Raw genomic sequence first — 144,179 nt, forward strand, 5'->3', positions numbered from 1 at the left:
TTTTGTAGTTGTATTTCTAATTCTTTAATTTGTTGTTGGAATTTATTTTGTTGGGCATGTATTCTTTTATTTCTCATGGTGTTATAAGAGATTGTTGTTCCTCTTATAATTGCCTTCATTGTATCCCAAATATTTTGTTTCGTGGTTGCTTCATTATTATTTTCTTTTAGAAAATAATTTAATTCCTCTTTCAGCTTATTAATGTACTCTTCTTCATTTATTAACTGTATTTAATGTCCATCTTTTCTTTGTTTTTCTCCTATCTCTCCAAATTAATTGTATTGGGTTGTGATCGGCCCATTCATTTGGTAGGATTTTAATTTCTTTTATTTCATTAGCCAATTCCCCATCCATCCAGGCCATATCTATTCTGGTCCAAGTTTTGTGTGGATTGGAATAATATGTAAACTGTTTCTCTTCTGGGTTTAGTTTTCTCCATAAATCTATTAAGTTTAATTCTTTCATCATGTCCTTACAGGGCATAGAAAATTCTCTTTTCCCTTTCTTGTTAGGTTCACCTTGATTAAAGGATAGGTTCACCTTGATTAAAAAGTAGTTTTTGATCAATCCACCAGTCTGGCCTCACCATTGTTTGTCTAAAAAAGGCTTTGTGTCTCTAAAAAAAGAGACACTTTCATCAGTGGTGGAATTCAACAAATTTTACTACCGGTTCTATGGGTGTGGCTTGGTGGATGTGGCAAGGGAAGGTTACTGCAAAATCCCATTCTCTCCCCAGCCCACTAACCTGCTTTCCAGCTCTGTTCTCCTGTGCAGGGCAACAAAAGAAGACCCAGCCGATCAGCTAGGACTCGGGAGGCAACAAATAGATGAGGGTGGGGCCAGTCAGAGAGGGTATTTTCTGGTTCTCCGAACTACTCAAAATTTCTGCTACTGGTTCTCCAGAACTGGTCAGAACCTGCTGAATACCACCTCTGACTTTCATAGAGAACATTGTTTTATATTTCATCCAAACAGGTGATTTTCAAATACATTTTGCTAGCCTGTTCCAGGGCAGATATAACTTTCTTTTTAAACAGATGAGATAGTTGAAATTCTTATATTTACAAAATTATTTCAATATACTTTACTCCTTGTCATAGACTGACCTCAAGGAAGATTAACACCATTGGACTTAGTTCCTATGAGCACTTGCCCTGCTTTGGATCTGCTGGAAGAGACACTCACAAATTTGGCTCCCTAAGAGATCTGTAGCAGGATATATATTTTACTCTCAAAATATCGCAGAATAATCCATTAGCATGTAGAGATAATCAGTTGGGACTGCTAATTCCCTTGGCTGTTAAAAGCATTGAACCACTGCTTATAAAACAGTTGGCAGGACAATACTCACAATTCACTGGGAACACCAGTGTGTGCTCTTGTGATATGGAAAAAGGCTTATGTAAAGCTGTCTGATCCCTTTATGTATCAGTGTTTGTGGTACCACAATCAAGTACTTTGAACTATGTCCTCAAATAGTTCATTTTATTGTTGGTCATTGACGATGGGGCCACAATTCAAGGCATTTTTATAATAAAGTGACAAAATGTTATTTATATAAAAAGGAATGGATTATTCTTATTTGGCATTTCTACTATGTAACACCGAGAAGTAAATTCAAGGGGATGTTTGCATCTGTCTTTTCAAAGGAGAGTATTGTACTGTAGTTAAATTCTACCTAAGTGCAGCAATAAAGCCATTGACTGCTAGGGCTGCCCACTGATCTTGAAGGATGTACTTTGCTTTAACAAAAGCTCAAAAGAGGGATTTGATAAAAGCTGTTTTTGCACAGCAGTGTTGACCCCTTCATAACTAAGAGCAGAGAACATAGAATAATAGCATTGGAAGAGAGCTTGGAAATAGTCTAGTCCATGCCCCTACTCAAGTGGGAGACCCTATGCCATTCTGGATAAATGGCTGACCAGTCTCTTCTTGAAAAGCTCCATTAATGGAGCGACACAACTTCTGGAGGTAAACCGTCCACTGATTAATTGTTCTCATTGTCAGGAAATTTCTCCTTAATTTTAGGTTGGATCTTTCTTTCTTCCTCCTTCCTTCTTCAACCTCTTACTTCTTGTCCTGGCTTCAGGCACTTTGGCACTAGGTCAATACATACCCCCCTTTCTCTATGATAGCCCCTCAAATACTGGAAGATTGCTAGTTACCCTTAGTTCATCTCTTTATTAGACTAGACACACCTAGTTCCTTCAATTGTTCATTATCTGGCTGAGACTTCAGAACCCTCCTCATCTTTGTTGCTCTTCTCTGCACTCTTTCTAGCATCTCAACGTATTTTCTGTATTGTGTTGACCAAAACTGGATGCAGTATTCCAAGTGTGGTCTCACCTGTGCAGTATAAAGTGGTGCTATCACTTTTGATTTTGAAACTCTCTCTCTATTATTGCAACCTAGGACTGTGTATATACATATGCATACACACAAATAAAATGAAATAGGTAACCTGTTACCCTTCAATGTTATTAATCTCAATCCTGCCTGTTAGCCAACATAACCATACACAATGGATTGTGGTATCTGTAGTCTTAAAAAACATACAAACACAGGCAGAAGCAAAAAGGAGACATATCTAAGCAGTAGCTTATCAAATGAGCTGCAAAGGTAATATTTTGTTTGGGAGAGATCTCAAGAATATTTGGTATTTTTCTAGAGAAGAAGGAATGGAACATTATGTTTTGCATAACAAAATTGAGAATTTATCATGATCTGTTCTGCAGTCTCACAGGATAATAACAATTGCCTGAAGAACACATGAATCCATCACTGAGTCTCCACAAAAAGTCCCCAAGGCAAAGGAAAAGATGTAAGAAATATGAATCGGTTACTGCCTAGTTAAACTACTTCCACAGGTCTAGCATATAAATAGTACAGAATAAAGCTCTTCCATTTTATTTGTCCAAATTGAAAAGAAAATGAGGGATTATTCCAGAATGCCTTGATGCTTTAATACTGTATCCAGGCTGCCACAATTCTCTTACCACTTGTAACAGCCTATTCTTGCAGTTTGTAGGTTACTGCATATCACCCATACATTGTGCATAGGTTGTGGTAGGTTTATCTGCCCACAAATTTTATAGTGACTTTCGCTAAACTGGCACCTCCCTACTGTATTAAGACTGAAAACTTCCATGCAGCTTGGTCAGTTTCTAGGAGTTGCAGTCTCAACGTAACTGGATTGAGGTAGATGTAGGCTGCTTTGTAGCATAATCTATATCTTCTCTTGTGGAAAAATATGTCTCGTGCTATAAAATCATCATGCAAAGGAATATCTCATACTAGCAATGGGTTCTGTGGCTCAAGAGTCATAACAAATGGAAACATTGCTGCTGTACTTGGTCTCAACAGTCTTCTATCAAAAACTAGAGAGCATAATCTACACTGCTCAAAAAAAATAAAGGGAACACTTAAACGACACAATGGAACTCCAAGTCAATCACACTTCTGTGAAATCAAACTGTCCACTTAGGTAGCAACACTGATTGACAATCAACTTCACATGCTGTTGTGCAAATGGAATAGACAATAGGTGGAAAGCAGAGGCAGTTATCAAGACATCCCCAATAAAGGAGTGATTCTGCAGGTGGTGACCAGACACCACTTCTCAGTTCCTATGCTTTCTGTCTGATGGTTTGGTCACTTTTGAATGCTGGCGGTGCTTTCACTCTAGTGGTAGCATGAGACAGAGTCTACAACCCACACAAGTGGCTCAGGTAGTGCAGCTCAGCCAGGATGGCACATCAATGCGAGCTGTGGCAAGAAGGTTTGCTGTGTCTGTCAGCGTAGTGTCCAGAGCATGGAGCTGCTACCAGGAGACGGGCCAGTACAGCAGGAGACGTGGAGGAGGCCGTAGGAGGGCAACAACTCAGGATCAGGACCACTACCTCCACCTTTGTGCAAGGAGGGACAGGAGGAGCATTGCCAGAGCCCTGCAAAAGGATCTCCAGCGGGCCACAAATGTGCATGTGGCTGCTCAAACGGTCAGAAACAGACTCCATGAGGGCAGTATAAGAGCCCGACGTCCACAGGTGGGGGTTGTGCTTACAGCCCAACACCGTGCAGGACATTTGGCATTTGCCAGAGAACACCAAGATTGGCAAATTCGCCACTGGTGCCCTGTGCTCTTCACAGATGAAAGCAGGTTCACACTGAGCATGTGACAGACGTAACAGGGTCTGGAGACACCGTGGAGAACGTTCTGCTGCCTGCAACATCCTCCAGCATGACTGGTTTGGCAGTGGGTCAGTAATGGTGTGGGGTGGTATTTCTTTAGGGGAGCGCACAGCCCTCCATGTGCTCACCAGAGGTAGCCTGACGGCCATTAGGTGAGATCCATTAGGTGAGATGAGATCCTCAGACCTTTTGTGAGACCATATGCTAGTGCGGTTGGCCCTGGGTTCCTCCTAATGCACGACAATGCTAGACCTCAGTGGCTGGAGTGTGTCAGCAGTTCCTGCAAGATGAAGGCATTGATGCTATGGACTGGCCCGCCCGTTCCTCAGACCTGAATCCAATTGAGCACATCTGGGACATCATGTCTCGCTCCATCCACCAACACCACGTTGCACCACAGACTGTCCAGGAGTTGGGGGATGCTTTAGTCCAGGTGTGGGAGGAGATCCCTCAGGAGACCATCCGCCACCTCATCAGGAGCATGCCCAGGCATTGTAGGGAGGTCATACAGGCACGTGGAGGCCACACACACTACTGAGCCTCATTTTGACTTGTTTTAAGGACATTACATCAAAGTTGGATCAGCCTGTAGTGTTGTTTTCCACTTTAATTTTGAGTGTAACTCCAAATCCAGACTTCCATGGGTTGCTAAATTTGATTTCCATTGATAATTTTTGTGTGATTTTGTTGTCAGCACATTCCACTATGTAATGAACAAAGTATTTAATAAGAATATTTCATTCATTCAGATCTAGGATGTCTTATTTTTGTGTTCCCTTTATTTTTTTTGAGCAGTGTATAATGCATAGATTTGGGTTTCACCTCAGGAAGACTGTAATACTATCCAATCTGTGATGGAAAAAATCCACTCCTACAGAGAAACCCAGTGCAGTGATTAAATTACCTCAATACTACTTTCAACCATTTGAATGCACTAGGACATCATTATACTGTAAGAGTTAATCAGACAATGCTCAACTTAGGTTAAAACCATTGGGAGACAATGGTTTTCATATTGATAGAAAAGATAGCAAATTCTATGACCCTCAGCTAAGGAATGGGGAAGCCAATATCCCAAAACAGAGCATATATAACCCAGCAGAAATAGGATAGACATGCATCATCATCCCATGGCCCAGGAGAAATATGAACACTTCCCACTAACCAGAGACAAACTAGCAATTATGTTGGTATTACAACATAGGATGCCAAAATAATTGGGATATTTGTCGGCATGTAAGCCTCTATCCCCACAAACTATATATTACAGTAGTGTTTTTACTCTATCAATTAGTAACAGAGATGGTATTCAGCAGGTTCTGATCAGTTCTGGAGAACCAGTAGTGGAAATTTTGAGTAGTTCGGAGAACTGGCAAATACCTCCTCTGACTGGAGATTGTACAGTACCCTTCCCCTGCCATGCCCACCAAGCCACGCCCACAGAACCGGTAGTCAAAAAATTTGAATCCCATTACTGATCAGTAACCCACTCCCTAGGGCATCAGATTAGGAGTGGGGCAATTCCACCAGAGCAAAAGCCACCTCTAACAATTATGTGCTCCTGATACAATAATTATGTGGTCAAACAAAAGAAAGCCCAGATATGCCTCAGTCCGAAGAAGCATTGCCATGCCCACTGGAGACTTCAAATATTTTTACACTTCTTCAGCTTGATGACCTCCTCAAGAACTGTTTGATCCCAATTCCCAATCAAGTGGCTACTGGCCAAGGTGGACAACAATGATGAGAATAGTTGTCTAGCATATCTGGAAATCACCAATGTTGCCTTACTGTTCTTTTGAATTGTTTCCTGTCTTCTACCTAGGTTTGAAAGGCCACTGTAAAGTCATGCATTAAGCAGAGGAAGCTGCTTGGAATATGATTTACTTGTGGAAGGGAGGAATGATTTAATTTTAGAGAACAATAAAGTTGCACACATGAAGAACCTTACCAATAGCAGGAAATGCTATGCATGCAAGAACATATTAAGTAGTACTGGCTGAAGGAGGAAGTACAAAAAATACAGCCAAAGAATTGGTGAGATTTTCTCGTGCCCCACTTGACATCCTCTTCTTTATGCATGCTTCACTTCCTTAGTTGTGTTTATCAGATGAAGCTGGTGGTTTCTGGGTACATTCATGGTGAGCTTGCAGCTCAGAGGTCTGTTTTACAGAGTAAAATGTGCAGTACACACTTCCTTTGTGGCTTCTTTCCTCCCTGCTTTCTTTCCTATGTTGGTCTCTCCTCTTCATGACCCACAGAAATAACATTTCATAGAAAATAAAGTTTCATCGTCAACTTTTGGATTTTTGTTTTCTGAGTTTAAAGAGCAAGACTTCTGAGTATTGTTTTTTTTTTCCAGCTGAACTTACTAAAGAGGAGTAGATGTATCTAAGCCTTTCCTATTCTGTGGCATGTTTTATTCTGGGAATTTAAACAATCACTCATGATTTGATTACTAATTATGCACATCAATTTGTTCATAGATACAGCTTCCCAATGAACATAAATCAAGTTCTCCATATGTTCAATCATTGAACACCTGTAAAAGTAGTCAAACCCATGTTATTATTCATTTATGTCATAAATTTAATACTTAAAAATGATTGTAGACAACTGCTCTTCCAACATCATATGCAAAGAGTTAGAATATTAGGGGAAACATATTTGGACTGCAAAACTCTAGTAGCGTTAGTTGGCACCTAAGGAATATTCCTATATAATACCTTTGAATTTGGTGGTCCTTTGAATTTTTGCAGATCAGACATGGTAGATTTACTGAAGATAAAAAAAAAATCTTTGAAACTGATAAAAGTTCAAAATGATCATTAAAATGGTTCAAGTAGCAGAGGTAGGGAATGGGTATCCCTTCTTTTTTGGGAGCAATTTTAAAGTATCCTCTAATCATAACTGGTAAAAGCTAACATCACAATTAACTTGGGAAACGAATAAAATAATAAAGAATATCCATTATCAGAGTTAAAAATAGCCATTATCACAGCTAAAAAGCTAAAAATTCCTACAGCTTGTAGCTCCCCAAAAATGTTAAAACTTAGTCCTGGTCTAACAAAATATTGCCTGTCATTTAGTAATAAAAAAGATCAAGATGGCATATTTACAGCTGCAACTTGTTTTTGATCATTGAAAAAAAGTATTAAATGTATATATCCCTAATGAGATCATTTTTTTGTTTTTGTTTTAAAAGACATCCATATTTACTTTTTCTACTCAGCGTAAATAATTTGTATTTTACAGAATCTGTATTTGTGGAACGTGGGAATAAGTTTTCAATACTCTTACATTCAGAATAACGTGTGTGTGTGTGTGTGTGTGTGTGTGTGTGTGTGTGTACAGCTGCTCTTCTGCAGTAGCGGTTAGGTGGAAGGAGAGAATGGCAATTGAACATACCAGAGAAGGCTTGGAACTGACCCACAATTCCTTGGTGAGAAAAATGGCTTCACTGTTGTGAAGAGGGAGTTTTGCTGTTTTCTACAGGCCCACATTTTATGCAATATCTTTGGAAATATCAGCTAGATTGACACAAAATATAAAGTCCTTGTGATGGGGTGGAGAAGAGAAGCTAGCTAGCTAATTTTTGTTAACCCAGTATTATGTAGCAACAATTCCTAGTAACTAACTGAAAACAAACAATACCTCTTCCCATTTTACTTCTAGAAATACTTAAGAGTCAAGTTTCCCTCACAAGTTAAGTTTTATTTGTAATGATGGTCTACTACATGTATAATATTCTTAATCTTAACCAAAAGCTTTAACTTGAAGACACCATTTGGGGACAGCATTTAGGGTTAGGCCAAGAGGGCAGCATTTAGGTTCCACACTTCATCTATGGATCAAGCAGAGTTAATTTATACTTCAGAGTCTACTCAAAAGGGGAAACTATGGGGCCTTCTGTGCAAAGCAGTGAAGCTCCGCTTCATAATATCTTCCTGACTTGGGGCCTTGAGATGATACTCAGTAAGAAAGAACAAGATGGCTTTCCTCCAGCCAAGGAAATTTGCAGAAATGTCTTTTTGTGTGTGTACATGCAGAAAAATTGACAAGGGCCAAACTGGTGGATAATTGGCGATGCCCTACTATTTAAAACCAGCTCTCAAGGATGGCAAGGCGATGCCCTAACCCCACTTCCGAATGTTTTCATCTGCTTGCTCTAGATTAAAACTATTCCTGAAATGCCTTGCTTGCTATATATTTGGATTTATATTTACGATGCTAATGTGCAGCTTTGGTTGCATTCGTACTCTCCTGGGAAACTAGCTAAGGAAACGGTGCAAATATTGCTCCGGCAGGAGCCCACAATCATTCTGCCATCACACGTTTCTCACATGTCACAAGAGTTGTATAGCATAATTGCTCGGCATGAGATGCAGGAAGGCAACAGAGGTATATTGTGTTGGGATGAGATTCAAAGGCCTATTATCCTGGGACATGTCTACAGAAATGGCTTTACTTATCAACACAGGGTGGGCACACTGTCACTACCTCCATTGTAGAGAATAGTCAAAAGGATTTTTTAAAAAAAATAATAATCAGATCCTCCTGGCTTTGGTGAAAGAGAGGAAAGTGAATGTGCTGTCACTATACCAATGGATCTTCTCTCCCCATCTTTGCCATAAAATGAAGCTACTATTGCTCTTCTCAGTGAGATGATTCCACCTTCATCCAAATGTGTGAGATTGATTTATTTAAAAGGCTGTAGGAAAGCCAAAGCTTTAAATAACGTAAATAAATAGGACACCTCTTAAGAATTTGGAAAGCATTTTCAAACTTTATTTACAACTGTCACAGTGACAAAAGTAGTTTGAAAAAAATGCTAGCTTTTTCCCTGAGGCTCAAAAAAGAATTTTACAGAAATCTAGAATGTAATAATATAACAGGAAAAGTTCCACTGGAGTGCTTTGTTCCTCAGACACATTCAGAAGTGACAGAAATACAAGCAACAATTCTATCTTTTAAAAAAGCAGAAAAATGATATGCAAATATTCAAAGACAAACAACAACCACACTCTGTCCTTAAGCATTAAGGATTTTTGTTTTTCTGAGTCTGGGTGGTTAACATTTGACAACTTCAAACTGGGACAAAAATGGAGAAACAAAAAGTGACCTTTGAAGGAAAAAAATTGGGCAATTCAGGTTGGGTGCAAGTGTGAAAGCTCATTGTACTGAACAGCAAGACAAGAACAGATTCAAGGATACAAAAATAACACCTGGATCCATCCATTTTAAAGCAACCTTGACAAGGCAAGGTGCAAGACAAATTTCAGTGATGCCAAAATATCCACCAAGACAGGTAGTATATGTGTTTTACAAGTTCTTGGCTGAAAATCATACACACAAGAACACCCAACTACATCCCTACAATCTCACATCCACATGTAACAATGATTCACAGCTGTTAAGTTATTGCCATTATGTGGAAAACACATGCGAGACGAGACTGAAAAAAGTAACCCTGCTGATTTCAACAAGCAACTCTAATCCATTACCAGCAATTTTACTACTCATGAGGTATCAAAAATAAGTGTACGTGTGTGTATGCGTGTGTCTTTTATATATAGCACATATATAGAGTTCCAACGAAGTAGGAAAGGAATGGAAAAGATCATGGGAAACTAAGGATTATTTTTGACTATCTTGTTAAGGCTATAATGCTTATACATTACAAAGTTTTAGCTTCTGCAAAATTAATATGGAATCATTGGCTTTTAATATCTGAAAGTCGTACTTGAAATTTCAACTTTGTGGAACTTCCTGCCAAGAAGTCAGACACTGTTTTTCTTTTGAACTTGAGGCTGCCAATTTAGCTTATCCAATTATTTGTTTGCCTTCTCGGAAGAGAGATATATGGGACATGAGGAATGAGATTATAATGGGGAATTTAGAACCTGTGAACAAGGTAAGTCAATTAAAAAAAATCCTTGGTTCAAAAAAGTTATCTTTTCTACAATACTGAGATGCTGTAATACCTTTTGTTTTTGAAGATAAGCCCTGCTTTCGCCATCCTGCTTTTAAATTCTCTTAAAGTCTTCCTAGTTAACAGCCTTGGTTGGTCTTATACTATAATCATGAGCCCTTCATCCAGCATTTAACGCATGACTAAATCATAAATCAGTCCTGATGAAAAAGCCGTATTCCACAGCAACCAATGCATTGCTAACAGAGAAAGTTAAACAGCAGCTTCGGTAGCAGGAAAAAAAATATACTTTTTTCCATGTCAAATTCTCCTTTCTGAAAAAGCATTTCTTCCAATTCCACCTCCCAAACAAAACAAAATGTGACCTTTTACAGCCTAAACAAGATAACTGCAGAACAAGTAGTAAAGGCCATTTCTACAGTCAACAGCACAATGGCCATACAAAGCTATTCACTGCGATGTTAAAATGCATGCTTAAAGAGGTGTCAAGAAAGGAAAAGACAAAAAAATATAGTTTATGTGCAACAGGTGAGCAAGCCAATGCCAGACCCTGCAGCCTGACAAAGATGGTGTGACTTTAAGAGGACACTAGGCTGCAGAAGGCCAACCTAGTTATTGACCCATGGCTCCTCTATATTGTTCTGCAGAAAGACTGCCTAACGTGTCATAGGAGCATTTCAGTGGCTTGTCTTCCAGCCTCTAAACACATGCACACATAAAACCAGAAAAAACACTATGAGAAGGCAAGGTTTTGAGAGATGAACACTATTCTCATGCATTTTTAGCCAGAGGCAGTCCCTTACAGAACTTAGCTGCATTTACACTTGCAGTTATTTCTTCTGATACCACACACTTCAGAAGAAGCATGCTTCCTGCTGGCCTATTCCTCCACCAAAGCGCCCTCTAATTTCCTGGCTGCCCCAGGCAACCACCACAGAATTCAACAATGATCGTGAGAAGGGCAATCATTTTTGGCTTGCTTTGCCTGCCCAAACTTTCTTAGTTTTAGCTGGAGATTGTCACATCAAGCGCTTCAGTTCTCAATAGAGAATATGAAAAAAAACTAAGATCTTGCAGGTGCAAAATTGAATGTCTTTTGTAGAAAAGACCCTTCAGAAAGCTGTTCTCTCTCCCTCAAGATGACTTAACATCCTGAGTAGAACAGAAGATCTTCGGTGCTTTTACTGCTCCTTGCTCTCTTTCTTTGCTTCATCACAGTTCTGTTCCTCTTCTTCCTGAACCAAGAACTCCTCAGGTGGCCATCTTAATTCTCCACTCTCTACATCTCCTTCTGTTGGCTCCACCACAATGGAAGGGAGGCGGTGCTTCAGCTTACAATAACGATCAAAATCCGAAGGGTCAGGGAAAATCTGAAATAAGAGATTAATCATCATCAATGTCTCCAATCCAATGTATTTTCAGTAGATTTTCATTTATTTACAGCTATCCAAGTAGCCCCCTCTAAACTTCAAAGTTGAAAAATGTTTTAAACTTAGGCCCATTCATATCCAAAATCTATATTATTATAATTAAACTGATATGATCCCTTATTGTAAGATTTAGAGCATAATAAGCAGCTGAGATTCTCAGACATTTTTTTGTTGCTTTCCATAAGCGATCATTTTAAAGCCCTCCAGATGTTATTGATCTACAACTTCAAGCAGCAGGCATGAATACTGGTAAGGAATGCTAGCGGCAATGTCTAGGGAGCCAGAGGTTCTCATTAGTTTGTCTCTTTCCTTGCATTTACTAGTTGGCTGGCAGGTAAAAGGAGATCATTTTATCCATTTTGGCACTAACGTCAGTCAAAAGATCACCACATCCCAAGGGAATGCAGTCTTCACAGCCTGGTCTGAAGTCAATGCATCTTTGACTGAAAACCTTTCATGCAATGGTTACAGTTTGGACAAGATCTATCTCTAGTCTATGGGCAGGTTACAAGCTGTCAATGACATTCTTCACATTCAGGCTTTTTAAGTGACATACTCTGTTATAGCAAGGGTGTCAAACTCGCCGGCCGGATGCGTCACGTGCTGGCCATCCCCACACCCCCCGTTTAGTGAAAGGGGGGAAAGTTATGATACATCATGTGACGACAACTTTTTGTCGCGAGTTTAACACCCCTGCTGTACAGGCTGGCCTTGAACAACATTTGGAAACTGCAATGCCATGATGCAAGAACACATCATGACAAGCATGTCATGATGTGTTCATGTAATATCCCCATTCCATGAACTGCATTTGCTTACAGGGAGGGTTCTAGATGCAATCTAAGGTTCTGATTACTTATGAATCCCTACATGATAGCATAGGTTATTTATGGGGAGTGCTTGCCTTTGCTCATTTGACTAGACCCAATAGGATGGGTAGGTTCCCTTCTACGGAGCAATGCCACCTATAGTAGCAGGATATAGGCGATATGCCTTCTCAATCATAGCACCTGCCCCCATGGAAAAAAAAAACATTCCTCTCAAAGTCTAGACAATCCTGATCCTGTCAGACTTCCCCAAGGTGCCAAAGGTTTTGTTTTTCCTCAAGTCTGGTGGGTTATTAGTCTGCTATTTGATAGGCAAAATAGAAGGGACTTTTTTTTGGACCTCATGAACTTTACACTTGATTGTTAATAGATTTTTTTTTAAAAAAAATGTTTATTCTCACCTGTTGCATTTGTGAAATATTGACCATACAAATGGTTAAATAAGGAAGGCTCTTTGTGCATTTTGTACACAAAGGACATTCAGAAAACTGATCTTCAAGTTATTCTAATGTCTATAAATAAATAAATATCAAATGTGATTATAGCGTACAAAGGATCCAAAATGCAACAGATGTCCTGCCCATCAACTTCCTGAAACATCATTATATATAGTTCAGATCTGGAGCTAGGGCTGGGTCAGCCATAATTTATGAATTATGGCAATGCTTGACTAACTGAATATCATTATCATCAATCAACCCACTATATTATGATTCAAATTCTCCTCTTGGAAGGGTTGTTCATCTCTATTCCTGATAGTCCACTGGGTTCTTGCCAACATCAGATCATACACAAATATAGTTTCAGCCATTAAGTAACCTGCCATTTTACTCTGGCCTGGCTAGTACTGCCAGATGTTACTGTTGGCAAACCAGCATTTTGACAATTCCATTTCCCCACTGTCTGAGCTCTTTGAAGATACTCAGCAGATATCATTTCCTTAGTCAGCTTTTGCCACCCTGGTGTCCCCAGATGTTTTAGACACAAGACAGCACATGTATTTGATCTAGAGATACTGAGAGCTGAATTTCAACAAATCTGAATATTATTTAAATATTCAACTACTATGCTAGGTATTTCTCAAAACAGTCTTCAGATCACACTAATATCTAGTAAAACTAATATGAAAATAACTGCAATATTAATGTCTGATCTATTCCATTCTAGGTATTTTATAAACTAAGTTGGAGTTTCCATCTCACCATTAAAACACATCAGATGACCAAATGGGCCCTGTATGGATTCTACAGGTTGTATATAAAGCATCAAGTTTGTATCTCCATTCAAGAGGGGGGAAATGTTGGCATTTATTAAAAGTTGCTTTCCTCAGCAGAGCATTTCTAAATTGTTCAGCACTACAATTCCCATTATCCTCAACCAACAGAATCAGGTGCCTTTGAGGGAAGAGATGAGCTGCAGCCATGCCCGAAGTTCATAATTTGGATAAGCCAATATGCATCCTCAGTAGGGGAACAACATACCTCCTTTATCTACAATGAACAGCAGCACAGGACAAAATAGCATCAAACCTTCTTTGTTATGGTAAGCACATTAGGTCAAAGTGGAATAGCCTTTTTGAAAATATGCTGACCTATCCCATTTTAAAGTAAGGAATAAATAATTTCTTTAAATAAACAGCCCCCAAATATATATGTTTGTGTGTGTGATTTAAATAGCTTGAAGAATCTTATCTGTAACAGCTGCAGAGATAGAAGGGGTCAGGATTTTTCCACTAAGTCATGCTTTTTTTAAATAATCAAGGAAGCATAAAAATGAGATGTTGCAATTGCACTCAAGGATTATGGATGGCCCAATGGAAAATAAATGAAGTCACATTTCCCAGCACATGACAGAGAAACAAGGATAAGCTGTCAATAGAAGCAAAGAAACAAGAGCCTTTGCATAATGACATTTTAATCCATGAAGATATTCAGCTGAATACTGCTTGCACTCCTCTCTTTATAAGAGGAGGAGATAGATTTAAAAACTGTTTCTGTGGTTTTCAGAGCTGAGCATTGGAGTCAACATTGTCTTCCTCTCTGAACGCTAACTGTACAGGTAGTCCTCAAATTATGACCGCTAGTTAAGCCCAAAATTTATGCTAAGTAAAACCTTTGTTAAGTGAATTTGCCCCATTTTACGACTTTTCTTGCCACCGTTAAGTGAATTGTTGCATTTGTTAAGTTAGTAACATGGTTGGCACGTGATTCCCCACTTGCTTGTCAGAAGGTTGCAAAAGCTGATCACACGACCCCAGGACCCTGCAACCGTCATAAATGCGAACCAGTTGCTAAGCATCTGAATTTTGGTCATGTGACCACGGGGATGCTGCAACGGTCGTATGTGTGAGAAGTGGTCGTAAGTCACTTTTTTCCATGCCATTGTAACTTTGAACAGTCACTAAATAAAACTGTTGTAAGTCTAGGATTACCTGTACTTGAACCTAGCCTCTCCTGTGGCTATGGTAGCAGTAACAATGTTTTTTTATAAAACTAAACATTTAACAAACTCTTTCTTGGGGCACAGAGACATAGGAAGCAGACTGGTGCATTATGAATGTGCTCTGTGGCTGCCGTAAGGAGGAAGAACCAAATGTCAGATAAACCACTTAACTGTCCAAATACAGTAACAAGTAACCATTATTTTTATTGTTGTTGTATTTGGAATATTCATAGATAAGAATTTTTATTTGCTAGGCGCCTCAAAGAGGAGAGAAAAATAAAACTCAAAACTTGCAGATAAACATCTTTTCCGGTGCCGAGTGACACCCTACCCCCTTCCTCTAGAATTGACTGAACTTAGCCCCAGAATGGAAAAAAAAAAAGCTTTACCGAGCCTTGCTAGAAAGGAAACCAATACTACTGAGAAGAGATCTAGAAGGGTATTTTAAGACTTGGCCTGCCAGCCAGCAAAGCGGCTGAGGAATGGGAGATCCACACTTAAAGGCCAAGGTTGGACACGATCTAGACTGTGTCCTAGTCCATACAGCCTACAAGACCTTTACTGAAACTAGCAGTAGTCGGCAGGGGCATATTTAGTCAGTGCTATCTGAATGCAGCCAGCCCAAACCTACTGATTGCACTGTCTGGTTACAACCCCAGGCATATGCAACATGATTCAGTGAACCTACCAGAGACACATTGAGGTTACTTTTTGCCACCCCATTAGAATGACAAAGGCAGAGGGGCCCCAAGTCACATAGCTGGTCCATTTTGGGTTTGATGAACACCAACGGTATTAATGGTTCAGAAGTTTTGGTGTGAAGAATCTCAGGAAGATTAGTCCTTAAAACAACACTTGCAAAGACAGCCCAAATCAAAACAAATGTGTTGTGCAGTCTAAGTCATGTATACCAGAATTGCTTCTCCTTCAACAGCCGATAGATAAGAGATAAAGAGATCTCACTGCAAGACATTGCCCTGACTTCATTTGCAAACAGAAACTTATTCTGGGGTACTATTTTTGCAGACTTCCAATTCACTGCTGCTTCACACAACAGCTTGGGGTTGCTTTCGCATCAGCTTTGAATGCCTGATGTCATAGGGATCAATGCATACACTTACCACTTCTTCATAGCAATTTCAATGTATACATCTAGGAAAAGAATATTTGCCTCTAAATGTTGTTTACTCAACCAATGAGAGGCTGCCTCAGTGTTCATCACTCCAGATTCTATTCTGAAGGTTTTTTTTATTATTGTTTTTAAAGGAATTTCAACATGTTATTTTGACAGCAGAGTAGGGATATTTTAGTCCTAAGTCAACTTCAGTTTCAAAGACTATGATTAGTGCTAGAGTCAATCATCATTAACAATCAGCTTGGGAAAAAAAGGATGTAGTCCTTTCCAGGTAGAAAGGAAAATAGGAGAACATAATGGATACGATCCCAAATTTAGGCTAAAAACTAGCATAGCCTTTGTTTCAATATTAAAAAAAACATGTAAAGAATAAAAATCACTGAACAGGATATTCACCCATCATCAGATATTTTTGCCATTTTGCTACTTTCAGCTGTATGTTGATATTAATAAAGTGTAGAGGGAGAAGAGTTCCCATACATTAACATTATTACACAGTCCCAAACTTCTTGTCCTTCTTCAAATGAAGAGAGCAAAAGTCTATGTATATTCTGGATGTATTTCCTGGCTTCCATTTGCTGTTTATTTAGCAAAAGAGGCCTTCTCTGACCTGGCACTTTCCTGACTGTTGGACTGAAGTCTCCAACCAGCATTGGCAATTCTAGCTGAGGGATGGCTGGAAGCAGTAATCCGGGATGCCTGCAGTTTGCCAGGCTAGGGAAAGCTCTGCTAAAGGACTGCTAATTTTAACAGTTAACATTAGTCACCTTCAATAATAGAAAAGAAATAATGTCTGCTGAAAAACTCTTTCATAGAAGAAAAGAAATAACGTGTGTTAGAAAAGAAAGCTGGGCTAGTTTCTATGCGCAGTGCATTGGGTTGGGAGTTGCTTGTGAATTTTAAATATGCAAAACCACTGCTGCTTGCCCGAAACGGTACCACTCAAGAGAAGCTAAAACTGGATGGGGGTTCAAATTTAACAAACAAAAATAACTAGAAAAAGGCCTAAAGGTTCTATTCTAAAGACAAACATCTTTATGCACTCCAGATGCTTTGGGCTACAATTCCTCATTCTGGATAAGGCTCATGAGAATCAAAATCCAAAATCAAACCAAGTTATAGTCCTCAACTTACGACCACAACTGAGCCGAAAATTTCTGTTGTTTAGTGAGGTATTTGTTGAATGGGTTTTGCCTGATTTTTGCAACCTTTCTTGCCACAGTTAAGCGAATCGCTGAATAAACTGGTTGTTCAATGAATTTGGCTTCCCTATTGACTTTCCTTGTCAGAAGGTTGCAAAAGGTGATCATGTAACCTTCAGTCATTGCAACAATCATAAATATGAACCAGCTTCCAAGCATCTGAATTTTGATCACATGATCCTGGAGAATGCTGCAAAGGTCACAACTGTGAAAAACAATCATAAGTCACTTTTTTCAGTGCCATTGTAATTTTGAACGGTAAACAAACTGTTGTAAGTCAAGGACTACCTGTACCCTGTTGTCTATTTGTCTCTTTCTCCTTGAAAGAGAGAAAAATAGAACAGGGTTGCTGACACATCCACTCTCCATATGTGATTAAGTGAATTTATAATTAGTTATCAGTAGTTAATAATTAATAACTATTAGTTAATAGTTATCAATAACCTTTTTCTTTGAAAAACAATGCAAAACTTCCAATCAAAGATGCTTGTAAAGAACCAAGCCAAGATCAAGCAATAGAAAGCTTGGAGAGAAACAGAGGACAGCTTCAAATCCACTTCACCTGGATTGCTTCTTTTCTATTTATCCCATTCCAGGTTATCTAAAATGTGATCCAATAGCTTCAAGTGGCATCTATTTGGTAGTTTCCAGAGCAGGCTTCTAAAAAAATAACAGTGTATGGCAGGGATCCCCAACCATTGGGCCACAGCCCACTACTGGGCCATGACCTATTTAGAACCAGGCCACATGAGAGGCGGGCCAGCGCACATGGGTGCATGCACAGCTCGACTTGCAGAAGTGACCAGATTCCCCTTCCTCCACCAGGCTGCCAAAGCTGTAAAGGTTGGGAACCATTTGGTAATTTCCAAAATATGCCTCCACCAAAATTGGGATTGGGGTTTCAGGGGTAAAATGGATAATTTTGCAGATTCTTAAAGCAGCCATTTCACCTTTTAAAACTTCTAAAAATTCCTGCCTGAATTGGTCCTGGCTCCACCCACTTTTAGGATACAGCCCCAGGCATGGCTTGCAAAGCCTGGCATTGTTTCTTCCTGGAGTTCTTATCCAAATCTTGAAGATAGATGCAATTCTGCAGCTTTGCTTATTCATAAATGCATTACTTAGCAGCTGATTTGAGAACTCAGAACAGGAGGGAAATAACTCTCTAGATCACATTTGAGTTGTGCACTTCCTGATTTGATTGGAGCGGGCAGCTGTTACTTTGGGGAATGCTGACATTTGAAAGTGCACAAGGCAATACATTTTTTGGTAGGAGTATTAGGATGAGCAGATTTTTTCTTCTGCCTATCCCAGAAACAAAATAATGACTTCAGGCTGGAGAATTATTTATGCAGAATTAGAAATCATCAGAACAATACTACAGTACAGTAACCTTCTAGAAGAGTGTAATTCTCTCTAGCTTCTAGTGGCTTCCTCTTTCAGATTCAGGAGGAGAAAAATGCTCTTCTAACCACTGAACCAGGTGTGTGTGTGTGTGTGTGTTGTGTGTGTGTGTGTACTCGTGCATGCAGATTAGTATCTACCCTCTGATGTATCTCTAGATGTTTTCCAAGAGATAACCAGGAACCTACAGGTCCTAATTTTATAGTAGCAGAAACTCTGAAGATCTAAACTGGACTGCAGATTTATGTTCAGATTCACCAAGAAATCGTAGAGCCACCCATTTGGCATTTTCAAGTCCTGTACTGTATGCCTAGAGTCATAATGGTTTCGCCAGTTTTATAAATTTATATTGTAAATTTAAAAAATAAATCTGGATGTTCAGCTTTCTTTTCAATGGTAAGCAAACTTTTCAATTTAATTTTAACTTTTTAAATGTAATTTGCCCCTATTATTTAATCGGGTAAGAGTTAAAATGCAGGCAATATTTCTATTTAGAACAGGTGTCCCCAGCCCCCATTTGAGGACTGGCACCAGTCTGCAACATGCGAACAACCCAGGCTGTACAAACAAGCAAAAACCCCATCGGCGGGATGCAGGCAGCATGTGAAACCACGCCCCCTCTGGTCCATGGAAAAACCTCCCTCCACGGAACTGGTCCCTGTTATGCAAAAGATTGGAGGGGCTGTGATTTAGAACACAGAAAGTACTATGCGTAGACAGTATTACTCTAAAGAATACTAGCATCCAATGATTTTGTCTTGCAAATATGTAGACAACCAATGAATCCATACTGTAGAATTTTAGATAACTATTTTAGCACCCTGCAATGATCTGAACTAATGGTTACAGGCTAGCACAAGTGAGGATGAGATCAAAGCCAAACTTCTAATCATTCTAAATGGTGATTTTTGCTAATACAACAAATGAGTTTCACAGGTTTATCTCCCTTAAATCATTGAATTCTAAGTTCTGGTTTGATGAGTTATCAGTTAATGGCCACAAACTTTTTCTAGAACATGTTCAAATCACATACATACTAGTATACTTATAAGACAAGAGACTCTGCCATCTAGCTTGACCTTAGAATTATTTTTGTTCTGTGAGATAGAGATTAAGAAAACATTCTTCAAAAACACTTTAAAATCTGAATTGTTGGCAGTTTGGGTGATTTATGAGCCAAAATATAGTCATAAAATCATCCCAAGTCTGAACATTGCCAAGTCTTTGCAGGCAGGAATAAGCAAAAAGCAATGTCCTTAAGGCTATTGATTTAACAGTGCTTCTGCTTCACTCAGTAGAAGTTGTACTGATAGTCTAAACACATTGAACTCAATCCAGCTGGCTAAAGTTATCTGAAACACAAAGTTTACTTATTCTAATACAGGTCAGTCTCAAAATAGTTAAGACCCTTGAGCCTTACACTGGAAATTCATGTGGCTTTTTTCAGTTCTGATGCAATATTTGCTAACTGTATTTTTCCATTGGGATTCATTCCAAAATCAAGCTAAAAAAACATTGTTAAAATTAGACTGAAGTAACAAAGATTCCTTGCACTACCATTCACCTAAAGGAAATTTTCTGAGATAATTGAATGTGAAAGGTAAATCAGAAGTGAACTACACACCTTCCATTCAAAAGACAGATCAGAGTTAAGAGCTGCTGAGGGGGAAAATCCTAATGGGGTTAGAAAATGTTTAAGCAAAACCTGCTATCACTTTACAAAAATCAAAATTCCACTTTATGCAGCACAACCTACATATACAGGTAGTCCACAAGTTACGACCACATTGAGCCCAAAATTTATGTTGCTAAGTGAAACCTTTGTTAAGTGAGTTTGCCCCATTTTGTGACTTTTCTTGCCACCATTTTAAATGAATTCTTGCATTTGTTAAGTTAATAACATGCCTGTTAAGTGAATCTGGATTTCATATTGATTTTGCTTGTCAGGAGGTCACAAAAGCTGATCACATGACCCTAGGACACTGCAACCATCATAAATATGAACCAGTTGCCAAGCAACTGAATTTTGATCATGTGACCATTGGGATGCTGCAGCAGTCCTAAGTGTGAAAAATGGTCATAAATCATTCCTTGTGTCGGTGTAACTTTGAAGATCACCAAATGAACTGTTGTAAATCAAGAAATATATTGAAAAAACTCAAGTAGTATTCAATTAGATCAAAGCCCTATATAGCTGTTAAAAACAACAACAATAACACATCATAGTGCTTTATAGCCCTCTCTAAGCAGTTTACAGAGTCATCATATTGCCCCCAATAATTTAGGTCCTCATTTTATCATCCTGGAAGGATGGAAAGGCTGAGTCAACTTTGGGACGCTGAGAATTGAACTCTTGGCCAGTGAAAAGTGAGTTAGCCTGCAATACTGCATTCTAACCACTGCTCTTAAACTAAAGTATACTACTAAAGTATAACAAGGAAGGCTTACTCAATGCCAAATTTATTCCCTGTTCTAAGAGGCAATATGAGAAAGAGCACAATTAAATGTTCTTTTTAAATATATCAATGGCCGGCTAGCAATGTAGTTGCTGTTCAGCGAGTGATACAATGCCTTCACCCTCTGGGTTGGTGCATCCTGGGCCAGGTGCAACCTTAGAGTCATCTTCAAGGGCCAATGGAGAGACTACAGTAATCCAACCTTGAAGGCCACCAAAATATGTATCACCAATGCTCAATTTTTCTTCTCCAGGATTAACACCAATTTATTATCCAAGGGTGATAAAATACCTTCTTGCCAATGATCTAGATCAAGGGTCTTCAAACTTGGCAAGTTTAAGATTTGTGGACTTCAACTCCCAGAATTCCTGAGCTAATTTGACCGAAGGAGGAATTCTGGGAATTGAAGTCCACAAGTCTTAAAGCTGTCAATTTTGAAGACTCTTGATCTAGATCCAATAGAACACACAAGAGATCCAACAGGACATCTAGTCCTTAATGGAAACTGCAATACCGCCACATACACCCAGATTAAACCTATCACCCATATTCTGAATGAACCTAGTCAGTATTGAGAGACATAGCCATAATGTTTAGTACCACTTATATCTTACAAGAAGCAGATCTTATCCTTCATGAATTTACCTGCTAGACTCATCAATAGAACTTTTTCTGTAAACTGTTTATAAATTTACTTGTAAGTCCATCCAAGATCTCTCCAACCCAAAACATTCCTTAGCTCAATTCTGTGCTTTCTAACTGCTCTTGCCAAGGAAGCATCACAAATAGCTTTGTAAATGTTAAAATATTAAGAACTAATTCATCAGCCTTTTAAAAAGATTACTATCTAATCCCAATTGAATCTATTAGCAACTTGCAGTTAGTTAGCTGCACTAAAGTTTTTTGCATGGCAGTGAACTTACCTGATAGGATAGGCCATCCTTGCGGGGGCTTAAACCAATCTCATCCATAGTTGGAGCACTCATCACTTCAGTCATGTCAGCTGATCTCAAATAATCAGGGCTAGAAACAAAGGCAAAGAGACAACTTCAGCAATTACTCTTTTATTCAGTTGCATTTAATAATAGACAAGCAAAGAAGATCTAGGACTCCATATTGATAAGGAATTCTAGTTACTGATTAAGAAACTTAACCATTTCAATGCATATATCCAGTTTTAATTCAGAGTCACCTTGAACTGTGAGATGCAGACAGCAAATGAATTTGATAAAAAATAGTTGTTTTGGAAAGAAAGTACTTCAACCGATTTTGGAACAGGTTGAAAAACATGTCCTATAGGTTCTGTAAAGGCTTCAGAGTTAAAAATTTAAACCACCTAAGTCACCAAAAGGTTTCAGATTGATTCATTCTATAGCTTCAGTTTCAATTTCAGCCTTACACTCATTGTTTCCAGTATAATTTATTTTGAAAGCAAAAGTACATTTTACATTTACAAGCAACTTCTGTTATTTTAGCATGTACCAATTCCACCTCAATTTCCCAGCACAACATTTTTTTAAAGTTTCATGCAACCACTTAAGTTTTAATAGAAATAAAAACAATGAATGTAGCATAAGGCTGCCATAAAGAAATAGCATTGCAAGGTCATTGGCTGTTCTACACAGAAAGGCATCTTTTAGAAAAGGGGTCTCCAACCTTGGCAACTTTAAGCCTGGTGGACTTCAACCCCCAGAATTCCCCAGCCAGCTGGGAGTTGAAGTCCGCCAGGCTTAAAGTTGCCAAGGTTGGAGATCCCTGTTTTAGAATACTTACTCCTGATAATCACATACAAGAATGTCAATATAAAGAATGTGCACCCATCAATCACCAGTGGCTAAACCATAATGGGTAGAAGGTTATATTGTACCAGTCAGTCATGAGACTGGCTTTTATTCCTTGCTTGCTCTTACAACACCTGCTGCTTTTCTAAATTAATACTTTAAGTGCAAATACTGAAGGTCCAGCATCAGCTTTGCTTAGCTTAAAAACAGTAAGCCAGATCATCCCAAGAAATCACTTGCACAAGTAACAATTGTATCATTACAGCATATTATAATACTATGGTGCATATCATATTTTTAAGTTAGCTCAAGAAAATTCTGCTGCTAAGAGCTTAGACTTTATATTTTGATCAGACAGACTAAAAAAAATAAGAAAACATTACTGGAGACACCCAGAGTTGTCTACATACATATTTTAAAGAAAGAACAATTCATGCCCCTGCTGCATTTTAATTATATATTCAAGGGAATATAGTAGAGTCAGTCTTCTTTTGCATATTCCAGGTTACCTAGAGTCCTAGACTGAAAACACAATTGATTTCTTTCTTCACCAATTTCTTTCCTTCCCACTCTTTGTCCCTTGGTCTTGCCTATCTTAGGCAAGAGAAACAAGATTTGCATATTAGGGAAGAAGATTTGCATATTGTCCTTAGAATACATGCACATCTTACTTCACCCACACCTTCCTAATGGGGTGCCACAACTCTCTTCACAGCAAATTCAAAGAAAAATATCCCTTGAGCATTAAACAGTTGGTGAAGAAGCAACAAGTGGGTCAGAATTATCTATGAGAATGATTTAGAGCTATCAGTAACAGTGGTAAACCTTCCAGCGTCTTTGTTTGCAAGAAAATGGGGAAATAACATTGTGATAGAGATTTGAGGTCAGCCAAACAGCTAGACTTTTAAAACAATCAGAATAGAAAACAGAAAAAAATGTTGCAGCTAAATGGAACATTGATTTCTCGAGGGTTCTTTTTAACAATGTATATAAAGGTTAGTTAATTAGCCAGGAAACCATCCAAGTTACAGTGTCTGGCAACAGAACTATATATAGAGCAACAAGAAAATTTATCAAATAAGATAAGATACATCAGTTGCAGATCTCAGCATTTCATCTCACAGGTTGAGAGAGGAAAGTTCACTTTGCTTACACTGTTTCTTCACTAGCTATTACAGAAGAGATGCATATTTTGTATCATACCTGCCACTTGTACTCAAGACTACTGGATTTTGCTAAAACTGCTAAGAATTTACTATCTGTCTGCTAAAAGGTATTTATTCTTCTGATGACATTTGTCAAGAGAAGCAGCAATATACAGAGACAGTAAGAATATATGCACAGCAGGGCTTAATATCTGAAGGGGGAGCCATTTCCCCCCTCTTGCTCTCTGCCAAAAGGCAAAAATACTTTAAGCATCCTTACTTACATCAAGCCAGCCTTTCTTGAAAACATTCCAGGAAGGCGGTTATACAACTTTGCCGCAGCTCACTCCTCTTCTAACAACAAAGAAATCGGGCTGCACTCAGTTCTAAAGTGCAAGCCTAACCCATTGGGTGCACCTGCCATGAAATGCACATTTGGAGCCCGAGTTTTTGTGCAAGTCCAAATTTTCAAACTCAGGGATAAATCCAACAGAAACAGGAGTTTCTGAACTTCTTTCCAGAACCCCTTGCTCTCCAGTACAGCTTACTGTACCGTGTTTCACCCACATTCGGGATGATGGATCGGGGCTTCTGAGTCAATTTAAACACTCAGAAGGCAAATGACAAAATCTTAAATTCATTTTTCTCTCCCACCTCCATCAAGGTTGCTATTTCTCAACCAGAAGAATAATTTGGTCTAGTGATCAAGACACTAGGCTAGAAATCAGGAGATTGGGAGTTGACCTGCAGCGTTATCCATGAAAGCCAGCTGGGTGACTTTGGGTCAGTCACTCTTTTTCACTCCAACTCGCCTCACAGGGTTGTTGTGGGGAACATAGTATGAGGAAGATGTGTTGAATAGATTTGCTGCCTTGAGTCATTTGTAAAAATAATAAAGGCAGAATACAAATAAAAAGCAGCAATTGTGGTGGGTTCCATTCCAGAATAAAGTCTGCAGCCTTTGTTGATCCGTCTTGAAAGCAGCTGTTTAGCAGCAAACTTCCTACTGTGGTTAAGTTTTCTTCAGCTTGAAATAGCGTCCCCCATCTGGTGGGGGGAGCAGAACCCCCCCCCATTAAGGAAACAAAAAATCTCTGGGGATCTTCATTGCTATCTGCAGAATTCTGCTAACAGGCCAGTTCTTTTGTTCGGACTCTAATAACCCTGATGCCCCCCCCTCTTCCGTCCACTCCCCATCGCTGATGGGATAGTGCCCTATAGATTAAAAACAAAACCTAGGGAGCTAAACAGTTGCAATTAGGAATACCGGAAAGGGGGGGAGAAACAGCTGTGGTGCCGGTTATTTTTTCACCGAAACCAAGCCAGTGGTAGCCGTTTTGTTTTCTCCATGGAGCTCCAGCTGGAAGAAATCAACACTTGCTGGCAAAAAAAAAAAAAAAAAAACCCCCCTGGGACATCATCGCAAGCAGGCAGCCTCGATCCAGACACCACCACCACCACCCCCACTTCGCGAGAGGAGAGCTGCCGCCTCGCCCCGCAACCGAGTCCTCCACCACAGCCTCCCCTCTCGCAGGAAGCGACGGATTGATTATTATTTTTTTAAAAGAACAAGCGCTTCGGAAGCAACCCCTCCTCTCTTCTTCCACCCCCCACCCCTCAAGCAATAGGACGTGCCGAGACTGCTAAGGAGGGTCCCCGGAACGCCACCCGCAGTTTCCGGGTAGACTTCGGCTCCCGAGAGAGCTCAGCGGGACCCCCGCTTGCGGGATAGGATCGGACCGCAGGCGCCGTCCCCGTTTTGCGCCGGATTGGAAGGACGCGCCCACGGCTTGTGTTCGTGGCGCCCCTCTTCTTCCCCCCCCCCCGTCCTTTCTTTGTTTCTCCTTCCCGCGCCTTCACCCTCCTCTCCAACATTCCTTGAAGTTCTCCGTCCCGGCGGGCTCTCGCCAAGGTGGCGTAAAACCCTCTTCCCCATTTCACACCTCTTTTAACACCCACCCAACCGAGCTCCGCGCACCTCGCCAGCCACACCGCAGAGCCTCGTCCAGGTTACTCACCAACGAATGGAGAAAAATACAGACATGTATGTAGTCCTAACAAAGAGGTCGACCCAACGTCCTTTTGTAGCTCAGCACAGGAGTAGTACAGGAGGAGGAGGGGGGGTGACGAACTAGAACTAAGCCAGCAAAAAGAGAGAGAGCGTTAAGTTTCCCCGTGAGAAACTCTGGCCAAGAGATCTCTAAGAAGATTAAAAACGCCCCGTTCGGTTATATATATATACACACACACACACACATATATATATTGGGGTTGAAGCTGCTCGGCGAAGCGCCTTTCTCCCACACGCCGAAGCTACAGGTTTACCTCCACCACTAAAACTGACCAGCACAAAGAGTTTGAGAGCTATTTTTATAGACGAAGGGGGCGTATCTAGGCTGACAAAAGCCCGCCCTCTCCCTCCGATGATGTCACAAAACTCATGAATGGTTTCATGCGTTCGGCCTGGAAAGCGAAGAGCCCCGCCGCGCAAGAAAAAGCGGCGGGACTGCGGGGCGTTCCGATTGGACGGCCCGCTCTGGCATCATTCTTCGGCACGAGCCCGGCTGGCCGCTGCTGCGCCTTGTTACCTAACGCTAATCTCAGTCGATCCAAGTTTGGCCATAAACCCTCCTCTGATTTCTCCGTCCTGTCTCTACCCCCCCCAACCCGTTTTTTTTTTTTTTTTAATGCGTGGCTACGGGCTTAAAGGGAAAAGTATTTAAGGCATCCCACTCCTGTGAGAAATAATTCTTTTGGGAAGGGTGAGGGGAGGGAGGGAGCCCTTGCTGACACCAGAGTCTCCTGCAGAAGCAGAACACGATCCTTGAGGAAAATCACCGGAAGGTGCATTCAGATACGGCGTTTCATTCATAATAATGGATTTTACAAGCGCTCGCCGTAACCTGCTTTCGTACACTCGGAAAAGGCGGACCTTTCGCCTCCGTCAGAAAAACCCGTTTATTCCTCCCACCAGCTGCGTTTAGCTTCCATTAAAAAAAAAAAAAACCTTACGCAAATACATGCGCGGATGCGCACAGACTGCAAGGATGGAAGCGATCGTTGATGCGCTCCCTTAAGGAAGGCGATGCTTTTTTTAAAATTTTATTTTATTTTGTTCTGGATCTGCGTGATATGGGTCAGGGCTGGTTCCTATTTTTAGTTTCCTAAACCGGGAGAGGAAAACATCTAAATAATCCCTGGGAAAGTGGGCGGAGTTTGCAGCGTTGCAGGGCCATCAATAGCTAAACCGGGTGATTTTGGTTTGGCTTCCGTCTCTCCAAAATAAGAATTATTTTTAGCGTTTGGGAGAAAGGAACAGGGTGTGTTTTGAATGTGTGCTTTGGTGCTGCCGAATTGTTTTCCCACGAGAGGGACAAAAGGAACAAAAGAGTTGCTTTTTATTTATTTCTCAAAGGTGAAGTGGGCAGCTCTGTATTGATATCACCATCGGGCAGCAGTTTTCAAGAGGTCTTTTTCTTCCCTTCAGAAAATGAATTTGTGGGACCTTCTGCATATACGTCTGCTAGTCTCATCTGCTTTATTTTTTTTATCCATTCATACATGCTTTATATCCATGGATGTGGGTATGCTTAATTTCACCAGATGAGGGAGTTCACAGATCCCGTTGAGGGCGCCACCCTCTTTGGCTGCCTGCCCTTCAGAAGTTCCTAGAATTCTCAGCAATGGGGTTTGGGGAATTTGGCGAGCTGAAGTACATGCATCTGGAAAGCTTACCTATGCTAGAGAAACTACATTGGATGTTTTTAAACAAGAATGTTAAAATGGTCACCTAACATCAAAAACGTCATTAAAAAAGCACAACAAAGAATGTTCTTTCTGCACCAACTCAGAAAGCTCAAACTGCCCAAGGAGCTGCTGATCCAGTTCTACAGAGGAATTATTGAGTCTGTCATCTGCACCTCCATAATTGTCCGGTTTGGTTCTGCAACCCAGCAGGACAGACACAGACTTCAGAGAGTAATTAGGACTTCAGAAAAAACAATTACTACCAACCTGCCTTCCATCGAGGACCTGTATACTGCACGAGTCAAAAAGAGGGCTGTGAAAATATTTACAGACCCCTCACATCCCAGACATAAACTGTTTCAACTCCTTCCTTCAAAATGACGCTATAGAGCACTGCACATCAGAACAACTAGACACAAGAACAGTTCCCCCCCCCCAAAGCCATCACTGCTAAATAAATAATTCCCTCAACGCTGTTCAACTATTTACAAAGTCTACACTACTATTACTACTAATCTTCTCATCACTCCTTATCGCCCATCCTCTCCCACTTGTGACTGTATAACTGTAACTTTTGTCACTTGTACCTGTTAGGGATAACATTGTTTACCCTAACTGGTTTGGGTAAAAATAATAAATATGGTATCATGGTTTGTTAGTTAAAGTGTGTGTAACTTTAACAGCAAGAATGTAATTAAGGGTGTGGTTGTAAAAGCAATATATAAGAAGCGAGGCAATAGCAGCTCTCTCTCTGGCTTACTGATCCCTAATTACTGAATGGATTGATGACTGCGTTCTTGCTGAAACGGGGAGAGAAGGAGGAGTGTTGATATTTTTCTCAACGGAGAGAAGATAAGATTGGACTGATTTATTGTAAGTGTACTGACATTGGCTATTCAACACAGACTTTGCAAATAGAGTATCCCTGACAAGACTTGACTGAAATTGATATATGACTAATGGACCGTTACATTTGACTATGCTATAATTCTTAAATGGAATAAACTATATTCTTGATAGCACAAGCGTATCTGTATTTTTACTGCGTGTTAACTAAAAAACTTATTTCACACATTTACCTGTCTTCCTATCTGACTTCGCTGCACATTCTGTTTAGTTTGTTTTTCTTAACACCCGTTGGGGAATCCAGGCTTAACAGTACCCTATGACTATTATTAAGTGTTGTACCTTATGATTCTTTACTCTTGACAAATGTATCTTTTCTTTTATGTACACTGAGAGTATTTACACCAAGAAAAATTCCTTCTGTGTCCAATCCCACTTGGCCAATAAAGAGTTCTATTCTATTCTAAACACAACGTGAGATTGAACTATAATGATGGTGTTGCACCAAAACTAACTTGCAGGTTTTACAGCTGTTCATTAACCAGAATCTGCATTTAAATGACTGAAGTTGAAGTACTCAAGAGATGGTCATTTCTCCTTATCATGGAGCTAAACTGGTCAGGTCTTGCTGCATCCTGGGTGGGAGACATGTCAATGATGTGTAGTAGAATGGGCAGTGAAGTATCCTGGAAAAGGGAAACACTTACGGAAACAACTGCATAGCATTTTCTCTTGGTCTCCACATCAGCCTTCCTTTAGCAAGAACAATCACCAGATTCATTTCATTTTTAGAATTTGCAACCAGAGTAGCTATTATAGAAAAAGTACACAATTCCCTCCAGTCTTGAAAGGCATGTTGGAATTGCCATGCAAAAAAAGAAAAGGGGGGGGGGAGTGTGGATGGGCAAAGGAAGAGAATAAGCTTGGGTTGATGCAGTCTGATATTAAATATTAAATGTAATGTAATTATTTCTACTCATGCATTCAATCAAATTACAATTTCAAATGTAATCAGGGTTGTTATTTTTTTTAGAAATCTTTGCTGCACTTGTGTAGTATTTGCCCCTCTTGACAGTATATAAATACAGGTAATCCTCAATTTACAACCTGGTTTAGTGACCATTCAAAGTTACGTCACTGAGGAAAAAAAGAACTTGTGACTGGTTTTCACAACATTCCTATGGTCATGTAGTCAAAATTCCTGCACTTGGCAACTGGCCTTTACTTTTTTATTTATTACATTTGTTTGCTCCCCATCTTGCTTAGAGGCATGTTTTTATGACAGTTGCAGTGTCCCATGATCAGGTGATCATCATTTGTAACCTTCACAGCTGGCTTCCAACAAGCAGAGTCAATGGGGGAATGCCAGATTCCCTTAACAATAGCATGATTCACTTATCAACTATGGCAAAAGGTCACAAAATGAGGCACAACTCACTTAACTGTTTTGCTTTAGCAATGGAAATTTGGAAACTGGATGATTTCCTCACTATAGCAAGAATACTATATCTTTTGTGACATGAGCTAATCAATATTGAATAAGAAGGATGGGGGAGGGGGTGTCAGTTAAATAGTATTATGAATGATGCCATGCAAGAGATGAACATCGTTGCAAATCTTGAATAAACCATTTTTTCTGTGCCTGGTAGATTCAGAATTAAATAGGATGTTGGGACAGTTAATTCAATAACATGGAGTGGTATGTCAATCCAAACTATCGAAGTGTCAAAGAACTGATTTACTGCAGATTTTCATCTATTAAAAAGGTGCTTTTCATTCAGCTTGTAGCGATGTATGAAAAGGTGCATTTGCATTCACAGAGTCCATAAAACACCAAAGCCAAAGACCAAAACACCAAACCCTGCTTGCCAGGGTTTATGACTTTGCACATACAATTTCGGTAATGCAATTTGCACGTCTATCTGGTATACTTTTGTTTCTCTGCTCACCTATACGACCATGAACATTTAGCCTCTTTCCTGAACAATTTGCTATCAAAAATCCAGGCACACGGAACCAAGACTATAAGCTGATCAGAGTTGCTTCTTTATTGTTGCTTGCTGATTTGCAAGAATCTTGCCAGACTTACTACGGATAGTCCTCAACTTACAACAGTTTGCTTAGTGACAATTTGAAGTTACAACAGCACTGGAAAAAGTGACTTATGGCCATTTTTCACACTTATGACCTTTGCAGCATCTCTATGGTCATGTGATTTACATTTGGATGCTTGGTATAACTGGTTCATAATTATGACAGTTGCAGTGTTCCGTCATCCACTTTTGCAACCTTCTGTCAAGTAAAGACAATGGGGAAACCACTTAATCATGTTACTAATTTAACAACTGCAGTGATTCACATAACTGTGGCAAGAAAAGTTGTAAAATGGGGCAAAACTCACTTAACATATTTCTCACTTAGCGACATAAATTTTAGGCTCAATTGTAGTTGTAAGTTGAGGACTACCTATAAATTCTCTTGGAAACAGCCAGATAAAGGAACCAGAAATTTGAGGGGGAGGCTGCCTCCATTGCTTCCTTTCCTGCAAGGATTCCAACCTTTGTAGTCTTTTGACTCATCTCTGACTTTAGCTGGAGATTCCACCACAAATTTATCTCCTCATTTTAAAAATGGATCTTTGAGACTGAGGTGGTTATTTCCCATACCTGGTTTGAAACAAAACAAGCAAGCAGCAAATGTTTATTGGCTATCATTTCTGGCCAACAGTTTACTCAATGATGCAGATTATTAATGTAAAAATATGCCTGAAAATCATAAATCCTACCTTTTGAATAATAAAAAGTGAGGAATTGTAGTAGACTTCTTTCCAGTTGTATAATCTATGCAGCATATCTCTGTTTTGTTTTTTTTTAAAAAGGACATCATGACCAAGTTGAATTCTTTCTTCCATATCATCTTTTTATGCAGAACTTCCATTTCTGGCTGAGCATCCTGTATGCAGATTGTTTGTTAGGCATGCTTGTGTGTAGAAAAGGAGGCAGATGGTCCAATAAATCTTTTCATACCTGGTTTTCCAACTCTAAATACTCCGTTAAACTAATGAAAAATCCTGGATCACCCACATCACTAAGCTGGAATATGGTTTAATATTATGGCTTCTTTATTGCCATTGATTCCTGCATCACACTAGATCAATCTCTGCAAGCAATAAAAAGATGGCTTGAGTCTACTTCTCAGATGCATTTTTTTCCAATTCAGTAACTGAAACTTCCTTGCTATGTGGAGTGGAAAACTCCCCACTATGACTTATGTTTAATTAAAAGTCATGAGTTGTCATTTTTGGCATATATGTATCTTCACAGAGGGTCTCCAGAATGGTGATTTATTTCCTCCTTCAACAGTCTCTGTGACAAACAGATGTAATCCAATCTATCATGAGCAGAGATCACTTTGTGCTTAATGAATAATGAGAAACAGGGATATTGGCAAGATACCACATTTACTTACATTTATTTTTAGAATTTGCTAATATTTCCTTAAGCCCAAATAATTTTATTTCAAAGTGAGGGAGAATATGCTTGTCTAGTTCAAAAGAGGTAAATAGGAGGTATGCACTTTATTTCCATTAAAAATACATTGAACTGTTCCCACCTACATATTTTGATTCTGACAATTATGTGAGCAGGATTTCATGTGCATAGCTATTGTCCCTCACTTCCTGTGTGTTCTGGAGGGACACGAATGTTTCAGTTTAATTATCCATGAAACAACTAAAATATATGTCAGAATGCATAAATTGGTGTCACTTAGGATTTGTGGGTACATATGAAAGATGAAATCCATTTGCTGGTGACAGCTGCATGTTACGCTCCAGTGAATGGTGATAATGGGGGGGGGGAGGAGATGAGCTTTTCAATCGTGCAAGATTATGAAGAAATGCAAAGGAAAAATTATTCTGTTAGATGACATGAATGGATGGGTGGGAAAAAGATGACAGTAAAGAAAAAGGTGATTAGGCCATTTGCAAACCCTTAAGTGAACAAGAAGAGTGCCCTTTGGTATTTTAGATAAAGTACATGTTTGTTTCAAGTGTATGGTTTAAGCATATACCCAGCAAACAAATGAATTTAAATCTAAAAATACGATGTTTCAGTTGTTCATATTGAAAAATATAGAGAATTAATGAAGAATGCAAGGGTAATGAGAAATTCTAAGACCATTATTGCTAACATCATACCATAGATTCTCTTCACTGATGATGTAAAGCTATTCAATACTACAGACAATACTGCTACCCTTCAAAAAGATCTTGACTATGTATCAGAATGGTCAAACAAATGGCAATTTTAAATCTCAACAAATAAATGCTCTGTCTTACATATTGGCAAAAAAAATAAGAAAATAAAATACAGGCTGAATAGTCAAGACCTTGTTGATGATCCAAACTCTGTCAAGGATCTTGGAGTGCTCATGTCTAATGATCTAAGTGCTAGAGCCCACTGTAACTACATAGCCAAAAAGGTGTTAAGAGTTGTTAACCTAATCTTACGTAGCTTTTTCTCTGGTAATATTACACTAATAACTAGAGCATACAAAACATTTGCTAGATCAATACTCGAATACAGCTCATCAGTCTGGAACCCACATTATGTATCTGATATTAATATTGTTGAGAAAGTCCAGAAATATTTCACAAGAGTTCTCCACTCCTCTACTCATTGCAGAATACCTTATGCCACCAGACTTGAAATTCTAGACCTAGACAACCTAGAACTATGCCGCCTTCAGTTCGATCTTAGTATATAAAATCATACATTGCAATGTCCTACCTGTCAATGAATACTTCAGCTTCAACCATAACAATACAAGAGCAAACAATAGATACAAACTCAAGGTTAATCGCACCAAACTTGATTGCAGAAAATACGACTTCAGCAACAAAGTGGTCAATGTCCGGAATACTCTACCTGACTGTGGTTTCTTCCCCAAACCCCAAAAACTTTAACCTTAGACTGTCTACTATTGACCTCACCCCTTTCCTAAGAGGTCTGTAGGGGGCGTGCATAAGCGCACCAACATGCCTACCGTTCCTGTCCTATTGTTTCTTTTATTTTTTTTATTTTTCTTATATGTATCCATGTATTCTTAACTGTTTTTACTTATACCTATTATCTTGTAAGCAATTGACAAACTAACTAACTAAACAAACAAATAAATAAATAAATAAATAAATAAATAAATAAATAAATAAATAAATAAATAAATAAATAAATAAATAAATAAATAAATTTTGGGGGAAGTGGATTTGGGAAAAAAAGGACTGAAAGAAACTGAAATAAGAGTCACGCAGAAAGAGGCAATTTGAGTCCTACATGAAAAGCAAGATAATGTAAGACAAGAGCAATGTTTGGTAGTAGAAAGTCACAGGTCTGTTAGCACCTTTTCTGATTAATAAATAAAAAATATATTTTATTTATAAATGTTAGTGGCAAAAGTTACTAACAGATTCCCGTTGAAGCCTCTGTCTCAACAGGTTGAATAAAATGAGGGTGCAAAGAATGTTGAATGCAGGTGGGTAGATACAAAAGACTGAATAGTATGAAAGAAATGGGTTGGGTCACATATAAGGAATGAGGATTAAATCAGAAAATATCTGAAGAAAGATTGAATGGATTGAGGGGAAAGGGAAAATTGAAAAAGTTATGGTTTGATAGAATCTCAGAGAGAGAAAGAGATGAGAAGTTTAAAGAACAAAAGGCCAAAAATGAAGAGGTATACGAAATATAATGCAAAGATTGTTTACAAGGTTAGAAAGTATGAAAGAGGAATGATGAATGATGTTGATTTAAGTTAGATGTAGTTCATTTCTTGTGTCATGCTTTAAATTTTGGGGCTTACAATTCCATACTTTCTTTCAGTGCTTGACATGATACTGTTTAACCTGAAAGGAAATAGTATTGTAGATGTGTTGGTAGGCAGGAATGCTTGCATTTAGCCTGACTGTCATTTAAAGTGCTAACAAACAATGTTTAAAACAAAATAATAGGAAAAGGGTGGATGAAAAGAGAAGATCTAGATCTGCTTTACATTTCACTTATTTTTAAGCTCATCCAGGCATGTTCCAATAAATGAACATAACTATTTGAATGGTTTCATTTTGGGGATGTATATTTAGCTCCCTCTCTGGGCTTTTTTAAAAATTATTATTTTTTGTTTTCTCTCTTTATAGCCAATGTTGTTTTAAGCCTTATAGATTGTAAAGAGTTTTGCTCATTGTTTGTTATAGATCTTGTTCCTTTTTCCTGTTTAAAATATGAATAAGTCAAGAGCAGATATGTGTATTGGCAAGATCAGAAAATGTCCTTCATTCAGTCAATATTTAGGATTGCATGCTATTGTAACCCAGCTGGGTAATTCTTCAGAGAAAGCAAGTGACTAGTAATTAAGAATATTATTTAATACAAGACATTGTATTAAATATTGTTGCTGCTTCATGCTGCTTCATGCAGCAACAACTTTTCTCAGTTATAGAACTGATACTACCATGATTTGCAGCGTGATTATGTTTTTTAACATACTATGAAGCTTAATGGGATTTAGAAAATGATTTCAATTTTTCTTGAAGACAGACTTCTCAATTTCATTATATTCAATTGCATCTGTTCGTGTTAGCATTATATGATTTTCTAGCAATGGAATGTTGTAAAGAAATAATGTGGAGGGTCTCAGGCGGACTGTGTCAGCCAACAGAATAAATCCCTGAAAACTGAACAGGGGTGGAGGTGGAGAAGTCAACAAAAAAGGTTAACAATAGGCTGGATCTGATTGGAGAATGCAGAGAAATGTGTTGCCTTCCAGTGAACACTTAAGATAAATCATCTGGGCAGCAGTTTGGAATAAAACAGACTATTCTAAGACACCACCCCTCCAGAACAGTGTATACACACACATATACACCAAAATACACATAAAACACACAAGGGGAGAGGAGAAACATATGCAGAGATTCAACACATTACTTTCTATCACAGAAGAAAGCACAGAAATTTCCTATCGCCATTGTTGGTAAAGAGGTCATAAGGAATTGCAGAAACTATGTTCTGCATTGTTTCCCCACCTTGTTATTTTTTCCAACACAACAGAATGTTGGAGATAAAACATATAAAGGGAGTCAGGCCTCTCACTCTGTGGGTCAACAGGATTACTCTCTGAGAACTGAAAGAATGAGATCAAACATTAGAATAAAAGAAGTCATCAGCAATAAATATGAAAATAGTCTGGATGGTTAATAGATAATACCGTATGTGTGCATGCAATTTTAATACATGTTCATTTCCATATGATTAAATTATGCAGAAATATAACTTCTATAGTATACAATTAACTCCCACCTTTGGAGAGCAGGCAGGCTTTTAAAGAAATTAAATAATGAATAGACCTCATACGTGTTGCATCCTTTTATTTTCCTAACAAAGAATAATTTCATCCATGAAAAGTCTTGAAGGACATCAGTGATCAGTGATGTTTATAGTAACAGAGATTTAAAAAGATTTCTTGAACAAATATTAAGAGCACGAGGCTTGTTTACTTTAAAGAAAGAAGGACTGGAGCCATTAGATTGATCAAATACAAAATAATCTGAGTCTCCTTGGAAGAAAAAAAATCAAACAAATAAAAAGTTCAGTTTAGCAAGGGCAAATGAGAGCAAAGTTTAAATACTTCAGCTAATTGAGGTTAGTTAAAAGTTCATATCTGTGGAAATTGCTCAGCCGATCAAAGAGTGCCTAATCCTGTAAGATAAAAAGAAGGACCTATAACAAAATGCAACTCTGTGGAAAGCTTCTTAGATAGGACATGAGACACTCCATTTCACCTCTGTTCTCCCCATTTTTCAAAAGGGCCACCACCAGGCTCTTTTCTGAAACTTGCATATTTATTCAACCTTTGTGGTTCTTTTATTTTCCTTCCCCTGTAAACGTGTATTTTTATTTTCCTTCCCCTGTAAACATGTATTTTGGGATTGTGTGTGCAACTCTGTCAAAATAGCCTACACAATAGAAATAAAGGAAACACTGGACTCTTGGGGAATGCTGAGAATGGAAACCAGAATGATGCATAGAATCCTCATAATTCAATAAAACTGTGTTTCCCACTGAGCAGATTATTTATTCTTGTCATGTTCAATTTTTGCTAAAGTTGGAAAAGCTTCTCAATGCAGGCAACATAAAGATTTTTGCTTTTTTTAAAAAAAAAAATCTCAACTGAATTCAGACAGAATCTATCTTTCTGAAAATAGATGTAAATAAATTAGTAGATCTGCGTTAGTGAATGAATTCACACATTGGGCTAAGCCATAGTTGGGATAAACTATTTTTTAATACATTTCAATTGATAAGTAGAAATTGAGTATTAATTACACAAAAATGACAATGAATAAATAACAATAATGAAAAATTATTCTTCCAATTATTATTATTTAAATATACTAGATTGGTGTAATGGGAAGAAGAGGAACTTGAGGAACAGGAGAAAGAGCTGCAACCAAAACAATGCTCTGATAAAAGAAATCTGAGTCCAGGACAACTATAACCTGAGAAAGTATTTTAGGAAAGACTCTCCCTAGCTTTCCTGAAAATAAAGAAATGGATGTGGAAGCAGATTCATACTTACAAAATTCTGTTATTGTAGCTTTATAATAAAAGTAATATTAGCATGAATGACTTTGGTTTCCTAATCTGGTCTACTCTGAAGGGCTACCAGTTACGCCTTAGTATCTGCAGCTTTCTGAATTTCTACATATATGTTTTTATTTATTTTCAATTACGCTCCTCCACTTGGGAGGAAAAGTTATCCTGGCATTAGACAAGGGAGCAGCAAGCTGTGGTCCCAAGCTACAGTAAGACTGCAGAATAGTCAAGAAGACTGTTGAGAGACACTACTTCTTGGCTGCCTTCTATCTGTTTTTTAAAAAGAAAAGAGAAAAGGAAAAACCAGAGACATGGTGTTAACCATGTGACAATAACATTGAATTTACATAACAGGGAAGAGGAGATTTATCTCACATACAAAACTGACTATAACACAATAACAGAGTTGGAAGGGGCCTTGTAGGTCATCTAGGCCACCCCCCTCCCCTCACTCAAGCAGGAGGCCCATCTACACCATTTCTGACAGATGGTAAAGCACTCATAATTTGCACCCGTTCCATGCTTTGCTATCTAAATAAATAAATAAGGAACATATCTGGCTACAAATGTTAATCAGATATCCATTTGAAAAAAAGGATGTAATAAGATTGAAAAACATGCAAAGGAGAACAGACAAAATAATTATGGGGACTGAGCACTAGAGAAAGCTAGAGCATCTTCAACTCTTTTGCTTAGAAAAAAGGTGTCAAGGAGGCATGATCAAGGTATATGAAAGCATTCATGGCATGTAGAAAGTAGCTAGGAAGTTTTTCTTTTTATCTCTAATCACTAGGACTAGGGATCCTCCAATTAATGCTGACTGGAAAGAGCCTTAAAACAGTGAGGGAAGAGCCCAAGATACAGTGATGGCCACTAATGGATGACCTTAGAAGGGAACTGAATACATTCATGGAGAACAAATCCATCAAGGGAATATTAGTCTTGAAGATTCAGTGTTTCCACTGGGTTGGGCAGGAGGCCCTCCAATAATAATGGCCTATCAGCAACGGAGAGAGAGGGATATTGTTACGAACTAAGCAAACTCATTTGACAATAACTATGCTAGCTTGTTTCAGCAGCAGGCTTGTAATCCTGCACTTCGGATTGGCCCGCGGATAAGCGAATCGTGATTGGCCGATTCTGGCTGATCTGATTGGCTGACAACGGGCCGTCTCTGATTGGACGCTTTTAGAGTGGTTAGTTCAATTTCATTGGTTGTTGTGACAGCAGCCAGCTCTATAAAAGAGCTGCTGCTGCACTAATTGTTGCTCTGTTCTGAAGTCACTATTAAAGAGTTGAACTGAGTCACTATCGATGCCTCGTCTCCGTTATTATGCCCACTCCTTCCAGACTTAACAGATATGTTTCCATTTTTGGCTTAAAGTGAAAACACTGTTGCCTACTATGGCTATTATATGTGAGAAGCCAAAATGGGCCTTGAACTAATTGAACTAATTCAGCTAAGGATTCTTCTTATATTCTTAAGAAGGGCAGAAAGAAAAGTATGTTTGCCTGTCCTACAGTAAGACCAACATTGTGGGTCCTATCAGCTAAAGAGATATATCTGGTGGGGCCCAGAAGAAGGGTCTTGTCTGTGATGACTCTCTCTCTCTGGACCATCAACGCCCCAGAGATTAGACTGGCCCCACTCTAAAACTCTTTTGGAAGACCCTGAAGATGTGGTTTTATCAGTGGGCCTGGGGAACCCAGAGCAGGATGGAGCCCATTAAATGGCTAGTATGTGTGCTGTATTAGCATACTCCAAACCCTCGCAACTGATTGGTCCAGACGGACAGCGACCTGATTGGTCAAATTCCGGCCGTGATTGGAGCGCTAAGAATCTACCGCGATTAGCTGTGCCAATCGCGGGAGATTCAAAGCGCTGCCATTGGCGCCGAGCCGCGAGCCAGCCCTATATGAAGGGCTGCCGCGGCTTGTATTCTCCAGACTATTCCTATTCTAAATAAAGAGCTGAATTCACTAGAATGGTCTCGTGTCTCCTTCGACCCGATCCACCTCAGACTTAACACTGGCGACGAGGGTGGGATTGTGAGACAAAGAGACCACACAGCACGTGGCGAGGCGGCACACAACAGCAAGCAGAATGGCCGGCATCAACTCGCCACCTGCACCCTTCAATCCCGCTACCGAGGACTGGGAATCCTATACCGATAGGTTCCAGATGTTCCTTGAGTGTAGCAATCTTAAAGATGCCAACGGTCACAAGAAACGGGCCGTATTCCTCGCACACTGCGGGCCGGCAGTGTTTAAGATGGCCAAAGCCGGAGGACGTCAAGACCATGGAGTGGGGCGACCTCGACTACGCCCCCGTCGTGCCTATCCTCATCCGGCGGCACGAATTCTACAGGCGGGACCAGCACGAGGGCGAGGGGCTCAGCGACTTCATAGCAGCACTATGAGATTTGGGCGGCCTGTGCGAGTTCGCCGACCTGGACGAGGCCCTGAGAGACCGCGTCGTCCTGGGACTCCGAGACCCCATTCTCCAGAGTCGCATCATGGCGAAGGGCGACATCTCCCTCGCCGATGCGCTCACAGAGGTAGCTGCGGCTGAAGCAGCCAAGAAATCAGCGGCTCGGATGCGGCAAGCGAGCATCACGCCACGAGCAGCGACCGGCGAGACGACACCGAACCCCGAAAAGCGACTCAAGATCGACCACCGGGACGCAACCACACACCACGGCGACATCGACTCCTTCTCAGGAACCGAGGACGAGGAGGAGGAAATCCACCGTTTGCAAGCCGCACGAGGGCGACGGGAACCCCAAGGTCGTAAGTCAAGGTTCCAGTGTGCCAGCTGCGGAGGCGATCACCCCCGTTCAGACTGCCGGTTCCTCGATGCCGTTTGCCGACAGTGCGAGAAACGGGGCACATCGCCAAGGTATGCAGAAATAAAAAACACTACAGCCCGCGGCGACTAGATGGCAGCCCTCGCAGGCAAGAGAACACCCCACCAGATACCGAGACCGCCAAACGGAGAGTCGCTGGAGCCAAGAGGGTCGGAACAGGTGGCTCAACGAGGCAAGGCAAAGGGAGGAAACACACCAGACCGTCATCGCCGGCCATTCCTCCACAAGAGACGCCAGAAAGGTATACGTGACGGTGGGGATTGAAGACCAGCCATGTGACATGGAGGTGGACTCTGGGTCCTCCCTCTCCATGGTCTCATGGCACACCCTCAAGCGCCTGGTTCCCTCCATCCGCCGCAAAGAATTAGAAGACCAAACACTAACCCTCAAAGACTACCAGGGAAACCGCATCCCTGTAGTTGGCAGAGGCCATTTTAAAGTCACCTTCAAGAACCACACCGAAGTGCTACCCTGACCATCGTCGACCGGGATCGGCCGAGCCTGTTGGGACTACAGTGGTTCGCACCCCTAGGCATTGAAGTAACCGAATCCACCGCACCGCAGAGTCGGGACTGGGAAGCGGCGCTCGTGGAGGACTTCCGGGAAGTTTTCGACGACAGCCTAGGCAAGTACCGGGGTCCCCTATTTCTTTTAACATAGACCCGAGTATCGCACCAATTAGCCTTAAGCCCAGACGAGTGCCATTTGCACTCAAGCCCAAGATCGATGAGCAGCTAGATAAGCTCATCGCGCAAACTGGAGCCAATCGATCATGCCAGGTGGGAGACCCCCATAGTCACCCCATCAAGCCAGATGAGTCCGTGAGAATTTGTGGGGACTATAAGGCCACCCTAAACCACGCGCTCCAGCAAAGCGCATACCCCGTCCCAGTAGTGCAGCACCTTCTGCACTCGCTGAGGGGAGGCCAGATCTTTGCCAAACTCGACCTGGCACAAGCCTACCAGCAACTGCCGGTTGACGCCGCAACCGCCGAAGCCCAAACCATCGTAACACACCGGGGCTTTCCATTGCAACCGGCTCCAGTTTGGAGTCAGCGTGGCACCCGGGGTCTTCCAAAGCCTCATGGAAAGACTCCTCCAGGGATTTAAAAAGATTTCTTGAACAAATATTAAGAGCACGAGGCTTGTTTACTTTAAAGAAAGAAGGACTGGAGCCATTAGATTGATCAAATACAAAATAATCTGAGTCTCCTTGGAAGAAAAAAATCAAACAAATAAAAAGTTCAGTTTAGCAAGGGCAAATGAGAGCAAAGTTTAAATACTTCAGCTAATTGAGGTTAGTTAAAAGTTCATATCTGTGGAAATTGCTCAGCCGATCAAAGAGTGCCTAATCCTGTAAGATAAAAAGAAGGACCTATAACAAAATGCAACTCTGTGGAAAGCTTCTTAGATAGGACATGAGACACTCCATTTCACCTCTGTTCTCCCCATTTTTCAAAAGGGCCACCACCAGGCTCTTTTCTGAAACTTGCATATTTATTCAACCTTTGTGGTTCTTTTATTTTCCTTCCCTGTAAACGTGTATTTTTATTTTCCTTCCCCTGTAAACATGTATTTTGGGATTGTGTGTGCAACTCTGTCAAAATAGCCTACACAATAGAAATAAAGGAAACACTGGACTCTTGGGGAATGCTGAGAATGGAAACCAGAATGATGCATAGAATCCTCATAATTCAATAAAACTGTGTTTCCCACTGAGCAGATTATTTATTCTTGTCATGTTCAATTTTTGCTAAAGTTGGAAAAGCTTCTCAATGCAGGCAACATAAAGATTTTTGCTTTTTTTAAAAAAAAAATCTCAACTGAATTCAGACAGAATCTATCTTTCTGAAAATAGATGTAAATAAATTAGTAGATCTGCGTTAGTGAATGAATTCACACATTGGGCTAAGCCATAGTTGGGATAAACTATTTTTTAATACATTGCAATTGATAAGTAGAAATTGAGTATTAATTACACAAAAATGACAATGAATAAATAACAATAATGAAAAATTATTCTTCCAATTATTATTATTTAAATATACTAGATTGGTGTAATGGGAAGAAGAAATAAACTTGAGGAACAGGAGAAAGAGCTGCAACCAAAACAATGCTCTGATAAAAGAAATCTGAGTCCAGGACAACTATAACCTGAGAAAGTATTTTAGGAAAGACTCTCCCTAGCTTTCCTGAAAATAAAGAAATGGATGTGGAAGCAGATTCATACTTACAAAATTCTGTTATTGTAGCTTTATAATAAAAGTAATATTAGCATGAATGACTTTGGTTTCCTAATCTGGTCTACTCTGAAGGGCTACCAGTTACGCCTTAGTATCTGCAGCTTTCTGAATTTCTACATATATGTTTTTATTTATTTTCAATTACGCTCCTCCACTTGGGAGGAAAAGTTATCCTGGCATTAGACAAGGGAGCAGCAAGCTGTGGTCCCAAGCTACAGTAAGACTGCAGAATAGTCAAGAAGACTGTTGAGAGACACTACTTCTTGGCTGCCTTCTATCTGTTTTTAAAAAGAAAAGAGAAAAGGAAAAACCAGAGACATGGTGTTAACCATGTGACAATAACATTGAATTTACATAACAGGGAAGAGGAGATTTATCTCACATACAAAACTGACTATAACACAATAACAGAGTTGGAAGGGGCCTTGTAGGTCATCTAGGCCACCCCTCCCCTCACTCAAGCAGGAGGCCCATCTACACCATTTCTGACAGATGGTAAAGCACTCATAATTTGCACCCGTTGCTCATGCTTTGCTATCTAAATAAATAAATAAGGAACATATCTGGCTACAAATGTTAATCAGATATCCATTTGAAAAAAAAGGATGTAATAAGATAGAAAAACATGCAAAGGAGAACAGACAAAATAATTATGGGGACTGAGCACTAGAGAAAGCTAGAGCATCTTCAACTCTTTTGCTTAGAAAAAAGGTGTCAAGGAGGCATGATCAAGGTATATGAAAGCATTCATGGCATGTATAAAGTGGCTAGGAAGTTTTTATTTTTATCTCTAATCACTAGGACTAGGGATCCTCCAATTAATGCTGACTGGAAAGAGCCTTAAAACAGTGAGGGAAGAGCCCAAGATACAGTGATGGCCACTAATGGATGACCTTAGAAGGGAACTGAATACATTCATGGAGAACAAATCCATCAAGGGAATATTAATCTTGAAGATTCAGTGTTTCCACTGGGTTGGGCAGGAGGCCCTCCAATAATAATGGCCTATCAGCAACAGAGAGAGAGGGATATTGTTACGAACTAAGCAAACTCATTTGACAATAACTATGCTAGCTTGTTTCAGCAGCAGGCTTGTAATCCTGCACTTCGGATTGGCCCATGGATAAGCGAATCGTGATTGGCCGATTCTGGCTGATCTGATTGGCTGACAACGGGCCGTCTCTGATTGGACGCTTTTAGAGTGGTTAGTTCAATTTCATTGGTTGTTGTGACAGCAGCCAGCTCTATAAAAGAGCTGCTGCTGCACTAATTGTTGCTCTGTTCTGAAGTCACTATTAAAGAGTTGAACTGAGTCACTATCGATGCCTCGTCTCCGTTATTATGCCCACTCCTTCCAGACTTAACAGATATGTTTCCATTTTTGGCTTAAAGTGAAAACACTGTTGCCTACTATGGCTATTATATGTGAGAAGCCAAAATGGGCCTTGAACTAATTGAACTAATTCAGCTAAGGATTCTTCTTATATTCTTAAGAAGGGCAGAAAGAAAAGTATGTTTGCCTGTCCTACAGTAAGACCAACATTGTGGGTCCTATCAGCTAAAGAGATATATCTGGTGGGGCCCAGAAGAAGGGTCTTGTCTGTGATGACTCTCTCTCTCTGGACCATCAATGCCCCAGAGATTAGACTGGCCCCACTCTAAAACTCTTTTGGAAGACCCTGAAGATGTGGTTTTATCAGTGGGCCTGGGGAACCCAGAGCAGGATGGAGCCCATTAAATGGCTAGTATGTGTGCTGTATTAGCATACTCCAAACCCTCGCAACTGATTGGTCCAGACGGACAGCGACCTAATTGGTCAAAATTCCGGCCTTGATTGGAGCGCTAAGAATCTACCGCGATTAGCTGTGCCAATCGCGGGAGATTCAAAGCGCTGCCATTGGCCGCCGAGCCGCGAGCCAGCCCTATATGAAGGGCTGCCACGGCTTGTATTCTCCAGACTATTCCTATTCTAAATAAAGAGCTGAATTCACTAGAATGGTCTCGTGTCTCCTTCAACCCGATCCACCTCAGACTTAACAGTATGAATGTGTGTTGTTGCTGGGGTGGGGGATCGAGGATTATTATTTTATTATTTTTCCTTTTGTTATTTTTATTTCTTTTACATGGTGTTTTTATATCCTTGTAAGCCAGCTTGAGTCACCATGTGCACTCGGGGCAATATAAAATTTCTAAATAAATAAATAAATAGGGAAGAATATACTACTGTTTCTCAAATTATTTTTCTCAAATTGTGATCACAGTACTGGGTTACCAGATAATGTCCACTTCCTTTTCTACAGGTGGGGCATATCGAGTCTTGTTTTCATCCCTTTCTATCACCTTCAAACATTAATTAACATAAGATTACCTCAAGTACTTGAATATCTCAAGTATGAGGTATTATTTATAAACAATGAACAGCTTTGCATGTTTTTTTCTTTTATTGTCTAATTCAACTTTCTTTTAGAGAGATCTAAACATGCAAATGTATTCTGTAATGTATTAGCATACATAATTAAATACTATTTTACTAAACATATATACAAAGAAATAAAATTAATGGCAAATTAAAGCTGATACAGTACATAGTGTACAAAAATGCTCCTTTATTTAGAAGCACTTGTATTCAGTGACTTTCTTTTGATCAGTCTGAGTCTTTCTTCTGGGATGGTATCTGATTGGGATCCTTTCTTCTTGATTTTCAAGTACTGCACTGAAAGAAAGTTGCTGAGAGATTAATCTGATTGACTAGACCCAGAGTGAGTACAGGGAGACGAAACACATTTCAAATCAAGGCCTGCTTTAAAAGTTAAGTCTGCAAGACAGGAAATGCATGCACTTCTTAGACTACAATTTTAGATATTTTATTTCAAAGTCAGGAACTTTTGGGTGTGTATGGATTTGCTTATTAGAAAAGAGTTGAAAGGCACTTGGATTCAAGGCAGATAATCTGTTTTTGGCTAAGTGTTACCAAGGATCAGTAACTGTTGGGTTGCAAAAGATGATTAAGCATTGTATTGTATAGAATTATACATTTGTTTTTGCAATTCAGTGTGTACTGGGCATTTGAAGAACTGATAATTTGTTTCCATAGCTACCATATGTGCTCCATTTGACATTTGCTAAGTTTTAGTAATATTAGGAAAGTTTTTCAGAAGATGCCACACCAGTTGTGCTCATTCTGAGCTATACAGATAAACTATTTGTATGAATGAGAAAATCCAAGCAGATCAGCCATGTATAAAAAGGCACTGGCAAAATACAGTAATGTCAAACAAATCTGTCACCAAATGAAATCAAACAGGGCAGCATTTTTATCCATTCAGGACACGTAACAAATTTTAAAAAGCTTTGTGTTCTTATACCAAATGCATGTTCAGTTTAGTTACAGTGCCACAAATAAGTACACTCTAATTTAATGGCAGTAGTACCATGCTTGGCATTATATGTGATATTTGAAAGGATGTATGTATATTGCAGAGATTCTGGGCTCAGTACAATCCTCTGCTCAAAGTGCCCCCTGAGATGCCTCTCAAGGTTGTAACATAGAAATCCAGCAGCCCAGAAACCTACTAATTTACCTCATGTAAAATGCAGGTTTGGCCTACATTTGTGCCTGAGCAAACTCAGACCCTGTATCTTACGCCTGCATTTTTCTAGCTTCTATTTCGGTTATGTCATCTTATCATCTTTTATACACAAACTTGCCAGCCTCCTTTCTTAATCATTCATCTACATGGCTCTCTTGACTGCTGCATTCCCCAGCCATTTCCCCCAAGTTACTTCAGCCTTATTTGGCACTCTCTAAATGTGTCAGCTATAGAGCTTGTTCTCACTCCAGCCAAAGCATCTGAAAAATTCCAGATTGTGAAACATGATCTGAATTTCTTTTCTGGAACCACTGATGCTTTGCATTGGCCTCCTGCGTTACCTTGATGTAGAAGAGCTGTTTTGGATTACTGGCATTTTAATGTTTGAGCTTCACTTTCTGAATGCTGTATTACTGCTATAGCTAGATGAAATCATTGACATGAGAATTTCTGTCATTAAGAACTCTTAACCTGGATTATTTAACTTCCTTAGTAGTGCTCCATCCTTTAGTGACACTCTGCTGTAAAGGCAACAATGCTCGGTGGCCATTTTGCCAGCTCCAATGGATGGAAAATACATGCTGGTTGCCTAGCAACCATAGCCAGTATAAGCCAGTATTGGAAAGGGAGTGCAACCTACCGTTATTCATAAGTATGCATCCAAACTGATTAAGCGATAGGCCATTTACAAAGGTGCTTATATGACCGCTGCAAAAACATACTCTATGTCTTTCTCACAAAATGACAATGAAAGGGCAAAAAGGCTAATGGAAAATGGAAATACTTGAAGTGAGGTTGTCCAATTCAATTCCTACAATCACCTGCCCACAGATATCTCAGGAAATTTCTTCATGAGATTGGAAGCAGACAGTAAAGCCAACATTATGGATATGAGTAGACCTCAAAACAGTTTTCAGTGGATTTTTTTAAAGCAATACATTCCAAATGGTTGGAACTAAAAGAAGTTCTAGACAGCACTGCATGTAGATTAGGAATTATGACAGCTAAAGTCCAACATATCTAAAGGGCATCTAGATTGAAATAAGGCTGATCCTGGTGGAGTGAAAATGATTTCAGTGTAGATAATTCATTGCCACTCTTCTAATTGTTTTGAATTTCCAGACACCAATACTATATTCCAATTCCTTGCAATGTAAAACCTTAGTGGAAAAGAGCAGTAAAATGCTACTACATGAAGCAATTATTATGCAATTGCTCTGTCTCAGAATTTTTAGAGTAGGTACCCTCGCTTCTTTTTTAACTCTTCCATCTTTTTTCTTATAAAAAACATTGCATTGGGAGGGGAAAGACACAAGGCTGCTTTTTATTGACAACACAAGAAAAACATACAAGGAATTCATTTTCCCTGAAAAAGAAAATCACACCTGTGTTTATTACCATACTCTTAGTTATTGAAGACAAAAAAAATCCTTTTAGTTTTCCTTCCAGGTAAATGCAGAATATTTTTTTATTTCTCCACTACTGTTGGAAATATGCCACATATCACACACACACACACACACCCCTCCCTATTTATCTATCTACCTACCTACCTATCTACCTACCTATCCATCCATCCCCATAAATAGCCCTTGTGGAATGCACCTATTTGAAGTTAATTTTCTCTGCTGTTTGCTTTTCATCATCACATTCCTTCTGCATATGATAACTTTGATGTGAAGCCTGTGACTTGCTGCAGACTTCTGCCTTACCAACTCCAGGGGATGGGAAAAGTCTCCAAATATTTCGCCTTTGCTGCTGTTGCTTGCTACATTTTGACTTGCTGTATCTGAGCATTAACTTGGCCATATAGTTCTCTTTCCATTAAACAAAGAGAAATCTTCCTCCCTTGGCAAGTTTCTCCAGACCAATGTCTATCATCTTACTTCACCTGGTCCCAAAGCTACCTTTATACCAAATATCACTGTGATTCCACATAGGGTATGTCCATCAATGTATTTCACTGAAAAAAAGGGGGGGGCACTGTCACTCTTTCCAATTATATTCTGAGTCTTCAGATCTTTTTCACAGAAACCTCCAGATAGCGCAGAGGTCTCCAAACTTTGCAACTTTAAGACTTGTGGACTTCAACTCCCAGAATTCCTCAGCCAGTCTTACAGTTGCCAAGTTTGGGGACCCCTGAGTTGGAGTGTGAATTTCATTGCTGCTCATGGAAAGGAAATGGCCAGCCGAGGTTTTATTCCCTTGCGCATCGCAGTCTGAGGAGCTAAGAGGGTCACAATCTTAACTGAGGATGGAGCTGGAGGTCAAGAAATGTAGCAAGAATGGTTGCTGCTTTTCCTGAGAAGCTTTTGACATGTAACATTTATATGAATATACAGTGATAGGTCCATTATACTTCTTAAAAGTCTGACTTGTAGTTCTTAAAAGCAAGGAGATGGAGGAGAGAAGACAAATGCCATGAAACAGAAGAGTACAGAAAGATCAATATTATTACTGATGGAAGCAGTACAACCCCTTCAAGATGTTTCACCAGGAAAAAATAAGGTCAGCAACTGAAGCTGTTCTAGAGGAAAGGCACAATGGCAGAGAATGTTTCTATCCGTTATGCAACTGTTACAGATAAGAAAAAGGTGGAAAGCCTTTAAATATCTGTTGGTGATTCCTCCCCCTGCCCCCTTACAATAACAGTGTTTACTGAACACATTAAACAGGCAGGGGATGTCAACAAATTCCTGCTCACATAGACTATCCATATGCATACTATGATGAATAGTCCACAGTTAACTAAGCTTTCTCTGAAGGCAAAGTAATCAAGGGCAGAGATATGATATCATATAAATGACTCCAGTATATCATTTGCAAAACTGTGCCACCCAAATAGTAAAAATAGTACAAAACATGCTGCTTCACTGGCAGAAAAGGGACCCTGCATTTTCCAATACCATTAACTTTCTGGAGGGGGGGGAAGGAGGGGTGGGGAGAGAGATTTTTTTAAAAAAGATAAGTTCTTTTTTAGTGGCTTAACTCTGCCTTACAAAAGCGTTTTGGAAGAGGTCTTGTGCTGTTTCACAAAATCAGTGAGCACACACTAAGAAGCAAGCCACTTAAGACCTGATTCATGCTTTGGAAAACACTGGCTGGACGTTGTGTGAGCAGCTGCTTGTAGAGGTCAGGCACTGTACCTGTTACAGCAAAAACCAAAATGGCAAGGGAGGCAGCACCCAGTGTTGAGTGGGGAGGGGGATGTATGCCATATCTAGACAGATGCCATTCTCAGCCTTTGCCCATGTCCCCATTGCTGCCACTGCCAATATGGCAGGAAACCATACAAAACTACCCAACATGACACCATCTCCTTCCCTCCCTCTTTTATCTTCTAAGGCATTTTATTTTCATGGATGGGTTTCCATTTCTTCATGTGACAATAATGAACTCAGATTTATATTTCTGTCAGATGTCCCCTTAGACAGTGCATTGTTGTCAAACGTTTAAGGGAAGGTGTGTGTTTTATGAAAAAAGTTAATAGATTTGTCAACTGGATAAAACAAGTCACATGAAGTGGAAAATCACAGGAAAATCAGGCAAATGATGTGTTCCCTGACTGCCATTTTCTGGGAGGGAGGGAGGGAGGTGTTTGGAGCCTAGATTAGCTGTTTAAGAAAGCCTTTGGATAGCCCCACAGGTTGTCATTTAATATTGTCATTGAATAATTAATATTCACACACATATTAGTTGTGTTAATATGTCTATGCATATAAACCAGCTGCACAAATTCACAAATGGAAAGGTTTGGTGGTTGCTGCTGAAGCTTTGCAATATTACAATTCTTTAAAAATCAGACCTGGACAGCTCTGCCAGAAAATATTTTTTTTCCTTCCCAGCAGTCACTTGACAGGATTTTTACATCTGAAATCACCTGCATAGATCTTCTGCCAGTGCTCTGAATTAAGTTAATATACAAATCAATTTTTTGATTTGTTTTTATTGCTGATCCCTAGGTGCCGCAAAGGGACCTTCAGAATCTGCACCGTTTATTTCACATGCATGATAGCCAACACTGCATATTTTGAATGAAGTCAGCCTAAGATGGATTTTTCCCCCAAGTACATGAGAATAGAAGGTCACATTCAAGATTACTCTGATAAGCATATAACTCCCTTATCTCTTGCAGTGTATTTATGGATGATGTGGGGAATTTAATTTGTGCTGAGTACTGAATTAAGGAATTGCTATCATTTCAGATTCAAATGGACCAATATGAGAAGAGGAAGATTAAGTTTACTGGGAAAGAAATATGATCTGGTTATTCTGTTGTAATCTTTAGAGACTTTCAACCAATTTTTATTCTTTTGAAAAATAAAAGATCAGTGGATTTCTGTTGCTTTCTCATCACTGGAAAATAGAATAGATCAGCTTGAGCAGGCTCCATTGTATATTTTTGGAGATATTCTAGATAAGGGTTAATTAGGGTGTGTTACCAATTAAATTTACACAACCGCTGAATCATAATCTGCTTAATTCTGTTTTAATCTATCATGCTGTGTGAAACAGCTCATGTGGTTTGTTTATCAGATGATTCATGCCAATTCAAAACAGTTGAGCTGATTCAGCAATCCATGACTAAATGAATTGTGAAGTGGGGTCAAAGAAACACACCTGCTTTTTCTGTTGGCCTGATATAACTATGATGATAACATTCAAGAAATTCTGTCATTGTCTTCAAACAAAATCCACAGAAGAACTATATTTTTCGTTCAACTGCTTAGCAGGGCTTAAGCAGACTCTTCTGACATTCTGAATACCAATAAATGACAAGGACTACCTTTATCGCTGATTGACAGGTCTGCAGTACTTACAGACAACCGAAAATCAATTACAATTTGCTTCCCGGTTGAAAGATGAGCACAAAGATGTCTCAGCTCACCCGTGCTCATCTGCTGGCCAGTAAAGACTGCCTCAGCCTGTCATTCAGTTTCACACTTTAACACAAATTGTTCCATTCCCTCACAGAAGGATTAGGATGGTAGAATTCTGTCATTCCTGTCATTTGGCAATAAGAAAACTTGGAAAGTGAAGCAAGCCAGACATATTCTCCCATGGAAGGGTATAATAATATGATCCAACTTCATTTCATGCACAAGCATTGATTGTTTGCAAAACTTTGCACATGTACAAAACCTGGTGATTATAGCAGATAGAAGCAGAACCAAGAATAAGTGTTCTTAGCATCATTATCAAGTGATTACCAGGATGCTGGATTAGCTTTGTGACTAGATCTGAACCTATGCCTTATAATACCTCGAGACCACAAAGGAGTGTACAGATTTTTCAGTTTTCAGACTGTTTTATAAGGCAAGATATAGACAAAAGGAGAAGGAAAAAGTGGCTGAAATAATGAAAAGAACATTCAAATTGCTTTTGAATTGACTTCAGGTTGCAACCAGGATGTGTGAGAGAGAGAGAGAGAGAGAGAGAGAGAGAGAGAGAGAGAGAGAGAGAGAGAGGGAGGGAGGAGGAGAGAGAGAGAGAGAGAGAGAGAGAGATTTCCCCCCCTTCTTAATCTGAAGTAAAACACATGAGTTCCTAAAAAGGTGGAAAAAAAAAAAAAAAGAGAGAGAAACAAAACAGTTTTTGTATAAAGGAAACAAATAATAATTTTAGTTGCTGTGTTACAATCCTCCCTGGTTCTCATAGTTGTTGGGCTACAATTTGCTTACTATGCTGCCAGTAAGACAAAAAGCTATGTTGACTGGAAAATCAAGTATGTTCCTTGACCGAAAAAGATACTTACTGCTAGGAATTAAGAATTGGAGGATGAATGTTCATGTAAACTCTCTTTCACTCCTTAACGTAAACTTATTGTCCAGCATAGATCATCATTGTCATTGTCAATGATGTGGTAATATGGCCTTAATTTAAAAAACGGGGGGAGGTTGCACGGTAGCATTTTGTGAATAAGCATTTCTCCTGTGATTCTTACTTTATGAGATGCCTAACATAAACCAGAGTTTGCAAATCAAAACTGTTGGTTGAGCTAAAGAAGAACCAAATAAATTGCAGTGGGGCTTAGCCCAATATATGAGCCCAACTTAGAATACTATAATGGAGAGTTAAATGACTTTGATATTATTAGTACCTCACAGTTCTGACTTTTTTTTTCTGTCTCCCCAACACATTTCTTTATAGACTAGTAGAACTCTATAAAGGGAGGATAAATGTGAGACATACCTTGAAAACTACACATAAAACAATGGTGATGACTCACTTGCATTAGGCTGTTAAAACAAGCACAATTATGATTTAATCCTTCTTTAGCCACTCCATTAATGTTTGAAATGTTGACAGGGGCATTGTCAAGCTGGTTCAGTCTAGCTTGTTCCAGAACTGATGGTTATTGTTTTTGCTCATTTTGAGCAGAGTATGACTCCCAATATTTCACTACCTGCAGATGACAATTGGCTACACCCTGACTCTCAGGCTCCCTGCAAAAGATGGAGGTATTTCTCAGGCTCTCAGGCTCCCTCTCAGGGACATGGCAAGCAGCAGGGGTAGAAGACGTAGAAGCTGTGCCCATCAAAAGCTCTTGGCAATGGCACCCAGAGGTACTGGGATTAAAAAAAGCACTGGCATTCTTCAAAAAGCCAGTCAGGAAGGATGACAGCCCACTCCCTACCCATGCTTCGTTCTAAATATTGTTAGGTGACACATAGCAATTATGTTCCTTGCCACTAAGATAATAAACAGATTGAATCTCACTGTTTCTAAGAATCCAACACCCACATCAGGGTATCAGCAAAGCTCTTTCTTTATCATTGTCTTTAACGGTTTGATCACAGAGAAAATATATCTAAACCAAATAAACATGCTTGCCATTATTCCTTGATCAAAAATTTTAATTTGTACACACAAATGAAGTCACAAATGAAGAGAATACATCAGACAGAGGAGAGAGAAGTTCATGAGCTTTTTCCCATCTCTCCTTTGTGGAATTTCCCCAATGTTTTCCATTCTTGTTAAATTCAAAAACGCTCAAACATGAATTACTGGTTAGAGCAAATTGAACTCTTCATCATAACTCTTCTCCTATACCACCAGACCATTTAATGGAAGACACACTCCCCCTCCTGGTGAAAGAATTAATTTGCAAAAGAGGAAAAAAAGGCATCAAATAAACAACTGTTCCATCATTTCAGGCCAACCAAAATATCCTAAGAAAAACGTGTTCCTTTTAGTTGATATAAATAAATATTATCTTACTGTTTGTTTTGAATCAGGTTATTTTAAAATCTATTTTAAAATCTATATCCTCGTTCCAAATTTTGCACATCTTTCTTATGACATCCTCTTTTCTCTTTGCTAATATCTATTCAATCTGTCTGTCCTGCTCTGATTTTAAAACATGGAGCTATTTGTCGCAAATGTGCTTTTTCAAAAGGCAACTGGTTTTTGGTTTTTTTCCTTGAAGACGTTTTGCTTTTCATCCAAGAAGCTTCTTCAGTCAGGCCACCATAACCTGGATGACTAAAGATCTCCATAAATATGGAGTTATTTGCTACACAATATATTGCAATTTTAGAAATTCCCAGTTATCACTTATTTGCTTCAATGGTCTACTCTAGCCTATTCCTCAACATTCTCTAGGCATGCAACACAGTAGACATAAACCCTATGAAAAGGACAGATAATATGTATCCCTTCTGAAATTAGTGAAGTCTCATTGTTATCAGCTTTAGTTAGCTCACAAGAGGTGAGGGATTATAAGGACTGTGGTTCTGCAACATCCAAAAATCTATACCTTACTTACCACTGCTAACCCCATCCAGAACCTATTTCTCTAGATATGAACTTCTGCACTGGCACTATAACTTTTCTATCTTGCAGAACTGCTGTGTACTTTTACTGCATAAATTTATCTTTATCCTCTCCAGCTTTGGATTATCTGTTGTGAGCATGATAAACTGTAACAAGTGCAGGTATTAAAAAGTCATCTACTGCTATCAATGATTAGCTTCACATAAAGATTTGAACAATATTGCCACTGTATTTAGTTAGTTCAGATTCTATTCAGCAGCTTTTTATTCCATATTTTTCTGGCCTCCTTTGGGTGGCAAGTAGTAACAAAATGGAGATTCTTGCCCTTCCTGAACTGAAAGTCTTGATATTAATGTTACCCACCAATGGATTTAATCTCAAAATAACAATAATAACTTTCACAAACTCTCTTCCAAAGATTAATTTGGGGATAGTACTGAACAGCAAATATAGTTTTTTCTCTATTGAATTGATCATCATGATGAGTCTTGGGAAATTGTTTTGGAATACCTGGTATTTTGATGCTGAGCACTGTGTTGCATTATTGGAAAAGTTGTGGGGAAAAAACAATCACAATACAGCTTTACAAAAGTCCCATCCTGAAAGAATCTGATTTCATCAACAATTTTTGCTCCAACTTTAGGAAATAATCTTTTATCTGAGACTCTTACTTTGATGAAAGTAGAAAATTGCTTCCTTAAAAAGCAATTCCACCACCACCCCCATATCTATAATTACTTAACGGTAAGATACTTTCAATTAAGGAAGAGGCTTTACAATACAGTTATAATTAGAAATAGGCACATCAGTCCCAAAGTCTTAAAAGATTAAAAATGTCCCTAAACCATTTCTTGATGCTATATCCTGTGTCTTTGGCAGAGTTTCAGCTATCTACTATTTGGTGTTTAAGAACCTTAGCAACTCATCTGGACTGATCCCAGCTTTCAGAGATGTGTCCTGGTTGGATTAATGCTTATACATGCCTCCTTGTATGGAATATATGAGAAAAGAAATCAAATGAGAAAAAGGTTCTCCAAAAATTTGGGCCCCCCAATAAGAAGTCAATTATAGCCATGATAGGGGGGGGGGGGGGGGGGGGGGGGGGGGGGGGGGGGGGGGGGGGGGGGGGGGGGGGGGGAAATAGTCTATTGTAGTGTTGTTATCCCACTTTATGAGTGGGAAATATTTAGGTGTCCTCATACTAGCCTTTATTTCTCTATCCCACTTGTTTTAGAGCAACGTTCTTCAAACTTGCAAGTTTAAGACTTGTGGACTTCAACCCCCAGAATTCCTGAGCTAACATAACTGGAGGAGGAATTCTGGGAGTTGAAGTCCATAAGTCTTAAAACTGTCAAGTTTGAAGAGCCCTGTTTTAGAGCATCCCAACATATTCTGCAGAGGTATTTCTTCATGATCACATTCAATTTAACACCTAGAAACATGTTTCCTTTCTTTTAATTTGTGTAATGGATATGCACCACATAGAGAATTGCTTCAAAGTTCAGGCACATTACTTGGGGAACCCATCTTAAGTCTCATAAAAGAATATTCTGGCTCTCTGAAAAAGAAATTCAGTGCCAATTAAATAATTTGTGTATTGCTTTTTAACAGAGCAAAAAGATTGGGATTTTTAAAATTGCCATGTTGCTTCCAAAGCAATCTTGTTCGGAAGATAACCATTTCTGCTGTACCCTAGCTCCCTCTTTTATCTCTACTTTTCCAACTTGTGCCAAGGTACAATATTTATACTTTTTAAAAATAAAACTACTATAGTTGAGTTAAGAACAGAATAATGTATGGCTGCATTTACATATAATTCCAAACCATAATACATATTTTTCATTTCAGTTTATCTCAATATTAGAATTAAGCTTTGATGGTACATAACTTTTGGGTTGTTTAGCAAATTGGAAGTGAGTACAATTTAGTACAAATCTAGTACATGATAGTACAACACTTCTAGAAGTACAAGAGTTCTTTTTGGAGCTGGGGTGGTGCAGTTATTAGAATTCAGTGTTACAGGCAAACTCTGGTCACAGCCAGGAGTTCGATCCTGACGGCTCATAGTTTACTTAGCCTTCCATCCTTCCCAGGTCAGTAAAATGAGGCCAAGATTGTTGGGGGCAACATGCTGACTCTGTAAATCGCTTAGAGAGAACTGTAAAGCATTATGGAGCAGTATATAAGTCTAAGTCTATTGCTACTGTTATTTAGAGGATTTTTCTGCCTTATTGTATTGCACTAGGTTCATTTAATTTTACTTGTCTCTTATACTGGTTTCATGATAAAGTGCCTTCAGCACTTAACTAGATAGAAGGAAAAATTCAAAATGCAAGGATGGATAGCTGTATAGGGATTTTACTGCTAAGAAGAGGAATGTAACTGGGACAGCGGGACACTGTTTTAAACAGGCAGATGGATGGACTCATAGTTTTTGAGATAAAGGAAATGATTCTCTTCAAAACACTTAATTTTGTGCAAATTCTATCAATTACAGGGCTACACTGGGTTTTGCATGCAGCATGATGTACAAAAGCGGGCAGTGTGGTAGCCTTGTGGTGAAGATGGTTGCCTCCCACTCAAAAGGTTGAAAGTAACAGTAAATATCTCTCTCCTAAGGCAGAAAGAACTCTGCTGTGAACTCTGTGTGGCATCGGTAAGGGCATCTGACTAGTAAACACTCAGCTCCATCCAATCGTTCTGATTCTACCCTGAATTTAGAGATTACAGGATCATAAAATGATTTTTTTTTAATGTTGCACAAAAGTATATGGGACCTGGGTGTATTAATTGGGAAGAGGGAAATCTCTAAAAGTTATTTTAGCTGAAATGGGATCTTCAGCTTACCACACTGGGGAGCTTGGTACTCCCAGGATTTTCTGTACATTATTTACAATTTTCCTTTCTAGTCTTCCTTGTAAAGATTTCCCCACCCGTTCATTTGTTGTTTTTGTTTTGAACAGCAGAGGGAGGTATTGAGCTATCAGTCCTACCGCTAGAATTAACTACATACATACACAAAGCCTTATCAAATGACTAAATGAGCCTTAGGAATAAACTAAATTGCTTCTCAAGAGACAATTGTATTATTATTATTTTCCTGTACAACACCATCTTAAGGATTAACTTATTTTTGACACTGTGTCCATCTATCAGATCCTACAATTAAAATCAATTATAAGCAGAGATGCAAGGATGTAAATTGCATCTGAAGAATCTTCTTGTCTCGCTTTAGTTCAGCATGAAAAGCTAGTAGGGAGGAACCTGATTAATATATAGAGGGAGTTCATCAGGGAAGTTCTGGGGTGATAGATTAAGATAAATTGGGAAAAAAAACTAACGGTGAGAGGGGTAGCAGATGTATTTAATAAACAAACAATCAAACAATGTTTTGACATTTCATTCTACAGCAGTGTTTCTTCACTATTTTCCTGTCATGACCCCTTCCCACATTTTATTAAAACATATATATATATATATATATATATATATATATATATATATATATATATATATAAATTAAAATTCATGCATTTGTAAAATATCTATAGTATCAGGCAAAAGTAACAATAACATATTAACATAAATATTTTTTTCATGAAAAAGTTCTAATTTTTAACAAATAAAAATAAAAATGAGAAGAATGGCATTATATTTTTGCAAATACCTTCAGTATTTGTCAAATAATTTTGAGTTTGCAGGTCCTTCAGACCACATTTTAAGAAATACATTTGAGTACAAAATCTGTTAGCAAAAAGATCTAGTACAGGGCTGTCAAACCTGTGGGCCACGAGCCGAATATGTCACATGCTGGCCATGCCCACGCCTGGTTTAGTGAAGGGGAAAACATGACGACAAGTTTAACACCCCTGATCTAATGCATCTAGGAGATAAAGCTATGCAATTAAGTTACAAAATTAGAAAAACTTCAGTATGAACCAGTGATAGGTGGTATGCAATTCCAGGATATCAGTTAGTCCCCATGGTGTCCAAACCCCTTCTGATTATATTTCTAAAAATTTACAAATAATGTTTTGCCATCCCTTGAGGTTGAAAATCCACAAGAATTGTCACTTAAATCTTAAAATGTAGATTTTTGAAAAAGGTCAGAGCTCCCACCCACTAATTCACAAAGGAAAAAAATGCAGATGAGACCAAGCTTGCAGGAATATTCAACACTCCAGAAGATAGGCTCAAAATACAGAAGAATCTTGGCAGACTTGAACCTTGGGCCCTATCTGACAAAATGAATTTTAATGTTGAGAAAAATAAGGTTGTAAATTTAGGCAAGAAAAATCAATGTACATGTATAGAATAGGTCAGTAGTAGCTAACCTTTTTGGGCTCCTGTACCAAAAATTGCAAGCACGCCAGCGCGCCCGCACTCATGTGCCAGCACCTAGAATGCAATGCGTACCCCTCCCCATGCCCCCTGCACATGCATGCATCGGAGCAGCTTTACATTGAGGCTCAGGCCTCAGCTTGGGAAGTCTCTGCAGGCCTTTCGGCTGGATTATGGCCTTTTCCTTCCCTAGGCAAGGAGTGACGAAACGGGCCATAATGCCTGAGAAGCCTGCAGAGGCTTCAAGCCTTGGGATAGCTGAAAAAGGCCTCAAACCAACCCCCCCAAAAATCAACTGGGAGGCGCTGTTATGCGCGGTGAGGTAGGTTTGCCTGGTGTCAGGAAGCAGCAAATGGCTCTATGTGCCATTTTGTGGCACGCGTGCCATGGGTTCGCCATCAATGGGAATAGGTAATACCTTGCTCAATAGCAGAAACTGAGAGATATCTAAGTGGCCTAATAACAATCACTTAAGTATGAGTCAGCAGTGTGCTGCAGCTGCCAAAAAGCCAACACAGTCCAGGCTGCATTAACAGAGGGATAGAATCAAGATTATGTTGTTTATCTTGTGTTGGGATATTAATTCAGCAGAATCTCACGGCAGTCAGGCAGGCAGAGCAAATATATGTGAGATGAACGTTTTTGTAGCTTACACACAGTAAAACAGATACAATGTGCTAAAGTTAAACAGTTTATTCCAGTAAGATTTTAGCATAGTCAAACAGTCCATATATCATACACTAGTTCAGTCTGTCCGGGGATTAATCAATTGCAAAGTCCAGTGCTCGAAAAAGAGGTCAGTACACTTACAAATATCAGTCCAGTAATATATCTCTTCGCAGTAGAGATATGAAGAAGTCAAACTCTTTTTCTTCCTTCAGCAACAGCAGAGAACACGCAGTTATCACACCATCAATCCATCATTGTCAGCAAGCAATCCAGTAAGCCAGCAATCAATCAAGTTCTCTTGTTCCCTCTTATGGTGGTTTTACAGCACGCCCAAAATTACATGCTTTGGAGTTAAAGTGACACACACATAAACTCACTATCATAGTTTATATATATTATTTTACCCAAACTACGTTAGGTAACCTTGTTATTCCTAACATACTCCCCTTTTTGGGTAATATAACAATATATATATCTATTTACATCCTTAAACCATAGTTATCACAACTTTCTTTGTGTTTGACTGAACCTTGGGCTTTTGTAAACTGATCAGCAATATTTTCTTCAGTCATGCAATATTCCAATCTTATCAAACCATTTTTTACAGATTGTCTTACATTCAGATATCTAAGATCTGTATGCTTAGATCTCTGCTTTTCACAGCAATATTTGTAGCCAACCGTATGGCTGCTTGATTGTCCTCATAAACTACAATGGAATCATTAACAGTTATTCCATATCCAATAACAACTGTTTATACAGAATTAAATCAGTACATAATAAAGATAAGACATGAAAATTCTGCTTCCATTGTGGACATACTTATGTGTTGCTGTCTAATTGACCTCTAACCAATCAGTGCTTTTCCTAACAGTATAGCCATACCTGAAGTTGATTCCTAGTGATTATGTCTGTTGCAAAACTTGCATCAGCATATGCACTTAAAATCAGATCGCCTTTTGGCTCCAAATACAATGCATAGTGCATTGTCCTTTTTAAGATATCTTAATATACGTTTTTCGCTTGCCAGTGTTGTTCAGTGGGTTCAGCGTTGAATTGTGCCAATTGATTAACGCCGTAGGCAATATCTGCCTTGACCAATTACTAATGTACAATAAACTACCAATTAGTAATTGATAAATAGTCTTATCGAATTTTGGACTTTGAGCATCAGTGTGGCCAAATTCCTGACTCATTGGAGTTTTAGCCGGTTTACAAAGTTCCATCTTGTATGTTTTTAGTAATTGATAAATCTTATCCTCTTGAGATATCTTATAGCCACTTTTGGTTTTATTTATTGTCAATCCTAGATACTGTTTTATCTCTCCTAATTGCTTTAATTTTATCCGCTTACCTAATAATGATATTATTTCAGTAGCTTCATTATTAGTTTTTGTAATTAAGGCAATATCATCTGTAACAACAATAATAATGACACTATTCCATTTTCTCTCTCTTAAATACACATGGATCAGCTAAACCTGCTTTAAACCCTATATTGTTTAACTCCTTAACAATATATTGGTTCCATTCGTAACAGATTGTTTTAATCCATAGAGACTCTTTTTAAGTGTCCAACAGTAATTATTTGTTTTATCATCCTTAATTCCTACAGGTTTCTTTAAGTATATAGTGTGCTGCAATGGTGCATGCAGATAAGGCAGTTTCTACATCTAAGTGATTTATTATATAATTCTTCTTAGCTGTCCACACTAAAGCTGCTCTCAAGGTTGTTGCTTTTAGACTCGGTGCAAATACTTCATCATAATCACATGCAGTTTGATTAAATCCTTGAGCTACCAACCTAGCCTTATGAGTAACAGTCCCATTTTTACCTGTTTTTAATTTAAATATCCATTTACAGCCAATGGACTTTTCACCTGGAGGTAATTTAACATTTTCATAAACTTCCATTTGTTTCAATGAATTTAATTCTTTCTCCATTGCTCTATGCCAATTTTTTTGTTCCTTTGCTGGATACATTCTAAGTTCTTCAACAGTAGTTGGAACTTTATTAACTTGGCAAACTACACTTGCTTGGTACCTGTCAGGTGGTCTGGTTTCACGTGTTGATCGTCTAGGTATTACAGGGCTTACAGGTGGACTTTCATGTACTACCTGTTCCTGTTCACCTATTTCTTCCTGTTCTGATCCTATTTGTTCTTCCTGTACTTCCTCTTTAATTGTACTCTTCTTATTACTGATATGTGATTTTGGTCTTTTGTAGGTTTCTATGATTACTTCCTTACTTGAATCTTGCTCCAGTTTTTCCCATCCTACATGTTCAAGGAATTGTGCACTAGCACTACAGTAAACTCTAGGTGTACCTTTTTCCCAGAATCTGTATGATTTGTGATTAGATTCATAACCTACAAAGAATAACTTTTTAGCCCTATGCTGCCCCTTATGTCTCAGTTGTGTAGGAATATGCACCCATGCTGGTGCTCCAAATGTGTGCATGTAGCTTAGGTCAGGTTTTCTACCATGCCACTGTGTGAATGGTAATTCACCTGTTGTTGAGTTAACAACATTATTCAATATATGATTACCACATTATTGCTTCTCCCCACAAAGTTTCAGGTAATCCTGAATCCGACAACATAATACGAGCCATTGCCTGTATTGTTTGGCCTCGTCTTTCTATAAAGGAATTATGTTGTGGCCTATATGGTGTAGACTTTTTATGTTCAACACCTGCCATCTTCAGTCTATTTTGGAATTTATTATTTATAAATTCGCATACCATTATCAGTTACAAGAGTTACTAGTTTCCTTTTAGTTTTTCTTTCTGCAAACTTCAACCAAATAAAGAAATTCTGATATGTTTCTGTTTTACTCTTCATTAAATAACAGAAACCATATCTAGAATAATGATCCATTATACTTAGTATGCAATCTGAGCACCTCCCACACTTGGTTTTTAGGACCTATAATATCAGCAAATACGACCTCTAGAGGTTCCTTTGTCTTAAATCCATTTATTCTATTTGCTGGTATTACCTTGCTTTTTTCTTGACTGCAAGCATTGCAGTGCAAATACTTACTGCAAGGCTTCAGTTTTATACCTTCAGACAGTTCAACCGTTTCCTTGAGCATTTTAAAATTTATATGCCCTAAACGCGTCTGTGTAACAAATGTATGCATTCATCATGAGGTTTACCTTTATTATAAACTGTGTTAGCTACCTCTAATGAATTATCATTTAACACATACAATTCACCTTTTAAAGTTGCAGTCACTTTTACCTTCCTTTTCTATTATGCAGTTTTCTCCCTAAAGGTAACTACATAACCCAGTTTAACCAAAACTCTAACCGAAAGCAAATTAAACTTAAGTTGTGGTACATATATACATTTTTACATTTTCTTTATGCAAGAACAATGTGCAATACCTTCACCTTTTGCTTTCATTTTCCAGCCATTAGCTAACGATATCTGCTGTGAACTCATGGACATCTTAACAAATCTTTTCTTATCTTTCGTTATGCAGTGCGATGCTCCACTATCTACTACCCATAAATTATTATTCACAGTTTCGTTGCTATACATGGCTAACTCTAAGCATTTTTCATCCTTTTGATGCCTTTAGCATTCTGGCTGGCATTGTGGCTTTCTTTTCTTGCAGAATCTAGCCAATGTCCTTTTCCTCCACAATTAAAACATTTTCTAATTGTATAGGCTGTCGAGATTCTTTATCTTCTTGTGGTTGTTCCCTTCTGAGTTGATCCCTTTCAAGCCTTCTCCTGGCTTCTTCAATTAATCTGCCAGTAATGTCAGTTAATGTGAGGTTATCTTTGGCAGTACTTCCAGTGAAGTTACATAGTCGCTATAGCTCTTCATCTAACGAAGACAAAATTATATAAACCTGATGCAGTTCTGTGAAGATAAGTTCTTTTTCATGCAGTTCCTGAAAATTCTCTTCATAGTGTTTATATGAGTCAACATGTCTCCATTCTTTTGAAGATGTGTTCTGAACAGCTTTCGTAAGATTTATATGTGCTCCTACACTGTCTCTAACATAAATCTTCTTTAATTCTCCCAACATTTCGCAGCTGTTTCTTCTCCACGAATATGGACAAGCTGCTGGTCACAGAGTGTCAGTCCTATTATACAGAGAGCTTGCTCATTCTTCAGTTTATATTCTAGTATTTTCTGGGCATCATCCTCATCTTCCGGATCCCAAGCATCTACCTCTGGTGGGTTTTGAATTATACTCCACAAACCTTCTCTGCGTAGAAGTAGGCTGCATTTCATAGACCATGAAACATAGTTTGTTCCATCCAGTTTGGATATTAGAGACAAACTTTGTAAATTGACTTGTGCCATCTTTTTCTGGATATTAAACTATAATTAATAAAACACAGCTGTCTGTTTACAGTATTGTGTAACTACACAAACTCTTACTTTATATAAGCCTGTTATATCCTGGTTAGTCTGACTGTGCAGCCTGGGCCCATAACCAGTGTTAGGGATATACACCCTAGCAGAATCTGCACGGCAGTCAGGCAGGCAGGCAAATATGTGAGATGAACGTTTTTGTAGCTTACACTCAGTAAAACAGATACAATGTGCTAGTTAAATAGTTTATTCCAGTAAGATTTTAGCATAGTCAAACAGTCCATATATCATACACTAGTTCAGTCCGTCCGGGGATTAATCAGTTGCAAAGTCCAGTGTCGAAAAGAGGTCAGTACACTTACAAATATCAGTAATATATCTCTTCGCAGTAGAGATATGAAGAAGTCAAACTCTTTTTCTTCCTTCAGCAACAGCAGAGAACACGCCAGTTATCACACCATCAATCCATCATCGTCCAGCAAGCAATCCAGTAAGCCAGCAATCAATCAAGTTCTCTTGCTCCCTCTTATGGCGGTTTACAGCCGCACCCAAAATTACATGCTTTGGAGTTAAAGTGACACACACATAAACTCACTATCATAGTTTATATATATTATTTTACCCAAACTACGTTGGTAACCTTGTTATTCCTAACATCTTGCCTTGGTTATAATGCCTTGGTAAGGCCATGCTTGGAATCCAGTTTTCATCACCATGATATAAAAAAGATTTTGAGACTCTAGAAATACTACAGAGAAGAGCAATAACTTACGAAGAACTGTTGTAGGAATTGGGTATGTCTGGTTTAATGAAAAGAAGGACTAGGAATGACATGATATCAATGTTCCAATGTCTAAGCGGTTGGCACAAAGAAGAGGGAGTCAAGCTATTCTCCAAAGCACATGAGAATACTGGATACGAAGCAATGGATGGAAACTAATCAAGGAGACTACCAACCTAGAACTAAGGAGAAATTTCCTGACGGTTAGAAAATTAATCAGTGCAAGGAATTGCCTACAGAAGTTGTGGGTGCTCCAGAGATGGAGGTTTTTAAGAAGAGCTTGGACAACCATTCGTCTGAAATGGTATAGGGTTTCCTGCTTGAGTGGGAGGTTAGACTAGAAGACCTCCTAGGTGCCTTCCAACTCTGTATTCTCTTATTCTATAAAACCTTATCCCTTTCTATGTGTATTACATGGCCCCGTAGACTTTTCATCATTCCCTAGTTGTGACATTGGGAAAGTATTAAAGTATGGCTCTTGGCCAGAAATGCTAAATTAAGGACAATGCAACTGGAATGGAAAGATGAATTGAAGCTTTGTATCAGAGGAAGAGGAACAAGAAGTCTTCTCTTCCTAGTTGCTCATAATCATTTGTCAGATTTGCTTCCAAAACAATACTTGACAATTCTGCTCTTGGTTTAACCATAGGTTGCTAATAGTTTATCCTATTGGCTTTTTCCAAAGCTGTTAATCATCCTATTTGGTTTTCCAGCTCATGCAAGCAGAAGTATGACTATGCAGATTCTCTCCATCAGTTGTTTGACTCTCCAAGGAAGGTTTAATCATTAAAATTGTTTGGTACAAATGTATCTTGACTGTTTGTATTCAGTGCTTTGATTAAATCTTCACATTAAAACTATGTGAATATTAACTGAATCAAAAGGAGACAGGATTAGCTCAAAAACAGAGAAAATCCTCTAGCTTAGCACTAAGAAGGCCCTTAATAAAAGTTCTAAACATAATAAGACAAGAGATCAATTTCATTTGCTAAATCTCTGCCTACAGGGATGTGATAGAAGTTGTTGTATCTACCACACAGCAGCCTCTTGCTGAGGAGGGCTGCCTATCTGTCGGCTGCGGCATCTATTTAATTATTGTGAGTGCAGGTGTGATTTGGAGAGAACTGCTTGCTTGCAGAAAAACTGTGGCTTGGGTTTGCTTGCTTTATCCAAGCATATAAGGAGAACAGTGGAAGCAGTGTGATAGAAACAGTCACACCCCAAGAAACATAAGACAGCTAAAGATAATAAGAAATACGCTGCTTAACATGAAGTGTAACTTTTTAAATGTTGTGCTGTTAATTGATGCAGAAGATCGTGCACAGTAGGATGCGGATTTGGGGCATAATTTCAAACGGATGGCATCAGTATACTTTTTTTAAAAGAAAAAATATCAATCCATCTGTCCAGGGGTGGGATTCAAATTTTTTAACAACCAGTTCTGTGGGCGTGGCTAGGTGGGCATGGCCATGTGACTGGGTGGGCATGGCTTCTTTTTTTGCAACACTCCCCCCTCCTGATTTTTTTTGCCTCCTGGACCTCAGGGAAGCCTCCTGGGGGGCATTTTTGCTCCCAGAAGGCTTCCCTGGGGTCCAGGAAGGCAAAAATGGAGCACACCCCCGCTGCATGCCCCTTTTTGCCTCCTGGGCCTCAGAGAAATCTCCTGGGTGAAGCAGTAAGACAGCGAGGGGGGATCCCAGCACAGCTGATCATCAGAACAGCTGATCGTCAGGAGGGGAAATAAAGAAATACTTTAAGGAATGACTGGGCAGGAGAGAATGCAGTCAGCGATGTCAGGCATGCACGTGATATTGCGCATGCACGATAAGGACTGGGTGGAGAGGGGAGGGGCAGGAGGAGAGGGGTGGGGTCAGCCAGGGGCACAATTTGCTAGCTCTCCAAACTGCACATAATCATAATAACCGATTCTATAGAACCGGTCTAAACCGATAGAATCCCACCCCTGCATCTATCCCAACACAGTGCTTTCCCTAGTTCTGTCAGGCAGGATCTTTGTAATTATTTTAAATACTAGTTATGTCTTATGCTATGCCTAGCTTTTTAATGTGTGTTTGTTTTTATCAAAAGATTTTAATACCTTCTATGATATGACTCTTATCGAGCAAAAGGAGAGTTACACACGAGACCATTTTAGCACAGATAAATTTGTATTTACTAGAGAAAACCCCCTTTTAGGCAGCGGTGGGCTGCTGCAGATTTGGACCGGTTCTAGTGAACCCTCACGAATGACAATCAGTTGGCCCCACCCACCCGCCCCTGCAGTATCCTGTCTTACATTTCTTTCTTTTGCAGCTCAGCTGACTCGTGCGCCCAAATGGATAACTGCATCTCAGCTGTTCTACTTACCGGGGAAGGCTAGAAGGTGAGCTGAAGAGGTTCATATTGGTGCTTATTGAATGCTGCATGCGCGTGCAAAGCACACGTTCACAGAAACTGTTGTTAAACTGGTTGCAGCCCACCCCTGCTTTTAAGGTTATTATTGCAAAAGTTTGGAAAACTGTGAACCTGTTGAAGCTCTTGCTTACAGTCCAAAGCAGTAAACTGCAGAGAAGAAAGATGGAAAAAGAAAAAGAATGACTGAAAATTTGAATCCCATCTCTAGCATGTTCCCTGAAAAAGATCCAATGTACAGAAGTGCTAAATTGCTAAATTGCCCATAAATCTGAAAAAAGATGGATCTTGGATTTCAACAGAAACACAACTGATACAAAATTAAAAGCACTCTTTGTTCCTCTTTAGGTGGAATGTGTGTCAGGATTTCAAAGAGATTTACAAAAATTTTGATAATATTTCCACGAAGTGTGTGACTTCAGTCAGAAAGCACATGCCCTCATATCTAGGTTTAGCAATAGAAAACTGGGCTTGAGGCAAGAACCTCTAATACTTTATTCACCCTCCCTCCAACTATTCAGTAATGGATGTTGCCAGAAGGGCTGGCCAAAACTGATAAATCAAATGAAGCTGCTAAATGCTTTCTTAGGAGACCTGCTTTCTTAAAACAACATTATTTGCTTTGGCTGTCCAGGACCTCAGATGGAGTGCTTTATCATTATTCATTATTGTTTTTTTTTTAACTGGAGATGCCACAGATTGAAAACTGCATCTTCTCCATGTGGGTTTTAGTCGTGTCCTCCCTCACCCCCAACCTACTGATTTCCATCATTATCTGTGAGTGGGGTTCACTCTCCCACTCAAAGTCTGTGCACTGTCTGGAGGTTCTTTTATACTCATAAGTCCTGCTTGAGAAGCCAGTAGAAGCCATGGCCAGGAGAACTTCTTTTACATATATATCTTGTGGGCAATTATGCCCATTCCTCACAGACATTCATGCCTCATATCTCCCAATTGGACTGTTGCAATGTGTTCTATGTGGGGTGGACCTTAGAGCATTTGGAAGCTTTGGCTGGTCCAGAAAGAACCGTAGTGGCATGTGTAATTAATGTACACTACAATAGGCCAATGTAACTCTACTGCCTTATGAACTACATAGGGTTTCACTAGGTTTCTGGGTGCAATTTAAGGTGCTGATTGCCACCATTAAAGTCCTACATGGCATGGAACCAGGTTAGTTAGGGGAATGCCTTGCTCTGGTGGTTTTTGAAAAGTGGTTATGATCTGGATGCCACTGATAAAACAATGTCATTTAGTGGGTTGCCACAAGTATGTTTTCTTTGTTAAGGCACTACCTTGTGAACCAACTGTCCACAACCACTCTGAAATATACAATCCATACTCCATTGTCCTTTTACAAAATGGAAAGAGCTGGCTCTTTCTCCAGTCATTGGAATCAGGATATTAGTATGGAATCTCTGGTTCAGGTGAATTTTTCTCATGGTTTTGTGTTGTCATTAAGCCTCCAGGAAGCTTCAGCTGCTGTTTTTATGTCTTAATATAAACATCTGGTTGTTCTTAGATAGAAAGGCAGGCATATAAATTAGATTAGTAAATATAAATAAATGAAGAAAGCCATGCATTATATTACAATGCTACAGAAATCCATTGAAATACAAAAACCCAGCCCTGGGTAAAGATAACCTATTTAGAAAACTATCCAACTTGATGATAGCAAAAGTCAACAATCAGTCCAGAAAAATAATCAAACAGAATCATACTTCCCCATTCCTCTTCTAGCAAGGAGTATATATCAGTTGATTTCTACATCAAATTAAAATAAAAATGATAGTGCTTAAAATGATATACTGTAGTAATCTTACTCTATCAAATATCTTATGCATATCTGATATGAGAACAGTTCCTTCCTATCCATCAAAACCTCCAACACTAAATCCCAATGTTTAAATCATAGTGAATGCCAAGGGCTTTCTTAAATGTATCTTTAAAAATATGGCTGCAGAAGACAAAAAAAATCACCAGAAGTTTCAATGAGATGACCATTCAAGGGATGTCATGAATAATATTTTACTTGCCTTGGTAGCTACATGGCATAAAAGAAAGAAATAAGTTTTATACATTGTTCCACCACTTACTGCACTATGTAGTTGTAAATTGAAGAGAAGTCCCATAAAGAAACTTGATGGCTATGTGTCTATGGCAGAGATTCCAATCATTCAGTCATAGTTGTCCCAAAGGTACTCAGCCTCGTGAGAGATAGGCAGTGCTTGTGATTCTTCCTTGACCGAAACAGGAAAAATTCTTTCCTTGCTAGCAGGTTTGAAAGTTAATCAGCTTGTCTTTAGAATCCTTTAGCCTTCTAATCGCATTGCAATCTCTCGACGTTGGCTCACATTACTGTTAGGGATTTTGGGAATTAACCCCTAGAAGAGTATTGCAGCAGTAGTCAAGCCAGGAAGCCAAACGAGAGTGGAAGGGCCCCAGAGTATACACACACTGAACACAAACACTGTTTGTAGTTTAAATAGTTTTTAATCCAGTTAGAGTTTAAGCATTGTCATTCAGTCCATTAATTCATTACAGTATTTCCATCCAGTAAGACTCACTAGTATAGTCCAAGTTAAGAGTCCTTGCAATATCTTTATCAGCCGATAAATATATCTTCTCCTCCTCGGTTTCACTCTCCAGAGAAACAAACGCTGGATATTCAGTAGAGTTACGCAGTAAATCAGCAAACAGTAGCAAACAATAACTGTTCAGTCACAGGCACTCACAGTCAGTAATATCAGTTAGTCACAGCAAGACACAGTTAGTCGCAGCAGCACACAGTTACAGTCGCATACAGTTACAGCCAGCTTTCCAGCTTCTAATGCTTCCTTATATAGTAACTTCTAACCGCACCTTAATCGGCTAATTGCCTGCTGCATTTTGCTTAAAGTGATAAGCACTTAAACCATGATATCTAAGTTTTATATATTTATTCACCCAAACCATATTTGGTATCAATGTTATACCTAACATACTCCCTTTTGGGTGAAATAAATATATAATACCTTTACAATCTTATCCCATATTTTTCACAACTCTCCTGGTGCTTATTGGCACCTTGGGCTTTAGTAAAATTATCAGCTAAATTGTCCTCCGACATACAGTACTCTAGCTGAATCATCTTACTTCTTACAGATTGTCTCACGTTTAGGTATCTTAGATCTGTATGCTTGCTCCTTGTTTTTACTCCAATATTTGTGGCCATTTGAATTGCTGCCTGATTATCTTCATGTATAATTATAGGATAATCTACAGTTATACCTATATCAATTAACATTTGTTTATACATTATTAATTCTGTACATAACAATGATAAACAGGAGAATTCTGCCTCCATAGTAGACAAACTTATATGCTGTTGTCTTATTGACTTCCAGCCTATTAATGTCTTACCCAGCATTATGGCTGTTCCTGAAGTCGACTTTCTAGTGTCTCTTTCTGATGCAAAGCTAGCATCTGCATAAGCACTCAAAATTAAATCACCCTTTGGTTCTAAATACAATGAATAATTCATTGTCTTTTAAGATATCTTAATATCCTCTTAGCTGCAATCCAGTGTCTTTCACATGGTGCAGAATTGAATCTAGCCAACTGATTCACGCAGTACGATATATCTGGTCTAGACCAATTACTAATATAACTCAAACTACCAATTAAAGATTGATAAATCACCTTATCAAACTCAGGGCTTTGTACATCAGTGTTGCTAAACTCCTGACTCATTGGAGTCTTAGCTGGCTTACAAAGCTCCATCTTGTAATCTTTTAGCAATTTGCTTATCTTATCTTCCTGAGATATCTTAAAACCTTTCCGTGTTTTCTTTATATTCAAACCGAGATACTTCTTTATCTCCCTAATTGCTTGATTTTTATTCTCCTTCCTAATGATGCTATTATTTTATTTGCTTCATCATTAGTTTCAGTTATCAATGCAATGTCATCTGTGAATAGTAATAATAATGATACTTTCCCATTTGTCTCCCTTTTAAACAGACATGGATCGGCTAAACCAGCTTTAAATCCTATATTGTCTAGTTCCTTTACAATATACTGGTTCCATTCATAGCCTGATTGTTTTAGACCATAGAGGCTTTTCTTTAACAACCAACAATCATTATTATCCTTATTTTCACTTTTAATACCAACAGGTTTTTTCATATAAATAATATGTTTTAATGGGGCGTGCAAGTAAGCAGTTTCCACATCTAGATGGTTAACTATATAGTTTTTACTAGCTGCCCACACTAAAGCTGCTCTCAAGGTTGCTGCCTTAAGACTAGGTGCAAACACCTCATCGTAGTCATTAGCATTCTGCCTAAAACCTTGGGCTACTAACCTGCCTTATGGATTAAATTACCATCCTTATCTGTTTTTACCTTAGAAATCCATTTGCAGCCAATGGATTTCTTTCCTACAGGTAATTTGGCATTTTCATACACCTTCATATCACTTAATGAATTCAGTTCCTTATTCATTGCTGCATCACCATCTTTCTTTTTCCTTATTAGGATACTTTTAATTTCTTCAACAGAATTAGGAACTTGATTAATCTGGCACACTGTGTTAGCCTGGTACCTATCAGGCGGTCTAGATACACGTGTAGTTCTTCTGGGAATTACAGGGCTTACAGGAGGACTTTGTTGAACTACTACCTGTTCATCTTCCTCATCCTGTTCAGCTATTGAATCTGTTTCTTCCTTTATGGGCACTATTTCATCCTGTATTTGTCTCTTTACTTTATTTTTAAAGTTACAGGGATAACTAATGGGATTTCTATAGGATTCAATAATTACATCTTTATTGGCATCCTGTTCTAATTTCTCCCATCCTTCATGTTCTAGAAATTGGGCACTAGCACTACATAACACTTTAGATGTGCCTTTCTCCCAAAATCTATATGCCCTATGGTTTGCCTGATAACCAACGAAGAAAAATCTTTTAGCTCTATGTTGCCCTTTTTTTCTGAGTTGTGCAGGAATATGCACCCATGCTGGTGCACCAAATGTGTGCAGGTAACTTAGATCAGGTTTCCTGCCATGCCATCTGGTAAATGGTATTTCACCTGTCGTTGTATTAACAACGTTGTTCAATATGTTATTAGCACACATTGTAGCCTCCCCACAAAGAATCAGGTAACCCAGAATCATTTAACATTGTTCTAACCATTGCCTGTAGTGTTTGGCCTCTTCTTTCAATAAAAGCGTTATGTTCTGGCCTGTATGGAGCAGACTTCTTATGCTCTATTCCAGCTACCTTAAGTCTGTTCTGGAATTTGTTATTAATAAATTCCGTACCATTATCTGTCACCAGGGTTATCAGTTGTCGTTTAGACTTTCTTTCAGCAAACCTAAGCCAATTGAAAAATGTTGATATGTTTCAGTTTTGCTTTTCATTAAATAGCAAAACCCATATCTAGAATAATGGTCCATTATGCTCAGTATATATCTAGCACCCCCATACTGGGTTTCTTTGGACCTATTATGTCTGCAAATACTACTTCTAAAGGTTCTTTTGTTTTGAAACCATTTAGCCTATTTGCAGGCAATACTTTGCTCTTATCTTCACAGCAAACATTACAACGCAAATATTTATCACAAGGTTTTAACCTTATTCCTTCAGATAACTCAACTGTACGTTTTAGCATTTTAAAATTTACATGCCCCAAACGCCTATGCAATAAATGGATACATTCATCATGAGGCTTTATATTATTAAATACAGTCTGAGCCTCCCCTTTCTTACTATTATCTAAGACATATAATGTTCCATTTAAAGCTGCAGTTACCCTTTTGTTATCTTTTTCAATTATGCAATTATTATCTTTAAAAGTAATTACATAACCTAATTTATCTAATACCCTTACTGAAAGCAAATTAAACTTTAGTTGCGGTACATACAACATTTTTATATCCTGGTTTATGTACGGACAACGTGCAAAACCTTGACCTTTCGCTTTCAGGTTCCAGCCGTTAGCAAGAGATATATGTTGAGAACTTGTAGACATTTTTATAAATTTTGTCTTATCTCTTGTGATGCAGTGGGATGCGCCACTGTCAACCACCCATAAATTATTCTTCACATCAGAGTTGCTAAACGTGGCTAGTTCAAATGCTTTCTTTGGCTTTTTTACATTCTGGCTTTTTCTCTTTTTGCAGAATCTTGCCAAATGTCCTCTGCCTCCACAATTAAAACACTTTTTAATTGTGTATGCTGTTGAAGATAAATTCTCTTCTTCCAGGTGCTTTACTTTGCTTTGCTGGTTTCTTTCAAGCTTTGAAGATAATTTCTCTTCTTTCTTATCTTCTCTCAGCTCGTCACGCTCACGCCTTCTTCTGGCTTCTTCTAGTAGCCTGCCTGTAATCTCGGTTAATGAGAGGCTTTCTTTTGGCAATACTTCCAACGAAGTTACATAGTCATCATAGCTTTGATCTAATGAAGATAATATTATGTAGACTTGTTGCAGTTCATTAAATATAAGCTCTTTTTCTTGCAAATCTTGAAAAATGCTCTTCATACAGTTTAAATGAACTAACATATCTCCATTCCTCTGAAGATGCGTTCGAAAAGCTTCCGTGTAAGATTTATATGTGCTCCTACACTGTCCCGAACATAAATCTTCCTGAGGTTCTCCCAGCAGTTGCAGCATTTTCTTCTCCACGAATATGGACAAGCTGCTGATCACAGAGAGTCAGTCCTATGATGCATAAAGCCTGCTCATTCTTCAGTTTAAAGTCTTGTAACTTTTCTTTATTATCATCATTAGCAGGATCCCAGCTACTCACATCTGGTGGGTTTGCTATAATGTCCCACAAACCTTCTCTGCGTAGAAGTAAACTACATTTCATTGACCATGAAACATAGTTTGTTCCATCCAGCCTGGATATCATGGACAGTTGTGACAAATTTACTTGTGCCATTACTCTTCAGATATTTTGACTATTTTAAACTAATTAAAACAGTTTGTTTTTACAGTAATGTGCAACTCACACCAACTCTCCCTGCTATATCCTGGTTAGTTAGACTATGCTGCTGGGCCCATAACCAATGTTAGGATTTTGGGAATTAACCCTAGAAGAGTATTGCAGCAGTAGTCAAGCCAGGAAGCCAAACGAGAGTGGAAGGGCCCCAGAGTATACACACACTGAACACAAACACTGTTTGTAGTTTAAATAGTTTTTAATCCAGTTAGAGTTTAAGCATTGTCATTCAGTCCATTAATTCATTACAGTATTTCCATCCAGTAAGACTCACTAGTATAGTCCAAGTTAAGAGTCCTTGCAATATCTTTATCAGCCGATAAAGATATCTTCTCCTCCTCCGGTTTCACTCTCCAGAGAAACAAACGCTGGATATTCAGTAGAGTTACGCAGTAAATCAGCAAACAGTAGCAAACAATAACTGTTCAGTCACAGGCACTCACAGTCAGTAATATCAGTTAGTCACAGCAAGACACAGTTAGTCGCAGCAGCACACAGTTACAGTCGCATACAGTTACAGCCAGCTTTCCAGCTTCTAATGCTTCCTTATATAGTAACTTCTAACCGCACCCTTAATCGGCTAATTGCCTGCTGCATTTTGCTTAAAGTGATAAGCACTTAAACCATGATATCTAAGTTTTATATATTTATTCACCCAAACCATATTTGGTATCAATGTTATACCTAACAATTACAGAGATCGCTCGCCTTACAGGGAAGCGCCAATTTGTGCCTCAAAGTGGCAGGAGGCTTTGGCGCTGCTCCGCGCCCCCTCCCCACAACCGATCTTTCTACCCCTGCCATTCCGACAGATTGCTGCAGAGTTTCTTTTACCCGAACTGCGGCGTGAGCTCTTTGCTCACAAGAGACTCGTATCGCTTTCCTTCCCACTCTGAACGCCACTTGGGGTGGAGGATTCAAACACTTAGTGCCTTCCACCCTTCCCTGCCGTTTAGCCTTATAGGAAAAGCCATTGGAGGCTATTCCTTCACACGGCGGGAGTTTGCTGCTGGGGAGCGTGCCAAAAGATTAACGGCCAGAGGCCATCTTTTCTTACAAGACCTCGTCGCCGCGCGCCTGTATTCCATTTCATGCTGTGTGAGGTAACTCTGTCCCGAGCAGAGGTTCCCTTCAGGAACACTGGGGACCATTATATCCTCGTCTTGTTTTTTTTCTACATTTGAGGCTATTCTTACAGTTAAATTGTTGGCTTAACCCTCACAACCCAATCAACCCAGCAGCACAACAGTGAGCACCTAGGCCTGTGTCCGCCTGTGCAGGGAAGCTGTTGAAGGCCTTTACTCTTATCAATCTGGGCCTTTAGGCGTTCTCAATTTGGCTGTTTGGTTTCTCAGCACTTAACATCGTGCAATTTAATTAATATTCATATACATATTGAGATATATATACATACATACATATATATATATATATATATATATATATATATATATATATTTATTTATTTATTAGTGGTTATATAATACAACAACAACAACAACAATAGTAATAATTATTATTATTATTATTTTCTATTTTGTATAATATTTTAATATCAATAAAATATTATTACTGAGATACGTCTCATTATAGATAGGTATTATTCAAAAAAAAAGAGGAAAGGGGGCAATAAAAACATCATCAGGGCAACCGGTCTGTCCTTAGATCAGGCCCCTGGGCGTGCCAACCGCCTTCACAGTATTGCATTGTATAACAAGCATACTGAAATTCCAACTTCAATCGAAATGGCAGATGGTAGCAGCTCTCAGACCTCATCCTTGAAGGTCAAAGCCAAATCTCAGCACAAACCTAAGCAAGCTAAAGGAAATTCTAAAACTTCAGAAAGGGATGCCATCAGGCGCCATAAAGCTTTACAAAAACAGATAGATAAGTGCACATGGGAGGCGCACAAGGTCTCACAGGACTTTCCCTCCTCCAGTCCAGGTCCGTCTACCTCTTCCCACCCTCCTCCTCCCCTAGATCTCTTCCTCTCATCCAGGCGCAGCTTGGCTCCCTGAGGCCAACAGGCCCAAGTACCTGGGACACTGACCACGCGAAGGGCTCCCGAAGCTACATTCACTTCGATGGCTGCCGGTCTTCGTCAGGACGACATTCTTCCAGAGTAAGTTCCAGAGAGGATGAAGGCCTAGATGGAGCTGGCAATCCGCAACATGCAGTTATGACCAGGGAACATCCTGTGATCGCCAATTATGACTCCCAATCACTAAGGTCGTTGACCAGGTCAGAGCAGCACTATACCCAGGTACATTTACAAAGGGAAGTCCCCCTCCAAGGGCCGACTGAGGAGGAGGAGGAGGAGGAGGAAGAAGTGGATCAAATTGATCAAATGGAAGAGATTGAATCAGGATCAATACATGACAGCAAGCCCCTGTCAGAAGCAGACCCCTTAGAAAGGGGAATGTCTGAGGATGAGGGCCTTCTTTTTCTTCTTCATCTTCAAGCAAAAAGAAAACAAAACAACAGTTCAGTTGCCTTTGTTTTTTTTTTTGAAAAAAATACCTTTGAGACTTGATGGCTATGCTTCTTATTTTCTTCATGAACAAAAAAATAATTGTCTTTATTAAAATGCAAACAATGCTATCATGCAAGGTTTAGTCTCCACTCACAGCATTTTTCCAGCTCTACCAATAAATATAACTGAAACTGGTGGGATAGTGAAGGGAGAAGACAGGAAAATTAAATAGGTTTTTCTGAGATTTCCAGCTTGCATTGCTGGTAATCTAACCTCAGCAACTCATTGCCAAGATGTGTTCATAAATAAGAATGTAATCATCTATTATATAGAATTTAATTACATATTATAGTTGTAACATTGTTCTCTGTGCTTTTTATATCCCATCAGCTCTTCCCTCTGTTTCTTAACATTTTCATTGGTATCTGTGAAAACTATCCCACACTAGGCAGAATCAATTTAATTTTTATATTTTCTGAACAATGCATTATTTTAACTTCCATATCTATCTGCCAATTTAGGCAAAAAAGGAAAGAACATCTTATCCGTCAGGCAAAAGCAATCAGAACCTCTGGTGAAAAGTCTCAATAGTAAATTATCGCTAGTCAACTATATTACAAGAATCTCCCTCTTGATCTCTCCCTCCAGTCTAGCTGGAGATTCCACATTATCTCTCTCTATATATATACTAAGCACAAAAGGCACAATATAACCCAGGTTCAGTCATATCAGTTAAATGCAACTTTATCTCCATCCAATTACATTTGCTTGTAGTCACATAGAGCACACATTTCTCAGGTTTTATGATTCCATTTGGGAAGAAATAACTCTTATATTTTGCCAGAATGGGTTAAATAAATATACAATAAGGAAAAAGTAAAAGAAATATGTAGTTCATTTTCAAAATAGTAAGAGAATTCCAAAATTATTTATCAATATGTGCTAAGGATGAATTAATTGATATAAGAATAAACGAGGAGTCCTTGGTTCTTGTTATATTCTGGGCATGGGTGCAAGGAACGGAGACGAGGCAGTGAACGGTGAACTTCAACTCTTTATTAACGATCAGGAACAGAGCAAAAACCCTGGGCAGCAGCAGCTCTTTTATAGGGCTGGCTGCTGTCCCATTAACCAATGACTTACGTTAAAACGTTTAAATTGTACCCAATGAGAGACGTTCCGCTAATAGCCAATCAGGTTGCTCCGTAAGGACCAATCCCAGCTCGCTATCAAAAGTGCAGGATTACGAGCCTGCTTTTCTATCAAGGTTGTCAAGCTTTATTAAAATACGTTTTTGTTAGTTCATAACACCCCTCCCCCCTAGATTCCGTTTGAGGGATGTGGTGATATAATCGCGTAGATATGCAGGTCGTTTCACCTGCCTGTTTGATTTTCGCTGTTCCACCGGTTTCTGTCTGCAGTCTGATTCCGGTGGAGCGCTTCTAAGGTTTTCCGGTACGGTTGGTTCCATTTCGGTGCAGGAGGACTCGGCGCGGCCGCCATTGTTGTTATTCCAGTCTCCAAGGGTTACTTCCGGGTTCCGTGGGCTTGCCTCCCTCGTGGTATTTCCCCGCGGCGAGGCTACCCCGCTTCCTGATTCTTCTTCAGTTGGCGCACTTCTTTGGGTTGGTTGCTGGGTTTCCCTGATTACATCATTATCTATTTTGTTTTTGGTCCCCTCGATATCCCCTCCCCCCTCGGTTTGCGAATAAGGGGAGTCGCGGGAAATGGGTGGCAATCTGATCTATATGGCGTTTCCAAACTCTCCCATCATTAGTCTGTAGGCGGTAGGATCTGGGGCCGGTGGGTTGGGTAATGGTTGCAGGGACCCACAATGGGTCGCCGGAAAAGTTCTTAGCAAACACCAAGTCGCCTACCTTGAATTCGCGGCACTTCCCGCTAGACCCAAAGGGTTTTTCTGGTGAATAAGAAGGATGTAGACGGTCGAGGTGGGAGCGAAGTTTCCGTCCCATTAACAGTTCGGCAGGGGTTTTATTCGTGACGCTGTGTGGGGTGATGTGTTGAAGAAGCAGGATTCGGTTCAGCTTGTCGTCGATGTCCCCACAATCCATTTTTTGTAGTGTTTTTTTGACGAATTGGACCATTCGCTCCGCCCTTCCGTTGGCCGCAGGGTGCGCCGGCGAGGTTAGCGCATGGCGGATGCCCCGGTCTGCTAGGTACTGTTCAAATGCCAGGGCAGTGAACTGGGGCCCGTTATCAGAAACTAAAACGTCTGGTAACCCATGTGTTGTGAACAATTTGTTCAGTTTGTTAATGACTGACTCAGTTGTGGTTGTCTTCATTTTATGTATTTCTAGCCAGTTGGAATAGGCATCCACTGTTAGTAAAACAGTGTGTCCTTTGGTGGGTCCCGCAAAATCAATGTGGATGCGGGACCACGGACCCCGAGGGGTTTCCCACTCGGTTGGCGTCGCTTTAGGTGGGGCGTTGCTGACGTCTTGGCACTTCCGACACGTGGTTACCCAGGCTTCGATCTGTTTGTCGATGCCCGGCCACCACGCGTAGCTCCGTGCGAGCGCCTTCATGCGCACAATGCCCGGATGTCCATCATGCAATACTTCTAAAACTGTCTGTTGTAGCCTCTCTGGGACGACGACTCTATCTCCCCGGAGAATGCAGCCCTTCTGAGAGAAAAGTTCTGTCTGCCGGTTTTTGAACGGCGCGAAGTTGTCATGGAGTTGGTCGAGTGGCCACCCTCGTTCGACCCAGCTGAGAACTCGTGCTAGGACAGGATCCTGTTTTGTCTCGATGGCGATGTCTCTTGCCGTTAGCGGTGGCGAGTGCAGCGTTTCAATTTGGAGCATCGTGAGGTTTGGAGCTGGGTCGTCGACGGCTTCCGGAAGTGGGGAACGGCTTAAAGCATCAGCGTGGGGAATGGCTTTCCCCGGGCGATGTTGCAGTAGATAATTGTAGGCAGCTAGGAACTCTGACCAGCGAGTCATTCTTGGCGATAATATATAGGGGGTTGGCTTGTCTCCCGCTATAATACCAAGCAATGGCTTGTGATCCGTAATTATAGTAAATGGTCGTCCATACACGTATTCATGAAAACGCTTCACAGACGATACAACAGCAAGAGCCTCTTTATCGAGTTGGCTATAGTTCCTTTCGGCCCTTGATAATGTACGTGAGAAAAACGCAATAGGTGCTTCATTTCTGTTTGGTAATACATGACTTAAAACTGCCCCTACTCCAAACGGTGAAGCGTCGCATGTAATAGTCAAAGGCAAAGTCTCGTTATACTGCATCAATACAGCGTCAGAGGTTAGTAAGTCTTTCACTTGTCGGAAAGCGCGTTCCTCTCGATGTCCCCAGACCCAGGTTGCTCTTTTGTCGAGAAGTCTGTGTAGGGGCTCAGCTACGGTCGCCTTCTGGGGCAAGAAGATGTTGTAAAAGTTAATGAGCCCCAGAAAGGCTTGGAGGTCTGTTCTATTCTTAGGTGTTGGGGCATTTTTAATTGCTTTTAGCTTGTTATCAGAGGGATGGATTCCTTGACTATCAAGAAGGTATCCAAGGAATTCCACCCTCTCAGTACACAGTTGACATTTATTTTTTTTAACCTTGAGGCTGGCGTCTTTGAATTTCTGGAGAACCATTCTGGGATGTCTTTCTAAAACTTCTCTATTCGGGGCGGCAATTAAAACATCATCAAAATATGGCACGACTCCTTTTATGCCTTGTAAAAATCTCTCCATCAGACTTTGAAAAATTCCCGGGGCTACGCTCACTCCGAATTGGAGTCTATTGCACTTAAAGGCGCCTCTGTGCGTAACGATAGTTTGTGCTTCCACAGTTTCCGCATCTACGGGTAACTGTTGGTATGCCTGCGCTAAATCCAATTTTGCGAATATTTTCCCGCCACCCAGAGAAGGTGTTGAACCACCGGCACCGGGTAAGCACTCTGCTGAAGTGCGTGGTTCAGGGTGGCCCGATAATCCCCACAAATTTTTAACGACCCATCCGGTTTGATGGGTGTTACTATTGGGGTTTCCCAACGGGCGTGGTCGGTTGGTTCTAAAACACCCTGGGCTATTAATTTATCGAGCTGCTCGTCGATCTTTGGTTTGAGTGCAAAAGGCACCTGACGAGGCTTAAGGCGGATGGGAGCTATTTCAGAATTAAGGCTAAACGATATTGGGGTCCCCTTGTACTTGCCTAGCTCTTCTGAAAAAACATCCTGGAATTCTTGGACGAGAGACTCCTCCCAGTCGTCGCTCTCGGCTCGGTGAACGCCGGCTACCTCGATCCCAAGCGGGGCGAACCATTGTAAGCCTAACAAACTAGGCCGGTCACGATTGACGACGGTCAGCAGTAGTGATGCGGTACGATTTTTGAAGGAGACTTGGACTTGGCTGGAGCCGATGACTGGGATTCTGTTGCCCTGGTAATCTCTGAGTATGATTCTTTGGGGGCTGAGATCCTGATGACGGATGGCCAGAATTAGTTGTTGGAGGGTCTTCCAAGATACCATTGAGAGAGACAACCCTGAGTCGACTTCCATTATGCAAGGTTGGTTCTCAATGGCGACCCTTACTCGGATCTTTCTCGCATCTAGGGATGATGCGTGACCGATGGTAATAGTCTGGTGTGTTTCTTCCCATCTAGTTGATGTGGCAAGTGCTTTATTTCTGTAGTAGTGGTTGTTCCATTGGTGGTTCTGGCGATCTCGGCTCACAGGAGGATTTCCTGTAGACTGGCGGTAGTTATTTTCCTTCCGAATTGGGCTGGAACCTTGCTTGCTTCTACAGACCTTTGCGATGTGACCTCTCTTTCCACAGGAACGGCAGAGTGCGTCGAGGAATTTGCAATCAGATCGTGGGTGGTTTGCCCCACAACCCGCGCATTGACACGGGAATTGTTGGTTTCGTTGGTCTCATTCTGACCGGAGTCGGTTGACCTCTTCCTCATCTCTTTCTGATGGGGATTCTAGGTCCTCATGGTGCGCCGTTGTTGAGTGCCTCTCTGGACGAGGCGAGGTATCATTTGCGAGTTGACGGAGTGGTGCGTTGGTGCGGCGCATTCGAGCGGCCGACTTCCTGGTTGCCTCTGCTGCAGTAGCGTCTGCGATGGCATCTGCAAGATCAATGTCCCCTTTGGCCATGATCTTGCTCTGCGTCGTGTGGTCATCTAATCCCAGAACTATGCGGTCTCGAAAGGCTTCCTCGAGGTTTGAAAACCCACAGAGGCCACCCAAGTTCTGGAGGTCAGCGATGAAGTCTGCAAGGCTTTCGCTTTTCCGTTGGTCCCTCTGGTAAAACTCGTGTCTACGGACAAGCGTTGGCACTGCGGGTGCATAGTGGGCCCGTAGAAGGGGCGCGAGGGTGTCCCAATCCATCGTTTTCACCTCAGCCGGTTTTGCGAGTGCTTTCGCCATCTTAAAGACGGCAGGCCCGCAATGGGTCAGGAACACTGCTCGCTTTTTGCCGGTCGTAGCGTCCTTTAAGTTGTTGGTCTCCAGGAACATCTGGAACCTGTCCATATACGAGTCCCAGTCTTCGTTTGCTGGGTCAAATGGAGCGGGTGGTATGGCACCGCTGGACATCTTGCCGTTGTAGGTGCTCCTTCAGCCACGTGCTCTGTTTGTTGCTCTGTAAGTGTTCAGTCAGCTCTGATGTCTCCGCATCCCACCTTCGTCGCCAGTGTTATATTCTGGGCATGGGCGCAAGGAACGGAGACGAGGCAGTGAACGGTGAACTTCAACTCTTTATTAACGATCAGGAACAGAGCAAGAACCCTGGGCAGCAGCAGCTCTTTTATAGGGCTGGCTGCTGTCCCATTAACCAATGACTTACGTTAAAACGTTTAAATTGTACCCAATGAGAGACGTTCCACTAATAGCCAATCAGGTTGCTCCGTAAGGACCAATCCCAGCTCGCTATCCACAGGCCAATCAAAAGTGCAGGATTACGAGCCTGCTTTTCTATCAAGGTTGTCAAGCTTTATTAAAATACGTTTATGTTAGTTCATAACAGTTCTCTCCGAGTTTGGTTGAAATTAAGTATCATCATCAGTGCTAACATCATCAGGACTAGCACTGAAGATGCTACCTAGGTAATAAATATCTGAGAAAACAACCAAGCTCAAAGAGCACCAAGGACCCTATATTTCAACCCTGAGCTACAAATATTCTCCTTTATTGATAAGAATAAACATATGGAAATGATGTGAATAAGCTGTTTAATGTTGAAACAGATAATTGAGTTAGTACCGTCTGCAGGCCTTAAATCGATGGGATTTTAAAGTACAATTTATTCCAACCCAATTGGAAGCTACAGGGATTGAATCTAAGACCTTTTCTATGTTCTGCGGTGTTACTGAGTTTTCCATTAAGCTCTCAGGCTCTGGTTTTGCTGCAATGAACCAAAACAATTCTTTGTCTAGACTGTCAACTCTAGACTGCTGAATGAGCATGGAATACCAGCTTTCTGCCAACAATATTCACTCTCTCTATAAAAAACAGTTCCAGTCAAACCTCATTTCTTTTGCTTGCAAGGAGTCCAAGAAGATTCAGAGTTAGCAAAGGCCATTTAAAACTAAGTTTGTAAGATCCTGAAAGATGGCTGCCCATCCTCTGTTTGAATGCATCCAGCAATGGGACGCATTCTCAGTAATTGCTTTCACTGTCAAAGTGTTATTAGAAAGTTTTCCCTGACAAAATCTGTACTGTGTTATATACCAAAAGGCAAGAGTAAAACTGATTTTGTGGCACTCTATCAGGTACTTGACGAGCGTTATCATATCCCCATCACTCAAGGTTAAATATATTCTGTTCCTACAATTTTTCTTTATGGGACTGTAGTTCTTGTTCATATTTAAGGGAATTAAGTTTATTTATATCAACTATTTGGTTTGGCTTAACCAAATCTTATATTGACAACAGGTAGTCCTTGACTTACAACAGTTCGTTTGGTGACCGTTTGAAGTTACAATATCCCTAAAAAAAATTGACTTATGACCGTTTTTCACACTTACAACCATAGGTGGTATTCAGCAGGTTCTGACCAGTTCTGGATAACTGGTAGCGGAAATTTTGAGTAGTTTGGAAAACCAGCAAATACCACCTCTGACTGGAGATTTTACAGTATCCTTCCCCTGCCATGCCCACCAAGCCACGCCCACAGAACCAGTAGTAAAAAAAATTGAATCCCACCACTGCTTACAACCGTTGCAGGATCCTCTCAGTCATGTGATTAAAATGTGGATGCTTGGCAATTGGTTCATATTTATGACAGATGCAGTGTCCTGGGGTCATATGATCCCTTTTCGTGACCTTCTTACAAGCAATCAATGGCAAAGCCAGATTCACTTAACAACCAGATTACTAATTTAACAGCTGCAGTGATTCACTTAACAGCTGTGGCAAGAAAGGTTGTAAAATGGAGCAAAACTCAACTTAACAAATGTTTCACTTAGCAACAGAAATTTTGGGATCTATTTTGATTGTTAAATCGAGGATTACCTGTATTTTCAGTTGTCTTCCATGGATTACAAGAATGGATGGATGAGAGGTCATCTTATTATAGGTACTTGCTGTCCAGATCTTCAACTATAAGCTGTTACTGCTGTTGATTTGCCTTTGTGTGCTTCACGTGGTTTTAAAACTATGGGAGTCCTTTTTGCATTGAAAGATTTTTCAGGAAGAGTTTTACTGTATATAAAAGAATACTATAAACTGACCAATGTAACTGGTAACTTAGTAATAATCTATGACTAGTTGTAATCTGTATATTCTTTTTTTTTTATTTTAAATTTCCATAAATTTAATAATCTGAATAAATACTAGTATTGAAACTGAACTGGGATTACATTTTATTCAGATGCAAGCTTTATAATAATCTGCAATTGATAAAACATTCTAAGATGTTGTGTGTGAGAGACATTGTGTTATAAAAAATGGATATAACTGTTTTTCTTCCCATATTTTTAATGGTCATATTTTCAAAAGGGGACTGGATTTCAGATGACCATTGCATCTGATTGATGGAAAGCCCATCAATCATATTAAATAAAATTCAGTGTTGGAAGAAAATATCCTTCTGGGTTCAGTTCCAAGTGGGGAAAAGGACACTGGAAACATGGAGGCTGTTTGGAAATATGGTTTAACGGTGGACAGAATCACATCATGCCTTGGAGCTCCTGAGTGAAAAAGGGGAGATGCTGAGAGTGCCTGGGTTTTATGCCCTCTGTGGCTTTGAACTTGAGCTTGTGTTCTGATTGGTTGTCAGACTCCTATGGGGCCATGCAGGGGTAACTTGGTAAGTTGTCTTTTGAGTCCCAGGGTTGGTTGACTCTTGCTAGGTGATGATGTAATGAAAGGGTTTTGGGCAATTCCTATTATGACTCTACCTGAAGGAGGTAGAACTTTGTAATGTAGAATAGACTGGCCCAAGCCTTAATGGCCCATTAACAAAGGTAGGGGGGTTGAGTTTCTGCCTCTCTGAGTTTCTACTTCTCTTTTAGGGGAAATATTCTGCCTTTTAATATATCCTAAGATATTTCATTTCTCTAGGAGGGGGGTGGGTTTTAACTTCCAACAACAGGATACTTGTAAAGGTGAGCATTATAGCTGCATAGAGGTGGGAAAAGCTACTGTTCAAGTTCACAGGTTCTTACAAACAGAAGAACTTAAAAATATCTATTCAGAAATAAGCCATTCATTTATGAATACATTTCTTATTTGGTAGACAGGGTGGATTCATGATGACAGCATTCTTGGCAACATTAAGGAAGTTGGCATTGATGTCTGGAATTTTTCTTTTCAACTTCCAAATTTACTTTACACCTGTAGGTTTTTTTTTCCTGCTGTGCCAATATCTGTCCAAGGATCTGTTAAAAAGTAAAAGCCTGAGAAAAAGTTATCCATGAACATACTTATTTTCATTTAAGATCCATATACGTATTTACCTGTAAACATATTCAGGCCATGAAAAAAGCGTGGGTGGAAGATTTGGTTATCCCAAAGCATCCTCAATTCCATTTTTATAAAATGATGGCAGAATTCTAGATCACCCACCCACCTAAGAGCTTTGTCTTGTTGCTGCTTCGGGCACAAATTCTATCAATGTAGGGGTGCTCACAGTATGTCACATTTTGATTTCCAGATTGTGTTTATTTAGATGACAAAGGTGGACAAAGAGGAGTTACATCTACTCCAGAAAAGATAACTGGCAATCTCTTCCAAGGCAGGCTTGTTGTGTGCAGAAAAGTCTTTGAACACTAATGCCAATGTAATTGTTCCAGAAACCCAACTACATCCCTTGCTTGCCAGCAGGTAGTTGTGTCCATTAGTCTTGTGCTTTGTTTCATGAGATACACCATTTACATTACCTATATGTTTACAATTTATTATGGATATTATCCATAGCTACACAAAGCCTCTGAGACGGTGAAGTAATATCTTATTTTTCAGGGCAGCAACTCTCCAGTCTATTGCAATTAAGTATATAATATACTACATGATTGTTTTTGTAAGCAGACTATGGAACATGTACATATAGCTATTGCACTACATAAATATTGAGTTGAGGCCCTTATTTTCTGTTTAGGAATGAATACACTTAATTAAGACCTTATGTCTTCATTCTCCTTTCCCACAACAAAACTGCACTGAATGGATCTTTCTTCCCTCCTTTCCTTGTGACACGGAATCCAGTAATATTTCTCTATGCGGAAAGGAACAAAACAAGGGCTTTCTCAGGCGACGAGCAACCCCCAACAAAGAGACTCGAAGGGGAAGATCCGACGACGCAAAACGCATCGCCTTCCCAGACTTCTCGGTCCAGCCTCTGGCCCTTTAAGGAACCCCCCCCCACACACACACACACACCACCGCCCCCACGTGGCCTCAATGTTTGTGCGAGGCTCGAGCCGCGTCAGCGGAGGGGCGTGGCTCGCGCTAAGAGGAGACGGCCCTCCTCAGCTTAGCATGGCCACGAGTGACACAGTTGAAGGTGGGAGGGGGGATCCTCCTCCCGGAGGGCGGAGCCAAGCCAGGGCCGGAGAGTGGGACCTGCCTGGCTGAGCGGGGAGAGCGACGCTTGGAGCTTTCTCGGGAGCGAAGCAGGTAGCCGGCGCCGAGGCGGCTCTTTGGCTGCCCCCTTTTTCCTTTCAGTCCAGGCTGCCTCGGAGTCGCGGGTCACTTCTTGGTAGGTAATGGCTGCTTCTGATGTTGCTGCTTCGCGGGGCTCTGGAGACGCGCTGGAGGGAGCAGCGGGGGTGGGGAGGCCAGTGGCCGAAGGAGCTGCGTCCGGGGGCCTTGGAGAGCCTCTCCTCTTTGTCTCAGGGCCCTCGCATCCCCTTTCTTCCCCGGGCTCGCTGTTTTTGCTCGGCGACGGGCAGTCCGGCGCGCCTCTTGTTTTCTTTCTCCCAAACTCCCCTTCCCCCACACACAGCAGCAAACCTCCTTCCCGTTTGCCCCTCCTGCCTTCACTTCCTCACTCGCCCTGCCCTTCCCAGCAGCCAAACAACCCCCTCCCCCAATTGGCCCCGCCCCCGCATTATCACAATAACACTCAGTTATGGCACAATAACACCCAATATGGCACGAAGCTGCGCGCCCGCCCGCCTCCCCGCCCGCCTCCCCGCCTCCCCTGTGTGTCGGCCCGCCGCCGCCGCCTCCTCCCCCTGCCAGCAGCCTGCCGCCCTTGCATCCTCTCCTCCTCCTCCCCCTCCGGCCGCCACAGCGAAAGGGCTATGTTTTTCGGCTCAGCTGCCCAACCTGGACCGGCCGTGGTTGGGCTGCTGCCTTGAGTTTCAGCCACTCCCCCGCTGGCTGCCTTTTGTCCGGCGCCGCAGAGGAGATCCGTGAGGAGGGATTAGCTTTTCTGCGGCAAACGGGCTAAAAGTGCGGCCGTGATTGTCCCGCTCCGGTGGGGCTGAGAGAGAGAGAGAGAGAGAGGGAGAGAGAGAAGCCTGTGTGGTGCGTGTGCTTCCGTCCTTTTTTTCCACTCCATTGTTTCCTCCTCCGGCTAGGACAACTCTTGAGGGTGTTGCTCCTGTAAGGAAACCAGTTTTATTTGTGTTTTGCACGCCTACGCGTTATTCTGAGCAACACGTTTAAAGCTCTGCGTTGGTCCTGCTTATTTTTGTCTTAGCGATGTGCTGATTCCGAAAAGTGACAGAAATCCTTAGGCTTGCTGCAGTTCGCTTACTGAGAGGTATGCTCCTTCTAGTTACAATGTCCCTTTTGAGTCTTGTTCTCTCCACCCCCCCCCCCACCCCAAAATACAGCCACTTCACTGACCGCATATAAATTTTATCCCTGTTGCCGTCTTCGATACCTATCAATGTATAAGAGGTTCCTGAATGTAAAAGTTTCTAAATCTAATAACAGCTGATGTTGTCAAAGGAAGCTTCCTTTTCCTTCCTTATCCTGGCTGTGGAGATAACAACAGGAGGCCTTGCTGGTCTCTTTGTCAGCTGTTTCGTTTTCTGTGTGTGTTGTCAAATCATCTGGGTTCACCTCATTCTCCCATGTGAAGGAAGTAGGCAGAATCCTTGCTGATTGGAGGCGGCGAGGCACGTGATCGGGTTTCAGGTTTTTTTTTTTTTTTCCCCCTTCCATGGGCTGTCGGGATGGGTCTTGGGTTTCTGGCGGAGGTGGCAGAAGTAACTCCTGGAGTGTTTTCTCATGATCGGTGGGAAGGTTTGTGGCACAGCTGCTCATGTGATGGAAATGCTATCCGGAAACAATTCTGCTTTTTCTTTTCTTATTTCTCTAGTAGTTAATTCTTTGGTTCGAAATGCCTGATCGTTGTGTTTCCACAAGTTTGCATTCATTGGGTGGAAAAGACAGATTTTAACCATGCTGGATTCATTCAGTAGCCCACTTTTGTTTAAAAAAAACAAAAAACTCTACTATTTTATCCAGTAAAGCAGATTTTTGATGCAGCGTCTTAATATATATTAGAATTGCATTAAAATTATTTCTTCAGTTATGTCCTGACAATACGCTGTATTCAAAATGTTTCTGAATAAAAATAAAATATATACTAAAAAATATATATATATTTCTTCAGATTCTATAGAATTTATTTCACATTTGTTTAAGGAACAACAAAATGTATTCCAATCCCCAAACAACTGCCCACTAAAAGAGTAACTGGCCCAAACTCACCGATTTGGCTGTCATGCCTTAAAGGAGGACTAGAACTTATTTTCTGGCTTCTAGTCTGGAATGTTAATTACTATGTTGATGGTACTGCATTTAATCATCTCTGCTAATTATAAAGAAGATATATTCATTTTAGAATTAAAAAGTTACATGAATCAAACACACATACAGATCTCTTCAATCCATTCTTTTAGTGTATTAAATATGTTTTTGAAAGGATGCTTCTCCAAAATAACTCTAAAGCATATCTTTCTTTGCTAATAAATATATATAAGTAGGAAAACTTCATGGCAATCAATAAATCTAACAAATCCAGACAAAGAATGATGGTAAGGAGAGGCTTATCTGAATTAACCTTGGGCTTTCCTATAATATCAGGTCTTCATGCCTAATAGGATGTTAAATCATTGTTTTAAATTGTCTGCATAAAATTCTGGAGTGGGTGGGATCAATAAAGTATTACAATCCAGTTATTGTAATGGTTGTGCTGAAAAGTACTAATGGGCAAGTGATTTTCCTTTAAAAAAACTAGACCCATAATAACTGTATAAATTATTCTATAAGGAAGAGTATGCTAGGTTTTTCCATATTCCTTGTTTTGTTAAAAATGGGTAAAAAAAGAACAATGATAATAACATAGTATTATTTTCATGTCTTTTCAGATTTTGACATCTAGTGATTTGTTAGTTGAATATTCTTATTTTCTGAGCAAGGGGGCCAACTGCCATCTGGTCTCTAGAAGACAATGGAATATAGGCCACAAGCAGAAATGTCGTAAAACATTTTGGAATAGTATAATAGAGAATATTTTCTATAAATTGTTTTACTTTCTCATCTAAAATAGTTATACAGCTAGACTACAACAGTATATGCCATAATAAATGTTTTTGAAATTATATATTTTTTTCTTTCGTTATATACTGGCTTTTGGTGATTGTTTTCAGATTTCATTTTTGATTTATCTTTTGAAGAATGATGTTTGCAATCTGAAACTAAGAATTATATATTGCACTGTTTTTTAACATTTATTTTTGTACACATATCTCCCTAAATAAGCGTATATGCTTTGTAGACAGTGAGGTGTAGGAGGCTGGTTTTATCAAGTTCTTAGGAATTTAATAGTAGCCTATGTAACAAATTGATATTGCTGTCAATGAACTAGTACGCTTAGTGACAGTTGTCTCAAACCTACACCAATTGACAAACTATATCCTCTTGCTGTCATTGTCCCACCTAAAATCAGGAGAGAAGTAGCTGATTCCGAAAGAACTAACAAGAGAATGATTGTTGAATCCTCTAAACAGACGGACATATGCCCCAAGCACGCTGACTTAGATCTAGGAACAACTTTATGGCAAAAACAAGCCTTCTTTGTTTGGATACACAAGAACAAAATCGAATTAAAAGATGGAGGAAGAAGGCCATTAAGCAAGGAATAACATTAGTAGCTGAAGGCTCTGACCTCCTTTATACTACTTGGAGGACCTTGAATTCGTTTGAGAGTTAGAATGCCTAAATGTAAAACCAATATGCTCAAGTGGAAGCTCTTTGCAGATAACAGCACACTGTGTGAATGAGGAGAGATAAAGAGCCCAGTCCATCTGCTGATATGTCAGCTACTACCAGAAACATGTACCAATAATGATTTATTTTTGGTCAGTGATAGTCAAGAAGGTGGCTTCATTCTGACAGTTTAAAGTTTTCTTCCTCTATATCCTTCCTTCTGGTGTCCTTCCTCCATCTTTTAATTTGATTTTGTTCTTGTGAATCCTCATGGAAAAAGAAGAAGTAGCTTATGTCCTAAGTATAGTAAGTAGACTATCCTGATCAATTTACCTGGTCTATTTATCCAGATTTATCTGGGGCTATTTTCCATTTACAGTCTTTCCAGTCAAAGGCTTGCACTTTGATCTCACATAAGCGTAATATTGGTACATAGAATCATGAAAGTTCGTAGGGAGATTTAATGGTCATGTACAATTCGTTTCTAATACAACCCTATGGACTACTATAATTATCCATGACAACTTGTCTTTATTTAGAAATTCTAAGTAGAATATTTTGTTTCTGCAGCAAATATCCTCATGTTCTTTTCATTTAAATCCATGGTTCTTTTATCTTTGGATAACAAAAGAATCTTCTGATATTTGAAAGTATCAATTATATTTTCTTTTCAATATACACATAACTCTAAAGCTTTTCATATAATACTATATTTTTAGTTGATTTTGAGTTTTTTAATGTGTAAAATATATTAAATGGTCAAAATATTTTAATGATACATTTTGCAACTTTTAAAAGTGCTACTGACAAGTTCTATGGTCAGTGATTCCCAGGGTTGCACACTAAAGAAAAGAAAAGCCTACAATTTGGAATAAAACATATGAGATGAATGGCTCAAACATACCTTGGTTTAATTCAAAAACCTTGGTGAAGTTCTGGTACTGATTAGGGCAAAGGTGCAGCTTACATAAAATATCTTAGTAGGAAGGAAATAAAGCAGAAATATTGGATTCTGGAATATACAGAAACATATTAGATCAGATTACCCTGTGGGATCAGAGTAGCATTGTTTTCCTCATTATTCAATCACAGCTTTTGGGAAAATGTGCAAAATGGGATCTCTCAAGCAGTGTTTGGGGAATCGAATAGCTTAAGAGAGCAAGGGCAAGCAGGCCAGGGACAGGTCACAGGCAAATTGCCATAAAGAATTGTTTGAGATTTTGTAATAATACAGAAGTGATATGATTAAGGGGACGCTAGAGTCAAAATCAAAATCACAGAATGAAATTACTATGATGGGTCAAGCTGGGTTCAGAATAAGGATTGTGATCTAACTTGGAAGACCCCAAATAACATTGAAGCTAATGGCATGGAGAGAATGTCTGAGTGGGTTTATAGGAGAGGAACATCACCTTTCATTTTGTTAAAGAAACAACAAACCTGTTTCACCTACATGGAATTGTAGACTTACACAGCCTTGTGGTACAGATGGGCAGCTGGCTATTTAAAAGGTAGAGGAAAAGGAATCTGGCTGCATTCAGTGCTCTTGGTTATTTTCTAAAATAAATAATAGAAGTAATGAAGAAGTGATTTTTCTTGCTTTCTTTTTGGTGTTTGTAAAGCAGCATAGGGAGATGGATTGTGTCTGAGCTATTTGCAAATCATCTGATTTTTTTCTCCCTCTTTTTGAACATGAGGCCAACTTCTATAGACATAGTAACAGAGAGTTGGATATGAAGGTGGAGATATCTATTCATTTAAGTAGCCACAATGAATATTTATGAAAGTTATTACTGATATTATACACTCTGTCAACATTTTTAAAATATAATTCTCACCAGTATTTTGCTTTACTTTGACTTTTCAACATTAATACAATTTGTTTCTGTTTTTTAGGGCTCTCATAATTTTTAAAATGGGCCGCATCTTCTTGGATCATATTGGTGGTACTCGTCTATTCTCCTGTGCAAATTGTGACACAATTTTGACCAACCGCTCAGAGCTTATATCTACCCGTTTTACAGGAGCTACAGGACGAGCCTTTTTATTTAACAAGGTTAGTTAAAGACATCTAAAATTAGTGTGATTTCAGTATTCCTGCAATATATGGTTAGGTGAAGCAGAAATGTCAATTTAAGAATTCTAACAATGTGATAATAACAGTCACCTGGGGTTCTTTTCAGATGTAAAATTTGCTACAATATCGATTTTTGTTAAAGATTAGAAAAAGTCAGCTTTCAATTGCTGAAAATGTTGAAAATGTGAATGTAACAAATGGGTAAAACATTGGAGATAAAGTGGTAACTAATTTATGTTCTAACAAACTATAACTTATAGACCAAGTTCATTAATGTACTTATATTTGCCTAAATAATACAGATTATAATATGTGTAGGATTTGCTGGACATTGTTAGACCTTACTTTGGGCTATATTCTACCTCCTTAAAATGCATAGCTTGCTTAATTTTGAAGGGTAATTTGTCTCCAAAATAGAGAACATAATTAGGGGAAGAAAACATGTTGAAGGAATTGTTACCATAGTAGTGTTTATCAACAGAGCAAAATTCCAATTAAAGCTATTGTGCTGCTTATACAGAGTAGTTAAGGAGTGATATTAAAAGTTGAAAATTATTTTTTCCATAGTTCTTTAATGATCGTAAGTTGTCACTGCAAATGTAATATGACTGAAATATAGTGCAATGGGAAAGATGTCTGACTAGTAGGAAGATCCAAATGTTAGCTTCTTTGGCTATGGAAGCTCACTAACTTTCAGCCAGTAAATTTTTCTCAGTCTAACCTACCTCACAGAGTTGTTACTGGGGAAAAAATGTGACAAAAGAGTGTTGCCTTGAGCTCCTAAAAAAAATACGGGATATAAATCAATCAGTCAAATGCTTCTCTCCTTTTAACTTCCTTTAGGTAGTAAATCTGCAGTACAGTGAAGTTCAAGACCGAGTTATGCTCACTGGCCGTCATATGGTTCGTGATGTGAGCTGCAAGAACTGCAACAGCAAACTTGGCTGGATATATGAATTTGCTACTGAAGACAGCCAGCGCTACAAGGAAGGCCGTGTTATCCTGGAAAGAGCTTTAGTCCGAGAAAGCGAGGGTTTTGAGGAGCATGTTCCGTCTGATAACTCCTGAATGGAAATCTCTTCATCTTCGGGCTTTCTTTGTTGAAACTTAAAAAAAGAAAAATCAACAAAAAAACCCAACCCTTACTTACATACGCTGTTACCTTAGCATCTGCGTTGGATTCATGAACTTACAAAGAGAGGGAAGGAGGGAACTACAGAGAGGGAAAGAGAATTCCATATGGAGTGTTCCTTTTTCTTTATTATTTTTCTTTTTTTAACCCTTTTCTTGTTATTCATAGAGAACGTTATCTGGATGCTGTAATACTTTTTCAGTCTCAGCTATGTAAGCATTTGAAGCTACAAATCATCCAAAAGGAATTTGAAAATTTCTTTTATTAGAGAAATCAGTTGTATTTTAGTTTGTAAAACCTGTTACATCATAAGGATGCCTTTTAATTTATTTCCATTTTGTCCTCAGTTTTTATTTCATTTTTAAGCCAGATTTTCCACCTTACGTGACTGGCTGACGAAGAGGTCTGACCTTGTGAAGAATGCTGAAAAGATTCAGTGTTTTATCCAGTTTGTGCTGGCCACTGATTCATATTCTTGTTGGGGTTCATTGGTAGAATGGAATCTATGCTTGTCTTTCTTCGTGTAACCCAAAGTTGTTCTCATTCGTCATTTACTTAAGCAACACTTTTACCATGTGGCTGATGTTCTACTACTTGTTTAAGCAAATAGGACAAAACTATGTCTCTATTTTTCCAAACATAATTTAAAATATTGAGAAATGACTGTATTGGTTCAAAAGTATGTTGATAATTATGGGGATTGAGCAATTATCTTATTCCTTTTCCTTCTTAGTTGATCTTAAATAGAAACTTAGTCTTGGAGTTTATTCCCCCCTTTATTTTTTGCTTAACCTTTAGTTCCGCATTAAAACCTGGCTATGAAGAAGGAGGGCACGTATACATTCAGGCATTTAATCCATGCCTGTTTAAATAGCTTACAACTTGTCTTCAGATGCTGCTTCTGATGTCAAAGCTTAGATCTTAGATGCATCTTATCTTTGTGATGCTGGGCCTTTGCTGCTTTTACCAGCACAGGAAGCTCATTAGGCTGTACCTTGTAAGTGAATGATCTGGTGCTTCCTTTAGCAAGTTACTTGTGTTGCAGTACTGATTCTTCATCAGAGCAAATATTTCTATATACTCTCCTTAGTCACAGGTACCCAAATGTTGCTGCTGGCATGGCCTTCCCTCAATGGCATGTTTTTGGAAATCCAAGAGCTGAATCCTATAGGACTAATCACAACTTTGTACTCTTCTTGTCAGTACTAAATATTTCATAAATAAGGACATATATGAAATGTGCTTTACTGCAATAGATTCCTAAGCGCTTGTTAAATTCTATCATTGAGCAAAGAATACAAAAGAGTATTTCTATAGTTGGTGAGATATTAACTTTAATAACTTTAATCTTCCTAACCATACTGGTAATGGCTGGGATAGGAAGTGATACCATTGCAAGTGTCTTTAGGAATTATGTTCTCTGAAGATGTCTCTGATATCATACATAAGTAGCAGGCTGAAGGGGGATGGGATTGTGGTTATATTTTTTGCACTCCAGAGGTGGCACTTTGCCATCCCTCTTAGTTTGATCTTTTAAAAATTTCTATTACACATTTTAGAAGGACAAGATGTACCGGTAGATGCATCTAAGTTCAGTAAAGATACTTAAAATAGTGTAGTGAATAGTCTTTAATATTGATTTCAGTAATATCCCCTTTATTTTACTACTCTGATGATCTGTCATTGGCATGGTCTTTGATGTACTCTTCATGTGTTTTGATATTGCAGTACAATAAAGTATGTTTCGTCCTGCCTGGTCTCTAATTACATTATTCACATTACAAATGTTACAAGTGGACCATTGAATAATGCCATAGATATTTTAATGATTTTAGTCAATAATGAATGTACATAGCTGAAATAATTCATTATTAAATCAGACTAAGATAATCAATTGAAAGTAAATATATAAACTTCCCAGTATTGCCTTGTAACATTTAGATAATAAAATCCAGTGGAGAATTTTGTTTCAATCCACATAATACTTCAGGAAGTACATTCCATGCCCGAGTACTTGAATTTGAAAAATATTTATCTGCAAGCATACTCGATCCTAGTTATTTGTATTGTTTATAAACTGATGTTATAAACATTTATGCTATCATACATAGTTTTGGGACAGAAATTTAGAATCCATATAGAATTAATAGGTGGGCTCAATGTGTAGCAATAAATAAAAGTTGGTTTTGGCTTGCTACAGTAGTTTTATAATGCTAACATGTTAAATTATGTTGAGTAATAATCTCAAGGCTTAAAATATGTTCTATTTGTAATATTGTTAATCCACAAATGTAAAATTCTATTCTGATCATTGTGTTACGTGGTTGCTCCTCCCAAAGTTACTATTTTAGGCTGCATCAAAAAATACAGTGTTAAGATTAAGAATCGTTGCTTCTATTCTCTATAGAACATAGCCTCCAATTTTGGGCTCTCGTTTCAAGAAAAGAAAATATGATGGGAAAATTTCATCTGTTTCTGGAGAAAAAATTGTTGTGAGGCATGATAGTACTCTTCAAATATGCAAAAGGTGATCAATGGAATAGGACATAAATTTGTTCAAAATTATTTCACAAGATAACAATAAGCTTAATTTTATAAGGAAGTAAGATTTTGGTTGGACTTTGGATAGGAGAGCGATCTGGCTGCGACATCTGTCACCCCATTGATTGCCAGGGTTGATTTGGCTGATCTGGCTGGCTAGGCGGGTGTCCCCATCCTCACTGCTCCATGTGCATCCCTCCCGAAGCTCCGCGCTCAGTGGAAGAGGACAACCATCCAACACAGAAGGAGTGTACCGATCTTCAGTCAAGGGTATACGATAGCTGCGCTCCCCTGCTAAGCTCAAGGTTGGACTTTCAAAACAAAAAATGTAACAAAATTTCAACAATGGAACAATCTGCTTTAAGGGATAAGGAACTTCTTAATGTTTGTAGGTGTATAAACAAAAGAAATGGCTTCTTGTCAGGATTGTTGAAGCAATAGGTACTTGGACTGGGAATGGGTTGGACTAACTGATCTCCAGTGGTTCTTGAAACTCTTAACATGTTATGATTATAAGTAAGCTTTCTAAATTAAGGCAAATAATTGTTCCATTCTCTTATGGCTGCTTAGACAACATCTTGAGGGACAAAGTCCAGTTCTGGGATCCATGCTTTAAGAGAAAATGAAGCTGGTTCAGAAAAGGGTACTAAGATGATTATGGGGCAAAAAATTAAAGGCATATTAAAACAGCAGGATATATTAAACTTGAGAAAGAATGGGTGATATGATGGAACTTAGAAGGTCAGGACGCACATTTAAGAGTGTAGAATACAAAATAATGGAAGCAGAATTTGACAGCATAGGCTAAGAATGGAACCAATTATCCAAAGAGAAGGCAAGTTCTGTTAGATGTTTTTAGGTGGCGGCTCAATAACTATGCCTGGAATGCTTTAATTCTTGTAATGAGCAAATGGTTAAACTGGTCTTTATTATTTCCCACCTTTATTATTTTTTAAAATAAGGTGGCAAACATCCAACACACCTTCCTCCTATTTTCCCACAACACCCTGTGAAGTGAGTTGGCGTGACAGAGTGACTGGCCCAAATTCACCCAGCTGGCTTTTATACCAAAAACAGGACTAGAACTCACAGTCTAAATTACTTCTTCAAACTTTATAATGTGGAGATCTTGGTGCTCTCTGAGCTTAATGTTTGCTGGCAGACATTTTAACAAGCAAGCTTAGTACCAAGAACTTCACTGTTCAGCCCTGAACTATCTATATTCCCTTCTGTTGAAACAATAATTCCAAGAGAACAACACTAATTGCTAGAGTTGCTTTCATCTCTACACACTTGTCACCTTTCTGAACAATCAACCATATTCAATGAGAAAAATCTGCCTGCAGATTATTCATTTCCTGCTCTAGAAAAGCAGTGGTTTAGTGCAAGATTACTGAAAGGGTTGTGTAAGCCTAATTAAACTCTCCCAGCAATTATGTGCAAGATTGTTGGTTTCTTATTGCTATTGTCAACAGGAAATCAGCAATACTGAATTTCTCAGAGGAAGCAAGATTTCTTTCAGTGTGCCAGTGTAGATTGTTGATCCCTCGCTGCCAATAGCAGCAGATGCAGGTGACTGCCCATCTATTAGCTCATCATGCTGTGTAATTGAACAATTTAAAAAAACAGCCAGTTCCGTTCATACAATGTCTATGTCAGATAAAAGTTGTGTGCCTAAAACCTACGGTAGTATGTTCGCCATCTCTGGGGGTGGGGGAAATAATTTGTACTGTCTTACTCTGTACAGGTTTGCTGCTTTCAGGTTTTCTAAATCTTTGTATCTTTATCACTGAATGTTATTAGAGCTTTGGTCCTATTGATATATGAATGTGGTGGTCTCTCATGAAAAGAAGACACAACGCAAGGCTGTCTCGGGATGAGAGCTCAGAGCAAACCCTGAAACCCTCTTTTATTAGAAGCAATCTTTGTTAACGTAGCAATTTTTGTTAACGTCCTATCACAAACGCATTACATCACACAAAATGCACTGATCTTTCGCATAAGCATACAAAGCTGCAAAGTTTAAGTTTGCTACAGTTCTGGGTAAGAAATGGCAACAATTTGTCCTTGCTCCTTGCTTCGTGTTGCAGCCAACCACCAGAAGGCTCCGTTGTCCTAGCATGTACACAAAGAACAAAGAATCATAGTTCCCACATATGAACAGAATCTGTGTGGAAGAAGTATCGCCAACATTAGGTGCTTATTTTATTTATTTCATAACATATGCCAGTATGAAAAATTGCCAATACAATTAAAGGAGGCCAACTGTATTTACTTAATCAAAACTATCTGGAGCCACCCTCGTCCTATATAAGAACCATAAACTTTGGCTCCCCTTGTTAGAGTGAAATTATTGTACAGTTTTTAGATATACATAAGGCATTGCTCACAAGAAATATCTAAACAGTTCTCTTAACATAATCTTTCATGTCCTTAATGATTATCAAACTGGGAATCACATTTTTATTATTGGAATCCATAATCTTCTTTGTCATTTTTAGATGACCCAATACTTTTAAAAAAATTAGGAAGATTGCCATGAAGATAATCAGCAGAAACAGTCTGGTCTTTTCTAATTCAGCTATCTAGAGCTAATTGGATAATTTAACATTTGCAATGAAATAGGATAAGTGCTTATTTATGATATGTGTATTTGATAGACTTCAGTGTGGATGCCATTAATAGTGAACATTATGTTATATTCTATAATTTAAAATTCCTGACTTGTCCATTTTGGTATTGTTACCATGAGACAGAGAACTCAAATTGTTCTAAAGTAATATTAAGCACCATAATATATATTCAAATACACTGAAAAATCCAGTAATAAATGCTTAGGCCAATCTGCTTATAAGTTTATTTCAGCTATTGTGAATTATTTGGTATTGTGGATGATCAGTTTGAACAGTTTGAAAGAGTACTAAAGTTGATTTGAGATTTATATATACAGAATACCAATTCAAACTACTGGTCTATTGACCTAGAGTTATTTAAATTAACAGAATCATATAAGATAATCTCTGTTATAAGGGATCACAAGGAATCCACATACATTTTTCCTGCTCTAAGCAGTCAGGCTCCTATTAAATTTCCAAGCAGCTACTGAAAACCTGGTTTTCTATGAAAAGGAATAAAATAAGAAAACAATTCCATAGAATTATACTCCCCAAGCCTTAGTAAATAGTTGTGTAGTGGTAGTCAGAATTCTGTTTGTGCTGAAGCAGAAACTTGCAAAGGGATTTATTCTAACATATGCCTTCCACAGCACAAATGGGCTCGTGACAGCCAACCAACAATGCCCTCTTGTTTCGTTAAATGCATTTTGCTGTCTCTGAGCCCATTATAGGAGCAGAATATAATGTGCTATGGGATCCTTTTGAATTGTAAAACAAGATCCAGGAACATCTAGTATGTTGACATATGATACCATCATTCTTACCCTATTCTAGCCTTGGATATGAGGAGCAAGAACTGATAAAGTATAGGGAAAATTCTAGATAATGATGTATCTACTTTGGGTTTCTAGTATAGAAGATGACTTTTCAAGCTGAAGTTTTTTGAGTTTGCCAACACCTTGCATGAGCTGGAGAATCCATTCTCCTTTTCACCATACAGGTAAAACTCGAAAAATTAGAATATCGTGCAAAAGTTCATTTATTTCAGTAATGCAACTTAAAAGATGAAACTAATATATGAGATAGACTTATTACATGCAAAGCAAGATAGTTCAAGCCGTAATTTGTCATAATTGAGATGATTATGGCTTATAGCTCATGAAACCCCAAATCCACAATCTCAGAAAATTAGAATATTGTGAAAAGGTTCAATAGTCTAGGCTCAAAGTGTCCCACTCTAATCAGCTAATGAAGCCATAACACTTGCAAAGGGTTCCTGAGCCTTTAAATGGGTTCTCAGTCTGGTTCAGTAGGAATCACAATCATGGGAAAGACTGCTGACCTGACAGTTGTGCAGAAAACCATCATTGACACCCTCCATACAGAGGGAAAGCCTCAAAAGGTAATTGCAAAAGAAGTTGGATGTTCCCAAAGTGCTGTATCAAAGCACATTAATAGAAAGTTAAGTGGAAGGGAAAAGTGTAGAAGAAAAAGGTGCACAAGCAGCAGGGATGACCGTAGCCTGGAGAGGATTGTCAGGAAAAGGCCATTCAAAAGTGTTGGGGACTTTCACAAGGAGTGGACTGAGGCTGGAGTCAGTGCATCAAGAGCCACCACACACAGATGGATCCTGGACATGGGCTTCAAATGTCGTATTCCTCTTCTCAAGCCGCTCCTGAACAACAAACAATATCAGAAGCCTCTTACCTGGGCTAAAGAAAAACAGAACTGGTCTGTTGCTCAGTGGTCCAAAGTCTTCTTTTCTGATGAGAGCAACTTTTGCATCTCATTTAGAAACCAAGGACCCAGAGTCTGGAGGAAGAATGGAGAGGCACATAGTACAAGATGCTTGAAGTCCAGTGTGAAGTTTCCACAGTCTGTTGATTTGGGGAGCCATGTCATCTGCTGGGTTGGTCCACTGTGCTTCATTAAGTCAACGTAGCCATCTACTAGGAGATTTTGAAGCACTTCATGCTTCCTTCCACAGACGAGCTTTATGGAGATGCTGACTTCATTTTCCAGTAGGACTTGGCACCTGCCCACACTGCCAAAAGCACCAAAACCTGGTTCAATGACTGTTGGATTACTGTGCTTGATTGGCCAGCAAACTCGCCTGACCTGAACCCCGTAGAGAATCTATGGGGCATTGCCAAGAGAAAGATGAGAGACATGAGACCGAACAGCTGAAGGCCACTATTGAAGCATCCTGGTCTTCCATAACACCTCAGCAGTGCCACAGGCTGATAGCTTTCATTCCATGCTGCATTGAGGCAGTAATTGCTGCAAAAGGGGCCCAAACCAAGTACTGAGTGCATGCTTATACTTTTCAGAGGTCCGATATTGTTCTATGTACAATCCTTGTTTTATTGATTGCATGTAATATTCTAATTTTCTGAGATTGTGGATTTGGGGTTTTCATGAACTATAAGCCATAATCATCTCAATTATGACAAATTACGGCTTGAACTATCTTGCTTTGCATGTAATGAGTCTATCTCATATATTAGTTTCACCTTTTAAGATGCATTACTGAAATAAATGAACTTTTGCACAATATTCTAATTTTCAAATTTCACCTGTATATTCTAGACATTTGGTGTTAGAAACAAATGAATTCATACTCAGCTGGAGCTATCATATTTGGTTATAGACATTTAGATAACCATTAAGTTGCAGCAAAGAGTTACTGTATAGAAAACACTTGTAATGTTACACAAGGAAACTTATATGGACAAACATTAGACAATTTAAAAAAACAAGTAAAAGGAGAAAAACAGGTGGAACTTAAAGGAAAAATTGGACAGGATTAATTGAAAAGAAGCTATTCTTTTCCTTGATTATAAAGTATCATCAATGCAATGGACATAAGCTTGGCAGACAGTGGAGGGCAGGTTGGGGTGGGATGCTGTGATCCATGAAGAGTCCACAAAGAGTCAGACACAATTTTGTGACTGAATAACAACAATTACCGTGTTTCTCACAAAATAAGGCTGGGCCTTATTATTTTTTTTGACCTCCGAAAAAACAGTTAGGCTGTCTTTTCGGGGGTGACTTAATTTCCTCCCCCATCTAGAGCGACCCATACGCACGTACCTCACCGCGAGGCTGCTTTTATCGGCCAACGAAAGCTCCCCGAAGGCAGAGTCCCCAGCTGCTTCAGGGCATGGCGTGGCTATCCGTGTCCCCTCGCCATTGGGCAGTCTCTTTCGGGCGATGGAAGCTCCCCAAGTACAGTCACCAGCCACTTCGATCAACCTGTAGAAGCGGCTTCATGGCGAGGGGAGTGTGTGTGTGTGCGCTCGCCCCAAGGCCGCTTCTACAGGGAGCTTCTATTGGCTATCGGGGTATTCTAGCCTAGGCTACCTGCAGGGCACTCCTAAAGGCAAGTTTTCTCCCCATCCCCCCCACACTTCCCCCCCATTTCTCTTCACCTCGTGTAGTTCTAACAAACGATGTGAGAAATGGCAGGGAAACACATGGTTTAAATAGGCCTAAATTTTGGGGGCGGGGCTTAATTTCATCTCATGCCTAGAAATCATGCTGGGCCTTCCTATTGGTGGAGGCCGTATTGTTGGAGAAACACGGTATTTTCCTTATTATTATTTTTGCTAAAGCAGTGGAACATAGCCCATAATGCATAGAATTGTCTATTTAAAGAAGAATGAAAACCATGGTAATAAAAGGAAGACACTCTTGGATAGTTGAATTTACTGAGTTTGGCATGCTGTATTCTACACTGCATCACAAGGACAGAGAAAAACCTAAGTGGTTTCTATAAATTGGCTTATTATGTTTCTTTTACAGTTGATGCCACTCACTTTAATTAGCTTAGTACTTTGCAGGAGGCAGATTTTGTGAGCAGACTTTCCCACTTGCATTGAGAGTTTTCCAGGTTATGTTCTTATCTGCATTATCATAGTGACTCTGCTCTGCAAAACTTGGGTGTCTCCACTGGTGGAGAGTAATAGCATTGTATACAGCTAATAGAAAATGTGTTTGAGAAATGCATGGAAAACTGGCTGTTAACTCCATAAAAATGTTGTCATGTGTGTTTTATGATGAAGATTTTTATGTTGGGTATTAAAGTATTGTAGTTTATAATATCATACTAAAGTAAGCTCCTTTCAGTGCTTATATAACATTGAGAAAAGAGGAGGAAAGGAGCAACTGTAAGGAGTAACTAAAATATTTTTATATATTTCCAAATTTCAGCAAGCTAATATAAGTTATAGATGAGAAAAATGTGGAATGCTTCGATTCTGTTCTTTTTTCCCCCAGACATTAAATCAGTTTCTTTTTTTTTCTTTTTCTTTTGTATTTATATTCAGTAGTTAGTCTTCAAACTTATTTTGGATTTGTCTTATTTCCATGTAAAAGTTCCATTCATATATAATATCCCTGTAATAAACTAGCACAATCTAGCAGAAATGAGCATCTTTCTAAGTTAGTGTTCACTTAAAAGAAAGAAAAGGAGCTCTTGGGGTCTTCAAGGAGTGTGTGTGTGTGTGTGTGTGTGTGTGTGTGTTCAGTGGTGTAGTGGTGGCAAAAGAGGGTAAGGCAGAAACACTTTTTGGTAGCATTTAGAGCAGAGGTGGTATTCAGCAGGTTCTGACCAGTTCTGGAGAACCGGTAGCGGAAATTTTGAGTACTTTGGAGAACCAGCAAATACCACCTTTGACTGGCCCTGCCCCTATCTATTCTTTGCCTCCCGAGTCCCAGGTCAGCTGGGTCTTTTGTTGCCCTCCACAGGAGAATGGAGCTGGAAAGCAGGTTAGTGGAGTAGGGAGGGAATAGAGATTTTACAGTATCCTACCCCTGCCATGCCCACCAAGCCACGCCCACAGAATCAGCAGTAAAAAAAATTTGAATCCCACCACTGATTTAGAGGTACAAAATAAACACTTCAATTCTACACTTTGAAGAAAAGCAAGGAAGCAGAAATCACAGCACAAAAATCAGTGATTTTGCCACCAAATTTTGGTTGTGCAAACTAGGGGCATTTGAGGACCAATAAAATGACTGCTGGAAAACCTGTTTAATTTAAAAATGAAACAGTGAAAAACTCATTAACTCCCTTCCAAATCCAGGGACATCCAGAATGTTATCCTTGCTTAACAGCCTCACTTTGCACCTTGCCCCTATACATTGCATCACAAAAATCTTAATTTTACTGGCTACCTCTGTCACTTGTTAAAGATTTGCATATCCAATTTCCCAGAACAGCAGCATTTTCTCAAACCCACAGCTACTGTAGCCAGATGCATGCAAGCTTGTGCTAGAGGGCTATTATTCAATAACCTGTCAGGCTAAGATGGAAGTTTATATTTCAGTTTACTAGGTTGGATCACAAAGAGACCAAATTATCATGGACTTTGTTTAGGGAGCATCTTTAAAAACAAACAAGGGTTTTCACCCAGGCCAAACAATGGTTTTCATTTCAAAGGCAATCATAATCCCCTCTAAACAGATTCCTTGAATCTGTTTTCTTTATGTTTGTTTTTTTTAAATCACAACTGTTGGCATTCTAATCTGTTACAGAGCTGATTTCATATGCTGCTTGCTTGCATATCAATGGTTAACTGAGCTGGCGTGATATTGCTTACCTCAACAAAATCACCGCAGTGAGAAAGAGAAAGCAGTGAATGGGTGGAGATGAGCAGCCCCATCAGAAGAGAGCTATGCATTCTGGCTGGTGCAGTCCAGAGCAAGCTGCTGCAAGGACAGCCTGAAGGTGTCAGGCAGCCTCTGGAGCCTGCAGTGAAACTGAAAGCCAACCTTCCGCTGTGCCGAGAGCTATTATTACTGCTGCTACTGTTGTGCTTCTTCATTTTTGCACAAAAAGAGACTCAAAATATGGCCAGTAGTAATGTATCCAGTTTACAGGATGCCCAGAGCAGGCATTGCAGGTTTCTATCTTATATGTTCTACCAGGCCGTCCGAGATCACAAACCTGTGTGGTTGCTAGAGGACATGAGGACTATGGAGTATTTCTACTGGGAGGCGAGTGCTAACATCAGGACATATTCCCCTTCAGAAGCACTGCTGTATGCTGTGGTGCACAATCACCTGCCTTATGCCCAGTATTTGCTGTCTCATTTTCCGGAGGAGGCTCTCAAAGTTCCCGGAGAGCATTTTTGCTATTGCCCATCCTCTGCTCCTCATTTAGCCATGGCTGTAACTTATGACAGGAGAGACATCCTGGGGCTGATCATCAGCATTGCACACAAGCTGCCAAGCCTAAACTCTTACATCAATAGGACCGGCTGTTTTCATCTTGAAGATGGCAAGACCCCTCTGCATCTCGCCTGTGAGCTCCTGAGATCAGAGACCGTTCTCATCTTGCTAGGAAACGGAGCTTCTCCTAAGATAGAAGACAACAAAGGGCTCACTCCACTGGATGTCGTCCTGGAACAGATGTGGGATTCCAAAGCCAATGTGGCTTCCAAAAAACTCTGCCTTGACTACCTCTTGCTCTTCATGCCTAACCCCCGCTTTAAGATGAAGAAGGTCTTGCAGGAACACCCTGAACCCTGGGCAATGCTGCTTGGAGACGACAAGTTCAACAGCCTGGTGGGGAACACGCCTGCATCCTTATACCTGCAAGCCATGCAAACCATCCTCCAGATTCTCCCTCCCTCTCATTTCCCTAAAAGCATCCAGGAACTACCTATACCTCAAGCACTAAAGCCCTTGCCTTGCATGGGCAAGCAGCATCTGGCAAAAAATGGGGTAAACAACTTTCCATGATCTCTCTCTCTCTCTCTCTCTCTCTCTCTCTCTCTCTCTCTCTCTCTCTCTCTCTCTCTCTCTCTCTCTTGTTCAGGGTTAAAATCAAAGATAAGCAAGCAGGTAGGATTTTCAATGACGTGGGAAGGTTGCAAACCAAGCCCTTGTATAATTTTATTTAAGCTAAATAAAACTACTTTGGGGGTCAGTGGTAAGGATTGCTGCCTATGGAATTTTTAAATTTAGACATGTATTTATCCCTGGTACCCCTGAAAATCCTGGTAATATGATTTGTTAAATGCTATTGCTGTTGTTGTTGTTCTTATTTCAATGGTTTGCAAGCATTGGATTTTTGAAAGAAAGAAAATCTATATCGTTTTATGCATGTGAAAAATTAAATTGCCTGAGCTGTTTCCCTTTTGTGTTTTGCCTACTGAAATCTGGGTAGTACCATAATGCCAATTTCAAAGACTTAGATAAATCATCCCGGTTTTAAAAAGGCAAGGTAGCCATTGGGCATTATGTGGACTCGGACTGCTGTGTGATAAGCTGGTAAATCTAACCATGCTGTGGTTTTATTCTCCTATGGGAGAACCCCAGGTTTTGTGTTCTCCCACATCATTTCCCCCAAGGAACATGTGGGACTGAGCCAAGGATTCATCTATTGCCTTATAAACCAGCAGTTATCATTTTAACAAGGAAAACAGCAGTCCTCAATCCCTTTGCTCCAGGTTGCTATTGTTATGGTAGTGAAATCCTGGGCTGTTAAAATAAAAATTGGTTGGAATCTTTATTTTGGAAAGGCTGAGAGGGTTTAGGAACACATAGTGTCAGCATGTCTGCTGGAAGCTGTGTGCTGTGGAAGGCCCATTGTCATTCATCAGGAGTGGAAATTGCAAGTCACCATGATTTCTTTTCCACTATGGAAGTCTTCCTCAGGAGCCAAACTATGTTTGGTTGCTTTATTACATTAAAGCAATTCAAAATCCAACTCTGCTTTGTTTTTTGGACGGAGGGGAGGGTCAGATATAATTCCCTGCTACTCCATTTAAATTGCTCAACCTCCAGGAGAGAATTGCTCGAATCTTTATGCTGTATCATGCTCAAGCTGTGCTAATCAAGGAATGATTGGCAAGTGAAGCTTTGGGAATGGTCTTCTGGCAGACTTTATTACAATGAAACAAGCATGTTTACCTACATATCTTCCTCCCCTCTCTGCGGTATTTTCATTCCAGTTTATTGCTTTAGTCACTGAAGCACCATAGTTAAGAACTGTTCTTCACACTGTTCCATTCTATCAGTACATATTAGTTTTGCACATATAGGCCTGGAGCCATGTTTCTCAACCTCAGCAATTTTAGGATGGGTGGGCTACAACTTTCAGAATTTCCCTAACCCTAACTCTGGCTGGAGACTTCTAGAAGTTGAAGTCCATCCATCTGAAAGTTCCTGAGGCTAGAATAATCCTGGCTTGCTGACATGATTTTTATCTTTCCAAAGAATTATAACTTTTTAAAGCTAGTGAAATGTTCACATTTTAAATTGGCCACATGTCTTCCTTTGCAGAAGTCTGTCCTCCTTTTAAAAGGTTCCCCAAAACATAGACTTCTGAAGTTCTCTGAAGTCCCAGATCCATTTAGAAGAGAGAGAACCAGAGGGCTGATCTAAAAACTGTCCTCTCTGTTAGGCATACTTTCCCATTGATGTTTGCATTACAATTATTCAAAATATTCTACTGCTTACCAGTGGTCTCTCTCTTTCTCTGTCTCTCTCTGTCTCTCTCTCTCTCACACACACAGACACACAAATACACACACAAATACACCCACCCACCATGCACGCACACATAGAGATTTAATTTGGAATAATTCTACCCTATAATAAAATATATATTTCTGAGAAATTTTTACCACACATCTGCTAAAGAAACATAAAATAATCTTTTAAAAAGTTTTTGACCACTATTTTCTTTTACACAATATCTTCATAACATCTCATGGTCTCCCTCATACATCAAGATTCCCAAGTTAGTGAGGCAAGAGTTAGAATGCAGTATTGCAGGCTAATTCTGCCAATTGCCACCAGTGAGATTCTCACCGGCTCATGGTTGACTCAACCTTCCATCCTTCTGAGGTTGGTAAAATGAGGACCCAAATTGTTGGGGGGGGGGGGGTAATATGATGACTTTGTAAACTACTTAAAGGGGGCTGAAAAACACTCTGAAGCAGTATGTAAGTCTAAGTGCTATTGCTATTGGAGTTTCCAACTTTAATTTAAATAATTTTCCCCCCAATGCCACTACATCACAGAGAGTTAAAGAGTCAGCCAACCATCTCGCTCCCACCCACACATGCACACATTAGAATAAAACAGTGTAAAGTTACAGGTGAAGATTGTTGAGAACATTTCAATGCTAAAACTTGACTTTGTACGATATCTCTCAGAGGCATCAGATCTTAGCCAATATTTCTAAGTAACTCATCAAAATTCTCTTTTATTCGGGTTTTCTCCTGAAACCCGAATAACCAAAGATCCACATACAAATACCCGCGAGAACCTCAGAAAACTTTATATATATATATATATATATATATATATATATATATATATATATATATATATAATATATATATATATATACACACACACACACACACACACACACACACACACACACACACACTGTATATTGCAGAACCAATGTCAGGTAATACTGTAGGGTCTCCCCTAAGCAATACACTCTGCCACATTGGCAATTTTCCCTTGATCTGGAATATTTTTTCTTTCCTGCAAGAAGAAAATAATGAACAAAAAGGCTTCCACAAAATCCTGCTCAAAAATCCTGCACATACTTCATCAACATCTTCCAGCCAAAGGTCCTATTTATCTTCAAAGTCAGGGAAAGCACAAAACAAGGAAGCTTTCTTTCTTTCTTTTCTTTTTCTTTTTATGCTTATGGAACAACAAAGAGATTGCTGGCATTGGTCTCTGGCCAGTGCCAAGGAGACTTTGGCTGCTGATAAATGCAGGGGAAATGGCTGAGCCTAATGTTTATGTACTTCCCATCGAACGTCAGCAGAGAAAAGACAGGTCAAGAGTACAAATACAGGAAAATGACTAACTCCAGATTGTGCAGTGGACTGACAAAAGTCACCCAATTAAATAGTCCTATTAATCCAAACTTCAGAACATTCCAAATACAAAAGGATCAATCAAGAGGCTGTTCCATGTCCTGGATGACTTTTAAGGATTGTTGCCTGGGAAATCAGGAGGAAAGGTCAATGTCAGAGCAGTGAAATAGAGAATTGTACAATAAAAAGGTTCAGGGAGAGGAAAGTTTGTCCGTATGTGTGTATGTGCAAATCACAGTCCTCAAGTACCTAATGGCTAGCAGTCTGTGTTAGCTACAGTCATAATAGACATGGGTAGTTTGTGCTGATTAATTATCACTATTTTTTGCTGCCTAGAGTTGCTAAACTTAACCTGTCTGACATTAGAAGACAAGCATATTGTTGATTATACTGCAAAACTGCAGTCTTTATTATCTGAGAGATGATGGCAATGCAGGAGGGGAGATGAGCCATTCTGCAATGAGCCACTCATCATCCCAAAAAGGCACCTACCAATTTTGAATTAGTCACAAAACCCAAAAAAAATCACGCTAACCAATGTGCACATTTTTTAATATTAATGATATTCAAGATTTTGCAGGAATTTCTCCTGCAATAATCCACACTAATGGCTATTGCAAAGCCATCTGGGAACTTCTGGATGGGTTCACTAATTTATGAGAAAAATACAATTTCCTGTTCATATCTATTTACTATACCTTGATGGGCAGAAATCAGCAAGTGAAGTTTTTGAGCCATACAGAGGTAGACATTGTTATAAGTGTACACTTTCTGAAAATAAAAAGGGGGGGGGGGGGGGGGGGCCCGGGCTGGGGGGGGGGGAAGGGGGGGGGGGGGGGGGGGGGGGGGGGGGGGGGGGGGGGGGGGGGGGGGGACCCCGGGGGGGGGGGTTGAAGGGGGGGGGGGGGGGGGGGGAGGGGGGGGGGGGGGAGGGTAGGGTTGGGGGGGGGGGGGGGGGGGGGGGGGGGGGGGGAGGGGGGAAAGGGGGGGGGTGGGGGGGGGGGGGGAGGAGGGAGAGGGGGGGGGGGGGGGGTGGTGGGTTTTTGGGAGTGGGGGGGGGGGGAGGGGGGGGGGGGGGGGGGGGGGGGGGGGGGGGGGGGGGGGGGGGGGGGGGGGGGGGGGGGGGGGGGGGATGAATGGGAGTTCTGAGTTTCCCAAAATGTGATTTTGGGTTCAGGAGGACTGCTTGTGTTAGTGTCAAGGGAAAACAACCAGATCTTCTTGTGAAGTGTCTAAGTCAATAACTTTATTGTGTACTACCTATCTCCCCAGAATGCTTGTCTTCTCTTGGGAACAAACAGGTAAACTTTTGTGGGACAGAGAGGGAGTATGCCTCTTGCAGCTGCACAAGGACTCCAGGCTAGTTCCCAGCTTGATCCCTCCTGCTTGGCTGGCTGGGAGTTTACCAACAGTTAGCTGAAAGTTATGGGGAATAGGAGCTTTTTTTTAGCACACTGTCCTTAAATTTTCTTTCAAGGTTCTACTACCTCATTTTCTAAACTACATACATTTGGTAATTCAAATTTAAAATATGGGTTGAAATTTCTCATTCACAATTAATGGTTGTTCAAGTTGTAAAATGTAATCCTCTTCCTATAGTTGACACTCTTTCATCTCTGTGTTGTCAACCCTGCATATCTAGGAGTTATGTTTACATTGGCAAATATTGATTTTGTTGAGTAAAATAAAAATAGATAAATCTACTTACCATTGATTGTAGACGACTTACAAAGAAAAAGCCATATTTTATAATCAAAACTTCTGTTAATGTTTCCTCTTCCTCCCCCTCCCATTTATAATGGAAATAATCTTTTTCCTCATGATTGTATGTTGGGCATGCCAAATAAAGAAAAATGTAGCTATATTTCAATAATAAATGAATGGGATATACTCTTAAGTTGCTTATATTTTTTTTACACATTGTATTGTGCCTCCAGAATAAATGCAGTCTGTTAAAATTACCCACTGAACTGTCTTTGAGTTTTATTATCCTCTGAATTTAAAATTTGTGTTAATTGTTGTTCCTGTTGTTATTTTTACCTCTATGCATTCTGTTCTTTTTCATTATTGGAAAACATAATGATATTTTCTTGGGGGAGAAATCATTATCAATGAGCCACAAGCTGTAGTTTAAGTTTATGAGAGTTCCAGGAAAATAAATGGATTGCATTTTCATTTCTCACTGAAAATGAAAGAGCCATAATAACTCAGCGGTGGAGAGTATTTCAGTTTTCTTCATTAAAATCATATTTCAGATATGGCATAAAGATATCACATCCAATACTAGATATTTGTCTTTTAAAGCTAACAAGTAAACAAGCATCTTCAATGCAAATTAAGGTATGACACTGAGATTTCAAATAATATTATTTATTTCATTCTTGGGGCTCCTTCTTTATGTTATTCCTGGTCAAGCTGTTTCCTTCAACTGCTTTTTAGGATAAAGTAGTATCTTAAAAGTAAATGAACTTCACCAATAATTAGCTCTCGCTTCCAAGGGGAACTCAATAGTATAGAGTACTAATTGGTCCTTGTAAAAAAATAATGCTATCTAGTAATCATCTGGATTTTTGCACTTAGATATTATAACTCTGGTTCAAATTTTTAAGTACTGAAAAATCAATGCTTAAAAAAAACACCTCATACTTAATGGCATATGATATACTGGCTTGGCCTGGCTATTCTTCTGTTAGTGTGAGTCAGACATTGGAATGAGAGAAAGGGAGAAAAGAAGCTCACCTCGGACCTTGAAGGGCAGTTGTGCTGTCACAAGACTTGATGGAGGCACTAGAAGGCAGTATTTTTAATATTAAGGAAAAATCAAGAACACAGGATCATAACCTCAAACTATCAGGAGGAAAGTCAAAAGTAATATTAGAAAGTATTAACTTCACAAAAAAGGTAGTGGAAGCTTAGAACGAATTTCCAGCAGAGATAGTGGGCTTTTTTCTCCTGTCAGTATTCTATGTTTCTATTCTATAGTTTTATGAACTGACCTGGCTGCTTATCAGGGCTGGTATGGTGAGATGTCCCTTGGTCCTGGCTGGTATATACAGGTGTTGAGACAGAGACAGACAGACAGACAGACAGAGAGGACTAGAGTGAAAAAGCCTGTGCATGGAATGAACAAAGCAGCTGAAAAGAAAAGTCGGAGATAGAAATGTGGAGAGCAGTTGTTGGTTCCTGGTCAGGATGGAGAATGGGGGCTTCCCTGATGAAAGGAAGTCACAAAAGGAAAAGACCTCCACCCAAGATACAACAATGAGAAGAAGGAATCTGGTGAATTGCAGATGGCAGCTTCACTGAAGATCCTCAGGAAGTTTAGATCAGGCTGTTGGTGGAGAAGACTTGAGGGAGGCTCTTTCCCAATGGAGAAGAAGCAGTAGGTGTTTGGTTGAGCAGTTCCAGGCAGAGGTCAAGCCACGTCCAGCACATTACAGTAAATTCAAGTCAATTCCTTTTATTTCACTCTCTCTTGTCAAGCCAGGGAGGGAGATAGAGAGATAGAGGAGTATAGTCTCAGGGAGGAAACTTGACTGTAGGTGAACACCCACTAGTGTGTTGTATATATTTGCTCTAAATAATATCACTATTTATAGTAAAAACATAAAAGCCTACACTATCTTGTTTTCCTTTGTCAATTGCTATTCTTGCAAAACAGTACACCTCCAGTTCAAAAAACTGACCCTGTGACATTGTGACATACCTTTCCACTGCTGAGAGGAGAGGTTTGAGATGGCTTTTCCTCCAAACTAGAACTTGTGATCATGGCTCAAGAAGGAAAAGATGTGATAAGCCCCACAAGAAAATATATGGATTAATATCCAGGACTGGCATATCATGTTGCTAACTTCAAATCCTCAACTACAGAGACTGAGTGTAGAGAAAGGCTACATATTTTTGTTAGGAAGTCCACAATCCCAGTTCTATAACCCTTAGAGGAGCCGGTGATTTGTTGAAATTCAATTTTCAATTAGTCAGTAAGGTCTAGTGTTTCTGCTTTTGTCACCCTTGTACTGCTGATTTTGTCTGATTTCCCTTCTGAGTCAGGAGCTCTGGCTCAGAGATAGGCTCTATTTTTTTTCCCCATGAAGACAGAGGCAAAAAAGTAATAATTGTTCCGCTTCTTTGCAATTTCCTTTTTTCCTCTTAGCACACCTTTGACTCCTTCTTCATCCAAATGATCAATAGTCTTCCTGGTGGATTCCCAACTTCTAATGTATTTGAAGAATCTTTTGTTATCTGTCATCACAATTTTGGCCATTTGCTCCTCAAATTTTCTTTTTGTCTCCTTCAATGAGGACCCAGATTGTTGGGGGCAATATGCTGACTCTGTAAACTGCTTAGAGAGAGCTGTAAAGCACTATAAAGTAGTATATAAGTCTAAGTGCTATTGCTATTCAAGGTCTCTATGTGTTTGTTTTGCCAGAATGTATGCTTCTTTTTTTCTTCACTAGGACAGGTCTTTCACTTACTAAATGGTCCTACTTTGGGACCATTTTCCTATTTTTGTAGAGTCTAATCTGAACCCTCTCACTTTTTACTTGCTATATAGGAGTGGCTGTGCTCTATCAAAGCTGAAGGTTTGAGATCTTACACTATAGTAAGCTGTGAGAACATGGAACATGACGGTTCTTGATTAATCAAAGAAATGAGTTTATTTGAACAATTGCAATAATCAATTCCCATTTACCCTCTCATTCCCTCACCCTTATAGACTGTCCATTAATCAGGATGATTGGTCACTTGTTAAGGTTTTAGGCGATGATGGTCAAAGTTTTGAACCTTGTTTATTCATTTTCTGCCGCAAGGCGATAAACTCACGAATAAACGCCCTCCTGGTAGAGTATTATAAAAAATTTTTAATTACATGGCTTAATAATGTGTTAGTTACTTACCTACATTTATTACTCAACGTATGAATCATGATTCGCTACAATGTAAATTGTAGATTTCTGGTCACAAATAGTAACTCAGATAATTTATAACAATGCTAGAAGGCTACAATATATTAAAAAGGTGCAAACCCAACATTAAGGGTGAATGTTTTGTTGCACTGAAACTAAAAGAAAAGTACTGTATATTTGCTTAGACGTTCACAAATCAAAGTATGCAAATCCCGTTGAATGTGTTTAAATAAGAGTAAAAAAAAACATGAGGGAATTGAAAATGACACCATCAAGGATTTCTAGGTGGTTATTATAAGCTGCTTGGGCAGGCAGAATATATGGACGAAGACTTTCTGGGTGCAATGTCCAATATTTGGGGCGGGGGGAGTTATGAATTAGTGATAATGGAGGAATTCAATTATCTTGACATCTGCTGGGAAACTATACCTGCCAAGAATCAGAAGTCTAACAAATGTTGTCTTCTTTTTCTGCCAATATCATTTATCAGAAACTGGAAGAAAGAACAAAGGTGTCTCCTCTTCTGGATTTACTTCTCCTTAAGATGGATGAATTTGCATATCCTCTGTGTGGAAAGAAGAACCTGTTTTCCTGCTGGTGGATACAACCAAGTGCTACAGCAGCAGGCCTGGAAAATCCCCAATGACATAAACATGGAATGACATATACACAATTGTCTTGATAAATCAGGGGTCCCCAAATTTGACAACTTTAAGACTTGTGGATTTCAACTCTCAGAATTCTGGGAGTTGAAATCCACAAGTCTTAAAGTTGCCAAGTTTGGAGACCACTGTGTTAAATGGACATGTCCCTTCCATTTTGTATTGTGTTGGCATTTGGCAGGTTTAGGGTTGCTGAATTAGAATTTTCCCTTCTTAAAATTTCTGCATCACATGAAATTTATGTTGATGTTATAGACAATGCTATTAGGAGATTACAAAGAGAAGTCTCCTTTGTGTCTTTAAATAATATTCAGAACTGCAAGACTCTAGACCAGGGGTCTTCAAACTCGACAGCTTTAAGACTTGTGGACTTCAACTCCCAGAATTCCTCCTCCAGTCATGTTAGCTCAGGAATTCTGGGAGTTGAAGTCCACAAGTCTTAAAGATGTCAAGTTTGAAGACCCTTGCTCTAGACTTTTTATGGGCAGATCAAGGAGGAGTTTGTGTGCTCAACATTTCTGGTTGTTGTGCCTATTATCAGAGTCAGGAGGTGTTTTGTTTTTTTGTAGATTTTGTTGATGCCTCTTTTTCTTTCATTTTTAAAAATGTTATTGCTTTATAGTTACATGACTTGACATAGTTGAAATCATTTTGGGGGTGTTTTTATTTTGATCGTTATATTAGGGATTTTTATTTGTTTGTTATTACTCATAGTGCCTGCAATATTACTCATAGTGCCTGCAGTATTACTCAGAGTCTCTGCTGCAACTTTTGAGAGCTTTCTTCTACAAAACAAATCTATTACTTCTTTTCTAAATTGAAACTTCTGTGCATTCGGCCTCTGTTACTGTTGATCCAAATTTCTGAAGCTTTTGTTTTTCCAACATTTTCTTTTATGGTGATGCTAAAAGGATTCATTTTTTCACCCAATAATCTGTACTTGCTAACAAACATAGTTATTTTGTATTTTAATTTGACTTATTTTTCTCTCTTTTTAAAATTATGTTAATGGTTTGATTAATATATTCTGACATTGTAAACTTCAAGATTATAAAAAAGCTGTCTTTGTTCCCCAGATGAGGCTAGGATGGGATATCTGGATTTTGTCTCCTGAAAAAAGAAAGCTTGTTAGCACTAATTGGTATCTGGTTTGTCACTTCATGAACTCCAAACAACCTTACGACTTTTCCCCCCATCAACATCTTACATTTTATACCCCTGTGTTTTGTCAGACTTCATTTAAATGGACACATGTGTCATCACATGTAATGTTTAACTTCATGTAAACAACTTTCTATGCAAAGGAGGGCTTACTTTTGTCCTGTCCAATCAACTTCTCTCTTGTAATTTCCTTTGTTGTGATGACTATAAAAGGGACTGAAAGCTGGATGTCAAGGTTGCCTCTTTGAATGAGAGGAATCCTTTTTAATCAGAACATTCTTAATAAATTGGAATAAAATGATCTATCTCTCTGACCTGTTTCATTGGAAAATAGGCACCGAGGTACGAGCCTAAGAACCATATTTTGGCTCTCATTACAGAGATGTAGGCCAGCAAGGTGGGGTGGGTTCAAAATAGCTAAGATTATGGCAAAGACCATCAAAGCCCTGAACCCGTTATAATGTATAAGGATTGGGCACTGCACTGCCCAGTTGTGGGTGCCATCTTGAGATTTTTAAATGCCTCACCCCCACACATACCCCACAGACCTTGATTGTATTTACAACAGGACTTTTAGTTGTTTGGTTTTCAATTACTCTAACTTCGGATAAGCTTCATGAAAATCAGTCAATGGAATGTGCGCCATAACTCTTCAAAATAAACATCCTTGCTTAGCAACTGTCTTTCAAATTGTGGTAAAGTAAGGACATCACTTTTGAGGTAAGTGAACCATTCCCCAGTCCCTAATCCACAACTGTTAATAGGCATGTGGAGAAATAGCAAGAAACTATATATGTGTTCTGACCTAGGTTTCCCCAACAGCACGAAGCTGAGTCCTCTTCCCGATAAACCCCTTTTATTTAATTTATAGTGAATTCCTTTCCAGCAAAGTCCCGGACAACAGTCTTTCAAGATAGTTCACAATTACAGACCTTTATCAGGCTTGGAAAGTGGCCAGACTGATATCTTTCAGACACCAAAATAACTGGCAAGAATACAGGAATGAACTAATTGTCTCCTGAAAAACCCTACTCCCCTTTCGCTCCTCTTTTATTCCCTATGGGAGGGGCCATTCACAATCCACCTGTGGCTTTACTCCCAAGTCAACCCTTGTTCCTTAGCTGTTCTCTTCATCTGGCAAATCTGCACATGCGCACACTGGGAACAGGCTCCAGCTGTTCTTCTGCTTCACTAATATCCAACTTCGAAGGCAACTGAAAACTGTCAGATGGCTTGGCCCCATCTCTGCCTCTGATGCAGAGCACTCGTCAGAGCCTTCCCCAGACTCCAGGACTGGCCCATATTCCTTCCCAACCTCCTCACTGTCTGAATCTGCTGGCGGGCCACAACAATATGTAAAGGTTTATGTGCTCCCTCCCTCCCTCCCTCCCTCTCTCTTTCTCTCTTTTCCTCTCCCTCTCCCTCCCCCCTCTCTCTCCTGTATATAAAATACATAATTAATAAATTGCTGTATGGGTAAAAATGGGCAAAAAAGGGACAAAAGCCACAGACAAATAGACACAAACACACACGCACCAAAGTAATACATATTTATATATATATACAATTTCTCATTACTACTTAATTGTTTCTGAAACTCCCTAAACTGAATCTTTGCTTTGTTATGTTGTTTCTTTCTTTAGAAAGCTTTGCAATGTTTTCATTTCCTGATCTTAGTGAAGAGAAGAAACAAAGAAAAAAATATTTAGAAAGTCAGGGCCTTCTCATACTACAAAGTATTCATCTTAAGACCGTATAATGGGATCGAGTCATTTGACAATAGAATAGTTTTATAAATCAAATCAAATCAAATTAAATCTCAATCAATTAGGCTTGCAACATAACCCTTATTCCAAACTGTTAGATCTGGGGTGGATCGGTTCGAAGGAGACACGAGACCATCTTAGTGAGTTCAGCTCTTTATTTAGGATGAGAATAGTCTGGGGGAGACAAGCCGCGGCAGCCCTTCATATAGGGCTCGCTGCGGCTCGGCGGCCAATGGCAGCGCTTTGAATCTCCCGCGATCGGCACAGCCAATCGCGGTAGATTCCTAGCGCTCCAATCACGGCCGGGGTTTCGACCAATCAGGTCGCTGTCCGTTCGGACCAATCAGTTGTGAGGGTTTGGAGTATGCTAATATAGCACACAAACCACTTCATTGGGCCTCATTTACTAACTGTTACCATCAATACTCCATTTCTAAGTCCTAGAACAGTGACATATTCAGAATTTTCTTAGCAATTATATTAGTAATGGATGGCCTGCACTCCAAAGAAGTGGGAAAAAAAATACCACCTGGAACATTTTATAAAGTAGCAACTTTTGCTTTGTAAAATATTGGCCCTTGTAAATGTATATCCAGTGAAATAAAAATAAAGAAAAAATTGAGAAGTGGACTATGTTTTAACCACCAGATGTCATACTTGTTCCAAGCATCTTTGATGCATCACCTAATTCAACAGAAATGGAATATCACAATCTAGTGTAGTATAATATAAAGCATTGTATATCACAAATATCACAAATGTGTGGCAGTACATGGACAATAGAACTGTGGGAACATTTCTTAGTATACCTATCTCTTCCAGGCACTAAGTATACCTGTATCTTCTCCACAACAGGGTGTCAAACTCAAGGCCTGCAATCCAGCCCATGGGATACTTAAATCTGGCCCATGGGAACACCGTGGAAACAGTGAAGGACTGGCCCATGGTGCCTTTCCAGCAAAAATGGATCTTGGCAGGGCCGCATTCGGCCCTCATGAGCTTCGTTTTTGCTGGCAGAGGGTTGCAGGAGGCTATCACAGCCAAAAATGGAGCTCACGTGGGCCACATTTGGCCCTCCTGAGCTCCATTTTTGCTGGCAGAGGGTTGCAGGAGGCCGTTGCAGCCAAAAACGGAGTTCAGAAGCCTGTTTTCACTGACAGAGCACTTGGGCCACCATAGGCACCCAACATGAGTGATGTTGACTTGGCCACACCCACCATGGCCTCCCAAGGTCAAACATAACTCTGATGTGGCCCTCAATGAAATCGAGTGACATCCCTCCTCTACAATATCTACTATTCTTGAAAAGTTAGTGCTGGTTGTGGATGATGGAAGCGGCCAATGTACTCTGTAGTTTCCTCTACATTTTAATCCAATACTGTAATATCAGTCGCACTCAAGCTGTAGATGATACACTCTTCAATGAGTTGTCCTGGTTCTATCTCTTGCCAAATATTCTGGTTTTTTTTTTCCTACAGTGACACCATTTACAGCACAAGTTTCTGTGTTGCAATTTATTATCATACAATTCTTTTACCACAGATTTTTAACACTGAGCAAGGGGAGATGGGATATGGAATTCCATGATTGCCTCCATTCAAAACTAATTCATTGCCAAAGTATTTTGCTGCTCTGCATAATAATAAAATTATTAAAAGAAAAGACTTCTGCACAGTTGCCAAAGCATTCTTTTAACTGAAAGAAAGGAATCAGTACAGGAAAAAAAATATCTGAACCCGAAATATCTGCCAGCTCTGAAGCCTACATAACTGGAACTAAGAAAGTTGCATGACTTGTCATGTAGCTACTAGTTATCAGACTTAAAACAGCAATTTCAACTTCAAATGAAAGCATGAACCAATTACAATTTATAAATGGCTTACAGGGTGTACTCACCTTACAAACACAAATGATAGAATACACACACACACACATTTTCCAATGTTGCCTATTTCTCTCACAATTAGCATTGGTATCCAGCAGTGGCTCACATTATAAGCACGGTAGATTTTGAAGTGCATTGAATCTTAACATAAGTCTACATTGCATTGGACAAGTACCAGATTAGGAGGGCTCCCAAAGCAAAAGGCATACAATATGGGGAATCTGTGTTTTTCAAGGACACAGAAGTTATTTTAGAAAAGATACAAGGCTATAAGTAAGTGAAGGAGATAGTAGAAAAGCAGAAGTGCATAAAAGAATGTGCAAAGACAATACATATAATTAAGTGGAACAAAAAGACGAGAACTGTTATGGCCACTAGATGTCAGACCTGCAATACATATGGTGGCCTTTATAAGGAAATTTGCAACCTTAATTTGCAGTTATTTAGCTCTGACATCTGAAGAAATGCATATGCCACAGTTTTCCACCTTCAGCAGTGCCAAAATGAAAGGAAGAAAGGGAGCCAGTTCCAAGATAAACTTAAAAGGGGACCCCATTAAAGTGGGGACAGAATCCAACTCTTGATGATTCTATGGGTCAGGTCTCTCCACATCTTCCAATCTCACACTATTTCTTTGAGTACTTCTATGCTCTAGATAGTATCAACTTTGATAGTGTCCAGCCACTGTGTTCTTTGGCAGCCTGGTTTCCTTTTACTGCTAACTCTTCCAAACATAATTGCTTTCTCCAGTGAATACTTCCCATGTTGGTATGTTTTCGGTAAGATGATACTTCTCACTGGGTGAAAGTAGTGAGAAGTCATTCAAGCGTTTGTATATTTGAACTTCCATCTAGCTGTCATCATAGTTGCACAACTGAGAGAGAAACATACCTAAAACATATGCATATGAAATTTATTCATTCTTTTGAGCAAATAACCAATTAATATTAGGTGTATACATTTTATTATAATTAACCACAGTTTCATGCCCCTGTTAGAATCTGATTCCGAGGGGAAGGCCAAGCAGCTGGCAGGAAGTGGGAGTGTTGCTCCATTGGCTGTGGAAGGAACTGGGGAAGGGCAAAGTCCAGCTGGGCAGAGCAGGAGAGAGGTAAAGCAAGGCAGAGGGAAATCAGAGAAAAATCCAGTGCCACCCCCTCTTCATCCTAGGGCATGCAGGGAGGAATGGAGAAGGGAGCAACGTGAGTTGCGTGGCTTATGGGGGAGGAAAGGGCCCTGATTCCCTTCATTAGCCGCAGCTGGGAACACAGTATTTCAAAAGGGAGTTTGCCCACAGCAATTTGTTTGAAATAAACCATGTATTATCTTGTTTTGTTGAGGCTTATCTGGGTTCCTGGTGTCTTCCCAACTGTGTGTGTTTTGTTGGCCTTTGAAGTCTGCAAATCCTTATCCTGTTCTGTCCAGTTAATTGCTGCAGCGTGGTTTGTGTGGATTTTTATTTACAGTTTATATGTACTTTGTTTTCAGACTGAATTTCCTCCACTGTTCTTGGAAGAGTTTTTTTTTCTCCAACCGAAGGTAACTGGACATTGGGGGCAAAGTTGGAGGTATTAAAGGGACTTTTCTTACTTATGTGTGTGTTGCCTTTGTGCCATGCCCCGGGTCATCACACACAGACTGTTCTGATTATTTAGCAGAGTGTCCTGGCTTGGAAGGAAAAATGCATAAGAGTTATTATTATTACTATTAGAGGTATGTTAACTGGGGATAGGAATTCACATGTACTTTTATAGGCTGACTATAGCAATAGCACTTAGACTTATATACCAATCCATAGTGCTTTACAGCCCTCTCTAAGTGGTTTACAGAGTCAGCATATTGCCTCCAACAATCTGGGTCCTCATTTTACTGACTTCGGGAGGATGGAAGGCTGAGTCAACCTAGAGCAGGTGTGGATCGAACTCCTGGCAGTCAGAAGAATTAGCTTGGAATACTGCATTCTAACCACTGTGCCACCAGATTATGCTTGATGATTGGTTGGAAAATTATGAATAACTTGAGAAAAAAATAAAGAGCAGAGATTTTTAGATGTGTGAATTCTATAGAAATGTTCAGAATAATATTTGGTCTATTATAATAAAGAAATGTTCAAAACAAGGAAAATAACTGTGTAAGTGTGAGTTTCTGCACACTTTGTTACATGCAAATGAAAGGAAGTATAAAAAAATAGAGAGCTAGATCTAGAACTGGATCAGGGATGCCCACTTTGTCAACTTTAAGACTTGTGGACTATGGTGGATTGACACTTGAAATGAGACTCAGGGAACAACTGTCTCTGAAAAAATGCCAACCCTGAGAGAACTCAGGTAGCAGTATTTATTGAGAAAAAACACAAGCAAAATACAGTATGCATATTCAGAAAACAATGACCTCAACAGGAGATTACTTCACCAGCATGAGAACACACAATCTTGGAAAGTCCCAGATGTTACCTTGCTAGGATGAGATCATACAGCCACAGAAAGTCTCATGGGAAAGTTTGGAAAGTCCCATGAGAAAGCACAACTGTGTATCTTGAACTTTCACCCATTTTCCTGTTCCTTCTAAACTGGCAGAATCAAAACAGAATGAGGCACTCTGAGCAAAGATACTCCTACCCCCACCAAAAATGCCCACATCTCCTAGACTTACTGCTAGTTATACAAAGGCCTTACAGAAAATGATAAAATGATCAATAAAATATATTACCACATTCCCTCCTTTTTTATTTATTCAAAGATAGGGGGTGTTTTAGTGGCATAGTACACAGTTCCTCATGACCTGATCCCACACGCCGGAAGACTGAGGTACACATTTGTAATAGATTAGGAATACATTGAATAAAACAACATAATAAGATACATATAGCAATAATAATAACAACCCCTTGCAATAAGGAGCGAAACCATGATCCATCAGGAAGCCAGGACCACAGACTGTCCCAGAATGATGCATTAAACCCATCAGCTCCAGATTGATGCTGAGCAATACGATCTTCCATGTCCTGAACAGTTTTTGTAATGTTTGGCTCATAATTATGTATAAAAACACAACAATGTGAATGAATTAAAGCACAAACTCCTCCTTGGGCAGCTAACATAATATCTAAAGCATATCGATTTTGCAAAGTGACTGTACGAATTTCAGACATTTCTACATTAATCATCTTAATATTCTTTATAGTATCATTAAACATAGCAACAGTAAAATTATTTAAAATATGAATATCCCTATAGTTCATAGCAATTCCCAAAGGTGGGATAAGACCTCGAGAAATTTGTGTCCATAGATTACCTCCCATGGTTAGACCCGAATCCAATTCCCGACGATTTCGGATCCGAACCTCAGGAGGTAATGTATCTAACTTATAGATAACCGGAATGACAAACCCCAAAGTACATGTCCCTGACCAATTTGCAGGGATTTGTCGATATGCCCACAGTCCACATAAAAACCAAAACCCTTCCAGCTGTACATAACCTTGTTGACTTGCCGCTTGCATCAGCTGTTTCATGTCTAGATATTGATACTGGCCAAATGCGTCAGACTCATTTTCCCATTTATCCAAGTTATATTGTTCTCTGAACCATTTGTCCACTAATAGTGTAATTGCAGACACTATGATTCCCAAGAATTGTGAGTTTGTAATGTTTTGGAAACATAAATGTGCTGGAGACTGCAGTGCAGTCTTCACCTTGACCGTGAAGTTCATGGCATATGAAATGTTATGCTTTCCGGTCTGCAAAGTAGACCGATTAAATGGAACTCCATGTAGAGTCAGTCCTTCTCCCACTCTCCCAGGAAGGTGCATACACAACCAACAATTGGTGATGTTCAAGTTTTTGGCAGTTGTGCGCAAATCTTTAATGTAATTATTATCGGTCCACAAATCATCGCCCAAATCTCCGGCACGCTGAACATGCTGTCGCTGCTCTCTCCGCACCCGAGCAGCCCAGGACAGATTAGGCAGAATCAGCAGGATCAGGAACCACAGATGCGCCATCCTGCTCCTCTGAAACTTCCTTCACAGGTGCCTGCGAATGATCAGGCCGAACACACCGACCAGGAACCCAACGAATTTGACCAAGATGTTCAACTGCTGCATAACCACGTCCCCACGTTATCAGCTCAGCAGGAACCCATGCTGGATCTGGAAGGAACCGCACCAACACCCAAGGTCTCACCGCATCTGTAGAAGGAGAAGAAAAATGCCTGCTGGCCGCTAGTAGGGGGTTACCAGACAAATTTAAAAAATTTAAAGTATATAAAGCTAGATTTAATTGATCTTGAATCGCCGGAAGCCCCAGGAGCTTCCCTCCTTTTTATTTAATTTAGTCAACATGGTCTTGAGCGTGGAATTATGACGTTCTACAATAGCTTGCCCAGTAGAATTGTATGGAATCCCAAATTTATGTTCCACGGACCATTGTTTGCAAAACTGATCAAAACCGGTGCTCCGATAAGCCGCACCATTATCAGTTTTTAAAGTTTTAGGTGTACCAGCAACTGAAAAAGTCTTAATGCAATGATTGATGACATGTTTAACCATCTCACCTCTTTGAGGGGTAGCCATTAAAAATCCTGAGTAAGTATCCACAGTCACATGTATATATTTCCAGGCGCAAATGGTGGATATTGGGTAACATCCATTTGCCAAATCATTGAAGGTTTCAACCCTCTGGGGTTAACTCCCATAGGGATATTCGTGCCCTGCTTTGAACAAGTTGGACATTGTTGAATTATGGCAGCAGCTTCTGCAGTAGTAAGTTTAAATTGCTGTGCCAATGCTTTAGCGTTTTGATGAAAATAACTATGACTGTCCCATGGCTGGACAGTGAGAACTGAAGTTACAGCACTGTCAGCTTTGGCATTACCTTGTGATAAAATTCCAGGCAAATTACTATGACTACGAATGTGAGCAACAAAACACACATTCACACGCTGCTCCAAACATCCTTGTAACAGCAAAAGCAATCTTAAAATATCAGGTGATATTCCAGGAGACAAATAAGAACCTGCTACAAAGGGTAACAAATTATACACATACAATGAATCCACTATTAAATTAAAATCCTGATTGTGAAAATTTTGAAAAGCCAAAACTACAGCAGCAAGTTCTGCCTGCTGGGCAGACTTCTGCTCTGATGTCACTTTTGTATGCCAAATTCCAGATTTATCTTTCCAAACACAAGCACCAAAAACTTTCCCTCCATCAGTAAAAACTGTAGGAGCATCTGATATGCCCAATGATATCCTTTCTTACATTTTGGGCACACTGATTTAGGACGAACACCCTGTCCCATTGATCTCTTATTCTGCTGACTTTGACCCCTCCAGGAGCCCGACATTGCGCTTTAAAATGTCCAGGCTTCCCACAATTGAAACAATTCCCTTCTGAGCATGTCCTGTTTGTAAAGCCAAAGCTAAAGTTTCCATGTTAAAAGACTGACTCCCAACCTTCCTACATGCATTAATCAAATCCGCGATTTCGCTCTCCACTTGCTACCAGTGGATTTAAAATCTTTTTGCAATCTGTGTTAGCTTGTTCTACTGCTAACTTAAAAAGCAACTCTTTCTGGGCGAATTGATTATCAATTTGTCTTTCTATAGCCAATTTCAATCTGCTAATGAAATTTTCATAGGGTTCATTGTTCCCTTGTTTGATGTTAGTAAAGGTCTTCTCACCACCTTCGCCGTCAGGGAGAGACCCTATGGCTTGAAAAATTATTTGTGGGAGAAGAATGAACCCTTCCTCAGGCATACCATCTCTCTGTTGTTCCACTGTTGTAAAATTACCAGCTCCGTAAAGCTGATCTGGGGTAACATTTGCTGTTCCCCTCTGGACTGCCAGCTGTCTCCATTTCTGATCTAACACCAAATATTGAGCTGGAGTTAAAATCATATTCAACAGAGCTTTCCAGTCAGCCGGAATCATTTTATTTCCATAACCAACTGCTTCTAACAATGCCTGAGTATATGGTGTTCTAACACCATATTCTTTTGCTGCTTGCTTAACTTCCCTCAAAATTCTGAGCTGTAAAGGCTTCCACTCCCGCTGCGGATTTAATGCAGCATCCATGACAATTTCCACTGGATTAAGTTGAACTTCTACTCCAAACTCCACCAAATCATCTCCTGATAATTCCCCTCTATTCTTTGCTTCTTGAATAGCTGCAGTGACTGCATCCACCTGAACCCTTAAAGGTAAACTCTTATCCTCTGACAAAGTATTTCTAGCGCCGGACAGTCCCCCAGATTTATCTGGAGGTGCCGTCGGCGGCAACAAACGCACCGCATGGTAAAGCGGCAAACCTTCTTCGGGGGTGCTAGGAGCGGTTGTTCATAAGTAGCTAACGCATCCATAATCACCCTCCAGGTTAACAAAATTGAAGAAGGGGCACGAGGTTCCTCGTGCAAAAATTTCCCTATCTTTTTCCAGGACTCTACTTTAATACTACCTCCCTCCGGATATGACTTAATATTTTTCCAAACATACTGTAATAAGTCCTCAATTTCTTTCTTTCCTACAGCACAACCCCTACTGCCAATTCCAAACCCAAAACTATTCCCAATGATCCCTCTCAATTCCCTGATGTGCTCTTTCTGAGCCTTCGAGAGATCTCCCCCCATACTCACGAAAGAATCTATCTTCGTCCAGCGAAGAAGATGAGGGCCCAGTCGACGTCCGCGACGATGAGTATAGGATGCGGGAAACGTATAGCCTTCCAAGCTATCACGTCGGGGTCACCATTTATGGTGGATTGACACTTGAAATGAGACTCAGGGAACAACTGTCTCTGAAAAAATGCCAACCCTGAGAGAACTCAGGTAGCAGTATTTATTGAGAAAAACACAAGCAAAATACAGTATGCATATTCAGAAAACAATGACCTCAACAGGAGATTACTTCACCAGCATGAGAACACACAATCTTGGAAAGTCCCAGATGTTACCTTGCTAGGATGAGATCATACAGCCACAGAAAGTCTCATGGGAAAGTTTGGAAAGTCCCATGAGAAAGCACAACTGTGTATCTTGAACTTTCACCCATTTTCCTGTTCCTTCTAAACTGGCAGAATCAAAACAGAATGAGGCACTCTGAGCAAAGATACTCCTACCCCCACCAAAAATGCCCACATCTCCTAGACTTACTGCTAGTTATACAAAGGCCTTACAGAAAATGATAAAATGATCAATAAAATATATTACCACAGTGGACTCCAACTCCCAGAATTCCCCAGCCAGATATGAAAGTTGCCAAGGTTGGCCACCTCTGAACTAGATACTGTAGATGGTTAAGTAAGGTTGGAATAGGTTTCTGTTTTCCTACTTGTATAGCAACAAGGGGGAACAACAGATGAACTGAAGAGAATTGAAAATAAAGAATATTAGAGCATTAAAAAAAACACCGCTTCCCTTTACTAATAAATAAAAAAGAGTGAAATCCTGAGTTGACATGGAACTTCTTTTTCTCTTCTCCCATCAATATCTGTAACAAGTCTATTTTAGAATAGAATAGAGCTGGAAGGGACCTTGGAGGTTTTCTAGTCCAACCCTTTGCTCAAGCAGGAGACCCTATACCATTTCAGACAAGTGACTGTCCAGTCTTGTCTTTACAAAACCCCACAACTTCTGAAGGCAAGCTGTTAATGCTACTGGTTAATTGTCCTCACTCTTAGGAAGTTTCTCCTTAATTCCATGTTGCTTCTCTCCTTGATTGTTTCTTGTCCTGTCCTCTGGTGCTTTGGAGAATAATTTGACCCTCTCTTCTTTGTGGCAGGCCCTCAAATACTGGAATAGATAAAATAAGAATATAATTATGCACAAATTAATATTTGTAAATATCACACAAATGATTGTTACACGATAAGCACCACAAACAGCTGTTATTATATATTTTTTATGTTTTTAATGTAATAAAATTCAATAAAGTTTATTAAAAAGGAATACTGGAATACTGCTATCATGTCACCCCTAGCCCTTTTGTTTTTGAGCCATGTTTTGCCTAATCTATACTTATACCTTTGGTTTTTCCTGGAGACTAAAACGTATGAAGAATGGTTGCAGGATTTCGGTTTGGCTAGTCTAGAGAAAAGAAGGTCTAGGAGTGACATGATAACACTGTACTCCTCCTCCTTCTAAAAGATCAGTGAATTACGAACATGTCTGTCTGACCCATGGTTATCTAGATGTTGTGGACTTAACCAATCTTTTAGTCTTGATGACATAGGCTGCATATCTCTGTCAGGATCCATATCTCTTTACATTGAGTTAATAGAGTTGGACCTACTCTTTCAAAGTGGTTCCTCTTGCAGGGAGCTTTGAATCAAGCCCTCCTTTGAAAGAAGCCCCTGAATTGCCTCACCATGAATGCCCTCTCTAAGTAGTTGGATGGTTGCTCTGCTTTCTTCATCTGCCTGAAATGGCTTCTGTGTTCAGAAAACACTATTTTGGAGGTCAGACTGTTGACTGGGGCAAACCAGCTTATAACAGCATTCTGTGAGGCACAGTGCATCAAACATGGAGTGAAACCTTGAGCAGTAATGCCAGCTTCATATATTCCCATATCTTCTTGTTCGCCTTCCTAGGAATCAGTTAATAGAAAATTGGTCCTCATATTTGTAAAATAAGGAGAAAATAGAAGAAATACAGCTTGCATATGTAGACAAAGACAGTAATGACATCTTGGCATATATTCCTACCCCCCCTCCATACACTATTACAGGGTCACCATTGTGTCTTTGCCTGCAAAGTGGATAATAGAGTACAACATTCAGCTTTCTCCCAATATGTGCTACCGACCCATGCTGATGGCGGGCATTTGACTGGTACAAATCATTCCTTTTCTTTCTGCCTGTATACATGTAAGTGAGTGAAAAGGTCAAGGATAATGAAAGCTGCTAATTAGAAAGCATCTGGTTATTCAAGCTAGCCCCTTCCCTAAAGCATACAATACTTCTAATGATGTTCATTTTGAACAGAACTTAGCCAATTTTCTGTAATATGATAATAAGTCCAATGTTCATTTGCCAAGTTGTAACAGATGTTTAGGGCTTTGTGATTGGATTCCCTGCAGAAGAGAAATCAGCCACCTTGATTTGGAGGTCATCTGAAGTGCAATTGATTTACTTCCAGACAAAGGACATCTTTTTTTCTTCAAATGCAGTATCCCATCCCAAGCCAAGACTGCCAGCTTTCATTGGCTTCAATAGCATCTCAAGAGATCGTACAATACTGTAGGTCACATTTTCCACTCTGTTTAGACATCAGCAGTTCTTCCCTTCCCATAATTGTAGGAGAAAAGAAGGAAAAAAGAGGAAGAATGGGGTTGTACAGTATGGATTGGCCAAGGGCCTTCCCATACCTGTAGATCAGTCATCACTTGTAAGAAGGAAACTAAAGGAAACAGAGACAATGATTGTTCCTTCAGCATCCTTTTCGGCAAGACTGTGTCCTTAAATTCTGTATGGCTTAGAAATCTGCCTCCCCTAGTGAATGTGCTTCCCCACTTTCCATCAGTGATGGAGAGCAATGCTGTTCCATTTTTTCTGCCAGTAAGACCATCATATTTTGTCATCAAGTCAACAGTCCTTGAAGAATGCATCAAGTTCTTCTGGAAGCCAGATGTAGTCCATGATGCAATTTTTCAGCACTGCCCTAAGCTCCTGGTGCAGATGTTTCCAGTTGCAGTACTACTCTTTCCTTTTCTCCCCAAAAGCATCCTTACTCTGATTTTGTCTTTTTATTCTTGTTTGTGACTATTAATTTATTTATTTAGTTAATTAGTTACTTAGTGTAGATAGTTTTGGATATTATCAAAACTTATCTTGAATTCAATATCTTTAGCCAAAATATGCAAAAGTGCTTATATTAAATGTATATTCCAAACTGCAGAAACTGGAAACATTTATGATTAACTAATACAATGCATTCATTGCTTCCCTGCAGTCATCCAATCCTATTGGGTCTTGGTACGTCACAAAGAAATGGTAGGTATGCCTAATATTTTAAATAAATTAATTGGGCATGTCCTTCTTATACATTCATTTTCCTTTCAAGGAAGATTGCATGAAATTATCACTTAGGAGATGACTCTTCTTTCAATTAGATTTGTTGATTAGCAAGAGCTTAGTCATTTCAGAAGAGAAACAATTGCGAAAAAGATATTAGAAACTACAGAGTAAACATAATCATTGGATTAGTCCTTGCAATACTAAACTTTAACAGAATTCAAAAGCAAATCAAAAGCAGTTTAAATATTTATTCCTATTTTGAACACATATTTACACTGTATCAGATTTCACAGTACGTCTCTCAGGTAGTCTATGAATTCCTAGTCTTTCACTGTATATAAAATGTATTTCCTTTTAACTCTGTTTCTACATAAACATTCCAATAAACCTCATAGGATGATTATTTGCTGTTCCAATTAAAATAATTAAGGCGACCAGTAAAGGACTGTTTTACTCATCAACTGAGTGTTTCTTAATTATCCACATGTGAAATCTTTTAATTGTTGCTGCTGGTTATTTCTGCAAATGCTTTATTTGAAAATCTTTAGTATTCAACCCATGCACAAAAGACATAATGAATCCTGTCACTTTGGGATAATTCATCATTTCTGAAATACTTTGGCAAAGAGGAGAAGTAAAGAATGTCAAATCATTATACAACGGGGAAAACATCTCTAGAATGTTTTGAAGGAAGCAGATACTCAAGGAAATTGTGTACATACATTTGAACAACTGCTTCGGCATCAGCAGCCTATCAAAACAGACCTGTTCTGAAATCTGATCATTCATTACTTGGTCATGGTTACCCATCATACAAATGTCATTTGTATTTCATAAAATATTATCTAGATGCTGAAAATACAGATCGATGTCAACTGACTATTATTTCTTTCTTTTTTGTTGTTCCTTCAGCTGAAAGCTTTAAATTAAACCAACACAAGATGGAAGGATGACTAGCATGTAGATATTTATTTATTTATTTATTTGATTTGATTTGATTTGATTTGATTTGATTTGTCAATCGCTTACAAGGTAATAGATATAAGTATAAGTATAAGATATAAGTATGAGTAAGAATACAGGAAATAGGTATGAATAAATGGGGACAATAGGACAAAGACAGTAGGCATGATGGTGCACTTATGCATGCCCCTTACAGACCTCCTATGAATGGGGTGAGGTCAATAGTGCTTAGTTTGAGATTAAAGGAGTGGGGATTAGAGGATGTAACAACAGAGTCAGGTAGTGCATTCCAAGCATTGACCACTCTGTTGCTGAAATCGTACTTTCTGCAATCAAATTTGAAGCGGTTTACATTGAGTTTGTATCTGTTGTGTGCTCTTGTATTGTTGTGGTTGAAGCTGAAGTAGTCATTGAGTGGTAGGACATTGCAGCAGATAATTTTGTGTGCTACGCTTAAGTCTAACCGTAGGTGGTGTAGTTCAAGGTTGTTCAGGCCCAAAATCTTAAGCCTGGTGATATAGGATATTCTATTGAGAGCAGAGGAGTGTATTACTCTTCTCGTGAAATACTTCTGGACTCTCTCGATTGTATTAATGTCTGATATGCAGTGTGGATTCCAGACTGATGAGCTGCATTCAAGTATTGGTCTGGCAAAAGTTTTGTATGCTCTAGTGAACATTTGATATTTCTGGAGGAGAAGCTTCGTAAGTTTAGATTTACAACTCTTAATGCCTTTTTGACAATGCTTTTAAATAAGCTGTATCATTAACAAAAGAAAATAATCCCCACAAACTATTTATTCTTGAGGAAGAGCTGGATGACTTCGCACAATGTAATGGTGAACTTCTCAACCAAGTGGTCTTTGGTAGGATTAGAGGCTATGACAACTGGACAGATGTGTAAGAGGTCAGAGAACAGAATAAGTAAGCTCAGCAGAACAAAAAATCTAAATAGGGTTAGGGTCAAACTTGATTGGATCTGATATAATTTAAATTTATTGCCAATAAAACAGAGCTATTTATTTATTTATTCCATTTATATGATACATGTCACTTCCCCTACTCCCATATGCTGAACAACCTTTCTGTTCTAGCATATATGCTTATGTATGTGAGATGGGTAGCTTTTTATATGGAAATAATAAAATAAAATAGTACTATGTGATGTTGTGCACCTTGAATGGAAAGGTCAGTGCAGAGTTAGTTATAGGAGAGAAGACAGAAGATCTTTTTGGAAGACAGAAGGACTCTGGGATCTTTGCCTAAAAGGCTCTGGCAAAATAAAAAAAAAACCTGATGGCAAAAGCATCCATGCCAAAGATTCTGGAGAACCAACCTCAGTAAGAAGAAACAATTATTCTGGCTAACCTGGGATAAATCATGTTCTTCTGTTTCTTCTACTTCCTCTTGTCTGAACTGCTAACAGTACAAAGGAGGCATTTGGGATTCCCAGGGAGTCATACTTTCTTGTTAACTGTGATGATTAAACTAAGATGGAGTTATTGGAATCTTACCGTTTTGCTTTTTATGAACAACAAAATGAGGTCATTATGAGAAATACACATAGGAAGTTCCTTCTGTATTGAAAAAAAACTAAAACAAACAATGCGCAAGCAAAAAATTAACCCATCTTGGAGAAAGAATCTGTTTGTCTTTCTGTACCTTTGTCTGTCTGTTTCCCTGCAAGGATTTTCATTTTTATAAAAGAGAACTTCCTCACTCTCCTGACATGTGAGAGATGATATAGGACAAGGGTCTTTAAACTTGGCAAGTTTAAGACTTGTGGACTTCAACTCCCAGATTTCCTGAGCTAACATGACTGGAGGAGGAATTCTGGGAGTTGAAGCCCACAAGTCTTAAAGCTGTCAAGTTTGAAGACCCCGGATATTGGACCTAAACATTCCATCATCCACCTGTGTATGCACACTATTTAGGTCTTAATGATTTATTTACAGGCATTTTTCTCACTGGTTTTCTTTTTCCATTACCATCCCATCATTTAACAAAAACTTTCCACCATTCTACCCAATGTAAACATTTCCCTTTCCAAGATTCTCATCTCATCATAAAAGCTTCGTGTATCCCAGCCCTTGGTGCAAAGGTAGAAAGTTCTACCAGGAATTCTGTATTTTGTCCTGATTTTTCTCTTATCCTTTGTGTTTTGCATACAGAAAACTGTGAGCTAAAGCTGCATAAATCATCATGTGGGAATGAGACAAGCCCAGCATCATGGAGACAATTGGGAAAAATAGGCTTGCAAGGCCATTAAATGACTTTGTAAATAACTAATGAGGAAAAGCTGTTAGAAAGGGTTCTTTTTTTTTCCGTGCTCTTTTGTATCCTTTCCAATTAGCATAATATATTACTTTTTGTTTGGTTTCTTTTAGAGATAAGGTGCTATTTTCAGATCATTGTCCTTATGCCTAGGACAGCCAACATTTTTGCATGTTCTCCCCTTAATTTTTTGGCATTTCCTAATGAAAGCTTTTTTCCCCCATACAAAATGCTTCATTATCATAAGCACTGTAGTTTACTTGCTCCTTTAAGATTCCAGAATATTTGCTTGGCAAAATTGAGTCAGTAAATAAAGTTCTACCTGGATGTGGTTTCAATGCTGTTAAAGTTCTCCACATGCTTAAACAAAGTTCCAAGCATTAGAAGCTTTTAAAGAAACTTGTGCACTACAGGGATCAGTGGTGGTACGCTACCGGTTCGGCCTGGTTCTGCCGAGCCGATAGTGGCGATGAGCAGCGGAGAATGAACCGATTGTCTTCACTGCTCTGCTGTTGGGCCTGCCCGCCCACCTGGGCTCCCATCCTCACCTTTATCTTCTGCTTTTGAAGCACAGCTGCTTTGCACAGCACAGAAGAGTGCCTGCCATTCAGCAGCTGCTGAAGCAACCAGGAGAGTACAGGCTTGCAGGAGGTGAGTTGGAGCACTTCTGCGCCTGCGCAAAGTGTGTGTTTGGCATGCGCATGCATGCAATGTGTGTGCACCTGTGCAAAGCGCGCCCACCAAGCCACGTTCACCGAACTGGTAGTAAAAGTTTTGGAATCCCACCACTGACAGAGATCCATAGTACCGTATTCATAAACACTGTCTTTGATATACATTCATGGAACCTGGGATACATAACTTAGATTTTCTTTCTTCTAAATAATTGCAATAGAGCTGCTATTTGTTGGTTTTTCAATGTCTCCTTGCTGCTATCTGGCAAAGATCTGGATTTTTGCAGCCCACTTAGGATAGCTTTAGTTAAAAATCCATTTGCCTAATGAATTTGGAGGATTCCCTAGCACTTCTTCAACCTTCTCTCCCATGAAAAAAGACTAGAAGACACAGGGAAAGAGGAGGAAAGCCATTTTTTAGGCAGATTTGGGGAGGAATTAAATAATAAATTCTAAAAAGTTGCTCCAATCAGAGTAAACAATGCTAACATGGATAGTCTGATTGTGGATTCCATATTCATAGGCTCAAAAGAACCTTTATGAACTCCTATGGGAAACCCTTTTCCTTGTCCTGTCTAATTCTTAAGACATATCAGTCTATAAATTCCCTCTACTGTCTTTCCTCTTATTCTGTTTATTAACTGTCTAGCCTCATCCTATATGTAGGATGTTCTGTTGATTCCAAAACAGCAAGCAATTGTGATTTCTTTTATTCTAGATTTTCTTTTTAGATGAGCTTCAACGTACCAATTGTAGGCATATTCAATAGTAGAGAATGTTCAAGAATTTCCCTATGAAATATAGTTCACATTAGGAAATAAGTAAATAGAGCAAATAGAATACACTTTGAGCATTGTCAGGACTGTTTGAATTTAAAATGATTGTTATAAATTATACCATACTCCCTTGTTATTATTCTCTCAAAACAGATTGCAAAGCAACATAAACCCAGGTTAGTATACATAGATGGAAACAAATATTAGGTTTCCACCTATGCAAAACAATAATACAGAATAATAATAATATGGATGCCTTGGTGTAATCCCAAAACATTTGGTGCACCACTTGACTATTGACATTGACAAAATCATCACTATCTTTTGTAATCATCAATTACATAAGATAATTTTACTTGGAATGGCTTACATCCTGCGATCCCAAATCTTTAATACCATCAAACAAAAGCATTTACCTGTCCCAGATCTTGGACAGTAAAGAATATGCACTGAAGCTAGTATACTAGGAGGGCTTACTGAACATTGAAGAGACCAAACTGGCCACAAGAAAGACCAAATGAAGAATAGAAAACACACAGTAAGGCAAAGTATGACGTGATCACTACAGGAAAAAAAAGTAGCAAACAAAGCAGGTAACAACAAGACCTAGTAATAGCTAATAGCAGGAAAGTGAGAAAGAGACAGAGGGACTAATTCTGGTAGCACAAGTGTTAAGAACAAATTCATATAAAGCCAGAATTGAGCCAACAGCAATAGACAGCAAATGTCTATTCTGCAGAGAAGCTGAAGACCATTAAACATCTTCCTATCCAAATCCTAAGGAAGGACTCAATACATGGACAAAAATGCCATATCCAATCTAAACATCTGGCTGACTGTGCAACCAACCACAGTGATAATAATAAAACCTAAACAGAGACAGAAGCAGAATAAAAGCAATTAATATCTGATCTTTGTTGTTTCTGGGTTCTCATATACTTATTGTACTGCCAGTGGCACAGTGGTTAGAATGCAGTACTGCAGGCTACTTCTGCTGATTGCGGTATATAACTCTAAGTGTTATTGCTACAAAAGAAATAAATGACACAGGAATGGATTCTTCCAAGCAAAAAGTTTATTTAGAAAAATGGAAAGAAATAAAGTAAAGGTCTACTCATGTTAAGGATCCTTATGTAAGGATCCTATATAAGCATCCAGCCTTGAGCAAGATATATTACTGACTGACTTCTTTCTATTAATAGCAACAAGACATCTCTGATCCATAAGCCACATTTGTTCTTAGTGAGAGCTATCTGTGGCTTTCCTATTTTTCATCTTTTTCAACACATCCAAAAGAATTCCTCAACATTATTTTCTATTCCTCATCACCACACTTATACAGTAGCGTGCAAATGTTCTGTATCTATGGTATGCCTGACTAGGTATAAAACGTCTCCTCAGATACATAGAATTAGCATGCTTCCAGGACTTTTAAACATGCATTTAGCAGTCTTCTGAAAAAAGCACTAAATGTGTTTTTTAAAGAAAGGACTAATGCTGCAATTGATTTAAACTGAGAGAAAGAGCCTGCTTCTGCCAGCTTGGTTTTGTGATTCTGTTACCAATGAATGCATTATAGGTGTTGTGTTGTTAACAAAGGATTTTACATGGTCATGCTTAAATTGCTGTTATTCCTTTGGGGAGAGAAGTATCATTTTGTGTATTACATGGGGTGTTCCCAGGTGCTTCTAGTCACAATTGCTGATATTCCCTTGAGCATATCAGTTTGAGGTATATGGGAACTGGCTTGAAATTGACAAGGCTTCTACTTGTCTTCTCTGAAGAAGTGAGAGAAGATCTCCCAGTGTTCCTTTTTAGTGTGCTAATGACCAGTCACTTGACTTTTGGGGGAGGGAGGATCTTGTTAGTGATCTTTTTGAAGTCTGCTAAACCCATGTAAAAATAATATATGAGAAGTGGATAAAGTTGAAAAGGGAAGTAGGATGGAGTGGATCATTCAATGAGCAAGAAGAACCCCTTCCAATCTTCCTTCATTCCTGTAATCTGTCAACCATATTATTTTTGGCCATACGTTTAACAGTCTTCCAGAATTTTGCTAAATCCATGTTCAGAAATAGCCTGAACAAGAAATCTCCAGCATGGATAATTTCCATGTCAGCAACATGCCAATCAGGCAACCTGAAGACCGGCTAAAAATTTTGGTTCAGATATCTATCTAAGCTCATTCCATTACATGCTAAAGTCAGTGATTAGTAGTTGATTTTGCTACCAACAGATAACACTGGGAGGGAGATGAAATACAACCCGCCAATTCCTGCTTTAACTTGACCTATATTAAAACTGTAAGAACACAACAAGTTGCTGACATTGCTCAGCTATCAGAGCAGTACAAATTATGCTAGGATATGTTTTGAACAACTCAGGGAAGGGAGGAATACATGATAATGTGGCTGCAAAGAAAAGATCATAATCCATTAACCATTTACATTAGGTTACTATAATCTAAAAAAGCATCTTTAGCCAATTGCTATGGAAATTCAAAAGGGATATAAATCTTATCTGTGAAAATATAAACATCTTCAGTTTTAGCTCAAAAGGTCTTATATGCATGTCAGAACTCAAAAATTCTCTTTGAGCCAGCACAAAATACCAGATGCATCATGGATTGCAATGGTAGTTCACTTTCTAGCTGAACATCTAGCATTCCTGCTTCCAATTTCTCCCTAATAAACTTCTCTCTTCTTTCACTTGCCTGATTTAGCTGGATCATTCCAACTCATCTACATTACAAAAGAACTACAAAGACCCCACAATAATCCCCAGTGCCACTTCTCCTTGAAAAAGTTTCCTGCTGTCTAGTTTGTTGGCATTCCATTTAAGATCATGTAGCCCCACAGCAAATAATGGGCCTGCCAGTTGGCTTTAGCATTGGATTATTCAGCATGCCCCTGATGAGACAGTTCTAATTTCTGGAGTGAGTCGTGTATAGCTCATCACACAAATATGACACCAACCTTGTGCTCTTGGCAGTCATTACATGCATGAATTGCCACATTTATGCTTCTCAGTGGAATGCAAAGTGAAGTCATTGGTTTGATGAAAAGGGGACATTCAGCACAAGGGATGTGATCCACTGATACTGCCTTGTATAAGCATGTGGTATTCTCCCATAGCTAAATGCAGCCTTTCCTTACCTCCCACCTGCCATTTTCAATGATCACCACAAGTTGTGATAAAAGCAGTACTGTTCTTGTTATATTGTTATTTCTGTTAAACCTTTATGGACTTTCTGCTAGCACCAATACTGAAAATATGTTTAATGGATTTCCCTATAAATAAAGGATGGGATATGGGGTGAAGAGATAATTGTTTGTAACCTTAGAGGGGGTGAAGGCTCATAGAATTTGTTTATATTTGTGATGAAAGTTGGAAGTAATTTCCTTATGCATTGCTTTTTTATAATATCCTTTTTTCTTTCTTTTTCCTTGCACCTTTTACTCTTTCTTTCTTTCTTTCTTTCTTTCTTTCTTTCTTTCTTTCTTTCTTTCTTTCTTTCTTTCTTTCTTTCTTTCTTTCTTTCCTTCCTTCCTTCCTTCCTTCCTTCCTTCCTTCCTTCCTTTTCTTTCTTTCTTTCTTTCTTTCTTTCTTTCTTTCTTTCTTTCTTTCTTTCTTTCTTTCTTTCTTTCTTTCTTTCTTTCTTTCTTAAGTTTAGTTTGCATTCAATTTTATAATATAATCACAATTCTTAATAAAAATGTCCCTGTGTGTATATCTCAGTACTGTTTAGTACTCTGGCTTGGTATTTAAATAGATGTGGACATATTAAATAGCAGCTTACAAATGGATAGGACAGGAAGCAATCAAACAGTGCAATAATACAATACACATATTAAATAAGTAGTAACACCTAGCAATTTTCATTGCTCTAAAAAACTGAAACTGGGCGATATCTTGAATCACTCAAGTGATCACTAGGATCATTTGAGAAATAATCTAGGCAAGCAAATTGAATAAAAACTCCACAGGAAGGAAACAGAAGATTATTATTCTTTTTGTTACTAAATAGGCTACATGGATGTATCTGCTTTGATACTAGGAAGGTTCTGCCTTACTATGTCAAGAAAAAGGTCTTTAACAACCAAGATAGCTTTAATGCCAGGTTGCATTCCCCCCCCCCCCCACCTGCTGTCCACAGATTTTGGAAGGCACTAATTGCCATCTGGGTACCTGGGGCTATAATTCTTTGAACATTGACCATGATGCCAGGGGCTGGTGAGTTATAGTCCAAAATGTTTGGAAGGCATCTAGTTGTCTAATCTTAATGTGGTACAAAAAATGTTGCCCTTTATTTGGAGAAACCTTAGAACAGATCTTGCTAAGTTACAAGCTATACTGTGTACCCTTATACAAAGTATTGGCTTCCTCCTTTTTTCCACTGCCTTCCACTCTGTTTTGATTCCTGGTGACCACATGGACAAGTCCCTGAAGTTTTCTAGACAGCATTTTCAGAAGCAGATTGTTATTGCAACACACACACACACACATACAAAGCCAAAAGTCTTCCTCCTTGAATCCCTCAAAATGAAATGGATTTATACTTTTTTGGCTGCCTTAAACTAGTTTAAGATGGAGAAAAGATGGAGTACAAGAGTTAAACATAAATCATGAAGTCTCCCAGCCCATTGCTCTGGTAAAACATGGTACCATGAAACATTTGTCCTGATCCAAACATTACTGGATTAAGTTAGTGCTATTCCCATTTCACAGATCGTGGACTGGAGTGAAGATTATGGACTGGACTAAACTATATCAGCAATGACAGTTGACAAATGTTTCATTTTATAAGTCTGTTCTATTCTTACTTAAACTGGGAGTGATGAGGTTGGTTTATTTCAGCACTAAGAGAGGATGGAAATGAGCACCAAGGGAGAAAAGACACAGAACTCTCACAATCCTTACTTCCTAGTCCAGTTCTTTTCCTTCTTTTGTGGGTCTTCCTAGTCCAGTTCCTTTCCTTCTTTTGTGGGTCATGTCTACTCTCTAGGACGTCTGGGAATACAAAGAGACAGGGTACAGAAGGATGAAAGGTTTCAATGCCACGTTCTAAAGTGCCCTCTTTATTTTCAAAATCATTTCCTTCTCCTTACTTTGGATTGACAGAGTGGATCAAGTTATGCTCCCCCAAAATGCATATTCAGTTCTTTGAAGCTCTGTTGCCCAACTGATCAACTGCAGAAATGGAAATTGGTACCAAGGTTTTGCTGAAGTAGCTAAAATGATCTAGCTTTTGAACTGGTGTCTCTCCTCCCACCTCTTTTTCTGCATATATGCATATGCTTATATGGCCGTGCATGTGTGTAATAGGCACACCAGTGCACCATATATATGTCATTCCATTTGTCAGATTTCAGAATTGTTAGCACGAAGTAGCTGGATTATTTCAAAGTGCAAGGAAGCTCATTCTTCTCTCTGACAACCCTGAGCACTTTGTATCTTCTCCCTGCTCCTGGCTAGTCTCAGTTCAGGATTCTCACACTAAATGAATCTGCTCTCTTTCATTATTCAGCATATTAACACAAGGTCATGCTATGCAGACATTCGAAAGAGGTGACAGTCAACCTGTCAGTCACAGTTATGCTCAGAGGCAGATTGAAAGGAATTTCCGGCTAATGGTGTGAGGATGTTAGTCACAGACCACTTGAGAGAGCACGTTCTCATTTATGTATGGAGGCACTGCAGAAGTAGGGACAGCTGTACAAAGATGCAAGGGAACGGATCAAAAGGGAATGCTGGAAAATGTTCCATAAGCAACACCTCTCTGGCCCTGGGGAATAGAATATTAAATGAATGCCCCACAAAAGAGATGCTAATTGGTATCCTGGTTGGGAAGGAGAAAAGTTCTCTAATCCTTTTCATTCCTCTAACTTATCCAAATGTTCTTGTTTCATGTCCTCTGTTCAGCAAACCAGCTTCTCTTTGGTTTGGACACCTATTGAAAAAGCAAGATATTGCTGCTGGCATACATGTATGTATCTAGGTTTTGCTAAACGGAATCACATCCTTCCCTGTTGTTCATCAGAAGTATGTATGGCTTCTGCATATGGAGATTCCATTTCCTGCTACAGAGGTTGACTAACTGCATTTATTTATTTATTTACATTTTTAAAAAGCATAATCCTTCCTTTTCTTTTCCAAGGATATTTAGCATGGCTAAAATATACAAGTCTGGATGTTTTTCTTTGAAGAACCATGGAAAATTCATGGAAATCCACAACTTCACAATATGCTACCTTATTTATTTACACTTCTAATTGTCTGAAAAATCTGCCCTTTTTGACGTTTGATCAGTCCTCTTTCTTAGTTTTAATCTGTTGCACTATTGTTGTATAATATATATACATATTAGTATATTACAAACTGTCAGTTATTATTACTTAAAACTCTCAGTTGACTGAGCAGAATTTTTGAGAATAGGTAGTTCTCATTGTATGGCCACAATTAAGCCAAGAGTTGTGGTTGTTAAGTCACTGTGGTCATAAGTCAAGTTGTCATTTGACTAAACTCAGTTTTAAAACTATTTTTAATGGAAGTTGTTTAATGAGTCACCATGGTTAAACAAATCACATGGTAATAAGTCCAAATCCAACTTATCCAAAAGATAGGCATCTTTTGCTATTTTCTGCTAGAAATTGTATGACCATGGAATGCTGCAATTAGTCATAAATATGACCTGTCTAGGTCTAGATGAACAGGTTGAGCCTGAGGGTAGGGTCAAACACATCATCAGTTTGCAGTCTCTACACCATCAGAAGAGACCTAAGACCAGGCTCCCCTTGAAGTCCATTGACTCTTATCTGGCACCAATTCATGTTGACTATTAGTACCGTGTTTCTCACAAAATAAGGCCGGGCCTTATTTTTGACCCCTGAAAAATGGCTAGGCCATCTTTTCAGGGTGACTTAATTCCCCACTTGTATCCTTGGGTGGGCAGGCGGCGACAGCTTGGATGTTGACCTCGGTGTTGGTGGGGCACTTCATATCGGAAGACCTTCCACCACCATTGCTTTCCTTCTCCCCATGCTGCCATGGCGTTTAGAGTAACGCCGTGGCGTTTGGCGCTGAGCCACGTGCAGCCAGCCAGGGCTCCTCCCTGCAACTGGAGCCCGGCAGAGATACTCGGCTTCAGGCATTCCTGTCGCCTGCTCTAAATGCCACAGCAGCATGGGGAGAAGGGAAAGCAATGGTGGCGGAAGGTCTCCTGATACGAAGTGCCCACCCAATGCAAAAGTCAACACAGGCAGCACCATATCCGGGTATGCAACAAAAGTATTTCCTAACGGCAAGCCCCCCCGCCATTTCCCCCCAGTTTGCATGTTTAATATAGGCCTTAATTTGGGGGGAGGGGCTTAATTTGATTTTACGCTCATAAAACATGCTGGGACTTCCTATTGGGGGAGGCCGTATTGTTGGAGAAACACGGTAGATCAAATTCTAATGTATCGGTAGCATGAAACAAACTTGTAGTATTTTGCAATGCTATCCTGGTTCCTGATTTCTTGCACCTGACAATCTGGTTGCCAAGTGCCCAAGATTGTGGAATGGGGGAGGGGAGAGGTGCAAGGCAGTTGTAACTTCAAGAGCAGATCATAAATATCTTTTTCAAGTCCGATAGAAAATCATACACATTTTCTTCTTGCATATTCCTTCATTAATGTAATCCCCCCCATTATGTCTTTTCCATTGAAATAAGTGGCCCGATCACTAGGAGCATATGTGAAATACTATAATCATTCTTGCATTATATTTTAATGGATTAATTTGATGCCTTGCATGAAAAATAAATTGATTTATTGATTCGTTTCAGATGCTGGTTTAGAACTATATCTCACATGTCTTTGCAGAGGCAAAAATGCCTCTTTTGCCACAAGTGATTTTTTTTAATTAAAAGAGAAAATATCAGGCAACTCTACAGAACAGTATTCTGAAGAGACAGTCTGATTAAGTTAGTGTTGAATGTCCTCACAAATTCATCTTAAATTTCTTTCTTCTTTTTTTCCTATCAGGCACACAGGTGAAAAACATGCCTGTTGAATACATCAGTGCTTTCCTTTGAATGACTGAGGACATTTGCATTACTCTCATCTCATTAAGATATTTATGGCAACGTAGGATCTGTACTTGACTCTACCTTGAGAGGGTAATTGTGTGTTGCTAATGTAATGGCTGGAAGTGGTGATCCAAATGGAGGTATAGGAAAGGACACTGTCTGTGACACAAGGACAACTTGAACAAGTGGAAGAAAAGCAGTACCTGTTTCATTCATAGACAGTACTAGAAAAATTTCTAGAATTATAAAAAATTGCTTGAATTCCTAAGGACAGTAAAGAAAACACTTTTTCTGAAAGAACAAAAGAATGTATCAGTGGAAAGTGATATTAGATGTCATCTAGTCCATAGTTTTGCTCAGTTCAGGAATCCACTAATCTATTCTCTAAAGGTGGCCATCAAGCCTGACTTTAAAAATCTCCATGGAGATTCTAGATTTGGTAGCTCCTAGAATCAAGAAATTCATTCTATTATTCAATATTTGTGTATATAATATGTGTGTGTGTATGTGTAATGTCAGCATGAAATAAAACAGATCTACTTAATTTCAAAAGAGATCTACCTCTTTTTTGCATGCACAGTATCAGTCTTTTAAATGTTTATAGATTGATATTACAATATGTCTTCCTTTAAATCTTCTGCAAACTAAATCTGCCAACTGTTATAACCATTAAGTTATCTGTCCTTGTCTGTCAGTCTCCTCATCAATGTACTAGTCATCCCCTAAATCTACTTCAAAATCTCTTTCCTTTAGGAGTGCCCACTATGGACAAAGCTACACACATAGGCTAACAATCTTGAAATAGAGTGAAGTAATTACCTCCAATGATCTTGATGGAATACTTCTGTTAATGTGATCTAAGACTACATTGGTATTTAACTTCTTTGTTATATTAGTTTCTCGTGTTATTGATGATCCACAAGTACTCTGAGAAATTTCTCACACACAGTCCATCAAACCAAGTTTCCTGTTGCTTTGCTACTTTGTCAGTTGTATAGTTATACACTAACATCATTGAACAAATACAAAACAATTCTGTATAGGTCTCCTCAGGAAACTATTTAGTTAAATAAATTATCATGTAAGAGCACATAGGGCTTTAGCCTCAATTTATTGGAAATAAACCTCACTGAAAACAAAATGTGCTCGTATCTTTTGTATATTATTGTTCTTGTAACTTTAGGATAATAAAGTAGGTTAATAAAGTTGCTGTTTTATTTTATCCAAAACTGAATTTCAGTTGGAAATAATTTTCAGAACCAAATCTAACTTTTAGTGCTTTCTGGAAAGAGCACCACAACCAGCTTCAGAACAGTAGGCAACATCATGTTACACATTTCTTTTGTGACATTTACAAGCTGTCCATTGCCTTTTGAACTTACTTAAAGCTTTTGTTGCTGATTTACACAGCCTTAAATGGCTTAGGCCCAATTATTTCCAAAAACACTTTTTCTGGTATGTGCTCAGTCATTAAAATCTGTTCAAGGCAGTTTATCTGTTATGATGTTTTTGATATGAGGCTTTCTGTTTTCAGAAGTTTTCTGACATCTTCAGAATTGTAATTTTGTTTTTTATTTATGACACAGCTCTCCACCTAAACAACAGATGATGTTTTGCTATTGATCTGTCTATGGTTTGATCATTCTAGTTTCACTATATATTTTGCTCTTTAATGTTACAGACAATTTTGTTAGTTCTTTATGAGTGACTATATCTAAATTCATCAAAAACCTTTATTGCAAGATCTGGAATGGTGATCTATATAAAGTCTGTTCATGGAATTTGTGCAGCTTTTTAATGAGACAATGCTTATTCATTTTCTTTGCTGCCTGGCATAAACCTTTGGTCTTATTCTTTTTTTTTTTTTTAATAAAATTTTATTGTTTTTAAAAACAAACATAAACAAACAAAACATAAAACATAAAAACATAAAACATCTTTTTTGAAAGCAGCTTGATCCCGGGTTACATCTCTTCGTACAGAGACAAATTCAAATTCATGTTCATTTTATATACCATTCCATATCTTATTACCATTCTACATTTTTAAAATAGCTTCTCCCCTCTTTTAACTTCCTTAGTTTTTATTTTATTTATTTCATCTCAATTCAGATCATTATACTTCTATTCTTTGTCTGTCCTGTTTCCAGCTGTCTATTATCTTTTCTCATTAAATAAAATTTCTCCTGTAATCACTGATTGGATTATGACGCCTTTATATCTTTCCCCTAAATTTATAACACTTAGTATAATATAACTTCCATTCGGATTCTGCTTAGTACATTCTAAAGTTACACACTATATTTTAAAAAGAGAAAAATTATATATATATATATATATATATATATATATATATATATATATATATATATATATATATATATATATATATATATATATATATATATATATATATATATATATATATATATATCAGAAGCCTGATGATGGCAGATGAGATTCTGCTGAAACGTTGCTACAACTTTAAAAGAACAACTACAATGACGTGGGAAAATACCCAACCAAGCCGAACACCATACATGTAAGTACCAAAACTTAAGAAAACATATATATATATATATATATATATATATATATATATATATATATATATATATATATATATATATATTTATATATGTTGGCTTGGTGTTCACGCCTTAGTTGTCTTTCTTTAGCAACTTTTCAGCAGATCATCTGCCATCACAGCTTTATTGTGTCCGCCTGTGACTCACAGACGGACACAATACAGAAGCCTGATGATGGCAGATGAGATTCTGCTGAAACATTGCTACAACTTTAAAAGAACAACTACAATGACGTGGGAAAATACCCAACCAAGCCGAACACCATACATGTAAGTACCAGCAAAACTTAAGAAAACATATATATATATATATATATATATATATATATATATATATATATATATATATATATATATATATATATATATATATATATATGTTTTCTGAGGTTCTGAGGTTATATATATTATATATATAATATAATTAAAACAACAATCCATACCAATTCAAATCTATTGTTAATATTAGTATTCATTTAAATCTTAAACATTTTACACATTACTTTTCAAATAAGTATCATAGCTCTATGGGAACACTTATAAACTTTCCATAGTTACTTCCCCCATTTCACTCATATTTTAAAACATTATATCATTAAAATGTTCCCATTCCTTCCTAGTTCAATTCTCTCATTTATTTCATTTCATTTATTTTGTTCACAAAAGTTTCACTGAATTACACTGAGTATTTTATCCCACTTTTTAATCATATGTTGTTTCCAATTTTCTAACATTATTTCTAATACAAATATAACAATATAATCTTATATACTTTTGCAGAATCACTTTTCCAATTAAATTTTTACCCATTATCTCTAAATAAGTCCTGTTTCTTTACATCTTGCTCCACACCTTTGTAGCTTTTCTTCCCTTCCTTCCTCCCTTGCTTCTTCTCTCTGCCCTTTTTACCCCCTTGTCTCTCCACCTCTAT

At 39.3% G+C, this 144,179-nt stretch overlaps 3 protein-coding genes across 6 annotated transcripts; 2 read left to right on the top strand and 1 right to left on the bottom strand.

Moving 5' to 3' along the window:
• Positions 1–8,954: 8,954 nt before the first annotated feature.
• LBH (LBH regulator of Wnt signaling pathway) lies at positions 8,955–68,409 on the bottom strand. 2 transcript variants are annotated; one of them, XM_087965034.1, is made up of 3 exons: positions 68,295–68,409; positions 21,940–22,039; positions 8,955–11,490 (listed from the first exon to the last, which is right to left on the bottom strand). In XM_087965034.1, the coding sequence occupies exons 2-3, from the start codon at positions 22,012–22,014 to the stop codon at positions 11,302–11,304; spliced, it is 264 nt and encodes an 87-aa protein (XP_087821160.1). In that variant the 5' UTR covers positions 22,015–22,039; positions 68,295–68,409; the 3' UTR covers positions 8,955–11,301. The 2 variants fall into 2 exon arrangements, with proteins under 2 accessions (XP_087821160.1, XP_026537575.1); XM_026681790.2 differs by lacking the exon at positions 68,295–68,409 and adding an exon at positions 25,961–26,292.
• A 17,247-nt stretch (positions 68,410–85,656) lies between these two features.
• On the top strand, positions 85,657–94,253 carry YPEL5 (yippee like 5). 3 transcript variants are annotated; one of them, XM_087965045.1, is made up of 3 exons: positions 85,657–85,822; positions 91,189–91,348; positions 92,213–94,253. In XM_087965045.1, exons 2-3 carry the CDS (start codon positions 91,208–91,210, stop codon positions 92,435–92,437), a joined length of 366 nt encoding a protein of 121 aa, XP_087821171.1. In that variant the 5' UTR covers positions 85,657–85,822; positions 91,189–91,207; the 3' UTR covers positions 92,438–94,253. The 3 variants fall into 3 exon arrangements, with proteins under 3 accessions (XP_087821171.1, XP_087821189.1, XP_087821178.1); XM_087965063.1 differs by having other exon boundaries at positions 85,666–85,740; XM_087965052.1 differs by having other exon boundaries at positions 85,670–85,826.
• An 8,941-nt stretch (positions 94,254–103,194) lies between these two features.
• Positions 103,195–104,409, top strand: LOC113420127 (ankyrin repeat domain-containing protein 9-like). The gene has a single exon (XM_026679938.2). It carries the CDS (start codon positions 103,310–103,312, stop codon positions 104,402–104,404), a length of 1,095 nt encoding a protein of 364 aa, XP_026535723.2. The 5' UTR covers positions 103,195–103,309; the 3' UTR covers positions 104,405–104,409.
• Positions 104,410–144,179: the final 39,770 nt, after the last annotated feature.

Source organism: Notechis scutatus, chromosome 1 (genome assembly GCF_049901735.1).
Source record: "Notechis scutatus isolate UNSWTSFEM ecotype Mainland chromosome 1, rNotScu1.2, whole genome shotgun sequence".
NCBI classification, from domain to species: domain Eukaryota; kingdom Metazoa; phylum Chordata; class Lepidosauria; order Squamata; family Elapidae; genus Notechis; species Notechis scutatus.

Excerpts from the sequence above, each read along its gene's own strand:
- LBH (XM_026681790.2), bottom strand. The coding sequence starts at position 25,986 with ATGTCTGTATTTTTCTCCATTCGTTG. Across the intron at positions 22,040-25,960 it reads GTATTTTTCTCCATTCGTTG|CCCTGATTATTTGAGATCAG; the intron begins GTGAGTAACCTG and ends CTTTGTTTCTAG. Across the intron at positions 11,491-21,939 it reads AGGATGGCCTATCCTATCAG|ATTTTCCCTGACCCTTCGGA; the intron begins GTAAGTTCACTG and ends CTCTTATTTCAG.
- YPEL5 (XM_087965045.1), top strand. The coding sequence starts at position 91,208 with ATGGGCCGCATCTTCTTGGATCATATTGGTGGTACTCGTCTATTCTCC. Across the intron at positions 91,349-92,212 it reads GAGCCTTTTTATTTAACAAG|GTAGTAAATCTGCAGTACAG; the intron begins GTTAGTTAAAGA and ends AACTTCCTTTAG.
- LOC113420127 (XM_026679938.2), top strand. The coding sequence starts at position 103,310 with ATGAGCAGCCCCATCAGAAGAGAGCTATGCATTCTGGCTGGTGCAGTC.